We start from the raw sequence: 104,256 nt of genomic DNA on the forward strand, positions 1-104,256 counted from the left end.
TCACTGCGTAGGTGGGAGCTGAGCTCTTCTGAACATCTGACCCTGACTGTGGGGGTCTGAGCCCTTTTGAAAATTCTAGCCTGTGTCATCATGTCCCACAGTAGCCACTCCGTATGGCGGCCAGCACGCTGGGACAGCCACCTCAAAGGATGTGAGCAAGTCCCAGATGCACTTCCTGGACTGCGGAAGAGACCAGCCGCAATAGGTTTGTTATCAGTCACCTGGTTAGATAAGGCACAGCTGATCCGCTGTGACTCTGCTGCAGGGAGCCAGCCCGGGTCCCTCCCTGTCTCCCTCCAACGCCCTGCAAATGAGAATTAAGCGCCATCTCCTGCCCTCTGCCACCTCCGTTTACCTGCCCTCTGCTGTGGCTGGATCTGAACCCGGGTCCCTCTCGTGCGTTGCCATGAGCAGACCCTGCTGCTGCTCCTGTCATAGCTGCTTCCCTGTTAGCTGAGAGATCAGAGACAAAGTGAGGCAGAGCGCAGAGCCCTGGGGCTGTTGGATCTGCTAGCTTCACATGGCAGAGGTTTGGGGGGAGCAGACACACCTGCACAAAGACACTGATATCAGGAAAAAGAAAAGGAGTACTTGTGGCACCTTAGAGACTAACCAATTTATTTGAGCATGAGCTTTCGTGAGCTACAGCATCCGATGAAGTGAGCTGTAGCTCACGAAAGCTCATGCTCAAATAAATTGGTTAGTCTCTAAGGTGCCACAAGTCCTCCTTTTCTTTTTGCGAATACAGACTAACACGGCTGTTACTCTGAAAACTGATATCAGGGCAGCTCTTATGTTTAAAGGGTTTGTGGGGTGCAAAGCCCTGGAGAATGACATCCTGGTTAGCCACCGGACAGGTGCAGCCTGGGAACAAGGCAAGCTTCCCCGCACACTCTCAGCCTGGCCCGGGAGGGACCCTTTGCAGCGGGAAAACAAGCCAGCTCGCTCCTTGGCCTCTCTGCTTCCGAGCGCCAAGGAGGGAGCCAATTAGTGCCAGTTGATTGGTGCCGTGGAAAGCCAGGCTCTCAGGCCGTGAGCACCACCTGGTTTCCCAGAGGGCAGCATGAAGCCAGCTGACCCAGGCTGGATTCAGGCTGGCGACCAAAGGGGAGAATCAGCTCTGGAGCCCATCACCAACCTCACTGAGCTACCAGTGTGCGACGGGCTGCTTTGTTGTTCTGGTTAAAAACAGTATAATGAACTGGCTAGTGTGTCTGAGCGCCCCCTACTGGATGGGATCACAACTAAACAGGTGTGTGTCACACACCCCTTACCGCTAATGGTAAGATTCTCCTCTACTTCAAGTGCAGTCTGAACCCTGTCCCCTTGTACCGCTGACAGTCCCTGTGATATCTCTCTCTGAACTCTTGTCCTCAGAGCACAACAGCTCTGCAGTGCCCTGCCAGCTCCTCTGGTATCCCCAGAGTCCCTGGGCTGGCAGCATCACCCGTGCTCAAGTCAGATGAAGAACAGAACCAGCCCCCCCAAACCCCGCCTTGGTTGGGCATTGCATTAATTTTTGGACATGCTGCCACCTTGTGGCAGTTCAGAAATATGACTGGCTGCCAAAAGGCCAGCTGGCTTGGCCTAACCCCAGCCTAGGCCAAACCAGTGCAGACACAAGGTGGTGTGAATCCGCCCAACCCACCCGCGCCGGGCAGCCTACCGAACTTTCCTTCATCCGGGCCAAATTAAAGCACCCCTGTGTAGATCCAGCAGTCGCCCTTCCCGTAGCTGGCTATGGCACCGGCTCCGTTCTCACGGGCACTGATGTGAGCACAAGCCAGCCTGGTGACCGATAAAAGCATTGACCAGGCAACCAAGTTGTGGCCCCTCCTGTACCTGAACAGAGCATTGACTCCCCTGATCACACAGAGAGGGCACAGATCAGCACCGGGCATTATGCTGCGGTAGGGCAGGGGTTAATCAGGTGGAGAGGAGGGCTAACGCAGCTCTCCAGAACGGCATCGCCAGCAGGTATTTTGCATCCCTCGGCCCCCAATACACACACACACACACACACACGCATGCTGCTGCCTTTTAAATATTAACCCAGGGGCAAGCTCCGGCTATAAGACCTGTTCTACCAGGGAGGTAGCCCCATGGCTGCCAGCCCCCTCCCAGGAATCTCTCTGCACCGCTGCTCTTGACATAAGGGCAGAGAAGGGTCACAGAGACCTCAAGCAAAAAGCCATGCACTCCACGCTGCATACAGTATTGATTGATATATATATATATATTTGCTGGGCTTCCTTGCCCTGGCCTACCGGGAGCCATTGACTGAAAGAGAAGAGCATTGCCCAATGTTTAGAGTAGGTGGGGACTAGGAGCAGACAGAAATCGGGTTTGGTTTTGGCTTAATTGGCTGGTGAGCTGCTTGTTGGCTAGCTTTTGGCTTGTAGCTTGTTTGGCTTGCAGCTTGTTGCTTTTTTTTGATTGGCTCCCGGCAAGCAGGGGAGAGAGTCAGGGGTGCACAGTGGGCCCCGCACAGTTCCAGACTGTGTGCCGGGGGGATCTAGTCACATAGAGTGTTGAGGTTCTTAGGAATTGGCTTGTTCTGGCCTTATTTTGAAATGGGATTAGCTTGATTTTTGGCTTATTGTGAAAGTCGGGGTGCTTATTTGCCACGTGAAAGTTGCCAGCTGGGACTGGGAGTCCGGGCTCCGGCATTTCAGGCCTGGCTCTGCCACTGAATCAGTGTGACACTGGGAGAGTCACTGCTTCAGGTCCCCCTCAGTCCAGCCAGAAGGGCACTGGCTGTTTCGCACGGTTGTTGTGCGTTAGGGTTTGGAACAAGCCTCGAGTCTCCTCAGAGGAAGGGAATTACAGAAGTGCTGAGCATGGTTTTTTCCCCGATACAAGGAGCAACCAAAGTGCATTTGGTCTGAATGACGAATTTCAGAATAAGGAAAACAGTGACAAGAAAGAAGAACAGTAAAGTCTCCAGGAGACTTCCTATATTTCAGTCCATTTTTTAAATTTAAGACAGATGAAGTCGGGGCTTTTAAAAATGTTGAGGAAAAATCTTTTCCCTGCATTAGGATTTGCTTTGGAGACGTGCGAGTTTATGCTACTCATTGCAGAGTCAGGATACATACCCGGGGGTCTGGCCTATGTCACAACTGTTAAGCTTAATCTTAAATATGTTCAAGGCAAAGAAGCTCTCTCTCAAAGTTCCAGTCTCTACGTATGTTGGTTCCTCTTCCCTCTAGTGGAGGGATTTTGGAAAGACACCTGTCAGATGTAAAACCTACAATCATGACAGAGCTTTCTTACTATAGCAGAACCTCAGAGTTACGAACTGACCGGTCGACCACACACCTCATTTGGAACCGGAAGTACACAAGCAGGCAGCAGCAAAGACACACACACCCAAAAAAGCAAATATAGCACAGTACTGTGTTAAACGTAAACTACTAAAAGAATAAAGGGAATGTTGGGAAAAAAAAAAGATTTGACAAGGTAAGGAAACTGTTTCTGGGCTTGTTTAATTGAAATTAAGATAGTTAAAAGCAGCATTTCCCCTCTGTATAGTAAAGTTTCAAAGTTGTATTAAGTCAATGTTCAGTCGTTGTAAACGTTTGAAAGAACGATAACGTTTTGTTCAGAGTTACAAACGTTTCAGTTACGAACAACCTTCATTCCCGAGGTGTTTGCAACTCTGAGGTTCTACTGGATTGCAACAAGCAGTTGATTCTGTAAACATGTTTTTAAGGGGTACTAAATCTCATGAACTTGCTCAGATGACCCCAAATTTGGAGCACTAACCCTACCCCTCAGCATGTGCATTTTTAGAATAGTCGTCTTTAAACAGTGACTCTCAAGCTTAACTATGGTTGACCGTTACTATTTGCTTTTTATGTTACAATAGCACCCAAGGCCGTAAACCTCCCAAGCCGGGCGCTGTTTTGTATAAGTTTGTCCACAATGGGGCCAAACTCTGATGGGGACCTGCTCAAAAAAACTCACTTACCCCGGAGAATCTGGTTTGTGGCATGGTAATAAATTACTGACATTGTTTATATTACAGTAGAGTTTAGAGGTGCCAGCCAGGGATCAGGGCTCCATTGTGCCAGGCGCTGTATCATCTGTACTGTCAGAACCAGAGCCCTCTCATTTAACAGGCACTGAGATGGGGCTGTGGGGGTGTATTTAAATGTATGTAGAAAGAATAGGAGTACTTGTGGCACCTTAGAGACTAACCAATTTATTTGAGCATAAGCTTTCGTGAGCTACAGCTCACTTCATCGGATGCATACTGTAAGTGAGCTGTAGCTCACGAAAGCTCATGCTCAAATAAATTGGTTAGTCTCTAAGGTGCCACAAGTACTCCTTTTCTTTTTGCGAATACAGACTAACACGGCTGTTACTCTGAAACCTTAAATGTATGTATTTGTTTCTATGCATGCACACTGTTTGTGTCCATCTGTGTACATTCACATGTCTACATGTGTATGAGTGTCCATGTGTGTGCACGTGCACCCTCTCTTCCTCACTAGTGAACTCACTCGACTTTGATCAGTCTCTCCTTGGAGCACAAGTACAGTGCCCACAAGAGTCCCCAATCTCTGCGTCTCTGGCTCTGTTCCTCCTGTTGCCCCTCAATCCACATCCCCGGGGCTGGTCATTTCTCCTTGATTTCTGCAGTGCTGGGAACTCCATGTGTACACATTTCCCTGCAGAGAACTCCATGTGTACACATTTCCCTGCAGAGAACCAGTCTATGCAGAGACCCGACCGACAGGAGACTTGCTGCTGAAAATGCACCTGGAACTATTCCTAGAGAAGGATGTGTACAAGTTCAGGAAATTGAATGCTAAATAAATAGCCTTTCCCTGCCAGTACTTCATGTTCAGAAGATAACAGGATAACAAGTCTGTTCTGTTCCTCTACCTTGCCAGGGCAATTGTACCAGAAACTTCTGAGAAGCCATGAGGAGCTCTTTTGGAGAAGGACTAACCAGCCCAGGGGCTTGGTATTGGTATTCTGCTACAAAATCATAGAACTGGAAGGGACCTCGAGAGGTCATCTAGTCCACTCCCCTGCACTCAAGGCAGGTCTAAGCATAAAGCCTTTCAATCTCTAGCTTGGCTGGTCTAAGCCCTATCCAGGTCGGTAGCAGCTGAAAGCTGTTAACATCTGACAGCTGTTTGATTTGATCCCACAAACACTCATTTTCACTGCCAATAACCCACAAAACCCCATGCTTCTTGCCTGCTGCTCAAAAATAACTCCCTGCAGCAGCTGGCTCCGAGAATCCTCTTCACTCTTCAACAGTGCAAAGATTTGCAATAATCTTCACAGAGTGTTGCGCTTAATTGGATTAGGCAGATGCAAACCACTGCCCTCTAGTGGATAGAATCAGAACTTCCCACCAGCACGTGACAGGCCCTATACTGCTAAGCAGAGTCTCATTTAGCTCAAGCAGTAGAGGCCTTTGATTCTGCAGCTGGAGGATCTGGGTTCCATTCCTGGTTGGTTCTAAGTGGCCATTATGCATATCATAGGGACAACAGTGAAATCTGACGTTGCTGTGGATCTGTGAGAACGTAACTACAATTCTAGGCACTACCGAAGAATGAAATGAATGGAAGAATTCTTTGTTTGCATCTGCTATCCTAATCATCCTTACAAAACACTCTTTGGGCAGAGCAAGACAATGGGTACGTGATTAAAATTGCTTGCCAGCCTTTGTATTGCTTTGTAACTGCAGCAGCATGATTAATTTTTTTTCCCTTTTGTTAAAAAAAACCAAGTCTGAGAAAACAGCAAATCCATTTGCTATGCCCCAAGCACACTAACGGGATCATTTTTGTGCTTTTCAATGCCTGAGAGAGGACGAGAGCTCCAGTGAGACACCGCCGGGAATCAGCACGTGGGAACAGGAATAGATTAGCCAGAAATAGAAAATATCTATACATACTCCAGGCACTGACTCCATGGGTGCTCCAGGGCTGGAGCACCCATGGGGAAAAAATGGCGGGTGCTGAGCACTCACCGGCAGCCCCCCATCAGCTGCTCCTCACCACCCGCAGTGCCTCCTGCCTGCCGCAATCAGCTATTTTGCAGCGTGCAGGAGGCTCAGGGCATAGAGGCGGAGTGAGGATGCAGTGTGCCCAGGGGAGGGGGAGGAACTGGGAGGGAAGAGGTGGGGCAGAGATAGAGCGGGGGCTGAAAGAGGCGGGGCAGGGCGGGGTCTTGGGGGAAGGGGTGGAGTGGGCGCGGGGCCTGGCGCAGTCTTTGGAAAGTCGGCACCTGTGCATCCGGAGCCTCGATTTTACAGTGAGGAACAGGTCGGCATGGCTTCCCATTCCGCTGCCTTCAGTGCAAGGGGAACCCCATTGCAGTGAGGTGAAGGACAAGAAAAAAGCCACACAGTTCACCAAGCCCTGCACCTGTGGGGTTCAATTTTAAGAACATTTTGATTTTATGAAATAGGGGGTTTACTGTACGGGCTGATCTTGTATTACTTCCCCTGCAATACTGTACTAGGCAGAATGAAGCAGGGTGGGGGCTTGTCTAGACACAGAAGTTGCCCCACTTTAACTATACCTATGCTTGGCAGAATTTGGTTTTTATTTTTTTATAATTTCAACAGATAATATTGATGTTTAGTTGTAATCATTTTTTCAATTGTAATCAATTTATATTCCCCCCGTGGCAGGAAATTATGGAAGGTTCAGACTGTAGGAGGGTCAAGCAATTATTAATGATAATCGATGAAGAGATTCAAAAAATTTAAGCTTTATTACCATTAAAACACAAACTGTAAACATCATGTGTCAAAAGATATGAAGTCAATAGCCTTAAATCAAACTCTAATAAGTCCTCATGCAGTGTTTTTCTTACTTTGCCTGTCTGTACAGTCTGATTATTATCGAGGGAAATATCTTTTCATCGGTTTGGGCGTTTACAGGGAAATTGGCATTTACCAAACAAAAGCTAATGCTTTCAATGCCTAACTCCACACACAGCACAGCGATTGTCATCAAACCTCTGCCCATGTTATAAATAAGTTATAAGTTATAAATAAGGAGGAGGAAACTAGCAATCCCTTTTAACTCCACTGAACTATGTTGGATGGAACGAGAGTTCAAGTGATAAAGTTCCCATAAAGTTCCTTAAACAAACGTTTCACAAAAGTACAGGGGCATGTCCCCCTGTACTTGCCAGCTGGGGTGGCAGACTTCTCAAACTGTTCTCCAGAGCCTCAGCTTTCATGTTTAAAAAAAAAAGTAAGTTTTTAGCTGTTATGGTTGCAAAAAACATTTCAAAGCGTGACAAGTGTAACCCATTCAGCGACTCTGCCTGACTTTGCAGAGAGCCTGGAACAACACCCTCAGTGGTTGCTAAATCAGATGCCAATGACAATACTTTAAATGTTAACTACCTTGATCACATTGTGAAGATCTACGCAATCGACTCGGCGACAGCTCATTTGGGGTTTGCATTTAACACCACGTGGCAGGGTGGAAGAAGGGGCATGACTGGTTTAATTTCCCCCAAAGCTGGGGAAATGCTGCCTTAAAGGCACAATACAGATCTCATTGCACTGGCTGGGACTCAAATCCCGGAGACAAGAATTCTGCTGAGGACTTGGCAAGGCGCGGGAAGCACCGAGCAGTAAAAGGGGAAGCGCTTTGCTCAGCCAACGGGGACAGTTGGCCTGTATGGATCCAGCAGGGGGTTAATAAAAGGCCTGATAAAGAGCAATGAGAAACCTGCTAGTTGCCATAAGAAGTGTCATGCCCAGGAAATTAAAAACCATGCACCATATGCTGCACTGTGCAGGGCGGGAACTGGCGACGGCAGAATAGGTGGCTTTGCTAGACTGGTCTCTGCCTCTAGCAGCATTTGCATCTGCTCTAGTGCACACACTAGGCGGCAGGCTTGACTCGCGCCGCCTTGTTAATCTCCCCGCCCCCCCATACACACACAGCAATAACTTAACCTCCCCCTCCTCCCTTCTAGCACCAAGCGGGGAAGGACAGTGACACAGGAATATGAGGAACAGAGGAGAGGGATGACATGCGTAACCTAACCTACTGGCACGGCAGCTGGAGAGGCAGAGCCAATGGCTGCCTTGCATGCACAATGAGTCCATCCAGCCCTCCCCAGTCTGTCAAGTCCTTAAGTTGCAGCTTTTGACTACCTCGGTGTTCAGAGAAAAGATGATGCTCGGCACGAGGGGAAGGAAGATCCCGCTGCCAGGCAGACGGCATGGACACTGATCCCGACAGGGCTGGCTGCTGAGAGGTACGTGCTTTCCAAGGCGCTGCAAGGCAGGGTTCCGAAAGCCATTGGTCAGTCTCTAAGGTGCCACAAATCCTCCTTTTCTTTTTACGGTTACAGACTAACACGGCCGCTACTCTGAAACTAAGATCAGACTTTAATTTTCCAGCAGGGGAGATATGGAAATTTGGCTTCCTCTAAAATGATTCATCCTGCTTCCCCTCAAACCCTCCCACCCCCCAAAACCCCATATCCCTCCCAGCACAAAACACTTCGCTGCAATCTCTCCCTCCGGGTCTCTCAACGTTCTGCTCGTGTTCGCAGAGAAGTCAGGAGCGGAGGCTGGACAAGATGCAGGGAAAGCAGCAGGACAGAGTGGGTTGGTACCTGTTGGGCCGGTGGGCTGCTAACTCGGGCACTGGGATGCTAGCCAGGCAGGCAATGCCAGACAGCGAGCAGGGGCCAAGGGACAGGCGGACTCCTTGTGGGAGTGCAACGCACTGCGCTGCTCGGGATTTGCGGGTCGGGATTTAATGAGGAGCAGCAGCAGGCTCATTGACAAGGTCGGCACTTCCTCGTCCAGCGTTAGGCTTGCAGGTGCTCAGATGGGCAGAGGGGATTACAGAGAAGCAGGGGCTGGGGTTCACCCCTGAATTTCCACTGGAAGGCAGGCTTTTGACCCACCTCTCTGTTCATTCACCCTTAAGGCTTAGCAAACAGCCCTGATGAGTGTCCAGCACCGATCCTGCTTCTTTAAAACAGTAGCAGAAAGCCAGGCAGATGAGGGTATGGGAAGGGTCTAGACAGCAGCTCTGCAGTGAAGTAGAGGGAGAAAGTGCTTTAGGGAATCACCTTGTCTTCTTTATTATACAAAGTTCCTTATTCAGTGTTAGAAGAAAGTGGCTCCCTATGCCAGGAGGAATCAATAAGCAGCCTGCAGGTCAAATCCGGACTGCCAAATGCTTTGGATCGGATCCTGAAATCTTTTTATTTACTTATTATCATTATTGTTATTATTTTCTCTGGAGTCTGGACCTTGACCGAGAAATTTGGACCTTGACTACTCCTGCCCTGCCATTGTCACTTGACAGCCCCAGGGCTTGATGTTTGGGGGACGGGTAACTCCCCCCCAGGAGCACATGGCTCTTGCATTCCATTTCTACAGACTCAGGGTTGGATTCTTGATTACCCCAGGCAGGGATGGAAGGGGAGGTAGGGAAAAGGTAGCTTTAAGTCATTTTTGCATTCCCATAGTCCAGGGTCCTGTCTGGCCCCTGGTATAAATTAGAGCAGCCTCAGGCTGCTCTATGTTATATACTGCTGACCATGGCCCCCTAGAGGTCTTGAGAAGAAGAGACTAACCATAGTGCCATGTGCTCTGGCCATGCCCCAGACATACCCCCACTCTGCCCCCTATGCTAGGGGCTGGGAACAGTGCTGACACAGAGCCCTTTTGACAGCTCTACATCACCAGAGCAGACAGGGTGTATTTTCCAACCAATCCAATGCCCCTCTACGCTGTAAAGGCGACGGATGTTATGGGAGTGCCCTGTAGCTGTATATATGCAAATGAGTTAATAAATAAGGTGCCAGTAGATGGCACTTAAGGATACCTAGCGTAGTTGCTGGGGTTTGTAGGATAAACAAAATTTGCTGCTGTGCACTGAAAATGGTTTCCGTTGTGTAGTGCTTTACTCCAGTTCTTAGCAATGCAAAGAGGCCTCGGAGTTCTCAGAGCCCACACCACCGCCAGCGCCCGCCTACCGGCAGGAGGAAAGTATAAACAGCGTGATCTTTTGGTGCAGATGCCAGAACTGGATAATGCAAAGGGCAACAGTTGCTGTTCAGGAAGTGGGAAAATAAACCCTTCCTCCCACTCCCTTGCATCGAGAAACAGGCCTTGAACTATTTAACATTTCTTAGGAGGCTCCTGAGACATGATGCCACTGCCCCAGGCCACTGCCCTGTGCCCCAGCCTTCCCTCATATGAGTCGTTGACTGGACATAGTACAGAAGTGGTCTCTCAAAGGGGGCTGTCCAATAAGAGATTTAATATGCTGTCCAAGAGGCAGAAGTTTTCAAAGCAGTCTAGAAGACTGAGAAACACCTGTTCACTTCAGTGTGTGGAAACCCCCTAGGCTGCTGTGAAAATCTTGCCCCACATTGCTCCCTGAGGTGCTGTCACCTTGCAGTACATTTCCAGTGAGTCTTCTGCAGACGGATTACCCAGCTGTCTGTAACGGAGCTACGCTACTGAGGCAAGGCAGAGCAGACACTGCGGTGGCTGTGGGGCCTTCCTTTCCTTTTCCTGTGACGTCTCTGTCCCCAGGGAGCTCTGGAGTTGAATGGCTTCCACGTGTCACAGGACAAAGGACGAATAACATGTAGACAGACGACAAAAGTCAAATCTGTGTCAAAGTCACAGGTGTTAAGGCCAGAATGGACCGTTCTGACCATCTAGTCTGACTTGCATAGCAAAGGCCAGGGAACATCACCCTGCATCCAGCCCCTATCTTGTGGCTGAGCTAGAATGCACCTCTTGCTGACAATCGCCTATGCAATTATGCATGTGTACTTGGGAATCATAACACAGTGTTACCGGGGAATTAAGAGAGGAGTGTGATCCAACTCCGGTAAAGCCAAGGGCAACAATCCCCTGGGCTTCCATGATCCTGCAGCAGGGCCTTGGGTGTTCTGGGAACAAAAGAACACCGGCTGAAGTTTAGGCCATTGTTATTGGGGGTATTAAGCTAGCAGCCAGAGGCACATACATTTAGGGTATCTGCATGAGGAAGCAGCACTGCTCTAGGTATAATCTTAAACCAGTGCAAGAGGCTGTGTGGACATTCATTTTGGTCTGCAACAGGTTTATTGCAGTTTAGCTGAAGTCGATGGGGAACAGGTTCAAGCTGACGTAAAATGAGCTGCTCTTAAGCTGAAAGAAGAGCATCTGCACAAGAGCTTGCACTGGTTTAATACTCATTTCAGTTAAACCAGTGCAACGTCTGCATGTAGACAATATAGCAGTGAGAGAGCGCCCCAGCCCCAAAGAGCTCACTGTCTAATGAGCCGCAACAAAGGGTGGGAGGGGAAACGAGAGCACAAGAAGAGGAAGTGATTTGGGCAAGGTCATACAGCAGCTCAGTGGCAGGAGCAGAACCCAGGTCTCCTGACTCCCAGCTCAGTGTCCTAGCCATGAGACCACACTCTCTCCTGAGGGCTCCCCACTCCCCCACCGCCCCTTTGAACCAGATAGTTTATCCCCCAAGGACGAGAGGAAGTGAGAGCTGAACGCCCCAGTTCTCGGAGCAGCCTGATGTTAACGGCAGCAGCCCTGTTCCAGCGCGAGGGAGCGCGTCCCCAGTTAATCAGCATTTAATTAAAGGACATGCTGACATTTGGAAACTAGAAACAACTCTCCTGTGTGGGCTGCCTCTCTCTGCCGCTCGCCTTCTCTCTGAATCACTCCCTGACATTTTGCCAGATGAGGATGTGACGCTCTCCCTCCCTTTGTAAGAACTCATTGAAAAGGAGACCAAAAGCCACCGCCTCTCCAGGGGGAGAGGATGGCACGGGGCCCCAGGTTTTGGTAGCGGAAGGGAAGAGCCACTTACCACCCCCTTGGCCAGCGCGAAGGAAAGAACCAACAGGTGGCATCCCTGTTGCCTACCTATCCCTGCCAGAGAGCCCGAGAGGTGACAGCACGCGGCAGGGGAGATTCCAGTGGTATCCTGCTGCCTCTTCTGTGCCCAACTGACATGCCGCAGGGTCCTTGTTCTGCTGGGAATCCTGCTTGCATAGAACATGCCTGGCTGGCAGCCCAGTGCACACATCGATACCCTGTGGGGATTCCCCACTGGCTGGCCAAGCCTGCTGTTCCCACCACCCCCTTCAGCCACAACCTGCACTGAGCCCCAGGCCAGGACCTCTCTAGCCTTCACTCACTCTCTGGGCAAGCGCTGACTGACACCCTCTGCTCCATGCATCCGCCTTTCTACTCCAGCCAGTCGCATACTCCCCATAGCTGAACCAGCACCTGCGCTGGCCCTGGGAGCAAGAGGAAGAACTGAGGTTGTTCCCCGTTTTGTTTGCTTTTGGTAGAGCTGGGTCCAAGCTGCCAAGTTCTGATGCAAGGTTTGAGGCTGTTTGGATTCAGGGTTTTGATTTGGCCCATTAGAAGACAGGGGGCCAGCCCCACATCTCAGATCTGGGTCTGAACTAGCTCACATTGCACAGGTGTCTAGATTCTGCGGCTGGTTCAGAGCCCAGTTTAGATTGGGGAGCTCTCTCCTCCCCCAACAATCCCTCCTCTCATACTCTTGTCTAAACCCAACCTGTTCATCCTTGTTCTCAGGTCGGTTTCCAATCCTCCTCTCTCCAGCCTGAGACTGGGGTGTGGTGAGCTGGGCAGGTCCAGCACAAAACCCCCCTGGTCTGATTCAGGGCAGGGGGCTGCAGTATCAGTGGCTCTGGAGTCTTGGAACTTCCTTCCACCACAATCCATTTCCAACCGCACAGCACCTCCGCATTGCACTTAGAACTCACCGCCGGAGACCCTGAGCAACCTGTGGGCTGAGACACTCCGGCCCCGTCTGCACTAGACTCTGGCACCTTACAATCCCATACTGCTGATAGTCCTAGTGTAGATGGGCTCCTGACATTTCCACGATCCTGTCATCTAGACCTACTCTGAGCGGGTTGGTCAAAACACCAGCAGCCTGTCTACACTAGGGCTCCTGTTGTTGCTATAACTGGTGGGAAAATTCAGAGGCTGAAGACTTGCACAGACAATCGGGTTCAGCGTGGATGTCTCAGGGTACAACCACGGGGATAGGCAGCACCACCCACATGTTGTTATTAATTATGTTATGGTAGAACCTAGAGGTCTTGCCTGAGATCAAGGCTCCATTGCGCTAGGTGCCGTACTGACATGTAGCGAGGCATGTTTCGCGCCTCAGGGAGCTTGCAGTCTATACAGACACAACAGATGAAGGGTAGGAGGGGAAACTGAGGCACAGAGAAGTGCAGGGACTTACCTGAGGTCACGCAATTGTTTGGTGGCGGAGGCGGGAACAGAACACAGGTCTCCTGACTCCCAGCCCAGTGCGCAGGCCACCACACACACCCTGAGCAGCACCCAGCCCTGCAAGGAGAGGAGAGAACGTTTCAGAGCCTCCCAGCACTGAAATCTGATCCCCACGCACACTGGCATGTCCCCTTCCTCTCCACCCCATTCATGCTCCAGCCCCGTTTCTCCATACTCTTGACCCCCCAGGCACACCTCAGCCCTGCCACCATCACAAGCCCTCACACTCACCCCCCCCCCACCATCCACGGGCACAGCCTGCCAACTGCACCCTTGTGCCCACCCGCTCACCCCCCTTACACGCTCTCCTCTGGCTCCACCATGCACCCCACTGACACAGACATGGAGGGGGGAGGGCACATGGGGACGGGGGTTAAAAGGCTTGTGCCCCTGCTGGGTATCTTAGGTCACAACGGGGGGGGGGGGATGGAGGGGAGACGCGCAGAATTAGGTGCCGGGGGTGCTGAGAGCCACTGAACCAAACTGTAAACGCTGGATCAGATGGAAACCACCTCACGCCGGGGGTGTGAGAATTCCAGCACCCGCAGCACCCGGGCCAGCTGCAGGCTGCCAGCCCCTCTGACAGGGCACTCCTCAAAGCCAGAGCCACAAGAGGCTTAGGAAACCGCGCCCAGCCCCGAGGTGTCTGCACCCAACCCGGCGGAGCAGGCAGCCCCAGGCTTCCTCGCCGAGCCCCCGGGACCTACACGGCGCACAGACAACAGCTCTGGGATTAGCAGGGAGTCCACACTCCAGGGCGCACCAGCCAGAGTCTGGCACACACATCCAGCCCCCCCTCGGCTTAGCCAGCAGCTGCTGTGAATGGGGCTGAGGGAGCAGCCTGATTTGCTGGGAGCCTGTGTTTCTCGGGGTGCGTGTATGCCACAGACAGCAGGGCAGTGTGTGGGCGTGTGCGCGTGCCGGGGGCAGCAGGAGGTGTGTGTCAGGGAGAGCAGGGCAGTGTGGGAGGGGTGCCGGGGGCAGCAGGAGGTGTGTGCCTGTGTGTGGCAGGGAGAGCAGGGCAGTGTGGGAGGGGTGCCGGGGGCAGCAGGAGGTGTGTGCCTGTGTGTGTCAGGGAGAGCAGGGCAGTGTGGGAGGGGTGCCGGGGGCAGCAGGAGGTGTGTGCCTGTGTGTGGCAGGGAGAGCAGGGCAGTGTGGAGGTTTATGTGCACGCCAGGAGCAGCTGTGTGTGTGTGTGTGTGCAAACGTGTGTCAGAGGGAGCAGAGCAGAAAGTGTGAACGGGTGTGTGCACCTGCCGGGCGGGGGGGAGAAGAGGGAGAGCGGAGCGGTGTGCACTGGGCAGCTGGGTGCGTGCACGGGTTTGTGTGTGCACATAGGCACACCCATGTGCCAGGACAGCAGAGCCGTGTGTCCCTGTATCCGTGTGCGCCCACGCGTGGGGAAGCCGAGCTGAGTGGGTGTCAGGGAATATCCACCAGGGGAGGGTGGTGCACGCGTGGGGGGGGGCAAGTCACAGGATTATCAACCCCATTTTGCAGAGGGGGAAACTGAGGCCACCTGCACACGGTCCCACGGGGACTCCTTGGGGAAGCGGGGGACGTGTCCTCACCCCCCAGACCAGACCAGACCCTTCCCTGGCTGAGAGACCCCAACTCCCCAGCCCACACACCTGCTGCTGGGCCTGGAGAAGCAGCTGCAGACGCCCCTCACCCCGCCTCTGGCCCTTGCACGGAGCCGGCTCCTCAGCGGCCCGCTCCGCCTCCCACGCGCGGCAGCGCCCCCTGCAGGGGCTGACGCGCCCTCCGCTGGCACGCAGCGGTATTGCAGCCGCGGGAGACGCCCAAGCCCCAGCAGGGGTCCCCCCAGCGGCAGCAGGGGGTAGTGCACCCTGCTGTATCGAAGCCACACTTCTCTGTAGCTTCTGCATGGTGTTTCGCGGGGGTGGGGGCCAAATTGGGGGGCCGATTGCAACGTGCCCATCAGCCGGCCCTGGCTGCTGCGTAAATTGGATCGCAGAGGCCCAGTCTCACTTTGCTCCATAATCTTCTTTGGTGTCAGCAGGGAGTCTGTCTGAGTGGAGTCTGGGCACAACGCGAAAAGTTCTTCTTGTGCCCTTGGAAGATAGGCAGCAGTGGGAATTCCTTCTCAATATTGTACGGAGCTAAGGCTAGGCCAACGAGGGGTCGGGTGGCCCAGAAGAGAACACATGGGGTTGGGACTCTAGCCTACCTCTGACATTAACCTATTGTGCCACTTCGCAATTCACGTCTCCTCTCCAGGCCTCAGTTTCCCCCGCTGTGAAGTGGGGATAATGATGCTGACTTCCTTTGTCAGGTATTTGGCGATCTGGGGCTCAAAAGTGCTATAGAAGAGTGAGTTACTGGTAGTAACTGGAGTCAGGACTGTTGGATTCTGTTCCTGGCTCTGCTCATTGGCATGTTCCATGATGTGGGACAAGTCATTTCATCTCTGGGGCTTAGTATCTCCATCCATAACATGGGCCATCAACACTTCGCTGCTTCCCAGGCGCTGTGTGGATCTGTTCATTGTTTGTAAAATGCTGGAAGGAGCTACAGACACAAAAACCAGTACAATGTGCCAGCTGGGGTATTCATGCACCCCTGCCTGCCACTGGACAGGCTGCTCACCTGTGTGTCACAGCCCCTATAGAGCTGCAGAAGATTCTCCTTTATCTTAGGGGCAGGGGCATGTGCTTTAGAAGGATCTGAGTTCTCTCCCTGCCATTACTGTGAGGGTCAGAGGGATCATGGAATATAGGGAATTCCCAGATAGCTGCTGAGTAAATATGATATGGCTGGGCTTGATCCATAGGTCCAGTAGCTAATTTCGGGGGGAGGGGCAGGCATCAGGTAGAGGCTGATGGATAAATATACCATATCTCTTCCCTTTTATAAACCAAATGAGCACAACAGCATCCGAGCATCCTCGGAGATGCCTGCCTGCCTCCCGCGCCTTCTGCTACTCTTGAAACTGGTTCAGCATTTTTGTTTATCTGTTAGTCCATGCCAGGGATGGTAAAATGAAAACAGCAGAGAGGGATAGGGAGGGAGGGGAACCCTCACTGCTCGCTTCCCCTTAGCTGCTCATTTCAACCCTCTTTCGAGCAGAAATTACTCACATTAATCAAGAGTGAGAATGTGTTTGCAGCCCTGCAAATTTGGCAGCACAGAATCAAATTCCATCAGTCATAGCAGGAGGACAAGAGTCTGTATCTCCACTGTGCGTGGCCTAATAGAGCCGTTGCCAGAGGAAACTGGATTTGAGAACTCCCCTAAATTAATCTCCCCTTTTTAAAAAATGCCTGGAGATCTGCATGACAAGTGGGTGTTTGTAACGGAAACTGATGCAAATATCCATCACATCAAATCAGTATGGCTCTCCCTCCCAGCACACATCTGCACAGAGAGGGACAACTAACTCAGTCATTTTTGGAGGCACTATCCTCCTGGGCCTAGAGCAGAGGACGGTCATTCAGGATGCCTGGGTTCTCGCCCAGGCTGTGGGAAGGATTTTATCCAGTCGTTAGAGCAGAGGACTGAGAGTCAAGACTCCTGGGCTCTGTTCCCAGTTCTGCCACTGATTTGCCCTGTGACCTTGGACAAGTCACTTAACTACTCTGTACCTCAGTTGGTCCTGCTATATAATGGGGCAGAATAAGAATTATCCCCCACCTGGGGTGTTGTGAGGGACCCGTGTATGCGCTCAGGTGCTGAGACACACGCATACACTGACACTAAATACATTCAGTACGCTGGTACACAGGAATAAGAGCTTTAATTGCTCCTCTTCTGACTGGTTCCCCAGCAGGACTAGGTCCCTCCTAGGATCCCACTGCTCCCTGGTTTGTTCTTTACATCACCCCTCCAGTCCCGGCAATGCCAGGTGCAGACATGTAGGATGGGGCAGAGTAGGGAAGATATCGCTGGACGAAACAAGGAGGGAGCCAAGAATTCTCTAAGCAGATTTTGCTTCTTAGGCATTAGAACATTCCAGGGAGTCTCATTTCCCTGAACTCCTGGCTACTGGTACTTTTGATCTTGCATAAACTTCTCACCCGGGCTTGGTCACTAACTCTGTTGGTTTTGATGGGAGGCAGTGTGGGCCCATGGATCGGGAGCCAAGAGAACTGGGTTTTAATCCCAGCACTACTTAAAAACTGGCAGCTCCCTGGGGCTGTCTCTGTGTTATATGTTTGTGTAGGTCCGGTAGTGCAATGGAGCTAGGGTCTCTCGGCACTACCGGAGTACAAATGGAAAATGACAACTAGCAATTATGAAGGAATAACCAGTAACTAGTACTGATCATTAAAAATGGTCACAGTATCCAGCGTTTATTTATTAATTAATAATCCCTTGAACAGGTAATCCTAGGAAAGTTTACCTTCTCCCCGCCAGATGCTCAGCTCCCCAGTCCCCGGGCCGGGGGATGAGGCTGGGGTTGGTTAGAGAGCTGGCATCTCCCTTGTGTCTGTGCTGAGAGCTGGGGCCGGGCTAAATGCTTCAGTTCAGTCAGGTAGAGCAGCTCTCTGGAAGGACAGCCAGGCCGCCCAGGAATGCCAGACCTTATCTGGGAAGAGCCAGCAGCTGATAAGCTGCAGCCCAAGGCTCCAATTAAGAAGGATGACAGAATGGCAGAGCTGCCCCTGACAGGTGCAAGCTTATCAGGTTCCTGGCCTGTACGCACGGAGGAGCCTGGACACAGATGCCTGGTGCTTTAACAGAGCTGCTGCTGCTCAGAGGTGATTGCTACTTCGTTGGCTTATTTTTAGCAGCGCGGCTGGGAGTAAGATGGATGGGTTTTGTCTTGGGCGAGACTTTTGCCATCAATAGGAAGCCAGGCTTCTGGGTTGAGGCATGGGGTGTCTCACATTCTGTGCCTCCTCAATATACCAGGCCAAATCCGGAGTAGTCCTATCGACTTCAGTGGCACTAGGCTGCTTTACATCAGCTGAACATCTGGCCCCTGTCCTGTTTTGGGGTTGGAGAAGGAAGGGGCGAGGCACATCAACTCAGAGGTTCTCTATTCGATCCCTTCGGAAGCACGGGGCAGCTGCACAGATGAGAAAGGCCCTACGGAATCCAGGTGAAGCTTTCTTTGGAAAACAAAAGCCGTTCATGGTGATAGAAAGAGAGGAACCGCCCTGGCCCATGATCTGTATCAGCTATGGAGCTAAGGACAGACAGACAACGAGACAAAGCTTGGAGGAAGAGAGGCAACGGGCAATTTATATACCAGTCAGATCAGCTCAGTGGAGCTGGCCTGGTCCGTGGGGTAAAGCACAGGGCAGGGAGTCAGGAGATCTGGGCTTTGCCACTGACCTGATGAATGACCTTGCTCAAGTCACCTACTCACTTCTGTTTCTCCTCCTGTGCCTTTGTCTGCCACGGCCATTTAGCATATAATCTCCCAAGGGCATCAGGCATGTCTTTGGGTATGGACAGCCCATAGCTCCTGGGCCCCTGGACTCAGGTGGGGCCTCTGGGTGCTAAGATAAGTCGCAGAAGTGAGTCTGTAAGAGGGACTTAAATCTGGGCTGTTTTGGGAGCTTGCGGATGAGCTTTGGCCAGTTGTATTGGGTATAGGGGGCTGTAGGGATGAAATATATAAACCAAAACCAGGGGCTGGGTCTTGCAGGCAAGGCACTGAAGTGGGGCTTGGGGGAGAGCTGTGTTCCATTCCCTGCTGTGCCCCGGGGTCCCTCTGTGACCTTTGTGCGAGCCACTTCTCTCCATGTGCCAGCTCCCCATCTGTAACCTGGGGATAATCATCCTTTCTTTGTCTATTTCAGTAGTGAACTCTTTGAGGCGGGACTGTCTCCTGTGTGTATGTACAGAACCCTAGTACAACAGAGCCCTGATCTCAGACAGCACCTCCAGACTCCCCTGTCATTAATAACCAATATGATAGCTAGAACATGGACCACACTGCTGATTTTAACTAACCCTGTATTCAAACACCCCCCCCCCAAAAAAAGCTTCTAATTAGCTAGTGAAAATAAGACTTGTTCCCTTGGCCACTTTCTCTTCTCTTGGATTCTTCACATCTGGAATCAGCTTGGTCACTTTGCCAAGATCAACAGCTGTAAACAAAAGGCCTTGAAAAGCGAAGTAAGTGAAGAACAACAAAACCACAGTCACTTCTTGGGGCCCTGGGGAGCACAGAATTAAAGTTGAGCTACGTGGGTATGAATTGATTCAGGAGGATCGCTGTTAAGTAATTACATTCAGTGAGAGGCTGCCAATACAGTTTGCTATCAGTTGTCACTTTATATCAAGTCTAATGGTTCTGAGCATACAGATTCCTTGTGAGAGGGAATACTTTGTGTGTGATTATTCAAATGGAGCATAGCAGCAGCATGGTGAGAAGCCAGGAACTAGGCAAAAGTCCTGGATTCCAGCCATCGGCAGCCAGGTACCAGTGCAAAGCGCAGGTGTAGACAGGCTAAGCTGCTCTAAGCCACAGTGTGCACCCATGCAAATCACTTAGGTTCCAAGCAGTGATGGTTCCCCAACAGGGCACATAATGACTTTGCATCTCTGCACTGGTGCAGCTATGTCGGTGGCAGGAATCGGGGCTAATCCCCAGGGCTTGAGCGAGGGAGATTTAGGGTGTTCACCTTGCATGGGGAGTTAGTGGGATCCCTAGGCAGGGAAATCCAGGGCGCTGTGAGGAAAAGCGGTTGTGGTAACAAGTACAAGGACCTGAATCTGAAAGGGACTGAGATTCTGGGGGAGCTGCCAGCTGCTTGGTGGGATGGAGGACACTTGCCACCTGGCAGGAGTGAACCCCCATCTCCACAGCAAGGGGAATAGGAAGGAACTAGCCAGGTGCTGGCAGCAAAGCTCAACCCAGCCAAGGCGGAGGGGCATGGTGAGCAAGGAGCAAGCCTTCGCCCTCCACACCATAGGTGGCAGGGCCATTCCAAATCCCCTTGAGCTGGGAGATTCCTCTTCACCAACCCTCTGTGAGAAATGGACATTGGGCAGCCTGGTAAAGCCCACGGGGCTGTGGATGCAGAAGTGAAAGTCTAGCTTGCATTCAGTGGCTAAGGGGTGAGGGCTGAACGGGGCTGAAGGCCTGGTCCTGCTCTTAGGCAAAGCTTGGAGGATACCCACTGACCGTTTGGGCTGTGTCCAGAGTTGGGGTCAGAAACATTAAGGGGGTTGAAGAATCGAAGGATAAACCCCAGTGGCCTGGTTCTCTGCTCTGTGGCATAGTTTGGAAGGCCAGGAGGGACCATTCAGATCAGCTGATCTGTAACCTGGCAAAACCGAGGCCAGACAGCCTCAGCCAGTGATCTCTGCATCCAGCCCATACCTCGTGGCTGACCCAGAGCACATCTGCCTCGTGCAGTCGCGTATGCCTCTGCAAAGCATGGGCACTTCGACGTGGTGCCGTTTCACAGCCCCTGTGCACAGGCAGAAAGGAGCCAGGCAGAAGAACCAGGCTCAATGTCTCTCGAACATCTGCCTGAGTCATTGATTCTGGGGATAACCAGGAAAGTTCCAGACGGAAACGACCTAATGAGGTCACCGAGCCGGCCCCCACCCCAACGAGTGCAGCAGAATGGCCTGGGGCAGTCTTCCAGACTGCCTGGTTATTAAACAAAAAGGAGAAGCTACTCGTATTAATGCTTTGGATCAAATCCTCCCGTTACACCAGTATAGCTGTGTCACGCCACTGATTTCTGGGGAGTTACTCTGGATTTACACTGGTGTAACGTTTGGCTTCTCACACTTCCCTAGCACGCTCAGGATGTGAATCCCGAGCCTACTGAAGTCAATGGAAAGATTCCCATTGATTTCAACAGGCCCTAAATCTTAGAAGCCCTCTGCAAACTAGAAATAGTTAAGCCCCCTAACACTCCTGTGATGGAAAGCAGTATCCAGCCGCTCCCTTCATTTTGATGGGTATCCCTTTGCAAACATCCCACCAGGCCAAAAGCCTTTTCAGGGAGCGCTGAAGGGGTTAACCCCTTTGCACCACACACCCCTGCAAACTCCTGTGGCAGTTCCCCACCGTGCCCCTCCATCATTGTTTAGTCAGGCCCATGCCTGCCAAGCAATTGAAAGCCTCAGCGTCTTTGCTTCACATCCAGCAGCACCGGATGATTGAATCTTGAACTTTATGGGTCAGGTTTATTAACTCCCTGTCCCTATACGTGAGGATTGAGCACGCAGAGGCACAGAGGAGACAAAGAGAATTTCCAGTGCACAGCCAGGGATTGTGGTGAGCTGAAATTTGCAACGTGGAAGAATAATTCCAGGCTGGGTTAATGTTGGAGTGTCTCTGCCGCTAGAGCTGAACAAATAGTGGGCAGCTCACAATTTATTCTACGAACGTGGGCCCAGATTTTTGACCAGGAGCTTTGCACCTAGCAACTCCCTTATGCAGGACAGTGGCAGCTACTGGCTACTGAGCATTTTTGGCATTCCAGGCAGAACTTAGTGGAGGGTAGGGTGACCTGATGTCCCAGTTTTATAGGGACAGTCCCAATTTTGGGGTCTTTTTCTTAGATAGGCTCCTATTACCCCCCACCCCCATCCCGATTTTTCACACTTGCTGTCTGGTCACCGTAGTGGAGGTGCCTACACGGAAGCTGAATTCTTCTGATAATTTAGTCCAGCTTCACTCTCCGCTGGTGGAATGTCCACAGGCCGATCATGATTTTCCCAAATGTGTTTGTTCTTTGCATTTATTCGATGACTATCCTATTGGATTGTTTTTACCTGACAGTTCTGTGGGAGAATAGTAGTATTCTGAACTGTCCTTGCACTTGCAACCAGTCAGATAAGCCATTTAGTGTGGCTTTTTGCTTCCTGACTGGATCAGCTCGTGCAACTTGTGCATGCAGTTTGCTTGGGATGTTTGTGGAAAGCAAACAGCAAGGTGCTTGGATATGATGGTGAAGGGGGCCCATGAAGTACCTAGATAGATAGATAGATAATGTCTATGGGGAAAGCAAGCAAGAAAGAAAAAAAGGGTGTGAACATGGCCAAAGCAAACTCATTAAAAAACCTTACATGAACATTTGCAGACAATGCCTTGCAATAGTTTGCCCAGATCTGTCCACCCCTAAATCACAGACCTTCTTGCTGGAAAGGAAAAAGTCAGGGCTCTGTGTGTGAGAAAAACACACCAAGAGGTGTGTGTAAATCTATCTAGGGGTTCACAGCCCTTCAGAACCCCCACCCCCCGCCATTTCGCTCCCAACCTGCACCACCAGAGGTAGAAGCTGCCTACTAAAGCATGACGGGGGGCCAGCAGTCTGCAAGGTCTGCAGGGGGATATTGATTAGTTTTACAGTGTAAACTGACAGAGCCTATTTGGATGATGTAATGAAGACAGATGATCCCGGTCTCTCGCTGCTCAGCTTCAGGGAGGGAGGAAAATCATAAATCGGATGCTGGAGATATACACTATTGCTCTCCGTGTCTCGCCCCCATTGCTCATCTGGTCTCCTTCACTCTGCCTGTCTCTAGTCCTCTCTCTGTTCCTCTCTTTCTCCCTTATTCCTCTTCTTGCCCTCTCTGCCCCTGACTGTCTCATCTAGGTCCGTGTTTTCTATAGTGCCTCTCACCACTGTGTCTGGTCTCCAAACTGGCAAATGGGCTCAGCTCACACACCGCTTTATTCCTTGGCCTTCTCTATGTGCCCCATCCAGATGCCCTTACCCACATGCCCAGCCCCAGTGAAGGCAATGGGTCGAGGTATGCCGATCTCCCTGCTGGGAGCTGTGCCTGCTCATAGCCAGACCAACCTCGCCTTCCAACTGGCTCCTTTCTCCATCTCGTTCCAACTCACTCGCTTGTCTCATTTGCTCTCTCACCTTCTCCTGCTCTGCTTCACTTGCCCGGCTCATTATTTCTTAAGTTCCCTAATATCAGGAGTTGAACTGGGCATTTCCTTTCCCCCTGTGGTTTATAGACAGCCATCTCCTCTTCTGCACCTCAGGGATCCTGCTAATGAAAAGACAACACAACAGCCAAAATGTGTCCTACTTGCTAGCCTAACGCGCTACACAACACACACCCTCGCCAAAGTAGAAGGGGCACAGAGTAAATAAGGAGCATTGCTCAGAATAACAGTATCAGGGAGCTATCTGCACTGTATTCAAGCACAGCACCTTATCCTTGGGCTCATTCAGTGTCCACTAAGTCCAGGTTTTAGAAGCTGATGAGTTCTTTTCACAGGACAGTTTGACTGTTTTAGTAACTAGTGGGTGGTGGGTTTCTTTCCCAGTATAAACCAGTTCTACGTAATTGAATTCAAGCTTGCAGTGTTGCCTACCTCAAGTGTCCAAATAGCATATGTCAGTCCCATAAAATCACAGGAGTGGCTTGAAATTCACACCATTTTTAAAAAGGAGATAATACATTTTTGATCCTTTTAGTTTTGGACCCTTTAGGACATCATGTTTTCAAGCTTTTCTCCACAACCATGAAGACTGGAAATTTACTTTTTAACTTATATTAATGTGAGATTCTCCCATCATCACAGAACTGCAAGGGCTGGGGCTTGAAGAAAAGCACCAAATATCACACGACTTGAGATAAAATCACAAGAACTGGTGAAACTGTTAAAATAATAACATCCGATCAAATCTACAAAATGTCATGAGAGCAATTCTCTTCTCACACTGACTTTCATAGACATTAAGGTCAGAAGGGATCCCTCTGATCATCCCAGGCCAGAGGATTTCACATAGTAATTCCTGCGCCAAACCCAATAACTTGTGGGCCAGGTAGAGAGTATCTCTGGGAAAGTTGGTCCAATGGTTAGTTACCCTGGCTGTTAAAAATTTACATCAGTTACTCCTGATTCACTGTGTATTACTCATCCTGAGATCATTAAGACCTCATGACTTGGAGGTAATTGGTAAAATCTTGCAAAATCTAGGGGAAATTGCTTTCAGTGGCACAATCCCCGGCTCCCAGCTGCCAAGCAGAAAGGCACTCGTGTCCATTTGGACATTAATGCAAAATAAGATTGTTTCTTTCTGAGCTAATGGAGCTAATTTCATAAATGAAGCCAACTCCTGCCATCACAGTGCGTGGAGAGCTGCCAGTGATGTTAATGAGAGCAGTGTGAGAGGACAGAAGGTCCTACGCGGCCCACAATTTGGAAGAAAATAAATCTAAAAATAGAACACTCCAGGTAACATCGATCGCTATTATTGGACGCAAATGTGTTGTAATCACAGCAGTGAACCTCTTTAAAACCTGCAGAAGAATATCTCACACATCATAACAACAATTCACAAGCGTGCAATCAATTGCAAGGATATTTTTCTGGCTCTTCTGGGCATTGCAAGAACATCATTCCTTAAATACAAACTGTAGCTCCTCATTGGGGTGTCTGGTCTCTGAATGGCATTGAGTTGGTGGCTGTTCGTGAGCCAGTTTTAGAGGTTCTTTTTCAGGTAGACTATTGGATTTGCCTGTTTAAGGGCACTTGGTCACAGCTGAGTAAGGAGCATAGGATGTGATCCGTTGTGAGTTAACTTTTAAATAAGAGCATGATTGTGCCACTCTTACTCTGGGATTAGCCTCATGTATTTCAGTGGGGCTGAGGTACTACATAACATGAGTGAATGGGATCCGAATATAACCCTGAGTGACCAATTACTCTGTAGTTGGTTGTCAATTTGCAAACTGCCTTGGGCCAAATTGTGACCCCCTTCCTCACTTGTGTGACGCATTCTTCACCTATTAAAGCCAATGGGGCTACTCTTGTGCGTTACTGCTCCCCAACGGCAGAGAAGCATTCGCAGGCTAGCCCTGTGTGTATTAAAGGTATTATTTCCAACTCATGCTCTCTGCCACCGTCCATCAGTCTATCGTTCCTGGCTCCGGCAATGTTGTGCATTATGGGCAAAACAAACACCTCCTGTGTCTGGCAGACCAGTCTGACTATTCCCACAAGCTTGACCCTCGTAGCAAATCATTTCTTGATGGCAGTTCACTTATGGAAAAATATAAACAAATTTTATATAACATGTTTATTTTTGCCATCTCTTCATTAGCTCAGAGCAAAAATCCTGCCGAGCTGCATTGTTGGGAATGATGGAAACTCTCACGTTGCTACTGGTTTGGGTTTACACAGCTCATCTATCTATCTATCTATCTATCTATCTATCTATCTATCTATCTATCTATCTATCTATCTATCTATCTATCTATCTATCTATCTATCTATCTATCTAAGGGTTTTATACTGCAGCTCATTACTATAGTATACAAGCATCTTCTACATAAAATCAATTAGCAATAGCGAAGTTCCTGGTGGACTCCATAGATTCTCTGCCATTTCTCACTTTCCGGATGCATCCGATGAAGTGAGCTGTAGCTCACGAAAGCTTATGCTCAAATAAATTTGTTAGTCTCTAAGGTGCCACAAGTCCTCCTTTTCTTATTACAGAGCTAGAATCACGGGTAAGGCTGAGGGAAGAAAGATTTGCAGGGGCGTGGATGGATGTGTGTGGAGAGGAGAACAGTCATTTCCATAGGACACTCATGCCCAAGCAATTCTTGGAAGTGGAAAAATGATGTTTCCCAATCACATTTGAATTGTGCAGACTAGCGTTAAGAAAAACACCGAGGGAGGCAGAAAACAGCGGGGGATACACACTTCCACCCTCACTTTGCTAATTACATTCATTAGAGAAAGAACCCTGCCTCAGATTGAGAACTATGTTGGCTATTTTTAATTTCCCTGCCTGTTGAAAGCAGAATTTAGAGCATTGTGAATTTTTTTCCCCTTGGGCCAGATTCTCTTTTTTCATCTGTCATGCTATAAAGGGAAAGGGGGGAAAATAACCCAAAGAGAGAAGGATTATAGTGAAGGGGTAGGGGGCAGAGAAAGAGAGCAAGCAAATTAATTCTCTGCTTCTTTCCCTGGGAATGATTTAGGGTCTTAATTGAGCTTTCTAACTGGGTAGAATGCACAGATCTGTGCGCTGCTTAGCAGAAGGTAACAGTGTGAGATTGTGCAGAGAATGCAAAGGTTTCATCATAACATCATTGATGCAGAAGTGTTCCCTGCTCCCTGGCCCAATGAGGAGAGAGCGAGAGACGGAGGATAATTTATTCAATAACCTCACATTCAGGTTGCAGGCTCCCTTCCACTGCCTGTATGAGAGGGAGGTCTCTTCATATCTTCCCTTCTACCCGCCTCCCTCCCACCCTGCTACCGCACACACACACACACACACATCCATACAATTCCCTTACAATTAGGAAGACACCTATTCAGCACCGCTCTTATTGCTGGGCTTTTGTTCCTCCTCGTCTTTGCTGGCAAAGCCATTCCCTCTGCAAGTCTGTGTTCAGTGCTCAGTGGTTTGTTATGTTGCTTTTCATAATCTCTACCAAAGAATTCCACTCCCACTGAAGTCCTGAAATTAAGGCTGCAGGGAGGAGAGGGGGAAAAAAAGAAGGAAAAAGTAAGACAGCATTTTCTCTTCCTTTCTTTGTTAAAAAGTCTTGCATCATGGAAGTGTGTGTGTGAGGGATGGTGAATGGGAGTGTGTACATATATATATATATATATGTACATATACCTACATAATATGTATTGCACAGGTAATATATATGTGCATCTCTATGTGATCAGCTAAAAGAAATTTAAGCTCTTTATCTGTTTTTGTTAAGTATTGTATGTGTGGGTGTGGGTGTGTGTGTGTGAGTATGCAGTCACACTGCATACCATGCATGCAGTTTATGTATGTACTTGAAATACTTATGTTCATGTATATATATGTGTGATCTGCTGCAATAAAAGTTCTCTTTGTTTTATTCAGGTATCAATGAAATACATGTATGTGTGTAAATTTGAGTGTGTATATACCTATGTGTATCTATGTAACACATATACATGTACCCTGCACTGTGTACTATGCATGAAGTTTACATACAATTCTTAAGCCAGTGCATGTGTGCGTTTAGCTAAATTAAATATAAATTCTTTATCTGATAGTCAAGTATCAGAAGCGCAACTGTGTGAATGTGTTTGAATATGCATGTGTGCGTATATCTATCTATACATCATATACTGTATATGAAATGTATATGTTCAGTTGTATATATGTGTGATCAGCTAAAATATAAGTTCTTCTTCAGTTGTAGTCAACTATCGTGAGCGTGAATGTTTGTATATATACGCACTGTCTACTATATACAAAATATAGCTAATGCATATATTCATGTATATGTGTGTTCAACTAAAATAGATTTAAGTTCTTCTATCTGTTTCAGTCAGTATCAATCCTTGGTTGTAGGCAAAGAGGAAAGATAAACTCCCTGGTTAGTTCAGAAGTATATTTTTCCTCATGAGTGTGAACTGAAGGATGAAGAACTGAAATTTGTTCGTGAGTGAGTGTGTTTTGCTGGACATCCTTAAGTCCTTTAAGAAAATAATTGTTACTGGGATAGGTGGAGACCAGTGTTTCCATAAGAGATTCCCCTAAGAAATCTTTATCTGAAAACGTACAGTTCAAATACTAGTGCTAAAAAAAGAAACCCATTGTGTGTGAGAGTCTCTGGATTTCCTACAATGAGGCAATCCCTAGTTTAACAAACCAAAAAAAAAGAAAGAAAGAACATGGTGCATTTATTAATCAGAATGGTCATGGTGACTTCTGCACAAGGAAAGGGAGAATTAACTCCTTTAAAATAGGAATTTGCCTTGATTTCATTGTCATTTCATTTCTGTTGTTATTTTGTATGTGCATGTACATTTCCACCAAAGTGGTCCTGAATATTGACTTCCAATGGCTGGGCTGGTCCGAAGGGGTTAAGAGGTCTCCTGTGGTTTGTGCATTGATTTGGGTGCAAATGCTAAAGTGTGTGCTCTGTGTGTGTGCATGGATTGTGTTAGCCCTTTGAGAAGAATAATTATTTTTCTCTACTGGAAGCTACAGCAGAGGCAACAAGGAGGGAGAGAGGGGGAGAGAAAGACAAAGGGAATGAGAGAGGGAGAGAGAGAAACCCCTGAATCCAGACCTGTAAGTACTGTCTTAAAAAAATAACCCCCATAAGGCCATTACCTAAGGATAGTCCAGCCCGTGCATTCAATCGGTGACAAGGCAGGTCGGACAGGGGTTGCTTTCTTTCCGAATTCTCAGGGCATCTGCAAATTCTCCAGGGAGAAGAAAGGGGTGGCAATTTGGAGCCTGTTCCTCTCCCCCTGGCTTCTCTTTCTTTGTCCATTCCCCCCAGCCCCAAGGAGCTGTGAATTTGCTCTATTAAAGGAAAGCTAACTGGAGATGTGGCTGCCTTGCACAGACGCGGTTAATGAAAGTCTTGCTGGGACGTGCAGGCTTCTCCCTAGGTCCCCATTGTTCCCTCTGCAACGCTGCGCTGATCAGCGAGCGCCAAGCCATGGCCATCATGCTGGCCATGGAGTCTGGATGGATCCGTCGCGTCTCCACGCCACTCTCAGTGATCACCTCACAGACACGGATAGGTCTCGTTTCCGAATGCACATTTCACTTGCTGCCCAACACAGAATTAAGCAGGCATTGATCCTTGGTTTTGCTGGGAGACTGGGAGGGAATGACATGAAGTTGAAGCCAACTCAGCCTTCAGATGAACCTACATCAGCCCCGGTTATTTCCTTCCGGGCTTCAATGCCAGGGAGATGGGCGCATTTGAAGTACCTCAATTAGACAGGCAGAGCAGATTCAGACACAGCACGGAGAGCTCACAGCTCTGAGCTCTCTTGGAGCTGGGTTCTCCTCTTACTGGTACTGGTGGCCACCAGGAGTAATGCCAACCAAGTCTGTGGGCCTGATGCCCCTGTCACTGACACTGCTGTAAATCAGGAGGAGCTGCATTGCAGGCAGTGGGGTTTCACAGATGTAAAACTGACAGGAGAAAAGAAGTGGGTCCTTCACCTCCAAAGGGATGGAGCTAACTTGAAAACCTGCTGGAGAAGTAGGTTCATCTCCACGACCAGCTGCCCTGCTGTTAGGGGGTTTTAAGTAGGACCAGAATAAGAAATACTGGAGTGAGCTCTCAACAAAATGGAGCTGTTCTTCCAGGGGGCGGGGAGGACTTCATGTCCCCAAAGGGGGAGCCGTGTGCATGTGGGGTGGGGGTGCCTTAAAGTAGGAGAGCTGCTTCTTCGGGAGGGAAGGGCAAAGTCTTATACCAGGAGAACTGATGTGTGGTGTCTACAGGTAAAGGTACAGCTGGGTAAGAGGGTCCTTGGCATCTTCAAACTGGGAGAAAGTTGTTCATGAGAGAAGGAGTCTCCAGCAGACTTCATCCCTCCACTCCTCTTCCCCCCCACAGCAATCCTCCTCTCTCCAGGGGGCTGGGGAGAAGCAGCAGCAGCAGCCACCTCCATAATCCTCTCTGGAAAACCTAATTAATGCACCCATCTCTCCGTTCACCCATTTAATCCATCCCCTGGCAAGAGCGTCACTAATCTTGTCTTCCACAGACGAGGAGCCGGCTGGGTGCTGGCTGGGATTCTCATTACAGGTGTGCAGGGAGAGGGGGGTAGGTGCTAATAAAGGAGCGTGGTTGCTTCCTCGCCTATCTGACCTTCTCCCCCACCACCAGAGATCACTGTTGGCACAAGCAACCACCTCCCTCCTTCCAACCCCTCTTGGGGGAAGTGCCTTTGTCCACTGGCTGAAGACCCACCCGAGCTTGTCCACAATGACTTAAGCCAATATTGACCTAAGCTTGGGCTGATATAGAAACCTCTTGCTGCTTCAGCGGCCAGCAAATCTCCATTGAGAAATATCTCTGTGGGGATGGCACGATACACTATGGACCCTTATTAGCTCTTAAAGGGCCTCTGTTTTTATTCCCTCCTCACTTCTCTTCCCAGGTGCATTTCCGTTAATGGTGGGAACATTCAGAAGTGGAGCCAAACTTTGAGACTCACTCCCAGATTCTCCAGGTCTCTCTCTCTCTCAGGACTCTCCAGGTTTTATGCACCCAGGGTAGGGTCCTAGCAAAACCTTGTGTGGTAAAGCGTTAGGCACAGCAGTGGTGTCATAGGACTCATGACAGTGGCCACGTGGAGGACAGGGTTTCAGGCATGGCCAGAGTGGAGAGACCACCAGGCCATGAGAGGAGGCAACAGGACTGCTGAAATGACCCAAACTCCAGGTGTTGTTACATTATTGTAGGTCTCTGGGGCATCCCTGCAGAAGCAGAATGGTCCTGTTAAACCAGAACACCAGACCTCCCCGAGTGTGAAATAATCATTCACTGTGTGCGTGGCTAGAGAAGGTGACCTAGCAGGGCTTTGCCAACACCAGCTTTTGTGGCCCATGTTCTGCATTGGTTTACCCTAGAGTCAGTGAGGATTCAGAGAGGAGCTGTAAATCAATGGCCCTAGGAGTCTAATCCAGGCTCACCCAGTCCTGGGGGTGTGTGCAAACTAGTGCAAGGCCTAGCACAAGGCCTCTCTCTCTCTCACACCCACACACCCACATGCCATCTCACACACACATACACAGAGCTTCCTCTTCCCCTGGGGACTGTGGGTGGGTGCAAAACTACACCAGTGAGTGCACAGAGGTGGGGGAGTGAGAGAGACCAAGTGCAAGTGAATCCAAACAAATGAACTCCAGCTAGGATCTTTTTAATCCAACTTGTTCCAGCAGCTGCCTCAGCTAATTATTCTCCAGCCCGCAATGGTGGAATGTCAGCAGGGGGCATCCCCACCTCGCTTCACCGGAGATTGGGCTGGTGTTCCTGGGTGTGATTTACTTTCATTCCCCCACCGCCCCCCTCCACACACACGCCTTGCAGGAAAATATTAAAAAATAATAATATCAAGCCCTGAGTAACAGAGCCTGAGGCGAATGCACGGGGAAGTCCAAAGCACAGCTGTCCTCTGGGAGTCTCCTCTCTTCCACCCTAGTGGAAATCAGGAGGACCTCCCTGGGGCTGAATGGAGTAAGGGACTGGTGAAAGGCAGAGGGCTATCAGCCACTTGGCTTTATAAAGAGGACTCCTGGTCAGGTGCTTCCTTCACTTACTCTAGCGTGACTCCAGCCACGGCGGGGTCAATGAGAAGAGAATTGGGCCCTATTTCTTTACTAGATGCCCCTGACACAAATCCCTGTGTCCAAGCACTACTCCATCCCAAACGATGGTGGAATCTGGATTCCAGATTCAAATTTCAAGCCTACCCACCTTCTCTTCAGTGGGTCAAATCAAAGCCCAGTATCCGATCAGGCAGCAGCTCTGGGGAGGAGGTGGGAGAAACCGGATCTGAAGTCCATGGCTTGGGCCCATGTGTATTGTGAACCCTGATTAGTTCCCTGCTGTGTGGCCGTGAAGCTACACATGATGGCATTTCAGATCTGGTGTGATTATCTCTTTCGAGGGCAGGGGGGGAGGCTCGGATCGTGTTTGGACTGGAGTTCAGCTGCTGATATTGGAGGGACCAAAACAACCAACCCTGCATTCTATAAAATTAATTCTGGCAGGACTCCTCACTGAAGTCAATGGAGAGATTTGCAGGAGTGATGGCCACAGGTCTGGGACCCCTCTTCTCTGGCCCCCTCTCTCTTCAGTTCTGTCACATTCCACAGACCAGGGATCTCCTCTGCTGAAAAGGATGGACAAAGGCAGGTGGGGACAAGAGCTGTGGGACTGGTGCCGTCCAGTCCTCAGGCTCCATCACTGGAAACCCCAATGCAAACAGTGGTAGCTGTCTCCTGCCCACGGTGGTTTGTGCATGCCATGGGTTGGTGATGGGGGTCTGGCTAAGTCTTGTCTTGCCTGTGCCATGGATGAGTGGGGCAGATCAAACTCGGAGGGGTGGTACACCCCACGCAGCAGGCAGAGGGACGGCTGGGTCAGGATGGAGGAAGTGCAGCTGGCTACTGAGTAGGCTGGATTGGAAGCAGCAGCCCAGGGGCTATGGGTGTCTGCTCCTCTCCATTCCGAACAGGCTGGATTGCCATGTGCAGTGGGGGCAATGCGCTCCCTCTCACAGCTGGACACCCAGGGAGATTAAATTCACTGTCCTCTTTCCCTGTTCCCTGTTGGGAGTCAGAGGCTTATATCGGCAGCTGAATCGAAATCTCAGGGGCCCGATTCTCCTTCTGCAGACGTCAGGCATTGATGAGACACATCTGCTGCAGCTGGCCAAGTCGCTCCTGCTGGAAGTGAGAGCAGGATCGAGCCCTTTCTCTCCCAACGAGGGACACGGTTACCCTCTGTGTAAAGCCGCTGAAGTCAGCGGAGTTACCCCCACACTGGACTGGGATTCCCGGAGCTCTGGGGGCAGAGGTGGCGCAAAAGGGGGTGTGAGTTACAGAGCAGTAAGTGGGGCCAAGCCAGGCTGAGTTGCTGTAACCTACACCCTGGGAAGGTGTCAGTTAGACCAATCCTCTCTGAATCTGTCTCTCAGCACACTCCCCCCCCTTTTTTTCTTTAACTCCCCTCTCTAATTTTCTGTCTCTCTTTGCCCCTCCCCTCTCCTCACATCCAGCTCGCTGAGGCATCACTTACAGTCTGGCAGTTTTCCTCTCTCCCTATTACCAAGTCAAAGTTGCCGGGGATTAAGCAGGGATCCAGAGGCTTAGACCTTCCCTGAGTCTCCCTTTGTATATCTCTGGGCGCAGCGTCCTTCATCCCTCTTGCTTTAACCTACCCCCACAAGACCTCATCTTGAACTCTCCACCCCCATGTCAGGGGCCCCTTCCTCCCCCATTCTCGCACTCGGTGAGGATGAGAGTATTGTGGGGTTTCAGCCCCACTCCCCTTTGCAGAGAAACCCAGCTCGGTTGTTGAGATACAACTTGCTCTGCTGAGTTCTTGTTGGGGGTGAAATGGGGGTGGGAGCCAGTTGTTGAGGGTGGGAGCCAGTTGCAGGGGTCACATGCTCTGCTCAGCCACATCCCAGTGCGGGGGGGGGAAGGGGGAGGAGGGGAAATAAGCCAGCATGGCTTTGTCTCAAGCTATGGAGAGTGCGTCTGGCAGACTGAATGACTTTGCAACCTGGGCACCTGGTCGCAGCACCACTCAGGTTTGGACCAGCCAAACAGTGGGCGGCCCACAGCCTGAGTGGCCCCCTCCCCAGCTGGGCCGACCAATGTCGAAGAGCCTTCCTCCACATCTTCCTCCCCTCTTGGCAGTCCAGTTCATCGACAGCCGCGTGGGTGCCTGCCACCTTCCAATTCAAATCTCTGAGTAACTCAGCTCCGTCATGGTGGAGAGCGTCAGCGGCATGTAGGGAGTACTGGTGGGTGCGGGGAAGGGGGTGCGCTGGAGTGAAGGCAGCATTTCCATTCAATCCTAATACTGACTCCGCTGTGTAGGTGGTCTGCTCCAGAGACAGCCTACCACACTGATTGCTCAAAGCACTCTTCAATGAGGGGAGCTTACATCACCTCCTTGCTCCAACTTCTTGTGCTAGAGTGAGGAAGTTCATGTGAGTGTGTTACTCCTCTGCACCCCTTAGGGACCGTAGACTCTGGCTGCAGCTGGTGTCTCATTCTCAGTGACAGAGCCCATTGCTCATCCGGCCCCGCGTGCTTCTGCAGATCTAGGCAAAATCCCCATTGGCTAAATCACCCGCTACTACATCTCCTAACTCGTAGCCTAGACTTAATTACAGCTGTTGCTGCTGGAGCTGAAATATCTGAGTCAGGGAGCGGTGCAAAATGGCACCGGAGGATCTTGTTAATTAGTGAGTTACGTAGATTCCAGAGGGATGTTTTCTCTCTTTTAATGTTCCATGCAGTAATTTGATGGGCACTTTGCTGGAAGAGTTCTGGCCCATTGTCTTATCCCTGCTCCCTGAGAAACAGCCAGAGGAAGTCTCTCAGCTTTGCAATGAAGTTTAGCAAAATTGGAGGTGATGTATGTGGGGGTGAGCAGGGTCTGTATTGTGACGCTCCAACACACCTCATCATGAACTTGGTATAGTAACACCTACCTTTGCCAGGCTTTCGGAGATCAGAAACTCTCCTCGCAGCTGTCTGATTATCCTTAGCAGCCTAAATTAATCCGTAGTGGGCCAGATTTTCTGATGATGTAAATTGGTGTCATTGCTTCCATGGAGCAACGCCCATTTACACCAGCAGCGATTCTGGCCCTGGTATGTTTTTACAGCTTCCAACGTGATTTAGCTTAAGGTGAGCAAATCAGGCAGCCTCCTTTACCCCTCTAGTCTGTGTTATAACAGAACAGTGGCTGCTTTTCCGTGTTATTATTATTGTTGTTGTCATGCCTAGAGGCCCCATGATGCTATGTGTGCCATTGTGCTAGGCGCGGTACACATATGTACTGAAAAGACAGTCACTGCCCCAAAGACCTCTCAGTCTGGACGAGCCTGGAGGAGCCAGTATGGCGCGTGTGAGTGTAAGCAACAGGACTGTTTTTGAGTGAAATTGGGCGTGTGGCTTTTTTTTTTTGTAAAGGCTAAAGGGGACGCAGAGGTTCTGTCTGATCCACGAGCATCCAGCTGATAGTGTCTCTGGTTAATACATTGCTGCTGCATTTGTAGCTGGGCCTCAGTCATTTTGGTGCTACATGAGCCGTTTGAGTGGAGACAACACCCTGGCGGAGAACCTGTAATTAATGCAGACACATGAACATCATCATCATCATGTTCCTGTTACACCTCTGGTGTTTAGGGCAGTGATGAAGCTCCTCCGCTCCTGTCTGTTTCTGGCAGGCCTTCCAATGGTTCCCAGCTGTGCCCCAGGTTTCTCAGCTCAGCTTCCACAGCGCTTCGCCATGTTGTTTTCGGGCGGCTCTGTTTTCACTTGCCTTCAGGTGTCCATCTTATTGCTACTCTGGTGATGGAATCAGTTTCCATCCGAAGCACATGGCCACCCCATCTTCAGCGCTTCCTGGCAACGATGGGGCTCAGATCCTCTTGGCTGCACTGTGTCAATAGATCTTGGTTTGAGATTGTTCTGGGCCAAAAGATATGGAGGATTTTTCTGAGGCAGGTTGTATGGAATGAAGACACTTTGGAAGTGTCAGACTTTCTCATTCCCCAGCATTCTGCACTATAAAGTAGTGTTGAAAGTACACAGCTCTGATAAATCTTGAGTTTGGTTTTGGTGTTGTATTTTGATGATTTCCAGACTGTATTTAAGCTCCTGAAGGTGTTCCTGGCTTTACTGAATTTGTTCCGGATGTCCTGGCTTGTTCCACCATCCTGGCTGATGGTGCTGTCCAAGTATGTGAACTTTTCTACAAACACAGGTCTCTCTAAGTAAACTCTAAGGCGGTGTCTTAGAGAATGTTAGCGGCAGTGTTGTCTAATGGTTAGACCAAGGCACTGATAGAACTCCTGCATTCAGTTCCTGGTTCCTGACAGCAATGTGGTTACAGCAGGTGAATCTGGGAGCCAACACTTCTGCTCTGAATCCCCCAGCTCTTTTAATGACTCACCGTGTGACCTTGGTCAAGTCATTAAATGTACCTGTCCCTCCTTTTCTCCATCCTTAAAAGGAGGGGTGTTGTGAAGTTTATTAGGGGTTATTATGAAGCTAATATATTTTTTTAAATTCTTTTCATTAAAGCAGATGTAGATACAAAATAGGTGGGAGAAGGTGGTAATTCATAAAGGATCAGAAAATATTGCATATGACACAGGAGGGACAAACAGTATACAATGTGCATAGTAAAGAAAAGTATATAATAGTATTTAATACAAAAGGGTTAACATCATGAACCTATTTTGAGATCCCCAGTTAGAAGGTGCTGCATTATGTAGCCAAGTCCCAATATAACTCATTGACTAGGACATAGTGAGGCAGGTTGGGGATAAGGAAATGACTTTGTTACAAGGAAAGATACTCTCCAAATACTCAATTCATAGTACAGGTGGCCTTATAAATATGATTGGATAGCTCTAATCTCTCTGAGCTGAAGCCAAGATAGCTATTGTCAGCTTGATATTGTCAAGATAGCTGGGAAATGGATTGTTGTCCAAGTCTCATAAACTCATGGACTTTAAGACCAGAAGGGACCATCACGATTATGTAGTCTGACCTGCACATCACAGGCCACAGAACCTCACCCACCCGCTCCTGCAGTAGGTCCATAAACTCTGGCTGAGTTACTGAAGTCCTCAAACCTTGATTTAAAAAACTTCAAGTTAGAGAGAATCTACCACTCATTCTAGTTCAAACCAGCAAGTGATTCGTTTCCCCCCATTATAGAGGAAGGCAAAAAAAAACCCCAAGAATCTGACCTGGGTGGAAATTCCTTTCCAAACCCAAATATGGCGATCAGTTAGACCCTGAGCATGTGGGCAAGACTGACCAGCCAGACACCTGGGAAAGAATTCTCTGTAGTAACTCAGAGACCTCCCCATCCAGTGTCCCATCTCCAGCCATTGGAGATATTTGCTACTAGCAGTCGCAGATGGGCCATATGCCGTTGCAGGCAACCTCATCATACCATCCCCTGCACAAATGAATCATGTTCAGTCTTGAAACAAGTTAGGTTTCTCTGCCCCACTATCTCCCAGCTCACTGATCTCCGCTGCTCTCTTGAGTTATAACAGTGAATAGTTAAAAAATAAGCAAGACTTTCGGAAGGGCCCACCTGCATCAAGGCACGAGCCAGCTGCTAGGTGATGGGGGTCAGGAGGAAACTTTGCCTGGGGGTAGGTTATGCCATACATGCAGGGTTTCTTGCAACTTCCACTTATACATCTAGCACTAGCTATTGTGGGAGACAGGATACCAGATTAGATGGGCCCTAGGTCTGATCCAGTCTGGCAGTTCCTGTATATCTATCTATCTATCTATCTATCTATCTATCTATCTATCTATCTATCTATCTATCTATCTATCTATCTATCTATCTATCCTTTTATTTGTATTTATTTTTGCTATAATGCTATTTCTCTCTCCCTCCCCCTCATAAGACGGAAATGGCAACGTGGCTCTCATTAGAGGCTCAAGAATGTGTGTAGTCATGGTGAACAATGAGAGCACAGAGGGGACAGAGGCAGGAGAAGAATGGGGCCTCTGTGGCACCTGGGAAGAGACTCTTTTGAATGTCTCAGCTCTTTGGAGGCCCAGGGCAGCAGTGGAATGAAAGCACCTGAGGAATGGGGGAGAGGGCTAGTGAAGGAAGAGCGAAGCGGCTGGAGTGGGGGAGGCAGCACTGAAAGCCCTTGGCTATACTAAGGCCTAAATTTGTAGATTAGGGCTCACTAATTGGGTATGTAATTTGAGACACCCCTTAAGGACTGAGGTTCAGAAGGTGCTGAGCACCCACAGCTAGCTGAAGTCACTGGGAACAGCTGGGTGCTGACACTTTCTGAAAATCGTACACTGAGGCAAGAAGGTACAATTTCCAAAGGGGCCTGAGTGACTCAGGGACTTTAGTTCTATTGCCTTTCAAGTAACTCCTAGACAGATTTTCAAAGGCATTTCGGTGCCTAAAGATGCAAATAAACGTTTGATGTCAATGGGAGTTAGGCACCCACCCTGCTTAGGCGCGTTGAAAATCCCACTTTGCATCTTTAGGCACCTGAATGCCTCTGAAAATCTGGTCAGAAGTGACCCAAGGAACTTGCAGGCTTTTGAAAATGTTGCCCAGAATTTTCAGAAGGGTCCAGTTCCCAGTACTGGGACCAGATATTCTGAACAGCTCAGCTAGCTAAACAAGTGGCTGGATTCTCAGAAGAGCTCAGCTCGGTGGGAGCTTTTAGGAATAGCCACCCACCGGCGTCATGGTCCAAGCTGCTGGGCTCCGAGAGCTTCTGAACATCTGTCCCCTAAGCAGAAGACAGTGGGAGCTCAGCACGCTTAGCACCATCAGATCAGGGTGTGAGCCCAGCAATCCAACAACCAACTTGCTGCATGCCCCCTCTCCACCCCACTCCTCCAAAAAGCCCCCAGAGCTAAACGTGCCCCACAGGGGAACTGCACAAGGGGAAAATACTGTGTGTTCAAGACTCAGAAGACTTGGGCCCCCCCCCCCCCAGTCAGATGTTTTCATTGTTTGCCTCTTGCCCAGATGCCAGTAAAAGCCTTTTTGACAAACAAAATCTTCGTCCCTGCTCCACCAAGTTCAGTGTTCTCAGGGTGAGAGAGGAATGGTGGAGCCAAGACTCTATCATTTCAGTGGCCAGGCCAGTGATAAAAGGCATGCGTAGCTCATCCCTTGGGACTGGGAGGGTGACCTGTTTTGGGCTAGGGGGAGAGAACTGGCAGGGTGGGGAAGAAGAGAGAGAGCGAGAAAGTGGAAAAGCTGGTGTGAGAGGCTAGGGCCGGGTGATCCCTTGCAGGCTTACCGGCAGGGTGCATTCCAAAACAGGGGTGATGAGGGGAGGAGAGGCTTATTCCTCCCCACCCCCACTCCCCATCCTGGCAGCAACACCCCAGCACTGGGACGTGAGTAATACGCATCCCACTGTGGGAGTTAGATCAAAGCCAGTGAAGTAGATACAAGAGGTTTCTGCTTCACAGACCAGAGAGGCAGGAGTTCAATAGAGCCTTTGTTACCCAGGCTCTTGAGAATTAAGGATGGAGAAATACCTGACCACCACCACCCCCACTCCCCGCCCGCCAGCCCCAGCCCCGGGGTGATGAACCATCTCAAGTGTGCAGTGGAACAGCGACCACTTGGCAACCGGTGGAGAGATGGAGAGGGAAGGCAGAGAGGGGACGGCAGGCAGGGGAGGGGTCAACGGCTTCAAAAGTGAGTCAAGTTTAGTTGGATGCCGCTCAGATTTCTGTGGCGGGACGGCAGCAGGAGGAGTGGAGCGGGAGTCGGGGTGTACAGCGCTCACGGCCGGATCCCCGAGAGGCTGGTGTGGCCGGGAGCATTGTCCCCCCGCACCGGAAAGCCTGTGACTCAAGAGCCATGGACGGGGGGCTGGGAAGGAGACGGCAATGCAGATCTCATCTCTCCTAGCCAGCAGGGTGGGTGGCGGGAGCTGTTGCCATTTTTCAGGCCTATATCTGGGTCGGCTGGGTCGGCGCGCCAGCCCCGCCGTGACGATGTCGCGCTGCCAAAGGTGAGATCATCTGTGCCCAGCCGTCGGCGCCGAGACTTTGAAAACGATGCGTCCCTTCAATCCTCTCCCTGCTGGGGGCTGGCGTGTCTGATTAGGGCTTAGTGCAGCCAGCAGGGGGGCGAGGTGGAGAGGAAAGAGGGGGGAAGCAGTGGAGGGTGCTCATGAAAGATCCGGGATGGCGTTTAACCTGACACGGTGTGTGTGCATCTCCCTTTTCCCTCTTGACGGCTGTGTGGCGCTCTCCAAGGGTAGAGAGCAGTCTTTTCCTGGGGCGAGACTGAGGGAGCAGGACGGGGCTGGAGGCTGCACTGGAGGTTTGCAGCAGAGATGGGCTGGGTTGTTTTGGTGTCATGGGGGGGGGGGGGGTTAAAAGCACAACAGGTTCCTCCTATATCCTCCCAGCCCTGGGTGCTGGAGCAAGGAGACAGTGCAAAGCACCATGCTGCTCTATTAAGAGGAGGGTGCGCGGGCAATCGGTGCTGACCCCACAGAGGCACCTGGCTTTGATGCTGAAGGCACCAGGCTCCTTGGAAAGCTGGGGCTGTGCTTCATGTCCAGCAATGGGATACCATGGCATATAGCATGCATGTCCGCACAGGAGCAGTTGGGGATAGGGTGCATGGGACTGTCTAGGAGCACATAGGCATATGTGTACAGATACGTCTATAGGAGCGGGTTGTTGTATAGCACCAGTGGATACCTAACAGGTGAGCACTTTGTGCACCAACACAGGACCATACAGGTGGCCACACAGCCCACACACAATACACGACAGTGTAGGACAATGTAGCCATGCTCAGAGTATGTCTGCGCAGTGCCCATTTAAGCCCATGCAGGTGGCATTCACAATGCAAGTTCCGTTGCCTAGATAAAGACTATGTCGCCAAAAAGCAAATGTGTCCACGTAGGACCATATGGAGTAGGTGGTGCCTTTTTCCTGACATTCAGGTTTGATTGTTAAAGGAGAACGGATGTGGGCAAGCAACATTTCAGAGCCATCCACGCGCTTCAGAAGCTCAGCTAGTCAGTGAAAAGCCTGTGTGCTATTCTATACTGCAGGGTTTAAGATTTCACCAAACCTGCTGACTGTACCGTTTTAGAGAAACTGAATTTCCCAAAGACTTTTACCGAGGCAACAGAGGGGAATTTCTTAGACTGGCCTCATCAGCACCTGGTAATTAGCAATCACTATTGCTGGACAAGTGTGAGCGACAGCAGGGTATGTAAGGGAAGAGAATAACGGCAGAGGGCCAGATCTTTAGCTGTATAAATCTGCGTAGCTTCATTGACTTCGGCAGGCTTCCCTGGTTTATACTGCACACAGGGTGCGGAGGCACTTGCTAGCGAGCGGGGACTGTTTCTGTGTCTAGACAAAGCTGCTGGGAGTATCTCTTGTGTTCCTCTCCTCTGAACACACTTTACCTTGTCCAGACGAGCTTGTTTCGTGGCTGCCTCTGATTCTGCAGAAAGAAAGGTTTCTTGGAAGAGGCACCCAAGGAAACCATCAACCTGGGAAGCGGAGTGGGAGGGAGTGGGAAACATACTCTCAGCAAAAGTCTTTCTTTCTCCAGCAGCCTACAGAGAAAGTTTTGTTTCGTGCACCTTTTGCAGCTGCGTCTTATTATGCATTCAGTTATTGTAGTAGCCAGTGCCATTACAATAGCTGCTAGAGAAGAAATGTAGACTAGTCCTTGGAAATGGGAGGCAGGACTCATGGGTTCTATTCCAAACTCTGCTGTTGACTTGCTGTGTGACCTTGGACAAGTCCCTTACCAGCTATGGGGCCAGATTTTCAAAGCTCAGTGCCTTCATTTCCTTGTTTATAAAGGAGATGTAATAACACTAAACCACCTTTGTAAACTCCTCAAATGAAAGTGGCTTTATAAGTGCAAAGTATTACTGTACTTAATGGACCAGGTCCTCAGCGGGTATACACTGCAGCTACACTGATTTACACCCAGCTGAGGATCTGATCCAATGTTTATCACATGCTTTGAGATCCTTAAAAGCAACATAAAATGCTGTCATATGGGATGCCAATGGCAGGCATTTAGCAAAACAGGCAGGAAATAATGCAGGTGCAGTTATGGCCAGAAAATGGACTATGTAAAAATCAGCTCCTTCGTGCTTTACACAACTGCTCCCTGGAAGTTTTGCCATTGGTGTCAATCGGAGCAGGATTGGAGCAGGTAAGTTCTTTAAGATTCATCGCTGCTGGAAGACAGTGCTGCCCCTAGAACTACAATGCTACAGCGCAGCTTGTAAAATACAACTTGGATGAGAAGGGCGCAGGGCTTTCTAGCTGCCTGGTTTATACAATTCCGTTTGCAAATCAACGCTAAGGGAATTAGAAACGATGGGCCTCGTTCTTTTCTCATTTACACTGGAGCAAATGAGGAGTAACTACATTAAAATGCCTACGTAAGTGAGAGAAGAATTAGGCCTAATATACATAGGTGTCCTTAATAGGGAGTTTCCACATTCTTGCATATTTTGACCCCAACCCTGTGAAGTGCTGAGCACCTTATTTCACACTGCAGTCAATGATAGATGTGGGTGCTGAGCATCTTGCAGGGTAGGGCTCTAAGGACCAAGTCCTGCTGCTCTTGAAGTTGATGGTAAAATTCCCAAAGGGTCCAAAGGGATCAGGATCTGCCCTTTAAAGATGTCTTTGTAAGCGAGGAATAATGCAGCAACCTTAACATAAAAACTCAGAGCCCTATTGTACGGCTTGCAGGGACGACTGACCCAAACTCAGCGTTACTCCCTTAGCCCTGCAGGAGTCTGTGTGGCAGGGGGAGGGTGTGGTGCATGCTATTTCCCTGACCCTCCTCTCCCTCACTCTCATTTTAAACCAGAGGAATGGCACTGACTAGGCAGTGAAGCCACTCGCGATTTACACAGGTGTGAGAGGAGAATCAATCCATTGCGGTGTTTGCACCACCAGCTGCCTTGCCAGCAAAGCTCTGACTGCAAAACCTGTATTGCTGAAAAAGAGACAAGAGGCAGAAGGAGAAAAGCTGGGATTTTAGAGCTTTTGATCTGTAAACTGTGCAAACTGCTGGACATAAATGCACACCCTCAAGATATCCCCTTTACTGTCACTCTTCCGACCACAACAGCACTTTGAAATGTTAGGGGCCAGATTCTGCTCTCAGTTACTGCACTGTCGATCTGGAGTAACGCCACTGACTTCAGTTACTCTGGATTTACATGGTGTAGCTAAAATCAGAATATGGCCTTTCCAGGCACCCACTGCTGTTAGTGTACTTCATCCAGACAGGTGGGTATTCATGTACACTGCAAGTCAGGTCCTGCCGGTGAAACCCCTAGGTGTTCGGCTAGGTTTAGCCCTCTAGTGAGAGCAGCAACCAGCTCATTGTAGGCTCCCAGCCGGACTGCGACAGGCTTTAGCTAATTAATGGAGGCGACGCATGGTAAAGACCCCATAATGGCCTTCATTAGACAGCATGTCCTGTTCTGTAAAAGCAGCTAAGCGGAGGCCACCAAACTCATTTCAAGGATGGCCCAAGAAAGATTCACAGATTCATAGATATTAAGGTCAGAAGGGACCATTATGATCATTTAGTCTGACCTCCTGCACAACGCAGGCCACAGAATCTCATCCTCCCACTCCTGCGATAAACCTCTCACCTATGTCTGAGCTATTGAAGTCCTCAGACCATGGTTTAAAGACTTCAAGGTGCAGAGACTCCTCCAGTAAGTGACCCGTGCCCCATGCTACAGAGGAAGACGAAAAACCCCCAGGGCCTCTGCCAATCTGCTCTGGAGGAAAATTCCTTCCCTACCCCAAATATGGTGATCAGCTGAACCCTGAGCATATGGGCAAGACTCACCAGTCAGACACCCAGGAAAGAATTCTCTATAGTAACTCAGATCCCACCCCATCGAACATCCCAGTAATGACAGTGGGGAGGGATCACATGATGGGCCGGTGACTTTATTTAGAAGTGGAGCAAATTACTCCAGGGCCTAGCTCCAGTTAAATTAAATTTTCTTCGGGAACCTGTGAACTCTGGGGAGTCAGACTTGGAGTCCAGGTGGCCACAGTTCAGAGGGATTAAGAGGGGTTTCATTTTTTTTTTATTTCCCTTTCCCTTTTTTTTTATTTCCCTAAAGACGGCTGGCTTATCCTCGGTAAGCCCTCTGCTGTGGTCTATGGCTTTTTATTCCTATGTGATTGCGTTTCCTAACTCATGTAGGGCTAAAAGCCATGGGCTACATAGAGGACGACTCCACCTTCTCAGGCACCTCTACAGTCTGCATGGATTCCTGATCCCTTTTTAATCACCCATATTTATTTGGTAACAAATAGCAAGTGAAAGGGGGCATTGAAGCCTTGCACGACCTTGAAGTTTTAGCCGGACAAATAGGGTAGGGGGTGGTTAGCAAAGGGACAGACAAAGGAGGGGTGGGGGGTGATGTCGGCCTTTCAGAGCCCTTCCTCCCCATTCAGAGCTGAAAGGCAGCTTTGGAGCGTCCAGGCTGCACAACTGCTGTAAGAAGTCTTTGGGAGGGAGGCTTTGAGTTTCTTTTTTAGTGCCGGGCTTTTCTCACACAGTTCAAAGCTCCCTCACCTGCAGCTCTCCTGAACAAAAGGTTCATGCACAAACGAAGGCTATTTCCTACGGAGACAGAGTGCCAGTTAACTGGAGCCACAGAAAGTAGCCACCAGGTAATTATAAAAGCCCTTTCTCTTCTATAGTCTCCTTTCTCTAGCGGGATCGCACAGGTGTCCAAGAAAGGGACAGGCCCCTCCAATCACTTTTACTCTGATTCCATCCTGCACTCCCAGTCTCCCCTACCCTCTGTGCACTTCGAGGCCACAGCGGGTGCAGTAAACTCGGTTGCCCTCAGTGGAGCCACATCAATGGGCACCAGCCAAGGATTTGTCCCAGCGTCTTCTGTGAGGCTGTGCTGTGAGATCAGTTGGGGGTGGGGGAAACCGGGGCGTGATTAGAGAAAGATGAAAATCATACAGCAGAACTGTGCTAATTCTCACTGTGCTAATCTGCAAACCTCAATAATCCTCAAATTCAAAACCTGGCAAGGTCTTGCCCAGCTTCTTGGCTCAGACTGAGCAGGAAAGAAGATGCGGTGGTGAGGTTTCATGTGGATCAGACTTCATTATATTTCCCTACACATTTGGTCGTGCAGTGGGAAGACATGCATGATGTATCCCCAAGCCAAGCATTTCAAAATCATGAATCCGGGACCTCCACCATCATGAGGCTTACTTTCTGATTTTGAGCTTTTAGGGGTCACAGTCTTAAGCTTTTTTCCTCCACACATATCCTTTTATAAAAAAGTGAAAGCTGAGCTTCTCACATGACTCCAGGAGCTGGGGCTTTCAGAAAAGCACCAGATACCATCCCAAGACTCATGATAAAATCATGAGAGTTAGCAAGAGTGTGCCACGTAAATAATTAAAACTAAGCAGTGCTAGTGAAAATTAATTGAACAAAGCAGATCTTGTGAGGCTGTTAGGGTATTTTTGGTTGGTTTGGGTTTGCGGGGGGGGGGCAGGATTTGCTCATTCACAAAATTTGCCTATTGCTACTGGTCCCCATCACTTGTGTCAATGAGGACTCAACCCTGCAGTCACATCTTCATTGACTTCAATTGGACTCAATGTGGACACCCATTTCTCTGATCTTGGCTAGCTATTAGTGAAGGAGCAGGACTCTGATAGTTAATGCTCCAGTCCTGGAGGGCTTGGATAATTAACCAGTAATAATAGGAAAGGAAAAAAATTAACGAGCCCATTTAACCACCTTCTTTGTCGTAAACCAAAATGTTTTGTTGTGCTGGGAAAGTAATGAGCAAAATCCCCTTTTCCTGTTAATGGTACATTAACCCATCTTGAATTGTGGCAAAACTCCTGTGGAATGCATGGCCCTGAGATCACCATGCTGTTCCTGAATGAATTCCTAATGATCAGTGCAGCTGCTCTGGGGCCCCCCACACTTTCATAACGATAGGGGATTTAAATGGGGAACGTTGCTGAAAAGGATTGGGGAACCAGTTCTTCCAGGATCCCAGCTCTCCTTACGCTGTCCCCACTTATCCTGATTAGCCTCAGTCATCTCCGGTAATTGCAACGCTTCATTCTGCGGCTAAATCCAGCCGCCAGGCTGGGTTAATTTGTATCTTTGTTTCATGAATATGGAGGGCACAACATGCCACCTTTATAATCAGGATGCCGGGAAGCTGGCACTTGTTTACAGGCACAATTTTTAAGTGGTAATTGCTTCTTATTGTCAACAGGCTCCAAGAGATTGCAAAGGATCTCAAATACCCAAACAGAAGCGGCAGTAGACCCCATTAATATTTCGGTGGCTGTCAGGCAAAGCTGCTCAGAACAAGATTATTGGCAGCCTGTCTGCAGAATGCAGGCTAGATACTCATCTCCTGAGACTCGCTTTGACTACCCTTTATGCTATTGCTTTTTCTTTTAGCAAAGCAGGCGCTTAAAAAAGAAAGAGAGAGAAACACTCAACAACATGTATATTTTCAACACTGTGTTGGACGGAAACCCACCTGGGGTAGGAGAGTGAGAGTTGGGTCTGATCACTTGATCACCTCTGTCGGTCAAAACCAAATGGATCTAGGGCCAAACACATCCCGCAAAGTCTTTTTCTCCCTTAGTATTTTTTTTTCAGATGGAATATTTTCTTGCCAAGCCAGAGACAACCCAAGCTGCAAGACCTGGATCCTGATTTTTGAACACTCCACAGTTTGAGGAGTATTTGGATCTGGTTTGGCCCATAATAATGACAGGAGCATCGATTCATATGCTTTAGGGCCAGGAGAGACCATTACAATCATCTCATCTGACCTCCTGCAAAGTACAGGCCATAGGCTTTCACCCTATTGTAACTGCATCAAACCCATTCCTTCGAGCTGAGCGAGAGAATGTTTTTTACCTAGAGCATATTTGGGCCTGTCTCTGCCATTGGCCTGATTCAGACATCAAGCAACCCAAAAAATCAGAGTTGTTTTGTTTCAGGCCTATCACTAATGGAAATGGGGTTGACCTTGCAGGGACTCTCAGGAGGAGTGTCTCGGGGACTGCGGCAGAAGGGGCATTTGAAACAAGACCTCATAGGAGGCACGAAGGGCATAGTAAGACTTGGGACAAGTGGCTGCAGGAATGGATGCTAGCAAGGGTGGTTGCAAAGCATCTTCTGAAGAAGACATAAGACTTCCAGGGTCAGGTGAGCTATGGGCTTGGTTGTCATCCAAGAGTTGAAAGTAGCTCATGCGGCCTTACAGTTAAAGCAACCTTTGCCTGCTGGTCTAAGCGCCTATATTAGGACTTGTCTACCCAAAGAAGTGAATTTGGGTGAAGTGTAATGTGTGAATTTAAACAAGAATAGCTATTCCTGAATAATTTCTTGTATAGAGGCTCTGATTCCTGAATAAGAGAACCTTATTCTGAATTAACTTAATCCACTTCCAAAATGAATTAAGCTAATTCAGAATAAACTAATCAGGAATAAGTCCCTGTGTAGACCAGCCCTAAGGGTGTCCACACATGGAATTGTTCAGGAATAGCTATTGAGCTTTTATCCACACATTCCCTTAATCCACACTAACCTTCAAGTGTAGACAAGCCCTGCTGACCACATCCAGGAGCAGACTTTTGGGCCCCAGCTTCCAGTGCTTGAATTAGGGTCAATGAGATTAATAACATCCCTGCCTCTCAATGTAGCAAGAAGATAATGAGTTTCCAACTGCGTCTTCCCTTTGAAGTGAAACATCTCAAAGCTTTTGTTTAATTTAGTAGAAATCCCTTCTCCAGCCACCCCTCCACCTCTGACCCCAGCCGGGAATCTGTGACTTAGCTCTCTAAGAGTCGAGACAAAGACTCTCAGGCCAACTCTGCCACTGTGGTTATAACAAAAATAAAACAACTAATTGAACTAACAAACGTAGGGTGAGATTTTCAAAGCAGCCTTGAATACTGTACGCACACCTGTCATGACTTTTAACAGGAGAGATGGGTCTCACTCCCCTGGACTGCTTTGGAAATCTCATCCCTAACAAAAGGAAGAGCTCTTAAGAAGTTCAAAGCTCTTCATTGTTTTTGCCATGCTATTTATTGTCATTGCAATAATGCTGTCTCCTGCCCTGAAAAGAAGGAGACAGGAGAAATCAGATTGTTACCATATTGTTAATTCTTTTCAGAGCTACCAAGAACTAAAGAGGAGGGCCACTCAAGCTACTAGGAGCATCCATTACCTATTGACACTCTAAACCCTAGCTAGTATTTGTTATGGGCCAGATGGCGGCTTGGCTTGTGCAGGACAGTAGGACACACCTATGCATCCCATCATCGGCAGCTGCCTATAGGTGAGAGCAGCTTGTACAGAGCAGCTATATCTCTCCTACCCCATGTGCATGGGCAGAACCTTGGTGCCATATCCCTCCCCTATGTGCCAGCCAGCGTACCTGTTCAGGTAACCTGGCACAGGTACTTCTACCAAAGCAAGGGGGAATTCTCGATAAGTCACAATCTGCTTGCTGGTCTGCTCCAGGGGCTGGATAACTTACTCAGGGCTTAGGGCAAAGCCACACTTGGGCCCTGCGTTAACATACTTCCCCCTACTTACAAACAGAGCTGGAGTTCTGGATTTCTTGCTGGGTCAGCTGGTCATATGGAAGACAATCCCTTGAGCAGGAGCAATTTCCCTGCAGACTATGATAAATGACTCCAGGGAGGGAGTTGTAATTATTAATATTTTAATTACAGCCAGATGATAACGAACTGAAAAGCCGTTTTTTATTAAAGCTGCAGCAGTTGGGTAATGAAGGAAGAGGCTGCTTCTCTTTTCCTTCAATCACGCCAAGCTCATTTAACTCGCTCTAAGTTGAGGATGTTGGGGGATGAGATACAAAGAAGGAAGAAGCTGCTGTTCTTAATTAGTTCTGTCTCAATGGGCCGCAGAGACCATTCCCACCTTCACTTGTTAGCCAGTCCACTCTATCTTCTTATCATTAAGGGCCTGATCCAAAGCTCATTAAAGTCAGTGGGAGTCTTTCCATTGACTTCAGTGGGCTGAAGATCAGGACCCAAGTACATTGGACCCATCCATCCCAATGAAGCCACCACAGTCACATCAGGGATAAAACTGGCCTGTTTATTCACCCAGAGTTTGCTTTGCCACCTGCTCACCATGGGAAAATTCCCATTAACTGGGTGGAGAATCATAGAAAGGTTCTCAGCTCAAGGCGTGTTGCTGTGTGGTTCCAGTTTCTTTTTAATTGTGTCTTTTGCGTTGATGGGTCTCAGTCCAGTTACTCATGGGCAAGTGTCCAAAAATCCCACTCATCCTAACTGGACCCTTGTTGACAGTCTCAGCAGAGGGGTCAAGCACTGACTGGGCCATGAAGACTGACTCCCCTCTTATATCTTAGTGGTGGTCCCTCTTCCCAGGGTGAGACTATGGTGCATTGCTGGGCTAGTGATGGGGAAGTTTGCCCACACTGTACCTGTTCCATGGATAATGAAGGGGGGAAATGTCAGAAGATTTGCAGTTCATTTTTCCTTCCCTCCTGCCTCATCCTCATTTATGGATGTACATTGGATGGGGACTGAGTTTCCTCAATTTTCCAAGCTGTCGTTGCAATGGTTCGGGTCAGTTCTTCTTTTGTTTGACCCGGTCCCTCCAGCCTCAGGGCCTGACCTGGCAATGTGCTGCACTACTTCAGTAAAGTGCCAAGAGCCCTCAACTCCCAGAGGTGTCAGTCAGAGGTGAGGGGGCTGAGCATGTTGCAGGAAGCACCTGAACCTTGTAAAACCTGACCACAGCTACAATCGATTCTTTGGGAAGCCTTTGCAGACAGGGAACTTCAGGAGGAAAGCCAAGGGGCTTATGGAGGATATAGCTGGACATGCTGCCTCTCCAGTCATGAGGGACTTTTTGACTAAGAGCCCAGTCCTGGGAATGGAGCACACTCAGCACTTCACAAGTTCAGGACCTGCATTCAGCAACAAGGAAGGTTTCATGGGTGATGAGAGATCTGTGGGTGAGGGCAGATGACACACGAGGTATAGTAGAACTAGAATGCAGAAGCACTGCTTTCTTAGGCCCCGCTGTGCTGCAGGATGTCTGTGCATCTGCCAGCTGTTAACATTTCTTTGGCTAGGCCCCTCCTGAAAAAAGAAAATATTTTAAAAAAAAATCCCTCCACTGATTACACCACACAGGCTTTCTGTGTCAGGCTCCCAACAGCTCATACTACCAGAGAAATAAGGACCAGGTGATGTGCTAGACATGCCCAAGTCCATTTCACTGGCAGTCAGACCCAGAGACATATCTGTACAACTGGGGCTTCGCTCGGACACGTGTAGCTCTGTGGTTCATGCAAGCCATTTTGTCAGTGTTTGATCCGTGCCTGGGTTCACATTATTATTTATTGTTTGCTTGTGTCACAGTAACACATAAACGCCTTAACATAAATCGAGACTCCATTGTGCGAGGTGCTGTACATATGCACAGCAAGACAGTCCCTGCCCCAAAGATGTTACAATTGAAATAGATAAGACAGACGAAGGGTGGAAGAAAGGAAGGATTTTTTATGCTCATTGTACAGATGGAGAACTGAGTCGCAGAGAGATTAAAGGAGAGATTTTCAAAAGAGCTCATTTTGGTGGCTGAGCTCTTTAGAAAATCTGGCCCCATTTGATTTGCTAAGTGTCTTCATGTCTTTTGAGTTTTGCTTGGAAAATTCACAAATAGGACAAAAAGGGACAAACAGTTTTTTTGTTATGAACTATTCACTCGGCTCTGCTACCTATGGAAAGATATGGATCTACTGTATATACCATGGGATGCCTCCTCCCTGGCCCCTGCCGCCAGGTCTGCTTGAAAATGGGTTATTAAATAACAGGCTACCCCACTGGTGCTGAGTCAGCCTGAAACTAATGAACACCCTGGCTAGCCATTTGAAATTTATTGCACCTATTAATTACAACTATTAGCTGCAGCCAGTGAAATTTTTATAATGAGTACCCTTGTGACTTTGCCTTCCTAGCAGCAAATTAACTGTGTGGGGGGAAGAATCAATGGGATCAGCATACTTTACAGAAGTGATGTTTTAATTAGCAATTCTCTGCAAACATGTGAGCCCAAGAAACAGTGCTTTGGTTCATTATCTCCTCTTAAAGGGACAGAATTTCTTTTTGATTTAGTCCTTTTCCGGTCTCTTCTGTTTAAAAAAAAGTATCCCACTGTAAATTATGGGTTGCTGCTCTTAATTGGGTTTCGCCTTAGGTTGGTGATAATGAGGGAGGCACACACGGTGTGTGAAAAAATAATAACCATAATTTTAGAAGTGGAAATAAAAAACAAATTAAATAATGTGGATACTGTGGTAAAATTAGCCAGCGATACAGCAACTGGCATACAGAGGAGTGTAATCAAGTGTCTAGTGCGTATATGTGAGGCATGCCCTCTGCTGGATGGGATCAGTATGGCCCTGTACTGCTAATAGCTAAAGGAATAAGTAATAGATTTTAGAGCAGGTGGCTCTGGATTCCATCCCTGTAATTTTCATTAAGTTCTTATGGCCACATTGCACAGTGTGCAGTAGTGACTACTAAAGGCCTAGGTGAGTGGATTCGTTACAACAGTCAAGAGTAAAGCTCAACCCAGCCCAATTTGAGTCCAGATCTGTGCTTTCCAGAGTCCGCTGGCTTTTGGAACTGGGTTAGGGTGTAAAAAATATGTCATAAATCTCTTAACATAGGCCTCTATGCTGGGGCATAGCTCACAATGCTGACACACTTGAAGCCCAAGGTTTTAAAAAAGTGACAGTGGTTTGGGGTACCCCACATGAGACCCTGAAAGGGGCCTGATGGTCAGAGGATGGGTGCTCAGCACTGTCTACTCAACCAGCTCTTTTAAGGTGTCTCAAATCGGGCTCCCAAAATCACTGATCCCATTTGAAAATCTTGGCTACAAAGGTCAGAGGTGGCTGGAGTATCCACCATGAATGGGAAACAACTTGAAATTTGAAGGCATTTTTTCATATTTCATTACAAGCTATTTTATTCTATTCAGGTCCTTGGTATCTGGGCACTTTCCAGTACTAGGTCATTTTACCTGGACATTGGCCTCACCTGACAAATTTTTTGCAAAAAAACAGGACCCGTTTCCATTGAAAAACAGTCCGTTTCCCAAGAAAAATTGTCTTGCTGGGGGCAAAAGGCAGCTTTAAAATTTGGAGTTCAAAGTGTAAAATTTAACATTTTTCTAGTGGGGGAATTAAAAGTTAATTTGACCACATTTCTCAGAAAATCAAAACTGGAGTGGCATGAAAATCACATGAATTGAAACCTCAGAATTTCTGTGCAAACCTTTGCCAGGATAATTAAAGGGCCAATGACACATCATGACAAACCTTCTCTTTCAGTGCAACTCTGCTTTTAGACATGTGAAAAGAGGGTTCACCTGATTCTTCCCTCACCCGAAGCAGAGCCCCGTGGCTATGACCGGTAGCCGTTTTTAGGGTAACAATACATGATACCACAAGATGCAAGTGATTGGTCAACCTGACAGTAGCAATTGCCCTGTAGGTAAATTTAGTCCTATGACTTCAAGGGAGGAATAAACAGTAGGGACAAATGTACTCGTCTTTTATTGCAGTGTAGACATAAACTTAGAATAAAAAGCATGGGTCAGATTCTTCTCTCAGGGCTTGTCTACATGGGAAAGTTTTACAAGTTATACCAGTATAACGCCCCAGGTAGACTCTCTTATTCCTCAGTTTTTCTAGTTATTCCTGTAGTAACTCCTCTGGGCCCAATTCACTGTCACCCTGCACCTTGCGTTGTCATTTATATCATTGCAAAGCAGGTGTAAAATGTTATCAGAATGCAACGGTAGCATTTTACTTTCACATTTCACTGGCGTAAATCGCTGCACAAGGGGCAGGGCAGCAGTGATTCAGGCCCACTGACTTTAGTGGACTTTCTTTGCATTTAAACCAGTGTAAATCACATCAGAATTTTGTCCCTTTGCGCTTCTCTAACCAAGTTCTCATAGCACTTTATTCATTAAGCCACAAAACCCTCCTGGAAGGTGACTAATAAATACATTAACCATTTTACATATAGGGAGATTGAGGGCTTCTCTATACTGAGGATTTTTGCACCCTTCTAGCTACACCAATTTTTGCACTGGTACAAATCCCTAGTGTAGACATGTTGCATCACCGTACACAGGGGTTTGCCCTGGTGCACCATGTCTACACTAGGGGTTTGTCCTGGTGCACCAATCCCCAGTGTAGACAGGCCCTTCGAGAAATGACTACCCCAGGACCACACAGTGAGTCAGTGGCAGAGCTGGGAATAAAGCCTAGAAGTCCCAGTTCCCATTCGTTTGCTCTGACCACAAGATTACACTGCCTCTTGCCATACAACCGAGAAAGAGAGGAAAAGACAGCATGGAAAGTCTAAGCTAAAATAAAGATTTCCCATTTCATCAGCCTGACCTGGCTGTTAAGAATAGCTGGGGTTGAAAAGCAGAACCCAGTGAAATCAGTAATTGCTGGGCTAAGGAATAGGTTCTGTCCAGCTGGTTCAGAAAGACATTTATTAGGACTCAGAGAAAGTGACATTATTAAAGTGAGCATGCTGATTTCAGACAGCTCCCAATTCATCACTGTGACAGTGACAAACATGGCCAGGGGTTGTGCAATTGACTAAAGAGAATTCTCTGGCTTAACATTTTTAATGCACCCTGCATTTTTTCTCTGCTGCACAGGGCTTTATCCAAAGGATCTTCTCCCTTGAATAGAAAGGGCAGCGTAGCTCTGTGAAGCATACCCAGCTCTTGCAAATCAAACAGGGCTTCTGTCACTGCTACCGAAGCCAGTTCATTTATTTTTTAATTATTCCTTGCTCCTTCAAGTTCCTTTTTCTACCTTTTCAAGAAGAACGGGAGCATTAGGCTCAGCTGTTCTTGCCTTCATTCTTCCAGGCTCGTTCATCATTGTCTGCTCCCTGAATGGAAGGCAGAGGGGTCACTTTTAAAAGCCTCCGTGCGACAAGTTTCCCTAAAGACATCAATAGTTCCATAATGGAAGCTGGGTCCTGTCAGTCAGACTGCCCAGGTTCTGATGATGGTTTTGTGTCTGCAGCTAAGTCAGTCTGTCCTGGGATCCGCTAATATCCAAGGAGAAAGGTATTTGAGTGATGCAAGTGCTTCGCAAATGTTTGTTAGTTAAGCCTCCCTGTGAGGTCTGGTAAGTAATTTTTTATCCCTGTTTAATAGAGAAAGTGTAGCAAGGAAGGGGAAGGGTCTTGGTCTAAAATGAGCTTGTGAAGCGAACTGGAAGTGGCCGTGTAAGGACAAGGAACGTGTCTGGTTCTGAGCAGCTTCTCTAGGTGCTCTGGATTCTTGAGACCTGGGCTCCATTCATGGTAGTAGCTGCCATCTTCCTCTCTTGCTGATTCTGAGTTGGGAAGGGCAAGTCATGCAAGGGTCCAACAAGAATCCTCAGCAGTTCTGCCTTTCCCATTCCCCCCTCCTTTTGAATGAGGGCCTGAACCTGCTCCCATTAAAGTCGATGGAATTTTTGTCATCAATTTCAACAGCAACGAGGATGAGGCCTTGGAGACATAAGCAGGCAGAGCAAAGGCCTGTCCAACTGGAGTCAGCACCCTCATTGGACCTGTTGTACCGTGAGCAAAGTCCCGTCCACACAGTCAATGGTAGCCACTTAGGAGCTATTTTATGGTTACTCTTTCTTTTGGTATTGGCCATTACTTTTTTGCCACCTCTGGTTTCCTCTGGAAGCTCTCGTGGGGCCAGATCCATAGCTGATGTAAATCAGCAGGGACTCTGCTGGAACTAAATCAATCTACACCAGCTGAGGATCTGGCCAATTGTCTCCCTGATTGCCTATGTCCTAATGGAAAGCCCATCAAAGTCAATGAAAAGTCTCAAACTTCAATGGGCTTTGGATCAGGCGCCTCGTGCTTTGGACCTGGCCCAGGGGGCTGAGATGCAGAACACTAACGGTAAATATCAGCCCGTTGCTGGGCAGGAAAATGTCAATTCAGCAGGAAAATGTCAATTCAGCCGGAAATGTCATGGCTGCAGTACAGACCATATGCTAAATGTTTGTTATCTCCAGGTTCAGCTTGATTAAAACTTGTCTTTAGTTCCTTCTAGGTGGCCATTTGCCTAGAATAAGGATTTCCTATCAGTTATGTCAGGCTTGCCAGCGCCTTATGTGAGCTGCTGGCTCATTGTGGATACGTATGCAGTGGCAGATAGTTAGCAAAGGGAAATGCTGGCAGATGATGTTGCCCATGATACATGTTAGAGCCAAGATTAACAGAGCTTGACCAGAGAATGGGGAGATCTATTGTTAGTACTACCTGCCTGACTGGGCTCAAAGGGACACACTATCTACCTATTGTATTCACACTTACCATAGAGTGACAGCATGGTCAGATATGGTGTGGTCCAGAGCCCTGAACTCTACTCCTGGATCTGCCACTGAGCTGCCAGGTGACTTTAAGAAAGTCACTTAGTTCCTCTGTTTCTCCTTTCTCCTTCCCCCCCCCCCCGATCTCTTTAGACTGTAAACTCTCTGGGACAGACTATCTCTTGCCATGTATGTACAGTGCCTAGCACAAAGGGGCCTCTAGGTGCTACTATAATATCAGTAATAATAATTCGTTTGGGTGCAAAATGCACTCCAACGAGTTTTACAAGACATAATGGGCTGAATTTAGCACTGGGGTAACTCTGTTCGTTTGCACACACCAGGGATTGACTTGATCCATTAATAATATTAAACAAATGTTCATGGGTTTTTAATATTAAAATCCAAGAAGATCCCATTTTCATTTTTCTTAAATTTTAACATTTCCTTGGAAATGCATGAGAAAAACAAACAGAAACTAGCTATGAACAAAAGTTAAACTCAGCTGTCAAGTTTCATTGTCCAAGCTGAAAAATTTGGAAACAAGCAGCATAAATAATGGGAAACAAATCTGACTTGAAAATGTATTTTAAATGGTAACAATGTAAGGGCCTGATCCTGCCATCCTTTCTCACGCTGGGTCCGATTCTGATAGCCTTGCCCACACTGAATAATACATTACTCAGAGGGCAGCCCCATTGATTTCACAGAGCTACTTGTAGCATAAGATATCAGACTCTGTCCCATTGAGTAGTACCTTACTCTACATATAGTGCAGGTTTCAAAGCCCACTGAAGTCACTGGATTTGTCTCCCACTGACTTCAGTGGACTTTGGCTCAGGCCCAAAGTCCAACTAACTTCGATGGGGTTACTTTGTGTGTATGAAGGGACAGAACTGGGCCCTAAAGTATTTGAGCTCAGATTCACCACTGGCATAAATGGTTGCAACTCCTCAAGCTTCAATTAATTTTATGCTTCTTATGTGAATGGTGAATATTACTAGACCATTTCCATCCAGCTCTTCCAGGGTGCAAGGAAACTACCCAATAGTGAGGTAGCAGGTTCATTGCACTATGACTTCAGATTTTTATCTTGACAGTGTATCTTGAAATTTCCCTGGAAATTGTCCCAATGTCCCATTTCCCTAAAAATGGTAGGGTATTGTTACCCTTGACATATGCTCACAACTGTACTTTCAAGAGGGTACCATTTCTAGGGCCTAGTTCTGATGGATATTATGGGCTAGATTTTGTTTTCCCTATATCTGGGAGACAGATCATCCGCTGGTATAAATCAGCCTAACACTATTGACTCCAAAGGAGCTACACTGATTTACATGAGCTAAGGATCTGGCCTCTGGGTTTTTAAATATCCCCAAAATATGTTCGCCCATTTTAGGTGCAGGTGGTAAAACCCTGTTAAATAGTTTTAAAATCTTAACAGTCCTGAAGTTCTGCAGTACGCCTGGGTTTCAGGAGGAATTTTTAGCTAGAGCTGGGCCCACATAATATGTATGCTGAGAAATTTGAATCTGGATTCAGATTTTGACCACCCCCACAGTTGAGACAGATCTGGTGATTTTGTTCAGGCCCATGGCTGAGGTTGGGGGATGGTATTTGGGTAGAGGGGTCGAGGAGAAATTTTCTACCTTTACAAAAATAGTCATTGACTCAAACGCGGGGCCCCATCTGGCTCCTGATGAGCCAAATTTACAGCTACTGACATCAGCTGAGGTTTCACGGGCAGTAGTGTCGTTGCAGTGAAATGGGAGTCTTTCCATTGACTTTAATGGGAGCTAGATCAGGGCCATAGGACAGAGTTTGGCCCACTGTCTGCAACAGGAGCTGAAGTGGGTTCACTGAGCCTGATTCTCCGCTTGCTTACACTGGCTTAAATCAGCAGCAGCTGAGGTGGGCGCAGTTACCTCAGGGTAAAGCCACCAAGGCATTTTCACTGGCTCTTTCTCTCAGTGCAAATTTGCAAGTATACCAGACCGGTTCGGCAGAGAGTTCCTTTCTGCCACCTCAAGTCACAGAGTGTCGCTACAGTGAGAGAGAGGGAGACACTAACGAGCTCGCTTCATATCTTGCCTTCAGACAGCTTCGTCCAGTGGCACTTTGCTCCCTGCCAGCTATTACCTCAGAAGACCCTTTCGCTGGCTTATAATAAAAAGCAGCAGCATATAGAGAGACGCACACAGAGCTGCCACTATGCTAAGAAACCCTGCAGACAGGAAGACTCGTTAAGGAGCCTGTTGTCATTGTTCCTGACTCTGAGCCTCAGAGGTAGCATTGGGGCCTTTTTAATTTGGGAGCCTGCTAGAGAGGTACATAGAAGGCTGTCAAACGAAGGGGAAGGTGGGGAGGTGGGCGGCTGGAGAAGTTTATTAAAGGGACTCTGTCCCTTGCTTGCTGTCTGCTCTATATTAGTGCTGGGCCCTGATTGGAAAGACCAAGTCAGGCAAAAGCACAGAGGACAAAGCCAGCCCACTAGGTAGCTGCACTCTGGTTCCCAGGTTACTGGATGGGGATGACGTGATTTTCATTGCCATGTCGGAATGACAGTGCTGGGAATTGAAGGGCTCTTAATGAATACTGAATGGCCTTGCTGGAAGCCGGAAGGTCAGTCAAACATTCTCCATGGCCTTGAGGAGCTTAGCATGACCCCCTGAGAGCCAGCTGAGCTATTGACAAGCAGCCACCCTGAATGGGATTTTAGTTGCAGTCTCTCCATTGGGGTAACTATCAGCTTGGGATATTTTGTAACCCTGGGGGTGGGAAGGGGCAGAGTCACATGCCAAATGGATTTTTTTTTAAAGCAATATATTTGCCATTTCTCTTGCAAAATCTCCTTTGGGCCAAATCCTGCTCTCACTCAGTGGACTTATTCTGCACTCACTCTGGACCCGACCAGCAAATCTCTCAAGCACATATTTAATGGGACTACTCGTTGATAAGCACATGCAAAAGTGCACTGGTGGATCAGGGACAAATAGCAGCACTTGACCCAGTGTGTTCAGTTTAATTCAATTCAGTTAAAGATATTGTTCTTATTTTTCTCCTAAATGTCTCCATGTAAGTTAGAGACAGGTCCAGCCCTGAATTTCCACAAAGTTACGGGATGTATGAATCAGGCATGTCTCTGTTAGCAGCTCGCCAGTGTCAGAAGCTATGATTCATTGCTAACCACTGTGGGCAATACTTGCCCCTCTGGAGCTTATGCTAGAACTTATATAGCAGTTCCCACTCATGGATCTCAAAGCTTGGATGAGTTTCGTTATCCCCATTTTATAGAGGAGTTAAGTGACTCACTCACATGGTAATTTAGTGACAGAACTGGAAGAGTCCACTCTCCCAATCCCATGCCCTGTACGCTAGCACACACTGCCTTCCTTGCTGAGATAGGGATGAGGGGTCAGTTGAAGTTTCCTTCAGGACTTTCTGTATTTCAGAGACTAGACTGACCTAGCCATAGAAATGTAGAAATTTAGTGTTCAAGACTCCTGTTTTCGAGCACTTTAATCACTGTTACCCTCTTTCTCATTGGCAAAACTAGATTTAGTCATTTGCAAAGTTAGAAATGCTAAAAATTAAAATAGGGGGAAAGTGCGGGTGGGTTTGACTTCAGATGTTATTCTTTCCCTTCCATGTGTTTAAAAAAAAAGGCTTTTGTTTGCATAATTACATTTTGCAGCTGTTAGAGCTGTTACTCCCTAATGTGGGCTGTGCTTTGGGGCATGATTTGATCCACTGAAAATGGACAAGAAGACACTGAGCTTTGATATCAGCTGCTTCTCATTAATTGCGGTTGCTGGGTATATATCGCTAAGCTTTGTTAGAACACCCCAATAAGCCTAAGCTTAAGGTCCCTGTAATATTCATTAGCTTAGCAGACTGTGCAAACTATCTATGTTTCTGTGCATGTGGGAATTGCAGCTCACAGGCTTCCACGGGCAGCAAGTGTTTGGTTCAACCCCCTCTTCTTTTACTGGAAAGGAAAATTTTAGAGAGTGTGACTGGGGGCATCTGACATGGAGAAGGCTGGAGATAGGAGGTTCTGGCTGGGAGAGGAGACTGCCAGGAGTTCTGCATCTGGGGTTGGGGGGAAGTCTGTCTTGCAAATAAAGGCAGTGATTGTCCATCCCTGCCCACCCTCCTTCCCAGTCATCAGCAAGAGCTGCTCTGATTTAAAAAACGCTCTCTTTTCTTCCTCTCCCCGTCCCCAACTAGGTTTCCTTTGGATGCTCCTGAGCCTGACCTGCCATAGGGGATGCCCCAGTTCACCTTCGCTTGCTTCTGCGGGCTCCATGGCTTCTGCAAGATGAAGAGGAAAAAAGAAGAGCCCAGCGCAGAGCAGGAGACGTCCGTGTGAGACTTGTCTCGGGTGTATCACGTTTACCTGCTCACTCACATCGCTGGATCCCAGCCCCGGTTTGAACTTGGTATGACACTACCCACCTCAGGGGGAATCAGTCCCATTTCTGCTCTCTGACCTCTGTAGCTATGATGAGGCACCCATCACATCTGTGTCCCTTGCTTATTTTGCTCCCCTGCTGTACCGGAGGGTGCGCAGATCGGGGGGTGAGGGGAGAGAAGGGAGTCACAGGAGTGATGCTCCAAACCCTGGGACAGGAAGACCAGCATGTTCATTTAACTCCTAAAAGCAAAGCTGAGTTTCCTATGCTTGACTGTCGATAGTTAATCCTCCAAGTATAACTAGGGCCGCAGGAAACAGGGTTCCTGTCCAGTGAGAACTTTTGAAATTGCAAAATGCTTTCATGTCCTGAATCCGGATGACAAATTGAAATCTCAAAAACTTCCACTAACTGAAACACTTGATGTGCGCAGGGGAAACAGTTTGGATCAATTGTAATGTTTTGTTTCCATTTTGAGTCTTTCCCCTTTAAGCTTTTTTTTTTGGGGGGGTCTAAATTTACTAAAATTTCTGTATAAAACGTGGTTTCCTTTGAAAAGCCAAAACTTTTTTCCAAACATTTTTGAGTCAGGAGATTTGTCGAAACTGACCCAGTTTCATGAAAAAGTTGGGTGAGGGAATATCTTCTGTTGGACCAACTTCTATTGGTGAGAGAGATGAGCTTTCGAGTTTACACACCACTTCATGAACAATTTTGCTTTGGAGAAATCGGCCTTTTTCAACAAAAAAAGAAGTTTTGCTGAGAAATTCTTGACCAGCTCTAATTGTGACCTCCACTAGGAGACTGCAGATCTTTGTTCCCTTCTAGTGGGTGGCCCATATAAGAGGCTTATGATTCTACTATTGCTCCTAGATAATGGCTTAGTCCTTTAGCCTAAGTGGTAGCAGCTTGTGCTTTGAGTATTGAAGGTCTTGGGTTCAAACGCTCTGTTGCTCGAAGTGGAGTCAGTTATACGCAGGGGTGCTGGAACAGTTTGTACAGTGGGGGTGCTGAGAGCCATTGAATCAAACTGTAAACCCTGTACATCAAGGAAACCACTTCAAGCCAGGGGATGCAACAGAGCCAGCATCCTCAGCACCCCTAGTTCCAGCACCTCTGGTTATACAACGTCTTTTGCACCTGAATAAATTTCGTTTCCTCCTCTCTTCCCCGTATAACACCTCATTGGCATCCATAAGAGGACAGCCAGCTTCTTAGGGGACTTGAAGGGAGCTAGTTCAAGTTTAGTAGGATGTTCTTGGTTACTGTAGCAGAGGGAATTCCAGCCAGGATCATCTAACCATCAACACACAGCCCCCGTTAGCAACAATAGCTGTGACTGGGGCAAGGGAGGGGAAACGGGAAGTCAACATCAGTGCAACATTCCCAAGGGGCAGGCTGTCTTGCTCAGTACAGCCCTCCCACAGCACTTGATAGATGAGCTCGGGAAGGTGTCCTGGCAGGAGGAGGTGCGCCTGGGATGTGAATGATGGGCTCGCTCATCGATGTCAGCAGCAGGCTGAGGAGAAGGCGGAGGGAGCTGGTTAATTCGTGTTCACACGTTTATCCTGCAACTTCTCTCATTTTCTTTCTCTTCCTTCTTCTTTCCTAGAGACTTGCCTGGCTTGGAAAAAAAGCTGAAACTCAGAAATGACCCTTACAGAAGAGCCACAAACAGGCATTATCCTGGGTGCTAGGGTGGTTCAGCACAGATCCCCAGTCTCAAAGGTGCTTGGCCTTGGACCCCACAGCTATCCGCGGCAGAGAGAGAATTTGTCCCTTTGCTGGGTAAAAGTTTCATTCATGAGAAAGCTGTCCTTGTCTTGCTCGAATATGTCCCCATGGACAAACTCTGAAAGAGATTTCCAAATCAAGAGCCAAGTCCTGCCCTCAGTTTCCCTGGAGTAAGTGGGCAGCAGGAATTGGCTCTGTGTTTTTAAGTTGTCTCACTGCTGCACTGTCAGCTGAAAATGAACAAGCTGTAGAGTTTTTTTAGTATCTCCCAGGTGAATGTCTGTGTCTACAAGAAGCAGTTCCTAATGCCTCTGAGACATTTTGTGTTCAGATGTGCTAGATGACAGCATGGAGAAACCCTTAGGAAGTGGTGCAAACACACTGGACTTTGATTCTGCTCCCTCTCGCACGGGTGCAAATCAGGAGTCACTCCACTGAAGTCTATGGTGTTAGCCCAGTGGGAGAGCAGACTCATGCCCCTTATGTGTCTATATTAACTATGGGAAGTGAATTTTGCATTTGGCCCCTTTTCTATAATGGGCTTGAATCAAAATCCCTGAACTTTATGTGGAGAAAAGTTTGGAACTGCGACTCAGATCTCAGCTTTGGAGCTCAGGTCTATCTCTAGTATGTATGCATCCTCCCGTGGTTCTCCATTTTTCCCATAATGGGTGCCCTCTTCCAATCTAGCCATTTAGCAACCTGGGAAAGGCAGAATGGCCATGACCCTCTGACACCTGTTCATGTACATGCTGTAGGTCACAACCCCCAGGATAAGAGCCCATGTTCTCAAAAAAATTCATGCAGCTGACAGTCTGGAAAATGCCAGTGTTCAAATAATTAACCTTTATTGCTGCCACTGCCTCACCTAATCCAGGCATAGCCATTAGCGTTAGTGTGGTGCTACAGTTTCAAAGGTTGTCCCTGTTTTCTCCCTCCTTGTCTGCACGCCTTTCCTTCCTGCTGTTAAAGCCCTATGGAAACTCCCTGGGTGCTGTGCCTTTCAGGAGGTGTTGCAGACAGACTGTCCTCTTCAGGTACACTAAAGTAGCCCCAGCAGTTGTCACTGTGGATCCCAGAAAATACATCTATTTCACGGCCTGATCCAAAGAACACTGAGGTCAGTAGAAACCTTTCCTTTGATTTCAGTGGGTTTGGATCAGGACCTCACTCAGGAAGATCTTCTTGTGGTAGTGTTGGAGAACCCAACCCTCAGCTCCAAACACCGGCAGCCTTATGGCACTGGAAATCCAGACCCAAATTTAGCCACTCAGACCCAGCTCTGGTTAATTCAGGCAGCCTCAACCCCTTCACTCCTGAATCCTTTGCTGCGACCTCCAAAATGTGCAGCCCCTGAGACTCCTAGGGGTTTGCTCTTTCGATGGCAGTGACTAGGAGGGAATACCTAGTGAGGATGGTCACACAGTATTTGTAGCCCTTTCAGTCAGAATAAACTGCAGCTGCTGTGGCTTTCGAGAACTGGTGGCAAGGCCTGAGCTGGGTGCATGACAGAGTCAGAAAGGCAGGCTGTCAGCATGACAGGCTGCGATGGTAGCCGTGGAGATCTGGGGAGGGGTTCAAAATGGCTGCCTCAGGCAGGGCTGGTTAAGCCAGTACTGCAAAGCTGGCGGCTGTAGGGAACCCTCCTGAACCCCCTCCTGCCCCAGTCATCTCTGTATGGAAAAGCCTTGTTCTTGCTCCAGGGTTCAGTGGTGTGGAGTAGAAGCTGCTTTGTACTGAACGCAGTGGGGACCACTTGGGCCCCCTAGAGAATGGGGGTGCCTCCTCCTTTAATATGCTCCTGGTTAGGGTAAATTGCTGGTTCTCTGCCTCTTCCTGTGTAACAGAAAACCTCCATTCACTTGCTCCTCTAAGTCCCTCAGCAAAGCCATTGCACCAGTTCTGGATACATCTCCTGAGGCCCGATTCCCATCACAGAATGGAACCAAGCCCTCAGAATCGATCAGGGCAGAGGATGGGTAGTGGGAGAAGGTCATGTGCTAAATCTGGTGGATGAGGTCTGGGGAGGGGAACAAGTGAATGACATTGCATGGGACTGTCAATGGGCCTTCACTGCAGCCAGCCAAAGGCTTTGGGTAGGTTATTAATATTAAACAAAAAATAGTAATTGGGGCAAAACCACCATTTCTATTTAAAGACCAAACATGGAGGAGCGGGGGCACAGAGTACCTTAGGGCGGTGGGGCCAGAGATTGTTAATGCTGTAACTCTGATGCAAAATCTTGCCCGGTAGGGTCTCTGAGGAATGTTGTCTCTGCTCCCCTCTAGGAAGGGCAGACAGGTAAATCTTTAGGGGCCAGATCTGTGACCAGTGTAAATCAGAGGAGACTCGCTGACTTCAGTGGAGCTATGCAGATTTACACCAGCTGAGGATCTGGCCCCAAGAAGAATAAGTTGAGCTAACTCAGAAAACAAATCCTTTCCCCCACTTATAAAACACACTGACCTTTCCAGTGCTCAGACCGCTGCTGCCAGACCGGATTTACGCTTGACAAACAGAGCTGTGTGTGCTGGTGACAAGCTCTCCTTTTGGGAAAATTTGCTAGCTTGGCCGGCTACCAAAACCAACAGGGCCATTATTTTATTGTCTTATCCAAAGGGTTTAGCATGAAACCTCTGCCCAGCAAGGATGACCAATAAAAGGAGACACATGAGATCATCTCCTGGGGTATAAGAAGAGCAACGAACTAAGCGGCTTTAAAATAATCTTTGTCGGGTGCCAGTAGTCGGGGTTGCTCTAGGAGATGGTTGAGTCACTTCAAACATTTCAAACACGAAACAGCTGGTAGCAGACCATAGCAAGGAGTCCAACTGCACCTGATCTTGCTTAGTGAGTCAGTCTGGAAAGTTCACATGCTGAGAAGCACTGTATTTTCCCCATGGAGCATGAAGAAGATACTCACACAAGCTGCTGTCTGGTTCATGCACATGAAGGATCAAGCATTGGGAAAGGACCCAACACTGAAAGCATTGGGGTCACACTCCAGATATATATGGCCCAGATGTTTTTTTTTCTCAGCGAACTTTGGCATGGCTGAGCCAACTTGTGATGGTGACCATTTTGCTACTGCTTGATGCATTACAGAAGCCCATCACTGGAGGCTGTTGGGCTCATTTTCATCTCATTCCAATGGTGGCAATAAGTTTAGCAGAAGGCTGAATTTTAGGCTTAGTTTGGGTATCTAAATCTCCTAGGAGGTTTAGCAAATGGTCATGTTTAAATATTAAACATTACAGGCCAAATCTTGGGGTCTCTCACCCAGGAAAAGCTTTCACTGGGTCAATGCCTCACTGGAATGGAGCATTTTCAAATTCCATTGGCTGCAGAGAGAGCCGAAGGTGCTCAGCATCCCTCAGGATATTGCCCCTTGACTGGGTGTTTTGCCTGAGTAAAGACTTCAGGATTTGGCCCTAAAATTCTTTCCAATCATTGACCCCATAATAAAGCAGAAGGAAAAGTGATGCAGAGGACGAATCCTGTCACTGAGCATCTCTAGATGCCAATATCACAAGTTGGCAGCAATAGGAAACATGATTTCTAAAGAAAGCCGGCTACAGCCCTATTCTGGGTAGGGACATGCCTGCGCAGCTCCCACTGATGCCAGTGGGAGCCCAATATATGTATCCAAAGCCAGGATACAGCTGAATATTTCCTATCACAGTTCGGAGTTTCTGCACAGCAAGAAGTGCTTGGCAGCCTGTGAACTTTTACTCTGTTTTCTGCACTGAGCAAGGTGGGGGTAGTTGTTTTGACTCATCCCCATTCATTTTCATCAAGGTCAGCTCATCACCTCATGCTCAGCTGATTGTGTAACACACTGTTAGCAGTTATAGCTCTCCATGGATACCAGAGACTATCTTTACTGGCCTTCTACTTACACAGAGCAAGAAGAGCTACCTCTTTAGTGCAAGTGGCAGAGACTTGTGCATTTGGTGCTGATGGACACAAATTCAATCCCTATTTAGGACCAGTGTCTGTGTGGGTACAGCCCCTGCTCATCACAGCTGTAAGCTATAGCAGCCATTCTGGCAGCAGGAGGTTGTACCAACTGAAGATCAGTTGGCTGCAAGTCCCTGAGACCTTTCAAATTCCTTTGGGTCGAAGTCAGAGGCAGGAGATTTGCAGGTGATCACAGTCGGTTTCCTTTTTAGTGAGTTGGACCCCATGTAAACTAAGAATATTAATGTTTTCTCCTGAGCGGTGAGTTTTTAATTGTTTAATGGAGCACTCGGTGAATAGCCAAGGTTACCGTTGTGGAACCTAGGCTGCTATGAGCCTTTGATTATGCAGCCATCACGGCTTCATAGTTAAGGTTCCAAAATTAATACACACACCCTGAGACTCTGTAAAGAGCTAACAGCTTTATTGAATGTATCCAGCTTGGCTGGAGGTTTATATAGTACTAATTAAATGCTCCTGAAATGGGTCTTACGTAAAAACTGGTATGGGTGCTTCAGAGGTTTTCTCTCCACTGTGGTTGTTCCAAAATCTGGTCTGGAAGCAGAAGGGGGATCTTTCCAGGACAATACGGTAACCTATTGAATGTATATTGTAGACCACCATATGGCTGCTGAATTTATCTCACCTCTAGAATTGCACCTGCCTCCAGCAAAGAGCTTCCTAGGTAGGCATGGATGAATACAGTATGTAAAATATACAGAGACAGACACACACATACATACATATATATATATATATATATATATATAAAACTGAAAATGCAATAAATTACACAAGTACAGTATGAATGTTTAAAAGCTCAAGGTGCTCAAGGTGCAATTATTTTTAAAGAGAACTTTCCATGTATGTGGATAGATAGCTCCCAAAGTGATAATATGTTATCCACAGTGGCTCCAAGCAAAATCATTTGCTCCTGGCTTGACCCCTGTGGTGCTCATAAATGCCTCGTGGTGCTTTTTGATTCTTCTATCATAATGACTTGACCTCTAGGTTGATGGCTGAAGGTTCCTTCATCCACAAATTCATTCCCACCAGGCTCCAGCACCGTGATTTTCTGCAGCAAACCTGTCAATAGTCTGAACTTCCAAGCAGTTTGCTCTTTGCTAATTGCCCAGGCTGATTGCGGGTGCTGCCAACTAACTTCCACATGACAAGTTTGCAGTGGGCAAAAAGTTAGATTTTTTTCCCCCAGTGGCAGCATTTTATTCGGACACCGGACTCTTCCAAAACTGTGAAAGCTGGAAAGCTAACGGCTCTTGTCAAAGTACAAATGAGCTCCCCCTCTCCCTTTCTCTTCCTCACCCACATACTTGCACAAGCCCTGGCATTTTTTATGTCTATATAAGAAGCATTTTGCTTCAGTGCCCAGAATTTCCCTTGTTCCCATACTTGTGTAACATGCTTTATGCTGCTTGTCCATCTGGCTTCCACCTTTCCATGTCAGAGGTGACTGCATTTCAGTGGTGCTATAGAAATACAAATCTTACTACTACCACTACTAAATTAACAATAATGATAAACTAATACAGAGCTATTCATCTATAAATCTCAAAGCACTTTACAAAGGAAGGGAAGCATCATTGCCTCCATGGTACTGAGGGGGAAACTGAGGCTCAGAGCAGAGACGTAACCTGCCCAAAGCCACCCAGGGAGTCAGTGGCAGAGGCAGGAAAATAACCCAGGTGTCCTGACTCCCAGTTGTCCCTGTGAAGCTCTTTTGGATCCTTTGGGTGAAAAGGGTGCTGTAGAAATGTAAGGTTATTTCTCCCTTTTTATGACAGTTGCTTTAATATCAATCCCATCCATGCTGAAGTCTGTGTATAATTCTCCCCATTATAACAGGAGTCTTAACTGTAACATAACTCCCCGGAACAGTTTCAAAGAGAAGTGTGCTATGCTAGCTACCATCATTGTTCCTCAGAAAATGAATGTTATGCTCCTCAAAGATGCATTTGTTCCCACCAGAAATAATCCATCTTTAATCCTATTACAGTGAAGGAAACCATCCAAGTTTCTCTAAATGAGAATGGAAGGATATTTCTGAAACAGGCAAATCTGCTCATCTCTGCAATGCAGCAAGCACTGAGGTGTGCAACTCCATTGCTACCCACCCCACTGGCCACCTGCCACCCTTCCCCAAGACCAGCTTTTCAGATGACCCAGTGGGGACCTATGAATTTAGCAAGGTGGTGGACTCATGGGAATTTAGGAAACCAAATATGCAGCCCCCTTTCCCCATCCAATCCTTTCTGGGCAGCTGGCAAAATGTATTTAAGTTAAAGGGCCAGACGCTCCACTGGTATAAATCAGCACAGCTCCAATTACACCAATTTACTAGAGCTGAGGATCGGGCCCAAAATGTGTTGCAATTAAAAGGAAACCAGCATTGCTTGATCTTGACAGTAGAGCGTCTGCAGTAGTGCTGATGGTGTAGTCAAGGGGGAAACAGCTTTAATGATCAAAATAACCAGAGTGTTGCCTTGGGCTAACTTCCAACAGAGGCAGTGTACCCTCTTTGTGAATATTGGCCTACTTTGGAGTCAGAGAGTCTCCAGATGTTTATTTGCATGACAATAAGTGGGTAGGGGACCAAAAAATTGTGTGTGTGTGTGTGAGTGGTGGGGTTTCATCCCAAGTTGTTCTGTTTTTTATCAGCAGCAGATGATCTCTTGACAGATGTGGTCTTGCCAAGGGAACTTTCACTGCATTTATTTAAGATGAAGGAAATATTTGTGCAGTGAGTTGGAAGGGTACAGAACATGCACAAAGAGTGAAGCCCAGAAAAACGCTGCGGCTTGAACTCTTGTCGTGTAACATATTCCTGAAAGTCTTACTGAAGATGTGCAAAAAGAACAGGGATCTAGCCTAATCCAGCATTTCTTAATCTGTGGGCAGGACCCCAGAGTGGGTTGCGACCCCGTTTTAATCAGGTCGCCAGGGCTGGTGTTATACTTGCAGGGGCTAGGGACCGAAGCCCAACACCAAGTCCCACCATGCAGGGCTAAAGCCTGAGGACTTCATCACTTAGTGGTGGGGGTCAGGTCACAGGACCCCCACCTGGGGTTGAAGCCCTTGGGCTTTGGCTCCCCTACCCAGAACGGTGGAGCTCATTCTTTGGCCCTCCCGACCTGGGACAGCTGGGCTCAGGCAAGCTCAGGCTTCAGTCCTCCCTCCTGGGGTCATGTAGTAATTCTTGTTGTCAGAAGGGGGTCGCAATGCAATGAAGTTTGAGAACCCCTGGCCTAATCTAATCTGATACACAAGTCCACGTATCTATAATATATCAAGTTGGAATCTCTTTTTTTTCGTAAACTCCACAATAGGATTTAAGTCTTCATTGCACTGGAATACTTTGCAAACACAAGCTTTTGGCATTTAATTGGACTGGGAAAGTACCAGTGTTCTGTTTATTATGGCCAGAGTGATTTCTGCATTCCAGTGTGTATCCAATTTCTTTTAAGATTATCTAACCAAAGGTGTCCTTTTCTTTCTTGCACTTCTAGGGTGATATGGTAGGATTATGTTTTTTAAATGCACTTTACTCCCCCATGTTGAGTTGGTGGCCCCAGTTATCTTGCTCTTTATGATTATGCACAGGAACATCTATGGGTAGTTAGGTGTGAAGAAATCAAACATCTGCACACTACTGTCTCATCTGATACCGTCCATCTAACTGTAGCTGACATGGTCCCCCAATGAGTTTTTTGACCAATATTTTCAAAAGTGACGAGTGATTTTGGGTCCCCAACTTGAGTCACTTTAAGGAGTGCTGAGTTCCAGAGGGTGAATGTGCTGCACTTTCTGAAAATCAGGCTCCCTTAAGGTGTCTCTAGATGGGCATTCAGAATCACTCGTCACTTCAGAAAATCTCCCTGCCCTCCTCTCCCCCACATTCCCCCATCCCCACTCGTCAGCAGAATAGCCTTCCTGGTCCGTATCTTGCAGTCCTTTCTGTTGAGCTAAACAGGAATTTTTCCCTGAACAAGAACTGCAGGATCCGGACCATTATTTGCATCTCTTCTTTAAGAGTAAAAAGACAGTTGGTTAAATGCAATGTATATTTATTGAATGTATCTGTATATAATTTGCACAGCCACTTTGTAAAGCAGGGTGACCACATGGGTAACATACTCGTGGACTTAAACCACTGATAATCAAACAATCCTCACTATGAAGTTTATTATATGTACAGATTTATATATAGGGTCACATTTCACTCTCATTTATGCTGGTAAATGCAGAGAGTCTGTCTGTGTGTTCAAATGTCTCCAAAAAAATATGTGTAGTACAGAGATGGGCCTGAACCAACCCCTTGGATCCAAGCACCCCAAAACTTCCACCAAGTTTGGGGATGTTGGGGGGGCCTCAGACCCATCTCTAGTGTAAAGGCATGTCAACAAAAAGCAGAACAAAGCAAGGATATAGTCACAGAAAATGCAACACTAAGGCCCTGACTCACCCAGCAAAGCATATGCATAAATTTAAGCTTGTGCTAAAAAGCTTTGCTGGATTGGATCCTAAAATACAATGGGCCTAATTCACCCCTAATGTAACCCCATTGTTCTTCAGTGAAATGGACAGTTACCCACACATTTAAAGGTACAGGACTGTCTTTTCAATGGGTTAAGTGTCTCCCTGTTGTCCTTTTTTCTTTCACTGTCTGGATTCTATCATAAAGGGACCTAACCAGACATGTTCCTCAGGAGTCTCCCAGCCTCAGTAGCCATAGAAACCAGCTATTTTTAGTTTGTTTTTCAAGATGCCAATAAATGACTTTTCTCTACTTTGGAAAGACAGAGGACCCGGTCAGCCTCATGTATTAATGCATGGTAAATTAGTGTCTTTTAAAAGCCATGCAAACTTCTTGTAAAGTACTGTATTTAAGAAGAAAAATAAATGTGAAACTTGTTAATAGGAGAGTATATAAACATGCAGAGTAGATTATTCACTTACTATTATATTTCCTATCTAAGAAAAATATTTGTAATAATTTTTAGAGCACACGCTTTAGAGTATAGATTTTATAGATGTCTGGAGATAAAGAGTATTTTTGGTACATGACATGTTTTGCTTTCTCCTTTCTCAAGCTGCTTGCTTAATCCCTGTCCCAGACATACATTGGCAGTATTTGGAAATTAAATCAATGCCTGTGAGAATGCAATCATTAAAAATCCCCAAACAATGACTTTGTTTTCTAGGATTTCATTCATGTTTGAAGCTGGAGGCTTTTTAAACAGGACTGAGAAACAAATGTGTATGATTAATTATCACGCCGCATTTTAATGAGTGACAGTGGCTTAGCATTCTTCAGCCAGATTCAATATGCAATATGAAATAAATGTAGCGGGATAGAGGATCTGTTTCCTTGAGGTTTTCTTAAAAAAAATCACATCTGCAGAAATTATTTAGGTCCCAGACTTGCAATGCAATGTAACGGGGCAGACCTTTGCACACATGCAGAGCCCCATTGACTTCAGTGGCACAATAATACTGGCACAAAAGTTCACCCACATACATCACATTGCAGGACTGAGGCCTTGATGGTATTTTCCCACGTACTTGGTATGACTTGATTAAAATTATGCATGTATACCTTGTACGGTATTTTTTGAATACCCTAACCTTATACACCCTTCATACAGATCACACAAACCTTGTGGGGTGGAAAATTCTCGTAGGGCAATGGTGCTGTGCAAGCCACCCTTCATAGACTATCTGATCCTGCAAAGGGCTGAATGTCTTCTGCAAGGTGCTGCTTGCCTCTCAGCTCCCACTGACTTCAACGGGAGCTGAAGGCATACTCTGTATCTTGCAGGAAGTACTGAGGATACTTTGCAGCATTGATGCCATAGAAACACAGGGCCAGATCCTCAGCTGGTGTAAATCAATGTAGCAGAGGATCCGGCTTACTCACTCCAACATTGGTAGCTGGGCTAGGAAAACTGTCCTGGAATCAGATCAATAAAACTCTCACGTGTGATGATGACCAAGGTGATTTTCTTTATACAGCTTAATAGCTATCCTAGGGCTATATATACATGTAGCCCAGTGACTTCTGGTGTAACATATCTAGTTTACAAGAATGTATTATAAATTATAGATGCATATCATGTCTGTATCTTGCACTGAAATACCTGCCTATTGATCTGTCTCCCGCTGATTAATTTTCTTGATTGACTAGTTCCATTTTTGGAAGCGGCTAACTGGCTTTATTTCTGTTCTTTTGTATGTCTCTGAAATCTATGCACCTGGAGTAAGCACTTTCTTGTTCTAACTGTAAAAGCATGACTAGGAAAGCAGGTATGTTAATTGCTGTAATAAAGAGTCTTTATAATATCCCTTTGCAGTAGATGAGTTACATTTTCCATGTTGTTGATACTTCTTTATTATTACTGAGGTCAATGAATCTACACCAACAGGCTATTGCAAACATTGCCAAGCAAAAGGAGTACAAACATGGCACTTACAGATGGTGGGAAAGAGAATATAAAGAGTAAGGCTGAAAGGAGAACATTTAAAGAGAGTGCAAATGGGGTCATTAAGATTACGATCAAAATTGATCAATTGTTCCTTATTATCCTGACTCTCATGAAAACAAATAAGGTGTCACTCAATCAACTTAACGGCAGATAACATTAAATCTAGAGGTTTCAGAGTAACAGCCGTGTTTGTCTGTATTCGCAAAAAATCTAGACAGGTTTCAGTGGTTACCATGTTAGTCTGTATAAGCAAAAAAACCGAGGAGTCCTTGTGGCACCTTAGAGACTAACAAATGTATTTGGGCATAAGCTTTCGTGGGCTAGAACCCACTTTCTAGCCCACGAAAGCTTATGCCCAAATACATTTGTTAGTCTCTAAGGTGCCACAAGGACTCCTCATTAAATCTAGAGGTTGCACCCTTTGTTATGTATATAGGCCAAGTTGTGCAAAGAAACACCCCTTCACATGCTGTGTATTTGGTAGAGCGGTGCAAAACTGGAGACATTTTGGAAATGGCTGTTTTGGATCCTGAGGGAACTGTACTGCCACAGCGAACAAGGGACCCCAGGAGACTTCTACAGAAGTTCTACTCTTGCAAGGATGCCTCCCGATCTGTGGGGTTTCTCCATGCATATTGGGGCATCTGAGGCTCAGAAAGGCCTGTCCCCTTCCCAAGCCCCCAGATACTTTGGAAACTCCCTGTGCCTGATTCTCCATTGTCTTGTACCTTCTTTAACCATTTATTTTGTGCAAAGCGGGTGTAAAACGGCAGCAGTGACATAAAGGCCTGATCCAAAGCTCACTGAATTATGTTGGCCTTTGGATCAGCCCTTCTGTGAGTGGAGAATTCCAGTCAGGTAGCATTTTATAGCCATTTTGGATGTGTCAATGGCTATTTTTTGTTCTGCGTTAGAACAGCGCCTAGCACAATGGAGGCATGGTCTATGACTGGGGCTTTTAGGCATTACTGCAACACAAATAAATAATAAATAGGGCTGTTGATTAATCACAATTAACTCACGTGGTTAACTCAAAAAATTAATCGCAATTAAAAAAGGTATATCTATTAATTGCACTTGTAACCACACTGTTAAACAATAGAATACCAATTGAAATTTATTAAATATTTTTGGACGTTTTTCTACATTTTCAAATATATTGATTTCAATTACAACACAGAATACAACGTATACAGTGCTCACTTTCTATTATTTATTATTAAAAATATTTGCACTGTAAAAATTACAAAGAAATCGTAGTTTTCAATTCACCTCATGCAAGTACTGAAGTACAATCTCTTTATTGTAAAAAGAAAAGGAGTACTTGTGGCACCTTAGAGACTAACCAATTTATTTGAGCATGAGCTTTCGTGAGCTACAGCTCATCTCTTTATTGTGAAAGTTGCAGGAGGCCGCACCTCAACCCTCCCCCAGCCCCAACCCAGCCCAGCCCGGACCTACTACAGCCAGGGAGGAGGCGCCTATCCTGCAGTCCCAGCCCCAGAGCTGCTGCCTCTCCCCCCCCAAGACAAGGTGCTGCTGCAGGGAGAGTGAGCTGGGGGGAGTCCTCTCTCCCCGCTGTAGCCCCGGGGCAGCCTGCACCCCAAACCCCTCATCCCCAGCCCCACCCCAGAGCCTGCATCTCCAGCCAGAGCACCTCATCCCCCCCGACACACCCAACCCTCTGTGCCAGCCATGAGCCCCCTCCCTCACCCTGAACCCCTCATCCCTGGCTCCACCCAAGAGCCCTCACCCCCAGCCAGAGCCCTCACCCCCACACCCCAACTCTCTGCCCCAGCCCTGAGTCCCCTCCCATACTCCCAACCCCTCAGCTCCACCCCCACCACATTAATTTTGTTATGTGCACCAATATGGAGGTGATGAGCTAAAAATAAGAAGAGCTAAAAATAGAGTAGCAGGACTTGCAGCAAGACAAATAAGGATCCTGCCAAGTGTCACTCGTTTCAAAGAATAAAAATATCTAGATCCCAAAGCAGGTCAGTATCATCATCCCCATTTTACAGATGGGGAAACTGAGGCACAGAGCAAGTAAAGTGACTTGCCCAAGGTCCCTCAGCAGGCTAGTGGCAGAACCAGGACTAAAACACAAGTCTCCTGCGTGCCAGTCTGTTACACCATCTAGTACTCCATGCTGCTTCTCTCTAAAGGCAGGGGTCTAGCAAAAACTAGCCACCTAGTAAAGGTAGGTCTTTAAAGGCTGAGTAAATTGTACAGGAAACTTTGGTGATGTGAGAAGAACTTGGACATGGCCTACAAAAGGTGAATCTTGGTGCAGTCTCCACTGTACAATGCACTGGTGACCTGATCTGAATCCTATCCAAGTCAATGGAAAGATTCCCACTGAAACAGCCCTTACCAGGGGTGCTGGAACAATTTATACAGTCAGGGGTGCTGAGAGCCATTGAACCAAACTATAAACCCTCTATATAATGGAAACCACTTCAAGCCAGGGGGTACAGCAGCATCCCCCCGGCACTGCTAGTTCCAGCACCTATGGCCCTGACAACTGGAAAGGTAGATCATTCTGCGGACATATTCAGAAGCAAACAGTCAATACAGGAAGCTACCACAGAGATGTTGAGAAATTGCCTTTGAAAAACAAGATTGAAATGAGAAAGACAATTGATTTGTTATGGATGGTGCTTGGATCTGGATTTGTCTGGGGCTTGGTGTTCAAGGCCCACGGGTTAGGTTAGGGTTCAACAGGACTGAAATATCATAACTGCTTGGGCAGGAGTGTGGCCCAAAATGATGTAAACCTCAGAAGATCGGTGCGATTTCTGTCACCTTGCAGCTTGCAAAAATAGGTCCTTTCTGGCTGGGATTCATCCCAGAACCACCCACTCGTGGGTTTGGATCGGGGGACTCTCATCCAACCCACCCTGCAAATGCTGGGGCATCTGGGGGCTGTTCTTTCTTTTCTACCAATGCTGCTGTAACCCAGAGCTCCTCCAGGAATGATGCAGCCATTCTGGTTAGTTTTAAATCAGCAGCAAGATGTGCCCAGCTTAAAAATAACTGTTTTGACAGTATTGATGTAAATATGTGAATGGCATGTTCTGCTTTTTTCCTCTTAAAAAGAAAAGGAGTACTTGTGGCACCTTAGAGACTAACCAAGTACTCCTTTTCTTTTTGCGAATACAGACTAACACGGCTGTTACTCTGAAACCTTTTTTCCTTTTGCATTCTTCATTGCCTGATTCTGTGTGGGCTGAAGACAGGCTGAGAGACAGGGTGAGACAGTGCCACCTATAGGACATTCCTCAGTTCCAGTCTGGGTAGGTTTCAGACTGCTGTCAGGAGTCACTTTGTTCTTGTACCCCTCATTATATCAACCAGACCAGACAATGTAACACCTCCCACTCTCCACAGAAGCCAGCCTGATCAACAAACTACACGAGATGACAGGCTTAAGTTTAAAGTGGGGTTTGAATTTACTGAGAGGAAGATGAGGTTGAAGGGGGAATAATATTATTTGCAGGAATGTCAAACTGAGACAAGTGGAATGAGTGAGATAATCATATAGTACGATCCTGCATTAGAAAGAAGAAAGAGATGGACATTATGAAAGGAGATATCAGATTAACTGATTAGTTAATAGTCCAACGTGTAAGAATAAATGTTAAATACTATAATGTATAAGGGCTTTAAAATGCTAAAGTACAATAGTGATTTAAATATTACATAATACTAAATGTAATAATAATAATAGTTAATATTAAACCCAGAGATTTCAGCTTGAGCTGAGAACTGATGTCTGAGAAAACTCAGTGCACCTAATACAGCTCCAACCCTGGCTGGGCATGTCCTGTCCCTTTATGTCTGAGGTTGCATGGGAATGGTGTAGTCCTGTGGAGTAAGAGAGAGAGGCAGATCCCCTCCCGGGAGTTGTCGGTGGTATGACCCTATGAGATGTGCGAGTGGTTGCGCCCGCTGACCCCCCCTCCCGCGGCACCGACACAGGGAATTGGTACCGCCCACAGGGGCGTGGCCGGGCGGTGGTTGGCTGCGAGGCGGCCCGGCGGGCGGTTTGAAGGCGGCTGGGTGGGCCCCAGCCTGGCCGTGGGAGGATGACGCGGGGGAGCTATCGCTGTCTCCGTCGGCGTCCGGCGGGGAGACCGAGGTGAGGGCCGCCACGGGAGCGCGCAGCAGCCTGCTGGGGTGGCCGGGAGCGCGAGAGGCTCAGGTGTGAGGTTGGGACGCCCCTGGGGCAGAGTGCGCATGCGCGGAGGGAGAGTGACGGGGAGGCCTGAGACGCACGCACAGCCTCTTCAAGCGCCGCTCCAGCCTGCGCTGATGGGACCTCGTGGCGCAACGGTAGCGCGTCTGACTCCAGATCAGAAGGCTGCGTGTTCGAATCACGTCGGGGTCAGGGTGCCCCCGGCTCGCAGGGGGATTTATTTTACGCCCTTAACAAACTAGAGGTGGGGTGGGGGCGTTTCCTCTGGCGTAGAGGGATAAGGGGAGGTGATCCCCAGGCATAAACACAGGCAGTCTGAGACAGGGCACTGGGGGTCCCCCAGTAATGATCCCTGGGAAGGGTGGGGGGGAGCTGAAATAAAACACAAGTTGATGGTGCATGGGAGGGGTGCCCCTAAAAGTAAAATGGAGGTGGCCCCATTAAAATGGAGGAAGATGGGGTCTGTGGGAATCCCCTATGCTAGGAATAGTGCATGGGGGTGCAGTTGGAGGCAGTGGGGGAGCAGCATAGGGTTTCCCCAAAGCAGAGGGAGCTAATAGGAAGGATAAGGATTCCCCAAATTAAAACAAAGGGCAATTGGGAGGTGTGGTTGCAGGATAGAGCCCTGGGCAGGAGTCACCCCAAGGAGCATTTTTATATATTTCTACTCATAGGTCTTGTCTATACTGCAGTGGCCCAGCTGCAGACTTTCAGTGTAGATGCTACCTAGGCCTCTGGGAGGGATTCTCCCTCTGCGCAGGTAATCCACCTCCCCAAGAGGCAGCAGCTAGGTCGAGGGAAGAATTCTTCCCTCACCCTAGCACTGTTCGTGTGGGGGGGAGACAGGGTGGCTTAACTACCCTGCTTCACACCCCTATGTGATGTAGTTAAGCCAATTTAATTTTCCAGTGTAGACCAGGCCACAGAAATGTAGGGCTGGAAGGCACCTCCTCAGGCAATCTGCTACTTCATCCTGCTGCAGCTGACCCCTTTCTTGTTAGCTATTGCACTCCTGCTTAGCCCCACAGGGAGGGGTGTATGTTCCTGCTCTTTGGATGCAGATGCTCAGCTGACTTGTGACTTCCCCTGAGGGAGGATGATAGAGGAAGGCATAAAACTCACTCTTCCTTTTTAAAAACACTATGTATATGTACATTTCTGGCATATATTCCTACAGCAGTCTTCTTTAGTCTCACAAAATCAACTTGAAAAGAGGGATCATTACAGATGTAAATCCTAAGCAAGTACTTACGATTATTGGTTAAACACTGTGCTTGTGCAACATTTATGTTCTAATTCTCAGTTGTGTTAAGATACAAACTACTTAAGCAAAGTAAACTGACATTACTGGGTTAAAATTACATGGGGGTGAGCCTCATTTGCCTATATAAATTACACCAAAGGTTAAATTGAAACAATCAAAGTTTGATTTTATTTCCTTTTTTTCCCTTTAACTGAATTATTGTACTAGTTAGTTTCACTCTGGTTATCATGCAGAAACTTATGGCTACAGTACTTAAGTTACAAATAATTAGAGGATGTAAACATCCTCCCAAAGCTGTTTTACTAACACTTAAAAGTCAGGAGGAGATTGAGTGGCTATAATGCTTATTGTTTTTTTCAAAAACAAAAAATCAAAACCTCCACAAATCTAAATTTGGGGCCTGATACCATTAACTATCAACAAATCTAGCCAACTGAAAAAAACAAATCTGAGGTTGTTTTCAACTATTGCACCTGCCTCTGAGTTCCTCTGCCAATGCATACAGCTTCACAACTACACTTTTTGATTCTTAAAATTCTGTTTTCTCTGCTGTATGAAATACTCTCATAAATATAACCGAGGAAACTGACTATAATTGGGGAAACGGAGACCATCTCTACATACAGTGCTGCTGTTAGATACATAAAGCAAACAAATCTCAGTGTTGAGAGGAATATTTTGCTCTCATCTTTCAGTTTATAGCATTTTTAGGTGTTTCTCGTAACCACAGCAGGGAAAAACACTTTCAGGCAGAGTAGACTTTTTAAAGTTGATAGGGAGTCTCTAACTGCTTTTGACTATGTTGAAAATGCTATCCAGTCTTCTCAATGTACTGAGCATAGTCAAATGTGATCATGAGGTGGTGGGCAATTGCAGCTATCATTTGCTTCAGTGGGAGCTGTGAGTACTCAGCACCTGTCCAGAACAGTAACCTGTTCCAAAGCTCATTGACATCTATTGGGGTCTCGTTCACTAACTTCAATATGTTTTGGATCAGTCTCCAGCTCCTTACAGTCCTTGACGCTGTACAAAGCCTAGAGGAAAACTTAGGCAACTAACTTTGAGAAAGGTAAACAAAACAAACCCATCAGTAACTGTTAGATCATTAGACTGTTTCTATGACATGACACAGTTCAGCAGAGCTTTTTGCAAAGTCATTCAGTTAGTAGTTGCCTGGAACAAACAATTGCTAACCCAATTTTTGGAACTAATTTTACCTAATAATGCCATTTTATTTATTTAGTCATGATGACATTGCAGTGTCATGGTAGCTTGGAAAGTGACACATGCACTTGGTTATGCAAATAGTTTTGGATTAGGAAGCAACAGAATGCCTTATAAAAGTGTCGATTTTCACAATAGAAAAAGCTTTTGAGTGTTCTTGGATTCTAACCCTTTCAACCTTCATTTCAAGATGTTTTATTTTGTACACCTGCATTTCCTTTAACCTTGGTCTTTAGTGCTCTTCTATTCATTTAAATGTTCAGTCTCTTTTTCCTTAGATGGCTTTTGTTATGACTAGATTGTTCACCAAATCTCGCTGCGAACGAAAGTTGTTTTTGAGTTTATCGGTTTCCTCAATTTCTATTTATTTAGAAAAATAATTTCTGACTAAAAAGAGCTGAAGTTGAATTTCCCGTTTAGTCCAGTGTACTGTCGTCCTTGATGTTCTTTAAATTAAGAGAAGTTGATGGACAAAACCAATAATTCCAAAAGCCTTGATTAAGAGTCCTGTGAATGAAAGAGGCTATATTAAAATAATTCATATGGCTACAAGATCTAGAATTAAGTTTAAACCTAGCCTTTGTGGGGCTGAATAGGTCAAATAGCCTTGTCACATTGACTCTGATAACCAAACATACAGCCTTGATTTTGTGTTTTAGTTGTATGTTTGGGGGCGGGGTGGGCGGGGGAAAAGACGAAGTGTCGTGGGGAAACTTGAGGCAAGTTAATAGCATCTCTTCAAATGAATGAACTAGTAAAGAGTTGTATGTTTATGCATAAAAATGAATGGAAAACAGAACTTTCAGTTTTCTGCTGCAATTTGTTGACGTTTTAATGGAAATAGGCTTTGGCAGATGGCCATCTGAAATGCTGTTCGTTCAGTTTGGCTGACTCCTTTGTTAAAATAATGTATTTGTAGATTAAGTGAATGTGTAGACTCACAAGTGCAACTTGAAAAGGGTCTTTAAATGGAATGTGGCTTCCATGGGAAGGGAACTGAACACAATTTAAGATAATTGTTAGTCATGTTTTAATTGTAAGTGCAAGATGTCACTGAAGGTCCCCAGCTCTTGTTTCCTTGTACAAATTCTTACTTTGAATGCCACATGTTTCAAAGGGAATCCTATTTTCACATAGGCCTTTACTGAAAGGTGCATAGTATAAATACAAAGCTAGATAAAGGATTTTTAAATGTCTATCCCAGTGCTAGCTGAATAATTTTCCCATAATGGGCAGAAGGGAGTGTTTCTTGCTTTAAATAGGGGCTGAAACATGCCAGGTACTTGGTTAGTACTAATTTCTAGCTTTGTTATTCTAGGGGCCAAGGACAGATTGTTGAGGCCTGTCTGTGGTAGGGAGTAAAGCATCTGAAGAAATATTGTTTAATATTAGCCGCCTCCAGTGAGCTTGGTTAATGTAATGGCTGAGCAAATATCAGAACTTTAAAATGGCGGTCTCTGTAACTATTTCCTGCTCTAAATGTTTTTAAATGAACTGGAACACAGAATCCTAATAAAGTCATTCTTAAAACACCCATCAGCCAGTGACTTCTAGTTGCATTGTAGTCTGGAGAGCTGTATCTTGTCCTAAGCATTTCAAACAATGTCGTTGTCCCCGTCCTCCTCCCCCCCCCCCCCGCCAATTCTCTGGGAAGACTTCTTCTACAGTGTAGCTCTCTTCCTATAGAGGAGATCTTCATTAACATTCAGTCTCATTCAGCTATACATATTTAGTTCTCTTAATCTTGCCTCATAAATAAATCACTCCAGACTCTTCATCATTCTTGTTGCTCTTCTGAATTACCTTTTGTCTTAGTAATTACTATACAGTATCCTTTAGTCAAGGACTGTAACAAATACCTTCTAGTATTGAGGTGTCCAGAAGTGAATGCAGTATTCTAGTCATGCTCTCAACTGAGTGATTATAGACTGAGTATCTCTCTCCTTTTCCATTGTGTGATGCCTCTACGACCCTCAAAACACTAGTGTTTCTACTGCTCTGTCCTTTGCTATAGCTCCTAGAACTTTGTAGACATCACAGATGTTCTTTTGAAATATCACTTCCATAAATGTCTATCCTGGATTAACTTTCCCCATATGTATTTACTTGCCTTCTGAACAGATGCATCTTGTATTTCTAACCTCATGAAGCTGTTACGTTATTTTCAGGCCTCACCGGCGTAATAGATTGGTTTTTCTTCTTCCCAGCAAAATTCCTCCTTGTAATGAACCTGTAGTGAAGTCACAATCTGGTTTGACACCAGTCTATTACCATGGAAATTAATGATGTCACAGATAAGTTACTAGAGCTTTATTCTGGGCATGAAGAGCAGGGGCATTTGGGCTTTTAGAAAGAGGAAGTCCCTTTTTAACATCTGTAGCTGTTTTAATTACAGAGTCAGAATTTCATAAGATCATGTGAGGGGGTAAGTGAATTTGTCTGGAATATGAGAACAGTCTCCAAAACTGTTTCTAACCTGGCATACGAGGGATCTGGCATTCCTATCCGTAGAGCTGTCCCAGTAGAGAGTGACCAATTGTAATTTTGACCAGGGTAGATTCAGCTTTAGGAAATGACACCCTCATTTTAAATTGAAATGGGTCTTTTCATGGATACCTTCTTTAACACCCCTCCCCCCCAAAAAAAAGGCTGAACTTTGAGGCACAAATACGTTGTGAAACAGTGACATGAAATATCTAGACTTGGTTCTTGTAAAATTATGTACTTTGCCGTAAAAAATATGTAAATAATTTAGAAAATTGCCCTTTTTTACTACAGAGAAGTGAAGGCATGAGTTGACTTTGTATCCTGGGCTTCAGCCAAGAGATAAGAGACTTGTTAAGCTACACTAAAATATAGTGAGTTGACTGGCTCCCTGCATGAAAAATGGGTGCAAGCTGCCTCAGATAACCCATTAGAGTCTTTGTTCTAGAATCTTCATTAGACACTTTTAGGTACAATTAATTTTATTTTTAAAACCTCTTCTAGATGGAAATGTTTATTATTAAACAGATTTAGGGTGGGGCCAAGAGGGAGGTGCTCAGCTCCCATTGGAAGTCAGCAGTTGGATGCCTAGCTAGTTCATGCTGCTTTGACAATCCCAGTCTGAATTACAGAATTCTAGAACTAGAAAGAAGGTCTGCTTTTAACGTTCCTAAGGCCTGATTTAAACACAAAGTTGCATCCGTTTAGCTAATGGTGTGATGATAAACTGAGGCAGCTTTGTGTGTAGTCACCATTATGTCAGTTTAAACCTGGTTTTATATCGGTTGAGCTTGGACCTTTAGCTAAGTGTCCACAGCGGGTTTATACTGGCTTAACCAAATCTGTTTTTAAACTGGTGCAACTCTTGTGTAAACAAGCTCTGGATAATCTGCTACAATAGAGTATGTTCTTTTAATATGCTTTTTTTAAACAGAATTTTTATCTTAATAGTAGAGGTGACAGGGTTTTGAATTAGCCAGTGTTACAGAATAAAAGTCTATAGACCTGGCTAGTGAAGTTTTTTTGTAATTAGACAGTGACAGATCGCTAGCAGAGTATCAGTTTAACGTTGGCACTGATCATATCGTAACACGTAATTATATTGCAGTAGTAGTCACTGCAATATTAAAACAGCTCTGGTAAATGAGGGGTAGAAGTGAGTGATCATAGACAACATACGGTTAAGTTCACGTCTCAAATCATAAATAAGCAGAGTGAGAATTTGAATTGATGTCTAACTATCTATTTTCCCGTGATGCAAAGTGTTAAGGTTTGGTTGAATGTTTAAGACGTTCGGTAAACAAATGTAGAATTTGTGTTTGGAATAACCTCATTCTAATGCATTGTCAACTAATCTTGAGATAAAAACTGGATTGTCTGCGCCAAACTGAAAAGTGTTTGAGGACTGTCTTTGTCTTGCAGAGCACCTCATATGCTGATGACAGTCAATAAATAATAAAGGCATATGAAAGTGCACCACAGATGTCTGTTCTGCCAACAATATATGGACTTGTCTGCCAGTGTTTCCTGTACTGCTTCTAAGACTTCATTCTGACATTCATGGGTCAATTGAAAAAATCAAGTGTGCAGAAGTATACAGTGTTCTAGTTCTATAAAAACATCACCCTTCTATAGCAACTTCCATGCGCGAATCCCCTAGGGCTTTGTAAATGTTAATGAATTAAACCTCACAACGTCCCTGTGAGGCATGAGACAGATGGGGTGATAGACACAGAAGCAAGCAAACCGAATGAAACCACTTTAATTCGATCTTATCCAGTTCTGTCAAGGTAGAATTGGGGTAGAGTGGTTCCCAAACACAATCTGAAAAGATGCATAAGATGGTTTCAAAACCTTTTCTTCCCACTAAAAGAAAGGGGAAGTGAGTGAAAGAGGCATGGCTTTTGCCCCTTTAAAATATCTGGGTCTCTACAGACTCTCTTCCAATCAGAACGGTGCCTGTTCTAATGAAAACCAGGACGCAAGAGACCAAGGCATGGAAGAGCAGCTGTTGCATGCAGTCATGCGCAATATTTTTCTGCTAGAAATGATTCATTTAGTCTGTGTAATATATATGGAAATATGCTGTGGGAATGTCCGTCTGGTACTTGAAAATAACCTATCTTATTAATATAACTCAGACAAAGCAGATCTTTGACTTGCAGATCTTATAGGCTTTCCCTTCGGTCATATAGGCATAGGCAATCTGCCTCTTCACTCTAGACTCTTTACTGAAGACTATTAAATCTACATATATACAACTTGGACAGAGTGGCAGGCCTGAAAAGGATACCACTCCATCACGACAAACATAACTGAATGATAATACAATATTTTTAGGTTGCTGCAGAGATGGCCAGCAAAAGGAAAGCAAGTTAACAAAACCATATTTCTGGAGCATTCGTGACAGACAAGGAAGTGAAGAAGGCAGGATTGAGGGTGGGATGGAGGAGAAATTATTTCCAAACTCTTGATACTGCAAACAATGGAGATCTGGACTATAAAAGGATACTCAAACTACTTTTCTAAACATATTGCATATAGGCCTAGGGATTTAGTAGTAATTATTGGCCATATATATTAGTGTACACACGGTCTTTTTACCTCATTTCTGGAAGCCGCCTCTGAAATCTGAGCACACCATCTCTTGTTCCACTTAGTTGTAATTGTTAGTTAACTTTGTATGAAATCTGTGATGGAATAGTGAGGCACTTGGAAACCATTCCAACAATGGCAAGAAACCCAAATGTAACTCTTCCTGTTTTATTAATCACTTCTATATTTTTAGATAAACTGGATTTGCAGAGCAACAGGATAAATGCTTAAAGATGCCTTGTGCTGTATTTAACTTTCATGGTAAATTCTCATATCTTATCTCAAAGGTTCTGCTGTTGGAAAAGATGGCCCAGGTCACTGTTGGTGTGTTGATAGAAAAGCAAGAACAAGAAAACCAAGACCAAGACACAACAGATGAAATCAGCATTAAACTACTGAGTGATAATGAATTGCAGGAAAAGCTTCTCATGTATGGTGCCGAGCCTGGACCGATACTACGTACGCTTCAAATGAATTATGGTTCTGGATTCTACTTCCCCATCTGTTCCTAATCAATTTAAAGGGTCTTTAAAGTGAGAAATTGAGTCTCAGCCCAATTCAGAAACATAAGACAAAAAACAAAGGCCTGAATTTTCAAAAGAGCTCAGCTCCCATTTCAGCACCTAAATGATGTGGCCAGACATTTCATACGTGCTCAGCGCTTGTTCTCAACCGGAGTTGCTAGGTGCTGAGCTCATTTGAAAATCTGGTCCTAAATTTCAGGGTTTTTACAACAATAAAACTAATTGCTCAGAAATCAATTGTTATTAATCCCCTTGTATTCGGAACTGCTTATTTTAGCTTCTACAAGGACTCTTTATGAGAATAAACTACGGCAGTTGGTGAATCCAAGTCCACAAGGATTATGTGCCAAGCCACAGGAAAGTGGAGATCTTGACCGGGACTCTGAGAGTGAGGAAGAAAAAGGTACAGTATTTGACTCTTTGGATGCAGAAATTAAAATGTCAGTTTATCAATCTTAATATTTTGTGTGTTTGAGAGCATTTAGTATTACTGAGTGAGCTTTTTCTAAATTGCCTAGGAACTATTTTCCATTAATTTCAATGGGAGTTAGGCCTATCTGCATCTTTGAGTGCTTCAAAAATCTGGTCTTAAGTAATTTAGGAGCACAAATCCCATTGACTCTCAGTGGGACTTGTGCTCCTAAGGCCTGGTTTACACTAGAAAATTATGTAGTCATAATTATGTCACTCCGGGATGTGAAAAATCCACACCCCTGACCGGTGCAGTAAAGCAGACTTAAATCCCCGGCTAGATCGTGCTACTGCCTCTGAGGGAAGTGGAGTACCTACGCCAGTGGGAGAACCCCTCCTGTTGGAATAGGTAGTGTCTACACTGAAATGCTACAGTGGCGCAGCTGTGTTTTAAGTGTAGATGAGCCCTTTGACATTTGAAAAGTCTACTCAATATAGTATGCACGATGTGCTAATCCACCTGTCTGAAATTATTTTAAATGTTGCTGATAAACAAAAGTATCTCAATGGTGACCTTTTATGAAGGAAAGTAATCTTGCTGCAATGGTTCTGAGAGTCTTTGCAGCTGAACTCCAGAGTAATTTCTTAGGTCAAATGCCTTTTGTCCCTTCCGTGTTGTGCTCTTCATAGAATCATGGGGTGAAATCTTGGTCCCATTGAAATCAGTGGGGGCTTTGTCATTGACTTTAGTGACGCCTGGATTTCACGTATTGTCCTTAATTTAGTGTGGCTTAATGGGTTTGTGGTCTAACTGTTCTATCACCTCTTGCTGTCTTCCACTCCTCCAGTCCCCATCTTGCACTTCATTATCAAGTGCACCCCTGCATACTGTCTGGTATATGATTGGGGTTTTTTTGTTTTTGTTAAACCAAAGCTATAATGGCACATGGCTTATTCAGTGTCAGTAGAGTTGTAGACTGACTCTGCTCCGAGATGGAAAACTAAAAATGCTGTAAAACGCTGGGATGAGCAGTGTGATTCCGCAGCAAATGTCCCTGGGTGATGCAACAAAATAATTCAGATCTGGGCCACGTAACCCAAGTAAACCACACACACTACAGGGCTTGCACGTATTCCACAAATCAGAAAATAAGTTTCTTTGGCTTTTGGATGGAGTCTTCAGTCTCGTCTCCTATGCTGAAAACACTGGGACTCCTCAGTTTGAAGAGGAGGGAAATAAGGAGACACAATCCAGGCAAACAAAGCAAGAGTTTTGAGAAGGTAAATTAGGGACATAGAATTATTTGTATTAGATGCCTAGGAGCCCTAGTCATGGACCAGAACCCCATTGTGCTAGGCTCTGGACAAACACAGAACAAATGAATGCAATTGAATGGTAATGAACTGAATATTGATAAAAGGAAATACTTGATGCACAGCTAACTGTTGTAACTCAGCGTCACAAGATATTGTTGAGTCTGAGGGCAAGTCTACGCTACAAAATTAAGTTGACCTAAGTTACGTTGATGTGCAGCCACCGCAGTAAGTGAATTTGTTTTACGAATCCACGCTATGCTCCTTGTGTCAGCGGTGCGCATCCTTACCAGGAGCACTTGCACTGATTTCACTGCCAGTGTGGGGCACTGTAGGATAGTTGCTGAAAGGCAGCAACTGTGAATGTCTGCAACACAGTGTCTAAGCTGACGCTGCGTCAACCTGACTACATTGACGTAAGCACTAAATCTCTCATGGAGGTGGAGTTAAGTAGGTGTAGTGGGTGAGTTAAGTCGGTGGGAACTAAATTTTACTGTAGATGCTTAGAGTTAAGGCGACCTAAGCTGCTTTACATTGACCTAATTCTGTAGCAGAGACCAGGCCTGAGATCTTAGCTAGATTTTTATGAAAAGGACTAGAAGTTAGGGGCCTGATTCTTATTTGCACTAATACTTCTTTACAGGGCTCTGAGGGGCAAATCCGCAGTTGGTGTAAACTATCATAACCCTTGTTGAGGATTTGCTTCTGACATTGTAAAGGGCCTTAAATTGGCTCCTAACTTGTAACTTAGAATCAGGCCCTATATGGAAAATGAGAACATCCACTGTTAAATGAGACATTTAGAAGTCTGAAGAAATGTAAACCAGCATGTTTCAGGGCATAAATCAATCTGTGTGGGAATTAGGAAGCAATTTATTCTATGGGCAGGTTGTTCTGTGACTGCCTGCCACAGGGTTCTTTGAAATGTCTGGCACTGACTGCTGTCTGACAGCTATTGAACCTGATGGCCCTGTGGTCTGATCTGGCATGCTAACTCCTTTGTGACTATCAAGGAAATTGAAGTATCTTCAAAGGAAAAAACGAATGTAGGGTTTTCTCTCGGCAGAAGTGTAACGTTCAGTAGCTCAATCCTGAAGATCTTTTTGGGGAGCTGCATAGAACTGAAAACCAAGCGTTCTTTTTATCACTTGTAAGCCTCCTTTGAAGTTCCTATCAAGGAGATAGCCAAGCCTCTCATTTATTTTACAGGCTGTAAGGAATTGCTAGCTTTCTTTAAGCAATTAGTTTGGTGGGTCAATTTCTGTTGCTGTTTGAAAAAAGAGAGTTCCAAAATCCTGAGCGGATTAGAAGTGTTTTGAAAAATACTAAACCAACAGCTGCACGTTGGACTAATCTGACAGCATAGCAGCTGTCCTAACAAAAGCATAGCTAGCTCAAACAAACTGCCTGTTTTTCCTTTAAATTATTTTCACTCAATATAAAAACTTCCCTGGTTCTACTGCATAATGCTAGGGAATGGATAAGGAATTATTCACTCGTTAATTTTCCAGACGTGATTGCCAATATATGAATACTGTTCTGACCCCTCTCCTGCCTCTGTAGCCCTGAAGACTTGAATCTAATCTTCTGTTAGGTAGACCCGCTGGCATTTGGGCACATTGCCTCTTTGCACCTTCTCATCTATGTATTTGTATGTTGCCTATCACCATTGTAGCTGGGTGAAAGCACAGGAGGATAACTAAGCAAAGCAATTTCTAAAGATGGCTGTCCTACAGCTCTTGTTTTGAAGTATTGACTTAGGCAAGGTGGCATAGATACTCCAGCATAATTACTCTTAAGTCCTCATTTATTAGTTTTCCTCTTCTTATTCAGAGACGGGTACTGAAGTAGTCCTTGAAACAAAAGACTTTAAAGTGACAGCAGCTTGTGCCACTGGCTACTGTAAAGTAAGTAACCTACTAATGCATGAATATTTTATGTAACTGCTGCTACATGCAGGAAATTTCAAGTTAATAGAAATGGATGTTCTTTGTATTAAGCTCTTGACAAATGCAGCAATTACCTTCAATCAGTTAATTATAGTATGCTTCTATGGCACAACTTCTACTGTGTAGCCCAAGGAAATCAACTGTAAAAGTCAGCTCGGGTGTTTAAGAATATGCAAGTGTATTTCCTGACATACAAAGTGCCCAAGTAATTTATAAATGCTGACTTATCAGTGTGTTTAAAATATAAAATTAACTATTTAAATATTGATTGTCACCAGTGTTTCACCATGTTAAATAACATTTAAGCTTAGATTTTAAAGGGACACAAAGTAAGGTGACCATTATAAGTGGTGTGAAAGCAATTTCCTATAAACCTTAAGACCAGACTCATCCCATCTATCTAAAGTTCTTATAGGGAAGTGCTGTTATCCCCATCTTACGTTATAGATGGGGAACTGAGGCGCAGAGAGAAACGAAGTGACCTTGCCCAAGGCTGCAGAGGGAGTTTGTGGCAAGACATGTAATTGAACCTCCGTCTTAGGTACTACTCTAACCATTGGACAAGCCTTCCTCATGTTTCTTCATATTTTGTGGAAAAAAATTTCCTAATTACAACAATTGGCTTCCAAAAATCTATAGCATTTGAAGAAAGCTGAAGTGATAAATACCATACTAAGATGTGCTGGCTCCATCTGTGTAAAATAAACAGTTCTATATTGTGCCCTTCAAAAAATATGGACCTTTAGTTAAGGTCACTTTTAGTAAAAGTCTCCATCGGTTTTCAGCGTTCCTCATGGATTTCTTTTTCTTACAGGCGCCACACATCGAATTTTCAGAACGCCACAAGAAACTCCTAGCACCTGATGCAGATTACAGTCTTGCCAAGATAGTGGCTGAGGAAAGTACCCACCCTCCCAATGTTTTAATTTATGGTTATGTTGGTGCTCCTAACAATTCACAAATCTTGAATTTTGTGCATGAACTTGCATGAGAAAAAGCTTCTCGTTAGGCATGCTGTAGTGGAGCTGAATGTTTCTTCGCTGCTTCTTACTTCACCTACTGCTAACTTTTCAGCAATGGTTATTACTGATCAGGGGTTGACCTATAACATTGGCTTTGGCCTATTTGCATCTTGTTCATATAGAAAAGCCTTATCGTTCAAATTACATACAAGAAATAGTCATGAGAATAATTCTCTTATGAAATTACTGGCCCATGTCAATGAAGGTGTTCCATTAACTGTCAAATGGGCCGTATTCTAGACATCTACATTGGGCCCTTAACAAATAAAGCAAGCTGATATTCGATTGCTACTTAGAGCAGAAACTGTTATCTTGAGAACTATTTTACACGTCTGATGTGTGACGCACAGATGATTCCAGGTTCTTACATTTAAAAAAAAAAAAATTAGCAGTGCACAATAAATGAAGGTGTAGACGTATTGTCGCAGGTGGAAAAATCACTAGTAGTCATTACTTGGATAAGCGCAGGTTGTTAACTGCAAGAGAATAGTCTCTTGTGCACAGTATTCTTGACCTTGATACAGCATCTTTGACCAGGAGAGTATTCAATTATGCATAGGTTGTTTACCCTTCCAATTAATGAATGCCTGTCTTGGATATTAACAGCTAGAGCAAATATTGCCAGAGGATAAGTTGCCAGCACATCGGACACAAGGACAGAAGAGGTCAGGTGGCGGCAGTCCCCAGGCTAGTCGTAGGACAAAGGTACTCTGGCACCAATTAACTTATAATAAACTGGCTTTTTTCCAGAAAATCTTCCAAAAGTGCTATCCACAAAACTATGTCCCAGAGCAAATAGTAAAGCAAAATGGTGCAAATGAGGTATCAGTGAATAGCATTTAGCTACCTAAGGCACTATCCATGCCCTTCAAAACTCTTTTCCTTGGTGTTGCATTTGATCCTGAATACAAATCTTCCCTTACCCTAATTTAAGACAAAGTAGTGCTACCTCAAAGGTGGACTCTTAAAACAAGCAAAATGTACAAACAGTTGCATGACTCCTTTTAAAGAATAGAAAATAATCACAGAATGATGTTTCTTTGCATTTCTAAATCAGCGAGAGAGGTTGAAACTGTATGATGTACCCTTAATAACTTTATGCAAAATTTCAGTGCAGCAGAGTTGAATTTGTTTTAGGCCCCAGTCCTGTAAAGTCTTATCACAGAGCACAAAGTTAAGCACATGTCTACATCTTTGCCAGATTGGGGCATTAGATTGTAATGTCCTTAAAGTGAGGGTAGCCAGAAGCTGGGACTGGACAATCAGATGGATTACTTGATTGTTCTGTTCTCTTCATTGTGTCTGAAGTATCTGGCACTGACCACTGTCAAAGACCAGATAGTGGGCTAGATTGACCATTGGTCTGCCCCAATATGGCTGTCCTTATGTTTGTACAGCAACCAGCACAGTGGGTCTCCAGGCCTGATGAAGGCCTTTGGATGCTGTGATAACATAAATGTTATATCACCAGGACATGAAAAGAGGAACCCCTCAGTGCCTGCTCTTGCAGCGTCACATGGACGGTACTGATGCCTAGCCATAATTCTTGCCTGACTATGGGACCCTGCCCATCCATCTCCCTGGACCAGCCAGTATGCCACAAGGCACAAATGTGGCCTATCCCAGTTTCTCCTTGCAGGGATCTCATGGTGGGAGAGGACTGAAGGCGTTAGCAGCTCTCTCTCAGGTTCCAGTCCTGCTCCTGCTGAAGTGAACGAGACGTGGGATATATATGATATATCACTGTTTCTTTTTCATTCTGAGGGTTTTAGACCAGACCTATTGTGTGCTTCAGCCCATAAACGTAGCTTATCCATAAAAATAATTGACTGGCAGTTGAACACTTTTTGTTTGGATCAGTGAATGCTAGTCAGCCTTCCAACAACCTAGCTGGGTCCATTTGGAGTAAGTGCCATTCCAATCTTTTGAACAGATTCACTCTTGAATTTCAGATTTGCCCTAAGTGTTACAATCAAAAAAAGCTTAAAACCCATTTCCTCCTCCCCCGTTATTCCATTTCTTTCTTACCTGAACCACTTTTTTTTAATTGCAGTGGTGATCTTTGTTACGCTTGTTTATATGGGCTATTGAATTAGTGGATTTAGATCCTATGTCCAGATACAAAGTACTTCTTACTGTGGAATGTTGATTTATTTACTTAAAGTAAGCTGCAATCACTTGCTTCTTTGGCAGGGTAAGATCATGCTGGACAAGAGCACAATGACTTATCGAACACCAGCTAATACTCCACAGGCCTCAATATTTGTTAAACAGAGTAGACTGCAGGCAACTAATCTATTTTTTTAAACTTAATCTCCTGGGTGGCTATAAATCCTTCACAAGGTGTTTTTTCTGGTTACGATAGAGGAAATATTCACTTTAAATGAAGTTATTTGAAGGCTGTTTCCACTTACTGCGTTGCTTCTTATCTGAAAATAAAGAATTTGGTTATTACATTTCTGGCACAACTCTCCTTCTGGCTTTTGTGATCACAGCTAATGTTCCAGGCTAGCACTGAGCATGTAATTGCCTTTTCCCATTCATCCTGGTTTTGGTCATTGAAAATCCACCACGATGAATCCTCACTCCAAAAAAGTTAACGAAGATATTCTTCCTCTCAAGTATCCACACCTTGTTCAGTGGCTTCAGCAGTTGGGAATAAAAGATCCTGCATAAATTCTATTTACTAAATCTCCCACTATAAACTTTCTTCCCTTGTTAGGCAGCTGACACAATGGGTGACTCAGTGGGCAAAGATGATGGTCAAGGTGAAACATGGTTTCCTGATCCTCGGTCTCCCATAGGAATAAGGTAATGCTCTTCAGCCATTCACGAATTCAAAAATTCACTACTCAGTCACTGAAACTAGTGTAGAGGCTTTTAGCTGCTTCTCTTTTAGGTATGAGCTTCCTTTGCAGCTCTGCAAAAAAGCTACTTTCAAATTCTTTAGCGCTTCTAGTAAACAAGAACCCATGTGTCCTGCTGCTGCCTTAGAAAGCCTTGGGGAGGAGCGCTTATCATGCAGTGCAGCTCATTAAACAAAAGGCATCCTGACCTGCAGATTTTGCTTCTGTTGGCTACCAACCAGAATGCAGTGTTTCCCAATACCACTTTACCGTCACTGTTAACACAACAAATAGTGACCATATGGCACAAGCCCATCTGGGAAAGTATTCCTTCCAGTTCTATCTTAAGGCAGGTCATGCTGGTCCATGCGGTGTTAAAATGAACTTCCTGGCTGCAGTGGGTGCCCAGCCTGAGTTTAAAGCAACCCTTGGTTGTCCCCATATACACAGTTCACAAAAACGACCTCTTTTTATGTTAATCTCAAAGGAGCATGTTTGATCATATGGAGGTTTGCTCCAGCCATGACTATATTTTAGTTTGTCTTGATCACAAGAAGCCTGATTTCTGGTGCTATGTTTCTGAGTCTGTGTGCTTAAGTTTGAAAGGTAACTGTGGTTAGCAGTATGGATTTTTTTTTAAAAGTTATCTTAAACTTTACCATCCTTTTCACAGTCCTACTAAGAGAAGATCAGTGAGAGAGAGTGACCCGTCAACACAGAATATTGTGGAGAAGTCCAAAGTGGAAAAGGAGAAGCTCAAGGCAGCAGCATTAGAGCGGGAGGAGGTCCATCGAGGAATCTTATCAATGCCCATAAGGATTGCTATACTCGCTATCTTTGTTTTCGTACTCTTTGTCTATGTAACTATGGAGACCAACCCAGACAATCCATTCACAAACTTCATCACAGGAAGAGGATAGTAGTGCTGTCCTGATACCTAGCTAGGAAGCATTTAGTGACTGCAAAACAAAGCAAACGCCTTTTTCCCTTTTTCGCTCCTTACTTACATGTGAATAAGCTCTTGAGATGGTGAATTAAAAGGCCAACAGGGGGAAAAAAAATTCTAGTCACTGAGTTTTCTTTGTCAAATATTCATTATATAGAGAGGCTCATAAGTCTTGGAGACCCAACTTGTTTCACAATTTATCACCTCACCTTGAGCAGGGGAGAAACAGACATGTATCTCATGATCAGATTCATCAGTTCATCCACTCGGAAGGGTTTTGCATTTTTCTAAACTACCAGTGGCTGATCATTCTTTCCCCAAAATGAACGCTCTTGTACTGAACTGTTGCTCCCTTGTATTGGAGAAGCACTAGCTTGAGACCTAGAAAACAAATTGCACACCTCTAACAAGCCAAGTAACAGCCAGCATGGTACCACAGACAGTGAGGAGCAAATCTCAGGTTCCCCCTGGAGTGCCTTCTCATATCTTAACTATGACAGGAAATTTGCTTTCTTTTTCACTCCTCCAATTCTGGATCATATCAAAAGTGGGTACTGTGGTTATCAGCACGTTTCTGAGGCAATGCGCTTCCTCCTGATTTTAAAGTTGAGCTGTCTCTTTTGTTTTTTAAATATAAAATCCTAAATCACTCAAGTTACAATGCTGTAAAAATTAAGATGCTTTAAAACCATAAATGAAAGTTCATTTCTCTTTACCTGCTAGGACCAAGTTGAGGTCTTTTAGTGTCCGCAGCTCTTGTAGGAAAAACACAGAATTCTGAACTTAGGGCTTCACCCTAAGAAATCTAACACATCACCAAAGCCTTATGAAATGTGTTTAATTTGAAGTCTACTCATGTAGTCTGTTAATGGCATAAGATATTGAATGGTCTCTTCTAATTTTTAAAGGCATTTCATTTAGCCTAAGATCTCAGCAAATCACTTTACGACTGTGTCTAATGCCCTCACTTAAAACCTTGGCTAAAGTTTCAATGTGAGATAATGGATTATCTCTTTCCTAAACAGATAACTAGTAACAAGGAGAAAGGGCTTGACTCCTACAATTGTTGTCTTTAATTCCACTGCCTCAGCAAATTCTGCCTCTGTATTCTGAGTTGCACGTTCTAAAATGCTAGCTGCTTTGAAAAAATGCCATCTTTCAATATAGCATATGCAACGGAAGCTGGATGGTGCTATTTTTGCATGGTTTTGTATTTACAGGGAAACACTTACCTGGTTCAGATTGTTTAAGTACCAAGCTATTTTAAGTTCAATTGCTACAATGTTAAATAAAGAGCCTTGTGATATGAAATCTGTTTCCCTCCTCAAATTCACACCTTGTGATTTCAGCCTTTGACAGCAGGGGCACGTAAGCAGCAATCTAGCTGTCACTCAGTCCCTTCTCTAAATCTTGTGTTGTATTTTCCAGCTGAAATTGGTTTCTTAGGTCTGGTTATTTAGGATGGAGAATGGGAGATGTAGTTTGTACACCCTTAACATTCCTAATAGCTTGCTACTGCAAAACCCTTCTATTCTAGAAAGGTTTTAAATCTTCCTCTGAAGCAGCTAGTATTCTGCTTTTTGGCATACCCCACCCCCCTCAGGAACCGCTGTTCTGAGTTAGTATGGCAACTTTTGTCTTCCCAAAATCTGTCTTAGTTGTAAAATATATTCCTTCCGATAGATGATTCGGCTTAAGCAACTAGCTTTAAATTTTGTCCTCTTAAGGTCAAAGTTTGGTGCTTCCTGTGATGAAAAGAGCTAGGTATTGTCTCCCTTTTTTTTCCCCCCCCATTTCCTGCAGATTCTGAGAAACTTTCTCTTGCCTCTACAGAGACTTTCAAAATTTATGTTGGTTTTGAGATAAGAGCTGATACTGTTCCAAGTTCTGAATACAGGGTAATGCAGCACAGGGCTTGTCTACATGAACTCTGAGTTTGTGGCAAGCTGGGGTATGAATCTACCTTGCAGTAGGCTGCTGTGCGCTGACTGTCCATGCACACTCTTCTGATGCGTGCGCGCACAGTTTGTTAATGCTCTGTAATCTACTCCCGTTTCAGTCTGCACCCTAGCTTACCGTGAACTCTGTTGGTGTAGACAAGCCCACACGTGCTTTGAAGAGAACCTGTCATTTTCCCAGCATTGAGATGTGATCTGAGACCACAGCAACCGACGTGCCAGATTTACACAATAGTCTTCATGGAAATACAAAGGATGTTGCACTGGAGAGAGTTGTATGTTGAATGGGTAGTTCACACGAACATCAATTTTTTTGTTTTACTTTTGTCTGCGAGTTCTTCTAAGCCTGTTCCTCTCATTACCACTAGATCAATTAAGTTTATAATGTGCTAGGAAGAAGCAATATTAACCAGACTTCCTGTCTCTTGGCATTAGCTGCCTAACACCATGGAACACATTGGGGGACCCATCAGTGCTTCCCCCACTGGGATAATGCAAAGAAGCTAGTGAATTTACTCTTGTCCATCTCTAGACCAGTGGTTCTCAACCTGTGGGTTGCTTGTGGCACACATCAGCAGCCCAGGTGACCTCCTCAGGGCCATACAGCATGTGTGTGTGGTATGGATGGATGGAGCCCATGTAACACACAGAGAGCTGCATATACAGCCCACAATGGTACATAGGTTGAGAACCACTACTCTGGACATCATGTGCTCCTTGCTTCTGCTGCCATCTACTCATGAAGAAAATGTTAGCAGGTAATGCCCTCTCCCTCACTAGGTTCTATTTCTTGATCTAGGACCTGCAAGGGCAAGTGTATATAGGGGGGTATTTATTTTATTTAATTTTCGGTTTGCTGGGCTACTATGTTCAGTACTGTACATTCTAAGTGAAGAGACCTGGGGGCAGGGAAAACCCTGAATTTAATTTATTGCAACAAATGCAGAAAACTGGTTTGCTGGATCTGCTGAAAATGCCTAGTATTCAAATTTCCACCCACCCTATAGCAATATCTGCTTCCCTGTAATTGATTCGGCTACTTAAGAAAGCATGTAATAGATTGAAAGCTTAGTTAATCCTTGTCAATATTTTTTTTTTAATTCCCCTTCTCACCTTGGAAGGGGGCAACACAAGCAGCTTCCTCAACGTCCAGAGAAGTTGTTTGTGCCAGCTGTTACCCATCTCCCCTGAGCTAGAGAAGGCAACCGTTACCTTACCAAAGTGGTATGGGAAGCAATGCCTGTTCCTTAGGGAGCTAACTTAGCACATATTGTGCTTGTTCATTTCACAGAACAGATCAGCAAAATGAACAAACATGAAGGTGGTGTAAGTCAGCGATAGAAGATGAGCTGTGCTACACCAGGATATCAGTTGTTGAAAAATGATAGCTACAGGCAATATTCTCGTGTGTGTGGAAGGTAGCTTTAATACAGTCCGTAACTAATAGTGTGTGTGTGCGTGTGTGTGTTCTTGGCAATTAGTCTACAGCCATTGTTCTTGATGGGCACAGAAAGGCAGGGGGCATCAGAAATTACCAGTACATCAGTCCTAGCCAATGCCTATGGTAAAACATGGTTCCTAAGTTCAGGGATCATCCAAAAGTGCAGCAGGGCACTTATTCAAGTTCAAATACTGCTGCTTTCATTTTCAGCAGCATGCCCTGGACAAAACAAGGGAATAGGGAAGTGATCCATGGAGAACAGAGATGGAAAAGACCTTATTGGCTTACTGTTCCTTCCTCCTCCTCCCTTCGTGTTCTTGTACCCTGCAATATACCATACTATTATTACCGTCAGACTTACAGCTCCCTCCAGACAGGGCTCCATCATGCTACTGTACAGACAAAGAGTAAAAGACAACCCTGGCTCCAAAGAGTTGACATTCTTTTACTAGGTCCTCACTGACAACCTGTGTCTGTTAAACGCACCAAACTATCCAGCTGTAAAAACCTACTGGAGATAAAGCACTGTAGTTCTACTGTGTGCTAAACTAGGCAAGGTCAGCCATGGGTGTGGGTATAGTGCTAACCTCACCTCGCTACCATGCAGCAAATGCTTCACGTGCCTCGTCTTTTAGGGGTTTACAAGATAAATATCGTGTGTTCTCACTGTATTTCAAAACCCAAACCTTTCAATGAAGACAAAGCCTTAGCCTGAGGAATAAATGGGAGGAGGGGACATAACTGAGTCTAGCATGGCTCTCTAGTGCTTTGTCAGGCTTGTTATCAACTAGCTGGACTTCCAACTCCCTTGAGCGACAATCCTAGAATCTATTAGATCTTGTGTGTGTGTGTTGGTTCTTCCTTAATTCAGCCTGAACTTCACTTTTCACAAACTTTTTGGGTTTCCCCGTGTGTATGTACTAATGAGGAATGCCTCGTGTCATGTGCTCTTGAGACATGGCCTAGAACATATTGCAGTTGTAAGAAAGTTTATGCAGGGGTGCAGCTTTGTTGCTGAAATTAAGTGACCAGTTTTTGTGGGGCAGGGGAGGTGGTTATGCTTATTGTTACTACTTCTGCAGTAATCAAGGCTGCTCTTCCAACTCAAACGATTCCCTCTGTAGCCAGGGATCTTTACTGCGGGCCCAGCTGCTGAAGGGTGGTGGTCACGATATGAAGTGCTGAGGCTGCTGCAGCGTATCCTGAGTGAGAGCAGACAACCTCAAACAGTTGCTCGTCTTGCTTGGCTTAAGGCAAGCCACTTGAATGATTTCTACCTTATGAGAACCATAAAGATGATATTGTGATCACAAGGCACATTGTACAGCCAATACCTGCATCTTGCACTGGTTTTGATAGGTGTGGAATGGCAGATAGAAAAGGAGGACTTGTGGCACCTTAGAGACTAACCAATTTATTTGAGCATGAGCTTTCATGAGCTACAGCTCACTTCATTGGATGCATACTGTGGAAAGTGTAGAAGATCTTTTTATACACACAAAGCATGAAAAGATCTTCTACACTTTCCACAGTATGCATCCGATGAAGTGAGCTGTAGCTCACGAAAGCTTATGCTCAAATAAATTGGTCTCTAAGGTGCCACAAGTACTCCTTTTCTTTTTGCGAATACAGACTAACACGGCTGTTACTCTGAAACCTGTCAAAAATGGCAGATAGGTAAAGCATTAACATGAATGGTACTTCATCCAGCACCATTGGAGTTAGTGGGAGCTTTATTCTGGGCTCCAGAAGGGCACAGGATGAAGCCCATGATGATGAATAAACCAGATTCCATTATAGAGAGATCACAAGTGGGTTGTAGTTCATCAATTAGCCAAATGAGGAAAGAGGAAAATAAACAGGGCTCTATATTTCTGGTTTCACTCTTATTTTAAGGTGTCAAGCATCTGGTGGAAGCTCAGTAACTCCAAGTTGTTCTGGGGCAATCATTACTTGGCTGAAAGCTTTTTGCCTCAACTGAATTTAACAGTTCTTGGAAACTCGGATGTTACAAATAGCAGTAAGTTGTAAACTTCTTTTGCAATCAAAATGTGATGCTCAGACTCAGCTAGACGGGCTCCTACCTCTTTCTTTTAAATCCATTTTGTAGGAGTTTTGGGTCTTTAAACTTGATATGCTGTACACTTAAGGTCATTAGATGGCAAGATTTCAGTAATACATTTGCTGAGTTTCAGCTGAACATGGCTGAACAGTCCATATTTGCAAGCAGAATGTTGGAGGTATCTTTTATGCCAGTCTCCACAAGTTTAGAGCTTGTGTGGCCAACTTTAGGGTAGAATTTGCACATGGCTTAGTGTTTAAGAATCTAAAAATTATGTTGATCTTTAATAGGAAAATCATGTTCTAAGGTGGGTTTAAATAGAGTTTAGTTGCATGTGAGTAGAAACAAGACCAAATCTCTACTTGTGTAACTCCATTGCGGTCAGTAGAGTTACACTTGCAAAGAATTTGACCTGGGGAGTTCCAGGTAGTAGGGACAATATGGGAGAAGAAATGATGAATGTGGAGAAAGCAAAGGATGGGTATCCAGCAGGGGAGCAGATGGAAATGGGGGCTCGAAGGTGAGGATGTGCAGCTAGAACTTGGTAGGTCAGGTGAGAGGAAGGTAGGAAAGGGATGTGAAGTGGGGAAATGACACATGGTCAGAGCAGCAGGACGGGGAGATGGGTTTTAAGCAGCAGCATTTAATCAGCTGGCTCTTCACTAAAGGAAGCAGCCAAAGGAAGTAATTAGGCTGCTGAGATGAGGCAAGATAAATGATTTCATAAATGCTCAGCAGAAATTCCACTCCCTCTATTCGGGGTCAGAAAAGAGTCTCTGGAGATCAGAGGAGATTCAAATGCACGGTAGGTCTGGGGAGCCCGTGCACATTAAGGAACTTGTAGTTCCCATTGACTTTAAATGGAGTTGTGGGTGCTCAGCATCTCTGAAAATCTGACCCGGAAGCTCTGATCCAGCAAAGTGCTTACCTCATGGGTAAGTCCCACTGAAGGCAAGTGCTTTGTTGAATCACGGTATACGTGAATGGGTGAGGGTAGCAACATGGCCTGGGTGCTTCACTCTCTCAGCGACTAGGGAATAAGTCCTTCCTCTGCTAGTTCGTTGTGCCTCACCTCTAGCCCTTTGAGCCTTCATTTTAGAACAGCTTCCAACATTGTGCTCTAATTGTGCTCTGTGGGATTTCGTTTCAAGGCTATGCATTGACTTTAATGACCAATTGGCTAAAAAAAAAAAAAAACTATTTCGTTATGCTCTCTCTCCTATCGCTGTACTCCATACAAAATGTTATAAACAGGACCTTTTGTACTAGTTCAGATTAGAACACAACACAGAGCTGTTTATATCTTTGCCAAAGCTACGATTCTGTAGCATTCAGTGCACAGCGTGGAGGGGTCAGATTTATTCCTGATGTCACTTTGTTGAAGGTAATGAAGTTTCCAAGAACAGCTTTGGCCTCTTAATATTTAATATGACATTGTTGTCACTTGATCTCCTAACGCTTTGGAATGATTAATCCTCACAATCTCCCCGGGGGAGGCAGGTAAGTTTTATTACCTCATTTTACAGATAGGTAACCCAAGGCAAAGAAGTGAATCTCACCACATTCTGCTCTGTGCAAGGCACATTTCTTTTACTTTGCCCTCTCTACCGTAAACAGACAGCTGTGTGTGTTGATTAGATATTACCCACATACTCCATATATGTGTATTTGTGTGTACACAGATAGTGTGTGTATATAATATAAGCATGCGTGTGTATATAAATCCAAAACAAACATGGCACTGTTCCCATATCTGCCCTGGGGAGAGGATGACTGAACATGTGACAGATGCTAGTCCCGATGCATAATGCCCGCCTGGAAGGCGCTCTGATAATACAGCGAGGAGTGTGGCTTAAGAGCCTACACCGACTAGACGAGGGAGTGCAAGCTCCCATGAATTAGTGGCAGCATTGGGAATAGTGAGTCAGTTCTCATAGCCCCCATGTTGCTCCACCCACTCAATGCGTTGCTCACGTGGCTTGATCGCTCTTCAACACACCCTTATGAGTGGAGCGAAGTGGGAAATGGTGTCACTTTTATCAGAACTCGGACGGCTAAGTAGCAGCAGGCTATTGACTGATCAGCTTTGCTAGCCATAGGAAGCTACCAAATAATAACGATAATGAAGGTGAGAGTCTGCATGAAAGATCAAGTGTCATGGTGGATTCTCCATCACTGAGCATTTATAAATCCAGACAGGATGTTTTTCTAAAAGATCTGCTCTAGGAATTATTGTGGGGAAGTTCTGTGGCCTGTGTTATGCAGACTGGATGATCGCAATGGTCCTGTCTGACCTTGGAATCTCTGAATTAGCAGTATTTCAGTATTTCCCAACCAAGATTGGGACCTATTGTGTTAGGTGCTGTATATCCATGGAGTGAGCCATGGTCCCTGCCCTAAAGGGTGTACAGTCCAGCCATGATAAATAGTGGGAGGGAGGAGGGATTTGTATTTGAGGCACAGAGAGGGTAAATGACTGGCCAAAGGTCACACCTGGAATCCAGCCCTCTTGAGTTCTGTAGCAGTGCCTTAGCCACAAGCCCACCCTGTACATACATTGTCTTGCCCTTTTTATCATCTGTTTCAGTAGATGTATGAAATCCTAGTTACAGAGTCAGGCTGGGGATTTGATCCGTTTTCCTGTCTGTTACAATTAATCCCTCTGAGGGTGGAAGCCTCATGCCTTTTTCTTTATGTTCAGAGAGACAGCAGCAATGTTCCGTAGAGACGACTGGCAGCGGGGTAGGAGGGGCCTGTCCACGGAGACTGATTGCTGGGGAACACAGAGCAGGAAGCAATGCACAAACTATGCTTTCTTGGCTGCATTATCCCCCACTCTCTGGATTTTATCTCGTCCTGACTGCTCTATGTCGGCTCCATAGCCAAGAGCCTTATGCTAGTGCTTCATCCCATCCACTCAGAGAGAACCCCTCAAGCTGGCTAATCCGACTGCTTAACTCGACTACAAGTCTGACACTTTATTTACTTTGCTTGGGCGCAGACCCTTCTGCTTCCTTTCCAGTCACTTTGTGAACGTAAACACCTGCTGCTGGTCTGTGCTGTGACAGCTCTCAGCATCCCGCCAGGACATGGCTTCCCGAGGCATTCTGTTGCTTAGTATGGAGGAGACAGTAGCCGCTTGTCCTTTCTTCAGAAAATACTTCACAAGTGCAAGAGTTGCATCTGCATCTCAGGGAGAAGGAGCAGCGGGTTTTGTTTTGTTTTGTTTTTTTTGTATATCTGGCTAAAGAGAATAGCTGCCCCTATATCCAGGAAACGCAAGTGAAAGGTCCAATCATGCTGGCTGTCATGCCCCTGTCAGTGCAGAGAAACTTCAGTGAGCACTAAAAGGATCGCTAACGTGTAGCAATAGGTCAAACAAGTCTGGGTACAGAGACCCCCGCTAGATAAAAAGGGAAGACTATATTTGCACCAGCTTTTGTTTCAATTATCTGGTTTGTTTATATTTTGCCTCTGTGCCTTTCCCTCCATCCTCTGTGCCCTGAATTCCCATCAGTGAACTGGGAGTTATGATGGCTGGGCTACGATCAACTCTCCCTTCTTAACCAGCTAGCCCCTCCTCTGCTGTGCTTGTCGCTGCCTTCCCCTTGGGTCATACCACCCACAGATTGCTGGCGGGCTGCCATCTCAGACTGCCTCTCCCACCCATCTAATTTTATGCACTGCAGTCTTCTCTTGAGACCTGTCAGCAAGGATCTGTGCTCGGCAGAAATAGCCCTAGGAGAGTAATGACAGCAAAATGGTTGCTAAATAGGGAATGGCTGGGGCACTGCAGCAGTAAGGTCAATTATAATCAACTTGTCTCCATATTCGTCAGACATCCCAGGGATGGGGAGCAGCTGGGGCTGTAACACATCTTAGAGAGCTGCCCTGATGAAGACAATAAGGTATCAGACGCATAAGGAAAAGGTAATCGTCCCATCCATTTGCCATGGTGGTACTCTGTCTTCTCCCATTGTTGTGAACATAACATCCACTAGTTTCTCTTGTTGTTTTGCGAGGCTTTGGATATTTGCAAAAGTGCCTAGACCTGGACCCTAGAGGCTTGTGACTTAACTTTTCATCCACCCAACTGTGGAGCTAGAGAATGAATGGACTTCTGAATGCAGGTGCTCACCTATCAGTACAGGGTTCTGCCCCACTGGCATGCAAACTAAATGGTGTACACCTGTTTAGTGATTAACACACTTGCTGTCTTTAAGGCTCAGCTAAAGTTCCCCAAAGTATTTTCAGAAATTCTTATGAACGCTGAACTTCCTCGAGGGCTTTCTCAACCAGATGATCTCCAAATGCATGGCAGACACTAGCTAAACCTAACACCCTGCCTCTTGTGAGGAGAATAAACGACATGCCCATTTTACAGATTTCTAAACCAATACAGAGAGTTTAGCTGGCTCGGAGAGCTCACAATAAGACGATGGCTGAGCAAGGAACAGAACCCATAAGTCTCAACTCTCATTCCTCTGACCTAACCACCAGAGTACACTCCTCTTCCTGGTCAGGGAATGGAGCCCATGACACCTGATTCCTAAGCCACCTGCTCTAACCACTGCCCCCCCCCCCCAGCTATGAATAGAATCTAGGAGTCCTGACTCTGATTTGCCTTGCTCAAACCATTAGACAAACGCGCTCACTTACTCTTTCTCACTCTCTCAGAGCTGGGAACAGAATGTAGAAGTCCTGATTTATGATCTGCTATCCTAACTGCACTGCCTCTTGTGCTGGACTACGTAGGAAATCATCTTTACCTTCTTAACATACAGGACAGTGTTACTGAACTCAGAGCATAGGGAGCTCATGACAATAGCAAACCACTGGTTAATTTCCATGGGTTTCCATTTATTACAATGGTAATCCTGAGTAGAGATCAGCTATTTTGATTCCTGCTAGGTCCCAAGTAAGCTTTCTCCATAAGAACAAACATTTTCACAGCTGTAAATAAACATGGACTTAAAAAAAAAAAGTCACAGAAAGAATGATGGCTTATTTTTCATCCCGTTTATATAGGCTGTCTTGTTATGCAGCTTAACATCTTCTGCTGATAATGATGAAACGCTACTAACTGGCTAATTTTGAATGTTGCTGTCATGTATGCATTTTTCCAGCCACTATCTTTTCTTCGAGGCTGCGTCTGCTGAAATGACGCCTCTCTCTGTTTGTCAGAGGGTCAGGTGCAGCCGATGAATTTCTCCCCTTGAGAGATCCTGAAGCTCTGAGCTCACGCTTCCAAGGATTGAGGTGACTAGCTATGGCAGAACTAGCTGAGGGCCCTGCAAGAGGGAGAATTAATTAAATGCCAGACTGCCAGATCTATGAGAGAGATTGTCAGTAAGGACTGGATCCAGCAGTTCTAACTCCACAATACAGGCCTCTACCATGTAAACGAAAGGGCTAATTTTGCTGGCTATGAGCAGTTAGTAGGTGGCGATCCTGTATGGGTCAACCACGGACTGGCACCAAGACATGCCTGGCCAATGTGTTACACCTCTTTTACCCTGGAAATAAATCCCACGCTGCTGAACAGACGTCAGATCTCCTGCTCTGAAGAGGATTCCTATCCGTTGGGCTGCTGAGCCACCATTAGAGTCTGGGGTGTGTGGAATAAGCCATTTGTTCTCTTCCATTACCCTTCGCCTGGTCTCATCTCTGCAGCTCAGCCAAGGGATCCATCAATAGCAGAGGGGCCACTGCAGAAGCTTCAGCAGAATGACCCAAGAGATGAATCTGGCTCATAGTGCATTAGTCAATGAATGCTGGGAAATTAACCCTTTACTAGCTGCTCTAAAACACCTTGCTGCGTAAAGCATACATGCAAAAACAGTATCTGGTCTGATGCCACAAGGTAAAGGATCCACGAGGCAGGTTAGTTGCCTCCAGATTATTTAATACGCCAAGGAAAGAGCAGGGGGTGGAAAAAATGGCCACCTCTTTGACAAACTGCATATGTTAGGAGCCGGCTGAATCTTAAAGGCTGCAGGTGCGATGGGAGGGAACCTGAAATTTGTAGCGTTCAGCCTATTTGTGTAATTTACAAGAGTCCGGACAATTCTGCTGCTGCTGTTCCCATGGAAACAGATGTTGGCTTGCAGAAAATCTTTACGGGTTTTGTTGTTTTGTTTTTTAAATTTAGGTCCTCCTGCCTCATTTTCAGAGAGGCAGGACATTTTTGCTACCTGGTCCCTGCTTGCCAGGGCAGGCCAGAATTTGACTGGGCTGTTACCAACCCACAAGCTGTTAAGCATCTTGAGATCCCTCTGCATCTGCCCCCATGCCAGGGCAATGCTAAGACTATCCATAAAAATGAGGACACCAGCTGGAGTCAATCCATGGATGGATTTTTGTCCTGCTTGTTCTGTAGTTGTACTTGACATTGTCCTCTGCTCTGACCATATTTAAACATAAGTTGCTAGACGAACCTGTCTTTCTCTCTCTCCCACTCATCTAATGGAACAGTCTGACTTCCAAATCTGTTTGGTGGGTTTGTTTCCATGGCAGTTGTTGTCTGTCTCTGCGTCCCTCCCTTTCATTACAGAGCAGGCCCCCAGCAGCCAGTGAGATGGTGTAGGTGGAAGGAGGTCTAGCAGCTATATACACTGCTGTGGCTTTTTTACCATTTAAAAAGCAACTTCTAGGCTAAGCCAACTC

At 46.2% G+C, this 104,256-nt stretch overlaps 2 protein-coding genes and 1 non-coding gene across 4 annotated transcripts; all 3 read left to right on the forward strand.

Annotated features, from left to right (window-relative positions):
• The first annotated feature begins 8,053 nt into the window (after positions 1-8,053).
• BLACAT1 (BLACAT1 overlapping LEMD1 locus) lies at positions 8,054-71,206 on the forward strand. 2 transcript variants are annotated; one of them, XM_073319781.2, is made up of 3 exons: positions 8,054-8,256; positions 58,971-59,182; positions 60,768-71,206. In XM_073319781.2, the coding sequence occupies exon 2, from the start codon at positions 59,011-59,013 to the stop codon at positions 59,110-59,112; it is 102 nt and encodes a 33-aa protein (XP_073175882.1). In that variant the 5' UTR covers positions 8,054-8,256; positions 58,971-59,010; the 3' UTR covers positions 59,113-59,182; positions 60,768-71,206. The 2 variants fall into 2 exon arrangements, with proteins under 2 accessions (XP_073175882.1, XP_073175883.1); XM_073319782.2 differs by lacking the exon at positions 8,054-8,256 and adding an exon at positions 26,372-26,745.
• A 4,411-nt stretch (positions 71,207-75,617) lies between these two features.
• On the forward strand, positions 75,618-93,421 carry LEMD1 (LEM domain containing 1). The gene is made up of 9 exons (XM_073319784.2): positions 75,618-75,738; positions 83,405-83,576; positions 83,919-84,044; positions 87,200-87,273; positions 88,130-88,217; positions 88,948-89,042; positions 90,531-90,623; positions 91,060-91,148; positions 91,857-93,421. Exons 1-9 carry the CDS (start codon positions 75,667-75,669, stop codon positions 92,101-92,103), a joined length of 1,056 nt encoding a protein of 351 aa, XP_073175885.2. The 5' UTR covers positions 75,618-75,666; the 3' UTR covers positions 92,104-93,421.
• Positions 75,671-75,742, forward strand: TRNAW-CCA (transfer RNA tryptophan (anticodon CCA)). The gene has a single exon. It is a non-coding gene; the product is annotated as a tRNA-Trp (tRNA).
• Positions 93,422-104,256: the final 10,835 nt, after the last annotated feature.

The sequence above is a fragment of the Lepidochelys kempii genome, chromosome 21 (genome assembly GCF_965140285.1).
Source record: "Lepidochelys kempii isolate rLepKem1 chromosome 21, rLepKem1.hap1, whole genome shotgun sequence".
Lineage (NCBI taxonomy): Eukaryota > Metazoa > Chordata > Testudines > Cheloniidae > Lepidochelys > Lepidochelys kempii.

Bases quoted from the DNA above. Each gene is read 5' to 3' on its own strand.
- BLACAT1 (XM_073319781.2), top strand. From the start codon at position 59,011: ATGCCCCAGTTCACCTTCGCTTGCTTCTGCGGGCTCCATGGCTTCTGC.
- LEMD1 (XM_073319784.2), top strand. From the start codon at position 75,667: ATGGGACCTCGTGGCGCAACGGTAGCGCGTCTGACTCCAGATCAGAAG. The intron at 75,739-83,404 runs GTCAGGGTGCCC...CTTATCTCAAAG, and splicing joins CGTGTTCGAATCACGTCGGG to GTTCTGCTGTTGGAAAAGAT. The intron at 91,149-91,856 runs GTAATGCTCTTC...TCCTTTTCACAG, and splicing joins CGGTCTCCCATAGGAATAAG to TCCTACTAAGAGAAGATCAG.